Source organism: Megascapheus bottae, chromosome 4 (assembly GCF_031878675.1).
Source record: "Megascapheus bottae isolate mThoBot1 chromosome 4, mThoBot2.hap1, whole genome shotgun sequence".
NCBI lineage: Eukaryota > Metazoa > Chordata > Mammalia > Rodentia > Geomyidae > Megascapheus > Megascapheus bottae.
The window spans coordinates 61,782,956-61,887,824 of NC_143512.1; the positions used below are offsets into that span (position 1 = coordinate 61,782,956).

At 36.8% G+C, this 104,869-nt stretch overlaps 1 protein-coding gene across 1 annotated transcript; it reads left to right on the forward strand.

The window, feature by feature from the left end:
• The first annotated feature begins 978 nt into the window (after positions 1–978).
• Positions 979–65,790, forward strand: C6 (complement C6). The gene is made up of 18 exons (XM_090331999.1): positions 979–1,067; positions 6,644–6,806; positions 8,860–9,016; positions 10,261–10,405; positions 15,330–15,471; positions 19,585–19,723; positions 25,548–25,748; positions 33,576–33,816; positions 40,493–40,615; positions 43,178–43,344; positions 44,847–45,072; positions 46,071–46,242; positions 46,500–46,611; positions 52,679–52,811; positions 54,424–54,612; positions 58,205–58,295; positions 60,995–61,236; positions 65,306–65,790. The coding sequence occupies exons 2-18, from the start codon at positions 6,664–6,666 to the stop codon at positions 65,485–65,487; spliced, it is 2,805 nt and encodes a 934-aa protein (XP_090188125.1). The 5' UTR covers positions 979–1,067; positions 6,644–6,663; the 3' UTR covers positions 65,488–65,790.
• The last annotated feature ends 39,079 nt before the right edge of the window (positions 65,791–104,869 follow it).

Genomic DNA, 104,869 nt, shown 5'->3' on the forward strand with positions numbered 1-104,869 from the left:
TTTGGCTTATGAAACAGATGGGGATACTTAGCCTTGGCTCTGATAAGTAGTAGTATTTTTGCTGGAATGATCAGATGACATGCGGATACTTAGCATGTGAATCAGCCTTCAGACATTCCACCATTCATTATCTTATATTTGAGTTCTATTTTCCTTGCAGAAAATATCACTTGGCTTTGAATTTTAAGAGAGTAATATTCTCCATCTGGGAAAATGATACTTGTTCTATCGTAACTTTCCATGGGCTGATTTCAATGTTTCTTTATATCATTCTGTTCCTAAACAATGGCATGGTTTTTTTTTCTATTGAGCCATCACCGTAACATTCCATGTTACAAAAGAGAGAGAGAGTGTGTGTGTGTGTTTTGTGTGAAAAGGTAATCGTTGTCCAAAATCCAACACAGAAGGTTCTTGGTTGCTGAAACAGATCAGCTAGTAAGTTTTCTAGTATGTTCATTTCTTGGCAACACACATTGAATTCATTAGTGAGAACCTATCTTCATTGAAGGCTCGAGGGAGATCCAAATACAATTGCATTTGATTCCCAGCCCTCACTCCTCACATTTAAATAGAATCCCACTTCTTCCCAGAGCAAACTAAACACTGTGGTTGTGCTAATTAACCAGAAATTTCTCCATGTCCATGTGTGTTGCAACATTTCTGTAAAGGAACAGATAGTAAAATATTTGGGCCCTGCAGGATATACATATATATATGCATATGCATGTATAGACATGCACATATATATAGTCTCTGTTGCAGCAATTCAACTCTGCAGTAAAAGAAAGTTATTGACATAATCTTGAATGAGAAAATTAATAAATACTTGAGACTTTGTATAAAAATCTCAAGCTTAGAGTTTCAGGGTTACTGTTGCTTTGAGTAGTCATTGGCAAAGTCCATGTTTCCACATACTGTTTACTCTGACAACAGTCTCTGGGACAGGTTAGAATTATGTTGTGTTAGCAAGAGGAAAAGGTTTTATTAGCAATACCAAATAAGCCTTCTAGCTGCCTGTACCTATCTTGTCCTCTGTCAGTTGCCGATACTACAAACTCCTTTTAAAGGTAAGTGACCATTTCATTATTATATTTTATTTTATTCTTGATATTTCAAAATTGTACAGTTTTCAGTGAATTGTTCCTTTTATATATTAATATATATCACTCAGACTAGAGCTATTTTTTGTCTTTCTTTTAAACTAGGAACTACTCTGCTTCAATCTCAAAAAGAACCAAAGGATCTTTTTTTTTTAATGTTCCTTTCAAAAACCTTTGAGGTCAAGTTCCTTTATGAGTTAAACTGCAGTGAAAAGTAAACAGGCTGTTGGGGCCAGGAGTTTGGCCTAGTGGTAGAGTGCTTGCCTAGCATGCACAAAGACCCAGGTTTGATTGCTTGGTACCACATACCTAGAAAAGCAGGAAGTGGTGCTGTGGCTCAAGTGGCAGGGCACTAGCCTTGAGGAAAAAGCCAAAGGACAGTGCTCAGGACCTGAGTTCAAACCCCAGCCCTGGCAAAAAAGTAAACAGGCTGGGAGTGTAGCTTATTAGTAAAAGAGTTTGGCTAGCATACATGTAGCCCTGGGTTCGAGTCCTCGGTACCACATACTAAGAAAAAGCCAGAAACAGAAATGTGGCTCAAATGGTAGCCTTGCACAAAAAGCATCCAAGGGCAGTGCCCAGTCCCTGAGTTCAAGCCTCAGGACTGGCAAAACCATAATAATAATAATAATAATAATAATAATAATAATAATAATAATAATATAAAACATACCCTTTAGCCATGGCCAGCCATGCACCTGAATTTCCCAAATATCGTTGTGTGATATTCTTGGCCAAATGCAGAAGAAAGAGAGTTGAGAGCTTTGCAAGGAGATGGAAAGGAAGAACTGGCAGTTGCAGATAAACTACAGCATCCTTTAAAATACATCAGATCAGAAGCACTGAACTGCCCTGAAGACAAAGGGTTCATATAAGTACATGCGAAGATACAGAACAAGAAGTACTTCCTTTTCAACTATCATTCAGCCTCATAATGCCACTTTCAATGGTTTAATGACATAACTGACTCTTAGAGCATTTACACAAAGATAATAATTATGAGAAAACTACAGAATGATTGCTATAAGAAGGGCCCTGAAGTGAAAATGTTTCCTAATTTTGGTCCTGCATTCAATGAACATTCTCTTGTTCCATTTTTCTTTTTTTTATTGTAATTAATAGAGGGGTTGTATTATATTCACCAGAGAGAAGGTGCATCACTTCACAAACATTGATACCCTTTCTCATGACATGGTCCCCATTTCCCTCCCACCCTCCCCCTCTCTCATCTTGATTTCCCCCCTTCCCTATCCAATTTCAAATAACCAATTAAGCACATATAAAATTTAGCAGATAACAAGGTGAAATATTGTAACAATATGAGATAACCAAGGGATAGCAAAAGAAATGAGAGATAACATAGTACATTAAGGACAACAATCACTCATTACATGGCGTTGGTTTCCTTATCCTGGAGGTCCTTACATTTAGTGTCATACTATTTGGCCTAATGTCTTTAGATTTTGTTCTATTGTAAATCTCTGCTAGGAGAGCCCAAGGTTTCTACTGATTATGACAAATGAGGGAGACTATTGGGCCTATGTTCCTTTGAGTCTGGCTTACTTCACCTATTATGATTTTTTCTAAGTCTTTCCATTTCCTTACAAATGGGGTAATGTCATTCTCTCTGACAGCAGCATAGAATTCCATTTTGTATAAATACCACATCTTGTTGATCCAGTCATCAACTGAGGGACATCTGGGTTGGTCCCATATCTTTGCTATGGTAAATAGTGCTGCAATTAACACAACTGTGCTAGTGGATTTATTCTGTCCTTGTTTCTGGATGATTGGGTAAATGCCAAGTAGTGGAATTGCTGGGTCATAGAGGAATTCTATGTTTAGTCTTTTGAGGAACTGCTATACTGTTTTTCATAGTGATTGAAGGAGTCGGCATTCTTTTTCCATTTTTCTATGAAAATTGTATAGCAATGGATAAAATATCTTCATTCAACATTAGTTCTTTCCAAAGTATCTACACACAATGGAAATTAATAAACACTATGTTAGTTGCTGGAATGAAAAACAAGAGAAATTTAAAGAAGTAAGTTTTATTTGGATGAAAATTATTATTTTAACATAAAATAACTGATCTTCATGGCAATAAATTATCATTAAAGGGTAAGCTACAAAGTAGCTCTTTTGTTAGCAGCTAGCCAAATAATTTTTATGTTTCCAATTAATTTCTATAGTGTCCCAAATGGTCTCAGTGAGTTATACATAAAGAAAAGCTCAGAATATTTTATAAGGATTCTGGTACTCCAGGCTTTGATGATAATTGAAATAAGTCTTACCTATACTTTGAGGGTTTTATAAAGCAAAGCAAATGGTATCTTCTGTGAACTGATTATATCTTTCAGCTCAGCTTGTTTCAGTGATTTACATGCTGATTACACAGATGCTTTAAATTTTTGTTTTCATATTCAGTCATATGCATACATACATATACATATTGGCTCAAGCCTGATATACACAGGAGAGGGGAGTTTTGTTCAATGGTGTAACTCCTTTGAACAATTAACTCATAGCTTAACAAAATGAATACTAGCAAGCTGAAACATGTTGGAGAGGCAAAGGGAGAGAGAGGGCAGATGAATAGAGACAAAAAAAGGAGGGTGAATACAGCCAGAATATTCAAGATACTGCATGATACATGAATAACTGGTAGATGAAAGAATTTTCCATTTATTGAAGACATATAAAAATGAGAATCCAAGTTTTGTATTTTTCTTTATTCTGTTTAAAGTTTTCAAATGGAGATATCTATTATCTGCTTGTTTTAGTGTCCACAAAGGCTTTTTAAGTTGATTATATTACAAGCCATTACAGTTTTCTTTATACATTTCTATATTTTCTTATTTTATTGTGTTGAAGATCTTGGGGCTTGAACTCAGAGCCTGGATGCTGTCTCTGACCCTCTTTGTGCTCAGAGCTAGTGCTCTACCACTTGAGCTGCAGCCCCACTTCTGGCTTTTTTCTGAGTATTTTTTTGGAGATAAGGGTTTCCTGGGCTGGCTTCAAGTGATGATCCTCGGATCTCAGCCTCCTGAGTAGCTGGAAGTACACATAAAAAGTGGACTAAATAATTTATGTGTTGTAAGAATTAATCTGAATCTACAAAGTCTACCTCTTTATAAAATTTCCATCAACTATTACAAGAAACTCAAGATTAAGTAGTTCTGTGACAAGTTGTCATCTTGCAAAAACAACAGATACCAGTTGGGCAGAGAAATTCAATTCTAAAATCTATGAAATATGCATCATGTAATGTAGTACTATTATGCATAATTGATGGTAAAGATGAGTGCAAATTGCATTCCATTTCATACAAAGTTATTTTTTTAATTTTTATTTTATTATTAGAGTGATGTATAGAGGGGTTACAGTTATATTTATAAGGTAATACAAAGCCATTTTTAAAACATAGCTTGGTTTGGTAAATTCCACAAATATTTATTCAACACATACTGTTTTCTCTTATTCTCAAAATTTAAGTAAAAAAATCTGACGAAAAGAGATCCACCACCATGGTTTTTACATTCTACTAAGACAGGACATAGAGAAAAGAGAAGCCATTTGTTTAAATTTAATGTTTCTATTGGAAGGTGATTTTGACAATGACAAAAATAAAGCTGTATGAAGAAATGGGAAGCACTAGAGGAAAATTGCAATCTCAGTTGTAACAATCAGGAATCTGATTTTGTTTGCATTAGACAAAGTGGCTAAAGCCATATTTTTAAGTCTTGAACAGCCTTGTTTAATGGCAAGAATTCTTTTCTGAGGAAAATGCATAATTGTTACTATTAATTTTGTAACATTCTTAAAAGTTATTACTTTGAAAGCTCGTATGTATTCAGTGCTAATTCTACACCTGCGATCATTCTAACCATTTTTTTCAAATATTTTTGTTATTGAATTCCAACAAAGCCCCATGAAAAATGTAAAACTATTGTTTCCATTTTATAGGTAAGGAAAATGAAACAGGAAATGAGTTGCTACTTTGCCGAATGAGAGTTATATTAATGACAGCAACATCGTCGATATATGTGTGCATAAGCATATTATGTGCATATACACATTTGTGAATCATCTTGTGTATTTTGTTAAGAGATCAAATGGTTGGAACCAGAAGCCATGAGGATTTTGCTGAGGACTTGCAGATGTATGAGGCCCCCACAGCACACAAGTGTACAGCGCTCTGATCAAGGGCTTTGCTGCCCTTGTCAAGACACAGCCATCCTATGTCCCAAGTGGTAGAGCTCCAAGCATCTTAATTCTTCAGTAACACAACCATTTCTTTTGTTAGAAACAGGAAAGGGTGGTATGGCATCAAATAGTCAGGAATAGATCTACTGTCATGCAGTTTCCATGCCAATGCATCTGAGCCTCATTTTTAGCAGCACACTGTGAAAGGGTTTGACCTGGGAGTTATATATGCATGCATATGTGTGTGTCATATGTTAAATATATATAGTTCATAAATATGCACTGGAATTTTACTCATCTGTCAGGAAGGATGACATTATGTCATTTACAGGGAAATGAATGGACCTGGAAACAACTTATGCTAAGAGAAGTGAACCAAGCTCAGAAAACAAAGGACACATGTTTTCCTTTATTTGGATGTTAGATCTAAATTATGAATATGCATGTAAACCTATACAGGGTCATATGTATATATATGTAAAATATATTAGCCAATGTATAAAAGTATTACCTAAAGTACTAAAGTATGGCACGTGCAGGGAATAATTCCAATGATGTAAGTCCTTTGAACAACTAACTTATAATATAACAAAATGAATACCAGGAAGTTAGAACATGTGTTGGGGTGGGTGAGGTGAGATAAAGGGGAGGGGACAGACAAATGGAGACTTAAAGGGTGGGTGAAATGGAACTTAGAGAATTGAGGGGATGTGATATAGTGGGAGTGATGACAGAGCATGTTGGAAAGGATGACACTGATTGAGCTGCATGTACTCACAAAAATGACATAGTGAATGAAACCCCTTTGTGCAATTACATAAAAATAATACAGTAAGATTTAAACAAAAAGACCTGCTGAGCACTAACTTGCTCTAGGTTTACAGCCTGCCTGGGACTATCCTAGAAAAGTAGGCTAACCTCCTTCCCCAGTCCCCCCAAAAAGCACATGAAACTGGAATGCATTCAATTGTATTTGCCACACAAAATGGATGGTTGATTTGAGGAACCTATGATTATGTAAATCTCAATATTTTCCAGAATGAAGTGGCTAGCAAATACACAGTACATATTTTGTCTTGTATTCTGTTATTGGAGTTCAAAGAAACATTGTGCTGTACATCAAGTTAATACTATGATAGTCAATATTATTCCAAAAAATATTCTAAAATTCAGAGCTGTTTGCATGAACATGTGAGTTTATGCATTAACTTGTTTTAAAGAAGAGAAGGAAATGTAGATGCTTTCTAAAATCACGTTAGAGTCTCTGATTAAGGTTGACTTGTGAAGTTTTATTGACAAGAATCACTGACTATGACTTTTATGTCATTCCTTTTTAGGTCCTGAAATCTCTTAAGGCATGGCTAGGTACCCTATCTTATCTTTTATTCTGCTGAGCACACTGATCAACAAGGATCACGCCTGCTTCTGTGATCATTACCCGTGGACTCAGTGGTCCAGTTGCTCAAAAACCTGCAATTCTGGAACTCAGAGTAGGCAGAGGTAGGTGGGAACTATACTGTGTGTGTCTGTCCTGGGAAGCCTCAAGGATGGGATCAGGAATATTAGGAGTACTGTCCCATGTTGAGATGTTGTGGTTCATGCTTGAAATTACAACTACTGAGGAGCTGGAAATCAAATCTCAGTTCATCTAAGCAGAAGCTAACAAGGCCCCCAGTTCAAATACTAAACTGAGTGTGGTGGTTTCTACCTTCACGGAACTATGATGATAGAAATCTGAGGATGGTGGTCCAAACTACTCTAGGCTAAAAGCAAAAGATCCTACCTGAAAAATAATTGAGGCAAAAAGGGCTAAGTGTATGGCTAGCAAAGCTCTAGCCATTGAATATCTGGATAGTAAATGCCAGTCCTTAAGTTCAAATTCCAGTACCATTGCCCAAGAAGGAGATGTATAAGGAAGCAGAGGAGAAGAAGGAAGAGGAAGAATAGTAAAAGGAAGAATAAAGGGAGAAGGAAGAGGAAAAAGATGGTGGAAAAATAGAAGGAAGAGGAAGGAAAGAGAAAGTGGAGGAAGAGGGGGAAAAGGAAGAGGAAATAAAGAGAAAGAAGGAGGAAAGAGTAAAGAACTTTGACTCTAGGCAATGAGGGAAAGCTATATGTCAAATAAAAACTTAAGCATTTATAGGGAAGTTGAGATCTCATCCACATAATACTAATGGTCTAATTTTCCTATAGGAAAATGAAGTTTCAAAATAATTATCCATGCAATATTTTTAGTGGACTAACTTCCTTTGACTCACTAACTTGAGTTTCTTTTTTTCAATCAGCATACAATTCTGCTTGCCTGCAATTAGTAAGTTAATTATAGAGAATTTGCTACACATTAGACCAAGACTAACAGGACTCCAATTGAGCAGTACTGCTAGCTATTATCTTGATTGTTGGCATATACATAAGGCAAAAAAAAACAAACCCTGCTTACTTGCTAGCATTTAATGTCAGTCTTTTGCCAATTCAGATTACTCACTTCACACATGTTATTTATATTTGTTAGATAGTGTTCACAGGACTTGGGGGAGAAATATGTATAGTTACTGTATTTAGAATCTTACTGCTCTTTTGAGACACTTATTTTAGAAAATTGTTCTTACATATGTAGCTTGAATCTCATTAAAATTATCGGTTGACTTCCAATAAACCATCCACCAAGAGTGGAAGCAGATTTGTTTATAATGCTATGCTAGGGAAGGGTCATTTAGCAGCTCTGCCTCCTAAATAAGATACAGTCCTTCAGGACATACACTCACTCGCTGGCCAGGGAAATGACCCAAGTTTTTCTCTGGAAAATTCATGCTCTCTTCCATGTCAAATTTTGGTCATTCCCTCCCAATGCCCTTCTCTTTTTTACCAATGGAATCCACATGAATTTTTTTTCACGATGTTGCATAACTGCCACTTTGCTTCTAAACGATGCCTTAAATCCTGGCCCAACTTTCTTATTGTACTTATAAAGTGTGTTCATCTTCAAAGCAATTTACAATGGTTTTGTTTTTCCTTTCAATCCAATTCAAGAGCTCTATCAGGGCCAACTTCATGAATGTGTCTTGTATCCATCCACCGGCCCCAAATTAGAAAGGATTCATGCTTGATTTAATGATCTCCTGCATTGTCTTTAAATTCTTCATTTTGGAACCTTATTTTTACTTTGTATTTGGCTCCACAAATTATATATCTGGTTTTCAGTTCCATTATAATATAGATAGGTATCTAGATAGATAGATAGTATATCTGGATAGATATCTGGATTATATATGCATATATCTATATCATATATCGATACATATACACATACATGCCTGATCTTTCTTTTTTTCTTTTTTGTTAGTCATGGGACTTGAACTCAGGTCTTACATGCTATCCCTGAGCTCCTTTAACTCAATGCTAATGCCCTATCACTTGGAGTCTCAGTGCCACTTCCAGTGAAAGTATTATTTCCATTTAATCTCTGGAGTTAATGTTCTATAATATTTTGACAATACGTCTGGGGCCAAAATGCTGATTCTCATTCTGAGCAACATTTTTCTCACTGTGACAGAAAAATAGTAGTGGACAGTTACTATCGGGATAATTCATGTGACCAGATTTGCACCAAGCAGGAGACCAGAGTGTGCAACTGGCAGGTGTGTCCCATCAACTGCCTCCTGGGAGACTATGGGCCATGGTCAGACTGTGACCCCTGTGTTGGAAAGCAGGTATGTGACACAGGAACACACCCAAGATATCTCAATTGCAATCAAGTTCTCTGATTCTCTGAATGGCCAGCCATTTCTGCCAATAAACTATCTCAGTTGTCTCTGAGGGAAATTTTCATTTAGTAATTTTCTTAGGGAGAGGGGGAGGAGAGGATACTCATTTTTACACACTTTACTGTCATATGAACACTAAAAGGAATTTTAGTATTAGATATGCTTACCATATTCCAGTTCTACTGCCTGTGTCCTGTGATAATGCTGAGTATAAAACTATCTACCTTAAAAGTGGAGATTTCAATCTGATGCTTAAAACTATACTATAAAATTAAAGGATCTATAAAATTAAGGAAATAAATCAAAAGCCTGACTCCTTGCCCTGCCTCTGAGTTCCTTTTCTTATGGGAAAGTCCTTCAGTTTGTTTATTGTTCACAGCTGTAATATTTACCCACCTCTTACATCTGTAACAACATTGACCATGGAGATTATCCCAGCCAGGGTAGTGTGTTCCAAGTATTCACATATTAGAGAAAAGAAAATGAAACTTGTGTGCAGAGCACCCACTCTCTGTACTTTATCACTTTATTGAAGCTTCGCCTCATACTTGGTGCTTCTACTCATGTAATAAATATGGAAGTTGTAGCTCATTAGGGGCTAAATATTTTCTCCAAAAGTATGCCACTAATTAATAAAGTATTTGCATTCTATCATGAATGTTTTTGGCTTGCAAGTCAGTACTTGTTAGGCTGGCATGATTTCTATCTTTCCTGGATGCTTTCATTTTACTGTTTTACTATCTTTCTGAATGTGTAGAATATGTCAACTTTGGTTTCCATGGTGACATCCTTATGCAAAAAAAAAATCTTAAAAATCTTTTTTTCATTTATCTCTTCCCACTGTCTTGGAAATATAAAAGAGCTATCATTATTGCCTAGAAGCATTTGCTGCACTCAGGAGACTCTGGGTAAACATTTGTGCATTTCACATTAATGTACTTACATTACCTATATCATGTACTTACAATACCATACATACCATGCCACGAATTAGAAGAAACCCTACTTTGTCCCACTGCCTTGTTTTACAGGTTGGGAAATTTAGGACTGGGAAGTTGATGGCTTTTCACAATAATGATATGGGAAAAAATGTTAGTACAGTTAGGAAACATCACCCTGGTTTTTCTTAGCTTGAATTTTGACCTTGACCCTGCCTTAAAGTGACTCGTCTTTCTCTCCTTCCCTTCCAGTCTAAGACGAGATCTCTCTTGCGCCCTAGTCAGTTTGGAGGACAACCATGTACCGAGCCCCTGGCAACCTTTCAACCATGCATCCCAACCAAGCTCTGCAACATTGAAGAGACTGATTGCAAGAACAAATTTCGTTGTAACAGTGGTAAAGTACTTCTGTAAAATGTTCAGTCTCCACAGAAAAACAAAGATTCAATCAAAGCTATTCCAGCTGAGTACCAGTGAAACCTGTGATAGAAAAACCCCACCCATTTTAAGCACCAGAGACAGTTCTGTTATGCTACAAATTACCAAGGCATTTATGTGTGAAATTATAGTTCTCCAGATATAATCACCTTGACCACTTACCTGATTCATTTGCTCATTAAGTAATGGTATTTAAGTCCTCTGCCCCCCTCCTCGACATTGTTCTGAAGTCGAGAGAAAAGGGAGAAGGATGGGGAAGAATAAATGTTGGCAGATATTTTTAATCATGTATTAATAAGTGCAAATATACAATGAGGCTTCTTGAAGTGATAGACTGAAAAGACTCTTAATACATTTATTAAGATAATCCTATTGAGATACTGTGTCAGAGGGATTACTAGGAAAGATATGGCTTTTTAAAATTGTATCCACAGGTAATTCTGAAGACAAGATCAAAAATTTAACTGCTTGCAATACCTTCAAGTCTAATACTCAGACTTGTAAAATCTGAATTTAAGTACCATAAGAATATAATCAACTTAGATAAATTAATTGTATAAGTCCTCCTATTGATTAATAACTCTCCAATGCTTTGCATTTTGAAAAATTTAGTTCCAATTTCTGCAATTTTCACAAAGATACCGATGGAAAATGTTTAGCTTTTGTAAGTTGTGTAGTCTGTCTCCCTGGTCCTGAACTCTAGCGCAATACCACTGAAGCTGCCCTAGACAGTATACAGACAAAAGAATATGGAAATAATTTGATAAAACTTTCTTTACAAAAGAGGTATAGGTCAGTTAGGCACAAGAGCCATACATAGTTCTCTAACCTTCTATCTAAATAGTCAACTTGAAGTTACAATAAAAATAAGTTCCAGATGATAAATTCATTTATTATTTATTCATAAATAAATTCCATTTCTGCCTACCCTGAGATCTTGAAAAGTGAAGTATTTATATTTAATGAGTAGTAAATTTCCTAAGAAACTAGCGTTAAAATTAAAGTTTCTTCCTTTTATGTTCTGGTTCTTGACCTCAATTTCTCAACTTTTCTTGAATGTCAGGGTTTTCTCTCTGCCTACCCCAGTTCTGGAAAATGGGAGTAGGATCTTGGTAGGTAGTTTGTGCATTGTGTATTGATGAAAGAGGTCATGTCACAAAAAGAAAAAAATATGAGCAAAACGTTGGTGATAGTGTCTGAAGGTAATACATACATAGAAATATGTGATGTATGTAAAACTATTACAATTAACATGTAAGATTAAAATGCAATTATTTAAAGCTTTAAAAGGTGGTTTTTACAGCACATAATTAGGAATGATGTTCGATTCTGTCGAAAATAAGCCTGTGAAATTATTTACAAAAGATACTTACAGAGGTTAAAAATGTTTAAAAACTTTGGATTCAATCTTGGCTTGCCAGTAGATAATGACTGATTTCAGAAAAGCCATCACTGTCATCACAGCTTGATTTCATTTTATCAGCAATATATCAATAGTCATTGATTTTTTTTTGCCAGTCCTGGGCCTTGAACTCAGGGCTTAATCATTGTTCTTGGGCTTTCTCAAGGCTAATGCTCTATCACTTGAGCCACAGCACCACTTTCAGCTTTTTTTCTGTGTATGTGGTAGAGAGGAATTGAACCTGAGTCTTCCTGCATGCTAGGCAAGTAATCTACTTGTAGGCCAAACTCCCGGCCCCAATCGTTGATTTTGTAATTGAATGATTACCATGAATTGGTAATAGTCTCTAAGCAGTGCAACCCTGAGCTCCCTGCTGCACAGATAACTTCACCATGAACCCCAGATATCCCTGTAACAAGTCATGGACTGATAAATTCCTGGCTGACACGTGATGATTGAGTTATTACACAGCATTTTGGTTGTTAAATATTCCATCACATGCCATATTAGGACTGTACTCTGCAAAGCAATCACTGATGCCACAGAGAATGGGAATGAAATTGGTTGGATTTTTTTTTCCACCAGACTCAGGATGACAGTTTGCACTCATCTAACACAGAAAAAGAACTAATAGTACTAAAAAGACTCCCCTCGTTAATATCCTTCCTCATCATCACTATTCAGCCTCTCTAGAAGTTCCCAAGATATTCAATGTACTCATAGAGTTTTTAGAACTAGTAACAAGGCTAACTCCAAGGCGTTATGCCAACTTACTTTAAACCTCGGAGACTATAAGAATCTGTGTCTGGTTAAAAAAAAAAATCATACCACTGCAGTAACACATGTAAGTTTAAGTAGGCAAAAAAATGTGTAATTTCTAAATAATGACATAGCTTAGAGAATATTCATAGAGAGTGAAAGAAAAAATATATACATATAGGAAATATATATACATATGTGAAATATATGTATACATTGTTCATGGTTTCAGTTAGTTGCAGTTAACCATATTCACAAAATATCAGATGAAAAATTCCTGAAATAAAAAAAATTTATAAGTTTTAAATTGCATGTTAGGTTGGAATGATGAAATCTCACATCCTCCCTCCCTTCTTACCCAGAGATTGAATCACCCATTTATCTAGCACGTTCACTATGTGTACCTTACCTGCCGGTTAGTCTCAGTAATCAGATTTCCTGTCATGCTGTGTCAGAGCTTGCATTTATATAACCTTTACTTTCTTTACTGGTGGCCACAAAGCACAATTTCCAAGAAATTGCAAAGAGGGCAAAATAAATCTGTACTAGTTTTGCTGCCCAAATTGCAAAAGGTGGACCACTGTGTGTGAATGGTGCTTAATGAAGCCAGGAAATGCATTAAGTTACAAGGCTGGTAAAGTTTCAGCTGGGGTTCTTGAAATCTAGTCTTCATTGAGTAGGAAGAACTAATGTATATGTGCAGGCTGACACCTGCAAATCTTGCAGTATGCAAACTATCCTTAATTTCCCAATCCCTGCTTTGATATAAGATTTATTTATGAGCTTACACTATAATGCATTTTCCTCTTTGCTCTTCCATTGGGTTTTAGTGGCTATGCCCTGTCATACTGGTCATCTATTCCTAAACATCACACAAGATATGTCCTCTTCCTCTTATACCTATGCCTTCTAAAAGTACCCTTTCAATATCTTCCAGGACCAAACAGACTTTATCTTTTTTCTTTTTCTTTTTTTTTTAAGTCATGGGGCTTGAACTCAGGGCCGAGGCAATGTTCTAGGACAATTTTGCTCAAAGTTATTGTTCTGCCACTTGAGCCACAGTGCCACTTCTGCCTTATTCTGTGTATGTACTACTGAGGAATCGAACCTAGGGCTTTGAGTAGGATAGGTGAGCACTCTATCACTAAGCTAAGCTCCTAGCCCCAGACAGAATTTCTTATACCCTTATAAAACTGATAATCTACTCAAAAACTTTGGCTTGTAAGAATGATATCCAGAAAAAGTGTCCCAATCTCTACGACTCTTGAAAACCATATTTTTCTTAAACTTATAGGTGCCATTTTCAGAAATCTAAAAGTGCTATAAGTTCACTGTAAATTAAAGTATCTTCTACTTCAAGTTAAATTGTACAATCTGTCTACTCTTTAAAATAAGACTAAAGGATATATACTGTTTTAAAATGAGACTATCTTCCATTCTACATCTTGAGATTCACTGAAATTCAATTCCATCTACATTTTAATTTTGCATGAGACTATATATACTTATAATAATAGTCTGCACATAATGCAACATCTTGAATAATCAAGGGAAGATAATTGTTATCATTGTACTCTACTTTGTAAGTGGAAACATTTAACCAGAAGACTTGCAATGAAATCTTTGAGGAGGTCACCCTGTGTTTATAACATATTAATTTAGCAGAACACCCTATTTCCTCCAAGTATTTTAGTCAAAACAGTAATACATAGATTCTGGTCACTACCTAAACTAGTCAATAACAGAATCTTGCATAACTCATTTAGCTACCTTTGGTGAATGTGTATAATGGCATAGTTACTGGCATTCTTGAACATAAGCAAAAAGCTGTGGGTATGTCAGTCCTGTATCCAAGACAGCTAGTTTATACAATACAGAGTTACACATTGAATTCAAAGATCCTTATTAAATTCAGCAAGGAAAAAGAGAGTCAGATGCACATGGAGTTCGTATCATTTTCCCAATGTATTTATTTAATTTGTTATTTCAGAAGTAAACTTGTCCAAAAAAATCAGATATGATAAGTTATATGTACTAAAATAATCATGTACAGTAATTACATAGAGGAAAACAGTGGGCATATTTAATTAAATAGTCTATATATAGTAATGAAATAATTATTTATACAAAATATATAGGCCCTAATTTGTGTAATTAGATTTTCATAAACTTACACAACCATAGAGAAAATTTCTATGCATCCTTTCTTCTTCATTACCTTATTCATATTCTTGAACATGATCTTAATTAATCTCAGGTCATAACCCTTATGTCTGGTTTCTTTGCTCACTATAAAACATTAGAGATTCAACTGTCTTATTTGCAAATGTATTTGCATGTGTAGAGTACATGCATAAAAATTTATAGTGTTTTTAATAAAAAAAACTATAACTGAGATTCTGCCATCTGAATCAAAATAAAATTCTGAACCACTATTAACTTTTTTGCAAAAAAGCAAAATCACTATTAAGGTGATACCAGAATTGCTTCTCTTCATATAAACAGGGACCTGAGGAGCAATGAAATAACTTTATGGCAACTCTGATTATTTTCAAACTTAAGGAAAATAACAGATTATCACTCCATTTCTCTAAATTCCTATTGCTATACAAGTATTGTAACTTTGCTCTCAATGTTCCCTTAAAATGTAAAGCATGTGTTGTGTAATGAGTACTGTCTTAAATATCAACAGGTTGCAATGTGATGTGCTTTTTTCCACCAGGGCGTTGCATTCCAAGTAGGCTAGAATGCAATGGAGAAAATGACTGTGGAGATAACTCAGATGAAAAGGATTGTGGGAGAGCCAAGACAGTGTGCCCCCGGCAATATATACCCATCCCTAGTGTACAGTTGATGGGTGCTGGGTATGTAACTATTATGATTATCATTATTATTGTCATTAATCAGTCATGGGCTTGAATTCAGCGCCTTCGACACTATCCATGAACTTTTTTGCTCAAGACTAGCATTCCATCAGTTTTGAGCTACAGCTTCACTTCCAGTTTTCTAGTGGAGTTAAAAGTTTCATGCTACAAAAAAAAAGTTTCATGGACTTTTGTGCCCGGGCTGACATCAAACCATGATCCTCAGACCTCAGCCCCTTGAGTAGCTAGGATTGCAGGGGGAGCCACCAGTGCCCAATATGCATCAGAGCAGTCAATCTATCTATCTTCCTGACTTCTTTGTATATGCACCAGCCCTCTTCTAATGTATGATTGCCATGTCTAGGCAATGTATGGCTATAATTCTACTCAACAAGAATAAAAATATTTTTCTATTTCCACAGATAGTTGGTGCCAGGCAACTGTGATATGTCTTTCATAATGATTTCTTATTTTAATTCTTACACTGCCCTTTGAAAGCTCTGGAATGGATATGGGTAGATTTGTGCAAAGCAGCTAAGGAGGCAGGTATCAGTCTGGGTTTCTGGGACTATGATTGGAATGGACTACCTGCTCAGATATTCCAGAAGAAAATTGGCAGACTGGATATGGCAAGGCCAATAGGGATGTTGACTGTCAAAAGCCCAAAGAAGGTTAACAAATCTACTTGAGTTAATAAAGAACCCAGAATCAATTCTGATAGATACAACCAAAAAGAGGGGTGAGTGGGGTTTGGAGAGGTGAGAGAGAATTAGGCAGTGGGGAGGCACTGGCCAAGATGTATTTTACTCACAGACCAATGGGTTAAATAGAAACCTTTTGTACAGCTACTTAAAGATGACAAAAATTTTAAAGACAAACATAAAGGAATTAAGGAAACAGAAAATAACAAGTAGTTACAAACACTCAGGAGGCAGAGATTTGAGAATTGTGGTTCTAAGCCAATCCTGGACAGGAAAGTTTGTGAGATTCTTATTTGCAATTAACCACCAAAAAACTAGAAGTAGAGCTGTGACTTTGTAGTGGTAGAGTGCTAGATTTGAACAGAACAGTTACAGTACCCAAGCCCTAAAGCCCTATGACTGGTACACACACACACACACACACACACACACACACACACACACACACACACACACAAGAGATAAGTGAATAGAACCAGCCATCTCCTCTTATGGCCTATACTATAGGGGTAGGACTTTTAAGGTCTAGGTGCAGAAAGTCTGACTTATATTACCATATAGAAACTGAGGATCTTGACTGCAGAAAGTTTTAAGTATGCTGCCCAAGTCTACCAAGTTCCAGAGGCAAAATCAGGATTTAAACCCAGACTTCAAAACCCTGGTTTCCTCCATTACTTGATGCTAAGTAAATTTAAGACAATACCATGTTAGTGATAATAAAGTGTGGGAAGATACTTCATTATATCATGGATCCCTGTGTTTTACTAATTCTCAGAAATTGCAATGTCCGTGTTCTAGAAATATCCAGTCAGGAAGGCACTGGGAATTCATCAAGGAGTTCTAAAGTCATTTGAAAAAGCTTAAGAGACTAGGGAATGGATAGCTTACAAAATGTGAGAAGTCAAGGAAAACAGAATTAAGCCTTAGCCTGAAACATAAAAAATAAGTAAAGATAATCTTCTGTGTCCTCTGATTCCTACGGAGAAGAATCCACTCTTCATCCTCTGACCACACGTACACAGTTTTCTATCAGTTTCTGTTGCTTCATGTTGGACTGTTATGAATTTTAAGTATTCATTGCCAGAGTTGCGTAAAATGAACTCTTGGTGCCTAGAAGAGAAGCATCCACAACTGTGACTGCAAGGTCATTTTCATTTAGAATAAAAACCAATAAATTCAATACAGTCCATTGAACCAAATGGACCATAAATAGAAAACAAACAAGTAATGTAAATGGAGCTGAGCTCCAAACCTAACCCTCACTCATGACATCAGAGTCCACTTATTTAGTATCGATAGGCTTCCATTTCCATGCTTATATGCAACACAAGTAAAAACTGATTCTAGGTTCTGTCTTAGGAATTTCTAGCCAGGTGCTTGTGGCTCACACCTGAAATCCTAGCTATTCAGGAGACAAAGATCTAAAGATCGCAATTCAAAGTCAACCCAACTAGGAAAGGCCTTGAGACTCTTACCTCCAATTAACCACCAGAAAACCAGAAGTGCTGCTGTGGCTCAAAGTGTTAGCTCAGGGAGAGTGCCCAGACTCTGACTTCAAGCCACATGGTTGACAAAAGAAAAAATAAATCTAATTATTGCTGCTTTCAACAAGAGTACTTCAACAGCCTGTGTTATTTTTAATTTTTAAAATTTTAGTGTAAAGGTGATGTACAGAGAGGGTCCAGTTATGTAAGTCAGGTACTGAGTACACTTTTTGAACAGTGTCATCCTCTCCCTCATTATCTCAACATCCTATTTTTTTTCAATCAGTGTGCAGAAATTCTTTCCATTCCATCCCACCCCACTCCCACCCACAGGAAGAAAATCTCAGTCCTAAACTCCCACTGATAATCCCATTTTCTAATTGATGGAGGATGACAACTCAAACTCACTGCCTGTCTTCTTTGTCTACACTCTAGCACGCCAGAGGGGAAGGATCGCACGCTTTGTGTACTTTGGCAGGAGAACTACATGTCCCAAAGATTCTCAGAAATGAGCAAAAGCTGCTGGCTCAGGGACAGCCAATCCTCTGTGGGTCTCTCCAGGATCACTTCAAGAGTTGTTTCTTTCTAATCTGCTGATCTTAGAATCTCTGTTACCCTCTATATTCCTACTCCCAAAAGAGAGCTTCCTAGATGGCCAACCCATTTAATAGTTTTCTCCCCAAGAAAAAATTCAGACATACTAAAATTCCTACATTACCAACACCAGTCATGAGCTCTTTTTAAATCTGAAACAAAAATCAGACACTAAAAACATACTGTTGGTTTTTTTAAAATCAGGCTCTGCCAAAGTATACACATGGACACACAAAAACATTTTGTGTGCATATGTATTTTAGTTTTTTTAATAAATCAGTGGCAGAACAATTGTATAGCACCTACAAATCTGCATGTTCATTTTGTAGCAAAGAGAAAAGGAAAAAGAAAGAATGTTACAAACTATGACACAGAAAGAAAAAATATAAAGTCAAAATACTAAATATCAATGTCTTTGAAGCATGTAAATACTTAATATCAACCTAAACATGTCAGAGGAGAGGGGAAAGGAGAGAAAGCAACTAAAACCTGTCATGTAGTTGGCTTACCTTCTAAGAAATTCACCAGCCTACTCTGATAGAACCATCTTCATAAAAATCCCATTTTTACCCTCAGCAAGTAGCTTCTACCTTCATAGGAAAACTTGGACAATTTTCTCAAGTCCTTTCTTATTTGTGACATGTACAGGTAATATTGTATAGCACTTACTAGTGCTTAACTTACATGACTAATTAGTAAAAGCAATACGATTATAAATACCATTAAAATATGTGTATTACTATTTCACAAATAGCTCTTCATCAAGAGCCCCACACTATGCCATATTGAAGGCAGAATAGCCAGAATGGCAGTTATTCTGGACCCAGAATAGCAGTTATTTTTTTGCCAGTTTTGGGCCTGAACTCAGAGCCTGAACACTGTTCCTGGGTTTTCTCAAGGCTAGAGCTCTACCATTTGAGCCATAGCATCACTTCCAGCTTTTTCCTGTGTATGTGGTACCAAGGAATCAAACCCGGGTCTTCGCATGCTAGGCAAGCACTTTACCACTAGGCCAAACTCTCATCCCCAGAATAGCAGTTATTTTTATATTTTTATATTTTATATTTATATTTTTATATTAATTGATTTCATGATCTGCTTACAAAGCCAATTTGTACTGGCTTTGATTGAGAGAGCGAAATAGAACCTTAGAAAGCCAGGAGGGCAAAGTTTGGCTTTCAGGGACTAGAAAAAATAAATGACTTTTCTTTCAAGTCATTTGTCAAGCGTAACAAATGTCTAGGGGGAAAAAAAGAATTTCTTTGGTATAAAAAAGACAAATTTTCAAGATTGCCCTACATCTATTGAGTTCTTGACAACTGTTTTCTTTTGAGGTTTCATTTTCTAGCTGGAGAACCCAGAGGAGAAGTCCTTGATAACTCTTTCACTGGAGGAATATGTAAAACTGTCAAGAGCAGTCGAGCAAGTAATCCATACCGCATGCCAGCCAACCTGGAGAGTGTCAGCTTTGAGGTATGACAGCCTAGACAGCTTAGCGTGATGTCAGTTCCCACCAACAGTGATTATAGGCTAAATTTCCACTTGAAAATTAGTAATGAGTGACAGGATAAAACTGAATGGTAATAAACTATTTTAATCATCTACTATGCATTTGAATTAATCTGTACATAACCCAATGTACATAACCCAATTGAAGTCTGGATATTTTTATTTGAAAAAAAATTTTTAAGATGGTAGTTTGCCCAAATCAAGTGAACTAGTAAGAGGTGAAATAGAAGCTGGGCATCAATGCTCATGCCTATAATCCTACTTAGGAAACTGAGATCTAAGAATCAAGGTTCAAAGCCAGCCAGGGCAGGAATAACTGTAAGACTCTTATCACCAATAAATTCCTCAGAAAAATCTAAAAGTGGCACTCTGGCTCAAGTGGTAGAATGTTAACCTTGAGCACATAAAGGCTTGGGGACAGTGCCCAACCCCCGAGTTCAAGTCCCAGAGCCAGCAAAGATAAAATAAAGAAGTGAAATAAAGATTTTAAGTTAGCCGAATGTGGTGGCTCATGTCTGTAATCCTAGCTACTCAGGAGGCTGAGATCTGAGGATCAGGGTTCAAAGCCAGCCAGGGAATTAAAGACTATGAGACTAAGTTTTCCACCAGAAAACTGGAAGTGATGCTGTAGCTCCAAAGGTAGGGCGGTGGGCTTGAGCTGAAGGGCTCAGGGATGGCACCCAGGCCCAGAATTCAAGCCTCACAACCAAAAAAAAAAAAAAAAGATTTTTAAGTTCAAGTTTCCCTGTTTCAACTTCATCCTTTCTTCATGAAAGTACAGATCTAACATATCTCCATGCAGATACATGGCTCAAATTGTTCAAAATGAGTTGAATATAATCAGGTCATTTTACTTTCTTCCTTATTTCATAAGTTGATTTTACTTTTTTAAATAGAATGCACAGCATTCTTCCAACTCTTAAGCACTATCCCAGTGCCTTATGCATAAGCGCTCCATACTTTATGCACTAAAGTTGAGCAATCCATTTCTTTTCGATTGTGATAAGAGGGCAATAAATACATGGTTTTAATGGTAAGACACATTGAAAACCATCTTTTTCACACTAACAGATTTAGTGAATGTCTTTTGGGTCCATTTGCCACATTCTGATGCCTGTGAGGGAAAAATGATGACACTATCTTCAAGATAAACAGTGTTGAATAAGGTTGAAAGACAGAAATAACCTTCTAAAAATACTTTGTCAAAAGGTACTTTGAAGATGCTAATCAAGTAGTTCACAGATCTAATCTCTCAGCAAGAATCTGTTCCATAATATTTTTCACATAAAAAAGTAGATACCGTTAATGAGCTCAGAACAAATTTGGGTTAGCTAACATTATATCATATTTTAGAGTTTTCAAAGTCCTTTTTTTTATAGTATGGGACTTGATTTCCCAAAACAACTTCCCCACAAAAGCTGCCAAAAGTTTTTATTGTCTTTGTAAATCATATTCATCTTAGTAATAAAAGATCTTGGGGGCTGGTATGTAGCTCAGTGGCAAAAGCACTTGTCTAACAAGTGCAACATCCTGTGTTCAATACCCAGAACCAAAAAGAAAAGACAAAAAATAAAAGGTCTTGGTTCATTGAAGGTAAACAACTTTCTCACAGTGATACCACAATTAAATGGTACAAAAGAACTCGAATTGCTAGCTCTTGGCTTCTGTGGTCCAGAGTTACCTATGCCTACAAAGACATTGATAATAAGATTAAGGAAGACATTAACAACTGCCATTTAAATTACACCTGTGAGATTCACAGATCATATGATGATTCCAGCTTTCCCAGCTCATCTAAGCCAATTTTAGATTTCCAAATGTTTTGTGACCTGATTGTGAATGATAGTCCTTATTAAATATTAAACTTATACTCATATAACTAAGTGATAAGTTCAAAAAGACAGATATGATTACACCAATTTTATTGTCTCAGTCTAGAGGTTGTCTCCATGCCTTCTGCTTTGTGAAAATCCAATTTGCTATTGGGCTTTCTCCTCTCCTCTGAATTCAAGGCATCACAGAAGTAACTTGGAATCAGCAACACTATGACTACATACACCATGGAAAAATTAGTTGCTACAGTAAATGATGAGTTTTTATCCCAATGGGAGAGCTGGCTGATAAAATTCACCAATAGGCAACTGGGCCACCAGCAAAACTTGATAACTTAAGCCTGGAAGACCAGTAGCATGGGGAACATAGCCAAAAGTCCTCATTTAGGCCAAAATAAACTGAATTATTAGTGTAGCTCTATATGTTGCCCAACATAGAGAAGTAACATGAGTTAATTTGACTATATATCATTGTTTTGAAAAGTATTCAAGTGATGGGAAAATCCTGGTGATATTTTTTAACTTTTTGGAAATTATCTTACCGAAATGGCTACAATCACCCCGCTTATTTTTTACTTTCTTAATGCCTTCATCAGGAATCTGTACAAATCTATGCTAGACCTTCTCAGAAACAGTAAAATAGGAAAAGGTCAGTAGAGAATCTGACTTCCATTCTGTGGGGTTAAATTTATGCCTCTCCGAGATCACCATATGCTAACTGTTGGGCTCTGTAATGGATTCATGTTCCCCGTTCTGTTCCCAGAGTTTCTCCTCTGTCTCAGGAATCTTCTCTTTTATTTGACTGGCTAGTCACTCAGCATTTCCTGTCACTGGAAAACTGCAGAGTATAGTTACCATGGCATCTTCCCAACACAGTGATCATCTCTAAGTTTCTTATAAAATTCACAATACCAGGTTCTGTCTCTAACCCTGACAACAAAGAACAGTCAGTGCCTCCAAGTCCTCTTCATTATCCATGTTTCTCAATTACTTTTCTATCTTTTCCTACAAATACATCATCTCTCTTTGAACACAAAAATAAAGGTGTGAAAATATGTAAATTAAGCCAAGAATGGTCCAGCACACCAGGCCCACAGACAGGATAGGGCTCAATTCGAATCACCACTCCAATAGTTAGTGTTACCTAACAATACCCTCATATCCAGTTAACTTCTCTTCCAGGATTAAGCTGAGGAAATGGGATTAAGAGCACTGACTGTTATTGTGTATATAACACTAAAAGATCCCATTTTCCTCCTTTCAAATATTACCCTGGATTCCTGCATTTCTTTTTTATAATATATTTTTATTGTAATTAATAGAAGGGTTACATTATATTCACCAGATAGAAGATACATTACTTAAACATTGCTACCCCTTCTTATTCCTGCATTTTTTTTTGCCAGTCCTGGGCTTGAGCTCAGGGCCTGAGCAATGTCCTTGGACTTTCTCAAGGCTAAAGCTCTACCACTTGAGCCTTAGCACCACTTCTGGCTTTTTTTTCTATGTATGTGCTACGGAGGAATCCAACCTGGGCCTTCGTGCATGCTAGGCAAGCACTCTACCAAACTCCTGGCCCTCATTCCTGCATTTTTTTACAGTGCATCATTCCCTCTATCCTCTCACCATCTCTTTCTCAATCTCTCTCCTACATGTATATAATCAAAAGCTCTTTTGATTTACTTCCTCAGTATCTTGCAACACAATCTTTTCTGAAACATAAATGTATTATTAGATACGATTTTGTTCATTCTTTAATATTTACTAATAACTTACATGAAAAAACTATGCCCTTAAAAATAAATCTCTCTACATGCAATATGTAAAATGGATGTATATATACTCACATCTACATACATACACATATTGTGTGTGTGTGTGTGTGTGTGTGTGTGTGTGTAAATAACCTGACTTATTGCTCTATTATTAGCTAAAAGGCTGGCTCTGTGAACTTTTATTTTCTGTAGTACTTGAATTTGAACTAAAGGCCTACTGAATGCTATGCAAGTGTTCTGCCACTTGAGCCATATCCCTAGACTTTTACACTTCAATTTATTTTTCAGAAGGGATCTTGCACTTTTTCCAGGGATGGCCTCAGACATAATCCTCTTAACCTCATATTCTCAGGTCTCTGAGATGACACAGTGTTCCACCATGTACAACTGTTAGATCAGACCTTTCAATCTTTTTACTAGAGTGGGCCTTGAACTGAGATACTGCTATCTCCACCTATCCAACATCGAGAATTAAGGGCATACATCACCATTTCCAGGTATTTTTAATGGACATTTTAAATGCTAACAAGATACAGTTGCAGGATCTCAAAATAACCCTGAAGTTTTAACTATATTTTGTTATGGAGTAACAATTTCACAACTGGGTTATTTTGCATTCTTTTCTGGGATAATGATGCAATTTATCTAATAGTGACATATGATTGTTTCTCAGTGTGTTTTAGCATTAAGTATTTTTAAATAAATTATTTTCTATTGCAATTCAGACAAGATAACAAAGTACTTACCAATTCTGCCTTTTTAAAAAAGACATCACGTGTTTTCTTCTTGGCAGTATAACCTTGACAGAGGTTTTTAGCTCCTTCTTGGAATATCTTCCCCTGAAGTTTCAGCTCATAGGAATTCAGCAGCTTCATCTTTCCAGATCAACTCAATAAAGACAATCGCCCACCAGGCAGAACCAATAGGTTGTGCTTTACCTCAGAGACACAGCCAGTAGCATAGTGAACTGAATGGACTCAGTAAGACAAAAAGGGCAGAAATAAGCAGAATCAGACAGAACCTCAGTTTCCCTTTTCTCTAGGTATTAGTTTGCTGAAAATCCTTTAAACCAGATTACATACTGTATAAAATCACAATCTAAAAAATAGCCCCCAGAGGGTGAATGAACAAACATATCAGTGATATTCACTAGACACTATGTTGAAAATTAACTATACAACTTATGGGAAATATCACAAATAACATTATTTTAATAAGTTAAACCATTTGTATGAGTATAGGTGATAGAAAATAATAAATGATGGATCAGCAAGAAAAAACAGGAGAAAATGAGGCAAGGAATCACTGTTCAAAAAGAAATACACTTATTACCTGACTTATGTAACTTTAACCCCTCTGCACATCACCTTTACAATAATAATTTTTAAATAGCCTCAAATGTTCAACATCCCTTTAAGTTTCAGTGAGATACACTGTTTCTAGCAGTAAGACACTATGCTTACTCTACCATATGAGCCACACTCCCAGCCATACTTTTTTTAATTGTAAAATGTGCTTTAATATCTGCATTCAGATAAGATGCACTGAGATACAAGTGTAAACTTTCAGAACATAAAAGCACATTTGTACAGATTTTCCCAACAGCTTATTCCCTTTTTTAAAAAAATGAATTTAAAGTTAGCTTATCTTCAGTGTAAAAACTTGGAGGCATAAACAAACTTAAGATTATGTACAGTAAGTTATTATTGTACAATTTCAAACTTCCAAAAATACCCAGCAAAAATTGCAAGAGGGTCTTACAACTGTTTATACCCAGGCTGGCCTAAAACCATGAGGCTCTTAGCCTCTAAAGCAGCTAGCATTACAGGTGTTACAGGGCCTGGCTTGGATATGACTTTTTTCTTTCTTTCTTTCTTGTAGATTTTTTTAGAAAAGAAAACTCTCTTGAAATTGTCTTTCTGCCCTTATATTATCTATGAAATCCCAGTGAGAGTATAACACTTACCATATTGAATTAAAAGCTGATGGCTAATATTTTCTTTAAATAAATTATTAATTCCTTAAATATAAGACATAAATTCATCCCTTTTTCTCCAGAAAAAAATATATATATTCAATAAATAGCTATTGGCCTCTTAAGTGAATAAATAATTACCATACTTGTTATTCACAACTAACTCTGGTATTTCCTAAGTTTTATTCTATATGACACTTTCACAGGTAAAAATGGAAGAAGACGACTTGAAAACAGATTTCTATGAGGATTTAATTAATCTTGAAAAGAATGAAGATAAAAAAACATTTTCATCAAATATAGGGAAGGGCTCTTTCTGGGTGCCAATTTTTTATTCCTCAAAAAAAAATGAAAACAGCAATCGCAACTCAGCCTTCAAACAAGCCATTCAAGCCTCCCACAAAAAGGTAACAAAACTGGTCCACAATCTGTTTATTCTTTTTTGAAAGTTAATACTAATGGAAGCAACTGAGCAACAAGGAGAAGAGAGTTTGGAGACCATGTCAGTGAAATTTTAACTCATACTTGAATAGATTTACTGTCTTTCAGTTAAATTCACTTCAACAGTTAGAGCAACATCCGTAACATATATAATGAATGATACAATCTGCGTATTACTGTGCCTTTTTTTAGTTCTTTCTTATTTTATATGAAGTGTTCTTTGTTGTATAGTAGGAGCTGTGTTTTAAGATTCTGTGTGTGTGTGTGTGTGTGTGTGTGTGTGTGTGTGTGTTTGTGGGGGTGGGGGGTGGCGTGCATCAATCGTGAGGTTTGATCTCAGGGCCTGGGCTCTGTCCCTGAGCTTCTTTTGCTCAAGATTAGTACTCTTGGGGCCGGGAGTTTGGCCTAGTGGCAGCGTGCTTGCCTAGCATGCACGAAGATCTGGGTTCAATTCCTCGGTACCACATACATAGAAAAAAGCCGGAAATGGTGCTGAGGCTCAAATGGTAGAGCTCTAGCCTTGAGAAAGTCCAAGGACAGTGCTCAGGCCCTGAGCTCAAGCCCAGGATGGGCAAAAAAAAAAAAAAATTAGTACTCTTACCACTTGAGCCTTAGCTCTACTTAGGTGTTTTTTTTTTTTAATTTGATATTTCAGTGGAGATAAGACTTTCCTGCACAGGATGGCTTCAATCTGTGATCCTCAGATCTCAAGCCTCCTGAGGGCCTAGTGGTAAAATAAGGCTTATTTCAAGTCATTTAAAATGTCACATGACCTATTTTATAATATATGTTAATGTAAAACAGCACAAAGAAGTGTCTTGAGACATTTCCATACATTGTATTATGAAGTACATGTAACAAAACTTTTGTTGTTAGTGGCTGTGAGGTTTGAACTCAGGACCTGGCACTGTCCATGAGCATCTTTGTGTTCAAGGCTAGTGCTCTACCACTTGAGCTACAGCAGCACTTCCCAATTTTAAATGGTTAATTGAAGATGAGAGTTTCCAGGAGACTTTTCTGCCCCGACTAGCTTCAAACATCAATGCTCAGAGATCAGCTTCCTGAGTAGCTAGAATTAAAAACATGAGCCATTAGCACTTACCTTGTAGCAGAACTTTTTTTAATTGTAATGAATAGAGGGGTTGCAGTTACATTTGCCAGATAGTAGGTGCATTAGTTCACATAATGATGCCCCTTCTCGTGTTTTCGTCCCCATTTCCCTCCCCCATTCCTTCCCCTGATTTTGATTTCCCCTTCCCTTTCCTATTCAAATAAACAAGTAAACATATATATATGTATATATATATAATATACCACATAACCAGGTCAGATACTGTAACAACATGAGAATAACCAAGAGGCAAAAAAAGGGATGAGAAATAAAATAACATTGAGAACAGCAATCACACATTATAAGTTCTTGTTTCCATATCCTGGAGGTCCTTTCATTTAGCCTCATCCTATATGGCCTTATGTATCTAGGTTTTGCCCTATTGTAATCTTGTGCTAAAAGAGTCCAGAGTTTGTACTAATTGTTACAAATTAGGGAAACCATTGAGCCTATGTTGCTTTGGGTCTGGCTCACTTCAGTTAATATTCCTTTTTCCAAGTCTTTCCATTTCCTTACAAATGGGGTGGTGTTCTTTCTGATGGCAGCATAGAATTCCATTGTGTATAAATACCACATCTTGTTGATGCAGTCATCTACTGAGGGGCATCTGGGTTGATTCCATATCTTTGCTATGGTAAATAGTGCTGCAATGAACATCGTTATGCTAGTGGATTTAGTCTGTCCTTGTTTCTGGATGAGTGGGTAACTGCCAAATAGTGGAATTGCTGGGTCATGTTTAGTCTTTTGAGGAACCACCATACTGCTTTCCATAGTGGTTGAATGAGCTTACACTCCCACCAACACTGCAGTAGTGATCCCTCCTGGCCACATCCCCTCCAGCATCTGTTGTTAGATTTCTTGATCATGGCCATTTTTACGAGTGAGGTGGAATCACAGAGTTGTTTTGACTTGCATTTCTTTTATGGCCAGAGATGTCGAGCTTGCTTCATGGATCTATAGGCCATTCTTATTTCCTCTTCAGAGAAGACTCTCTGTAAGTCTTTGGCCCATATTTTAATGGGTTGGTTGTTTCTTTGAAGATTAGTTTTGGAGTGATTCAATTTTTTTTAGCTGTTCATATATTTTAGATACAAGGCCTTTGTCTGTTGTATGGTTAGTGAAGATCTTCTTCCATTCTGTGGGCTTTCTACTTAGCTTGCTATCTAAGTCCTTTGCTATACAGAAGCTCTGCAGTTTAATGCAGTCCCATTTGTCCAAACTTTTTAAATTTGTTGTTTTTCTGGGTCCTTATTAAGAAAGTTTTGACCTATGCCAATGAGACCTAGTTTATCTCTAATTTTTTCTTGTATAGTTTTCAGGGTATCTGCTTTTACTTCGAGGTCTTTGATCCATTTGTAATTAATCCTGGTGCAGAGTGAAATAGAAGGATCGAACTTTAGTTTTCTGTAGGTGCTTAACCAGTTCTGCCAGCACCATTTGTAGAAGAGGCTGTCTTCTTCCATTCTATTTTTTTGGTTCCCTTATCAAAGATTAGGTGGCCATAGGTCTGTGGGTAGATTTCTGTGTCTTCAGTTCTATTCTATTGGTCCTCAGGCCTGTTCTTGTACCAAGTTGTTTCAGTTACTACAGCTCTGTGTAGATTGTTTCTTATATTTTCTTAAAGAATGACATTGGGACATTGATGGGTATTCTGTTGAATTTGTACAGAGACCTTGGCAAGATTGCCATTTTCATGTTGTTAATTCTTCCAATCTGGAATATGGGAGGTTTTCCATTTCTTCAGTTCTGCTTTAATTTCCTTTTTCAGGGTTTTAAAGTTTTCATAAAAAACGTTCTTTACATTTTTAGTTAAGTTAATTCCTAAATACTTTATTTTCTTTGAGGCTAATGCAAAAAGAATTGCTTTTCTGATGCTGACTTGATCCTCTTTTTGTTGGCATAAAGGAAGGCAGTTGATTTTTGAGGGTTAATTTTATACCCTGCTACCTTGCCAGTTTTGAATGAGCTCAAGCAGCTTGGGAGTAGAGTCTATAGGGTCCTTTAAATATAGAATCATGTCATCTGCAAAGAGGGAAAGTTTCACTTCCTCTTTCCCTATTTGGATCCCCTTTATGCTTGCTTCTTGCCTTATTGCTCTGGCTAGGAATTCTAATATAAGGAAGAGTGGAGAGGAGTGGGCATCCTTGTCTCATTCCTGATTTTAGAGGAAATTGCTTTAGCTTTTTGCTGTTAAATATAATGCTAGCTGTGGGCTTATTATACACAGCCCTTATTATACTGAGGAATGTTCCATGGATTCCTCGTTTCTCCAGAGCTTTCAGCATAAAGGGGTATTAGATCTTGTCAAATTCCTTTCTCTGCATCTATTGAGATAATGTGATTCTTATCCTGCTTCCTGTTGGTATGATGAATTATATTAATTGACTTGCATATATTGAACCAACTTTGCATCCCTGTGATTAATCCTGTTTGATCATAGTGTATAATTTTTTAATAAAGTGCTGAAGATGGTTGGCCAGTATTTTCTTGAGAAGTTTTGCATCAATATTCATCAAAGAAATGGGTCTATAGTTCTCTTTCTCTGATGAGTCCCTGTCTGGTTTTGGGTGGCTTTGTAGAATGAGTTTGGCAAAGCGCCTTCACCTTCAATTTCATTGAGGAGCTTGAGGAGTATTGGTGTGAGCTCTGCTTTGAAGACCTTATAGAATTCAGCTGTGAATCCATCTGGCCCTGGGCTTTTCTTGGATGAAAGGCCATTTTTATAGGTCTGTTTAGTTGGATTAGCTCTTCTTGGTTCAGTGTGAGTATGTTAATATTGGCTAGATATTCATCCATCTCTTCTAGATTCCCAAATTTGTTGGTATAAATGTTTGAAAAGTATTCCCTTATAATCTTCTGGATCTTGATAATTTCTGTCCTGTTATTTCCATTCTCATCCATGATTTTGTTTATTTAGGTGTGCTTCCTTCTTTTTTGGGTAAGAATTGCTAAGGGTCTGTCAATTTTGTTAATTTTTTCAATGAACCATCTCCTTGTTTTCTTGATTCTTTCTATGTTTTTTTTTTGGACTTCAGTTCATTTAATTCTGCTTTTGATTTTAACAATTTGCTTCTTTCTACTGGAATTGGGATTGATTAGTTGCTCTATTTCCAACAGTGTAAGGTGTGACATTAAATTGTTGGCTTGACATTTTTGCAATTTGTTACTGTAGACACTTGGAGCTATAAATTTTCCTCTGTGTGCTGCCTTTGCTGTGTCCCAATAGAGCTGGTATTTTGTGTGCTCTCTTTTTCTTGAATTCCATAAACTGTTGAATTTCTGTTCTGATCTCCTCAATGACCCATTGGTGATTCAACAATGTGTTGTTCAGCCTCCATGAATTACAGGAGTTTTGTTGGTGGAGATTGGTGTTCAGTTCCAATTTGATGCCCTGTGGGCTGAGAGGATGCAGGGAATAAGTTCAGTATTTCTGAATCTGCACAGGTTTGCTTTATGCCCTAAAATGTGGTCTATTTTAGAAAATGTTCCATGTGCTGTTGAAAACAATTTAAATTCTGTTGTTGCTGGGTGGAAAAATCTGCAGGTGTCTAGTTGGTCTATACACTTGTTCAATTCTGAGGGTCTCTGTTGAGTTTTTGCCTGGTTGATCTATCTGTAGGTGTCAGTGGTGTATTAAAGTCACTAACAATCACTGTGTTTGGATCTATGTGTTGTTTTAGTGTAGGTAAAGTTTGCTTGATGAAGCTGGTTGTTTGGGCATTAAGTGTGGGGATATTTAGTATGAGTATATCCTCCCAGAGGAGAGATCCCTTTAGTAGTATGTAATATAACCTTCTTTGTCTTTCTCACTAGTTGTAGTTTGAAGTCTATTTTATCTGATATGAGGATGGCAACTCCAACCTGTAGCTAATTTTTTATATTTTTTATTGTAATTAATAAAAGGGTTACATGATATTTGCCAGATACAAGGTGCATTAATTCACATACATTGATACCCTTTCACATGTCTTGGTACCCTTTACCCTCTCCCCACCCCCCATCAGGTTTTCCCCCCTTCCCTATCCAATTTCAAATAACCAAATAAAAATAAATTCAATATATCAGATAACAAAGTGAGGTACTGTAACAATATGAGATAACCAAGGGACAGCAAAGGAGATGAGAGATAACATAGTATATTAAGTACAACAATCATTCATTATGTGGCTTTTGTTTCAATATCCTGGAGGTCCTTTCAATTAGCTTCATACTATATGGCCTTATGTATCAAGGTTTTGCTCTATTGCAGATCTCTGCTAGTAGAGCCCAAGGTTTCTACTGATTATGACAAATGAGGGAAACCATTGAGCCTAAGTTCCTTTGAGTCTGGCTTACTTCACTTAATATGATTTTTTCTAAGTCTTTCCATTTCCTAACAAATGGGTCGATGTCGTTTCTAATTTTTTATGTAGTATGACAGTCTCAGACTTTTGCCCAAGAAATTTGGCCAACTTACAGTTAATATAATCAATGAAAACACTTGATCATAATATTTTAGTGTTTCATTTTTCTTACATCATTGTGATTGAACATACTTCATCATTCTGCTCCCTTTTGCTGTTTCCATCTCACTTCTGTCTCTAGTTTTCTCTTTTGGAAGTACTAGGGTACTTGTTTGTAACTAAAAACATAATTGAAGCTATGTTTATTTACCACACAAAGAACATCTCTAGCATCCCAAAATATGTTTCAGTTACCAACTCCACACATCCATCCCTGTTCCTTGCTTGTGAAAAAAATGTCTTCCTTATTCATAGGCTGTCAGCAACAGCTTTAGTGAGATGATACAAACAAGCCCTAGGAATTGTTTGAATTTTTCCATTTTATGTGTTAGTTTGTCTTTTATTCTAACTTTTATATTCTTTTACACAGATATTTTTGCCATCCTTTTAAACCTTATGAAATTATCATATAAGTAAAACCAGTATCATGACTATATTTAATCAGATATGAGTAGAGTAGGAAATTTTATTCAGTAAAGAAAATATTCCAGCAATTTCTCTTTAGTCTTTGAGATAGTGAAAACAATGTACCATAAACTTGAAAATTAATCAGAGCCCTTCTGTTGACCTCATTGTTTTATTTATTTTTTCAACCCCAGATCTCAATAGACCTTTCTCAGGTAGATTATAAATGGTGTGGGAACCTGACGCAATGTAATTTCCTTATCTAAAACAACCATTGTAACAGTATTAAATACTGTTCCTGTACTGAGCTGAACTTGTGTTTCCTATGATTTCATATTTAAAAAAAACTGAGAGTAGAGCATTTCAGAGCAGGAACTTCAGATATTCAGGAAGTACATATGCCTCTCAATAAAAGTAGAAAGATACTCCATCTTTTAAAATCTATGTCTCTATGACAAAATTCAAGTGTTAAAGTTAAAAACAGTTGGACACTTACTACAATTTAAACTTCACAAAGACACAAAGTTTTTTTAACCTTGTTTGTTTCTATATCCATAGCATCTGATATAATTGAGCAGTAAATGAATAGATGGCAAGAAAGAAGGGTAGGAGAGGAAAAGAATGTATACCATTACCCCTGTTAGTCCTTATATATGTTTGTGTTGCTGTTTGTGTTTTCATTCTGATTTTACATTGGTAGTCATTTGGTATCATTACATATAGGAAAATGGTTGTTTCATAGTAATAATTAAAATAAAATTATTTTTGCTCACATATTCTCATCCATCTCATTTTGTTACTCCTATTCAAACATTACAATTAGTAAAAGTTGAGAAATCAGAAAAAAAATAAAATTGAAAATGAGAGTAAATAGATATACTCATAATCCTAAGAGCTATACCGTAGAATATGAAGTAAGATTTTTTAAGCATAGCATCACACTTGAAATTCTAAGTTAAGTACACATAACAAGGAATGAAGCAAATAAATTTTCAAAAAAATGAAATCAATCTCAAATTTCTGTGTATGCATACAAAAGAGGCTATAAATAGTTTTTAGTTTTAGCCCTGAATGTTTTGGAACTGTAGCTTGTTGGCACACACTGAAGGAATATGAAATGTCTTCCAACTTATATGAATATATGGCTCACATATCATCAGACAACTAAAGCCTAAGAGAACTTAATGGCTTTTTTTTCAGTTAGTGACAAAACTACAATTTGAAGTTCAGTTACCAAATTGCCAGTTGACTATTTACATATCCATTCCTTTCAATAATTAGCATTATCAAGGTATTTGACATAAAAACTTAGTGGGTATAGCCATGATTGAAAATTAAGAGAGAAAAACTGACTTTTCTGATGACTGACCTCATTTTTAGTAGAGGGAATAATCAGCTACACAGTTTATATTATTGATCTAAGTAATCTCTTTGTTCAACACTTTCAAAAGCCCAGAAAAATGGTCCAAGAATACAAGAAGGAAAATTATGATTTCCTATGTGAGGATAGATAATGAAGATTTTAAAAATGTATGGTGGGAATGAAGTGAATGATAAATCCATGGCATCTGAAGGCTAGATTCCTCAAGTTTTCATTATGTTTAATTCTCTCTCTCTTTGTCTTTCTCTCCCTCTCTGTCTCTGTCTGTTGTCTGTGTCTGTGCCTTGGACATTCTCTCTCCCTCTCTCTCTCTCTCTCTCTCTCTCTCTCTCTCTCTCTCTCTCTCTCTCTCTCTCTCTCTCTCTCTCTTTCTCTCTCTCCCTCTTTCATTTAGGTATCAAGCTTTATTAGAGTCCATAAAGTGATAAAAGTCTTAAACTTCACAATGAAAGCTTCGGATCTGCAGCTTTCTGATGTCTTTTTGAAAGCACTTAACCAGCTGCCGTTAGAGTACAACTCTGCATTGTACAACAGAATTTTTGATGACTTTGGAACTCACTACTTTACCTCTGGCTCCCTGGGTGGTGTGTATGACCTTCTCTACCAGTTTAGCAATGAGGAGCTAAAGAACTCAGGTATGCTTTCTTTCACCTTCACTTTTGTTTTTCAATTAGAATGATAGTATGCAATCTCTTATTTCTCCTATACCAATATTTTTAATTATCCTTTTTTAACTTATTTACAACTATTTTCTTGCCAAAATAAGGTGGAGATGAACCAAAGTTTCAAATAATTGAAATAACAATAAATATTTAGAATGATAACTTATGTGGTGGTGCATAATATTTGACAGTAAGTTTCCTAATACTAAATCTATCCAATAGACTCACCTAAAATAAAAGAAAGTACTCATCAATACCTGCAGGAAAATAAAAGTTCTCCTGGAACTAAATTCTAAAATATAATGTATTTTATGGTAGATCAATTACAGTCATTTTCTTCTACGGGTTTTAGATTATATTATTGCATTTATTTTTTTTCTTTTTTCATATATTTTATTGTTATTAATAGAAGGGTTACATTATATGCGCCAGATAGAAGGTGCATTAATTCACATACATTGGATACCCTTTCTCATGTCTTGGTCCCCATTTCCCTCCCACCCCTCATCTTGTTTTCCCCTCTTCCCTATCCAATTTCAAATAACCAAATACAAATATATCCAATATATCAGATAACAAAGTGAGATACTGTAACAATATGAGATAACCAAGGACAGCAAAAGAGATGAGAAATAACATAGTATATTAAGGACAACAATCACTCATTATATAGCTTTTGTTTTTATCTCCTAGAGGTCCTTTCATTTAGCGTCATACTATATGGCCTTATGTATCTAGGTTTTGCTCTATTGCAGATCTCTGCTAGTAGAGCACAAGGATTCTACTGATTATGACAAATGAGTGAAATCATTGAGCCTATGTTCCTTTGAGTCTGGCGTACTTCACTTAATATGATTTTTTTTCTAAGTCTTTCCATTTCCTAACAAATGGGGCGATGTCATTCTTTCTGACAGCAGCATAGAATTCCATTGTGTACAAGTACCACATCTTGTTGATCCACTCATCAACTGAGGGACATCTGGGTTGGTTCCATATCTTTGCTATGGTAAATAATGCTGCAATGAACATAACTGTGCTAGTGGATTTAGTATGTCCTTGTTTCTGAACAATTGGGTAAATGCCAAGTAGTGGAATTGCTGGTTCATAGGGGAGCTCTGTGTTTAGTCTTTTGAGGAACTGCCATACTGCTTTCCATTGTGGTTGAACAAGTTTGCACTCCCACCAACAGTATAGTAGGGATCTCTCCTGACCACATCCCCTCCAGCATCTGTTGTTATTCGTTTTCCTGATCCTGGCCATTCTAACTGGAGTGAGGTAGAATCTTAGAGTTGTTTTGATTTGCATTTCTTTTATGACCAGAGATGTTGAGCATTTCTTCATGTGTCTATAGGCCATTTTTATTTCTTCTTCAGAGAAGACCCTTTAAATCTTTGGCCCATCTTTTAATGGGGTGGTTGTTTCTTTGGAGATTAGTTTTGAAGTGATTCAATTTTTTGAGCTGTTGATATATTTTAGATATGAGGCCTTTGTCCGTTGTATGGTTAGTGAAGTGAAAATCAAAGACATAAGATGAATGTATACTTAAGAGACTTGACAAGAGTCTCTGCCTATGTGGGCCATGTATGCTCTACTGTTGAAAATCAAAACCAAGTGCAAAGCATTGTTACCTGAGAAAAGGTTATAATGTTGCATTTTGAGGTATACAGCAAATATTTTTCTGCTTATACATAAAAAGATGAACTGGGCACCCTGGCTTTTTACTATTTGGAATTGCCAATATTATCATAATTTAGACATGTTTGGATAAATTTGTTTAGACTCTTGTGTATAATGATTCAGGGTCCTTCTAATTTGTTCCTTGAGAACAAAATTAGTAAATGATATAGTAGTAACAGGAACCACACTTACACATGTACCTAAAGAAATTAAATCAATTGCTCTATTACTCATTAAACCATTTTACAAAAAGAAACTAGACATATATTTAAGGCACAATTGCAGACCATCCCTGGGTTCAAGAGAATTTCAGTCTCTATGTTCTATTTCTTATGTAAAAATGTTACTATTTTAATATGGCTGCCCTGAGAACTTCCAAATTTTAAGAAACCCTTGAGAAAAAAATACATTCAAAGGGATGTTAAGCAAAAAGATTTTTTAACCTGGTCAGTTTTCTAAGAGATTTATGCTGTGACAGGCTGTCTATACTGTTTCATGTTTCATTTTATTTTTCCTTCTCATTGGAGCAATGCATGAACAATGAATTGATGTCTTCTGCCAGTGAAAATAGCGTCACCACTAATGCTGACCAGAAATGGTTGGGAGACAACCCTGGCCCTTGAGTTTCGTCCCGTCCTTCAGATGAAAGTATTCTGCTTACTGCTGCTATAGCCCGGACAATAGTTTAGTATCCAATGAGCATACTCATCACGCATTCAGGAAAAATCCTCTAAATGCTTAGGAATCAGATTGAAGAAAAATGCTTCTTAAGTCAACCAATATTTCAGTAGCTGGAGCCCTGCAACCCAAATGAAGAATGACAGACTATATACCTGCCCATTATTACAATCTCCTCTTCTATCTCCTTTTTCTTTAAATTCTTTTGGTTCGAAAATCATCTTCTGCTCTTAACTTGGGGTGAAAAATTATTCACTCAGCTGCCAATCTTTTACTAGATAAGAAACTGAAAATAGAGGGGGAGGGAAATGGGGACCAAGACATGTGAAAGGGTATCAATGTATGGGAATTAATGCACCATCTATCTGGCAAATACCATGTAACCCTTCTATTAATTACAATAAAAAATATATGAAAAAAAGAAACTGAAAATAAACACCCCATAAATATACACATATGAGATCAAGAGAATTTCAGCCATATATATATATACATGTATATATGTATATGTATACATATATACACATATATATGTATACAATCACTGAATATACATGAAGCTGGAAATAGATACCCATATATATCCATATACATACACTGAATATAGATACTTTAATATGCTCCCAGACTCTACATTGCTTCTATGTGTACATATACATAATATATTTTAAATATTCAGTGACTTTGTTGTTAATATTCATATCAGGATGGTCAATAAAATATATACATAATTATATATATATGTATAACTACATATATACATCCTTGAGTCACAATGATAATATGTCTGTATAATTTTTTTTCCCAGTCCTCGGCTTGAGCTCAGGGATCAAGTCCTTGGACTTTGTCAAGGCTAGAGCTCTTCTACTTGAGCCTCAGCACCATTTCTGGCATTTTTCTATGTATGTGGTACCAAGGAATTGAACCTTGGTCTTCGTGCATGCTAGACAAGCACTCTACCACTAGGCCAAACTCCCGGTCCTTCGCTATATAATTTTAATTGTGGTTAAAATCCAGCACTCATACAGAAACAAATGAGTTTTTTGTAACTATATTTGTGCTATCTTTAAGTAGTTGTAGAAAAGAGTCACAATTCAAAATGTCAATTTACACATAAAATAAATACATCTTGATCAATATCATACCTTTCATTATTCTCTCCATCCCTCCTCAATCTTCCTAGTTTCATAGGCTACGCATTGAATATTATGACTGATTTCTCTCCTCCACCCCAGACTTTCTCTTTATTCACCTAAATTCCTCCTTCTGACTTCTCCTTATAAACATACCTGAAACTTTAGCTTCCTAGTATTCATTCTGTAAGCTATTCAAATTACATCATTTGAATTCTCCCCTGAACATACCATACATCAGTTAATATTTGTGTTCATGTGCATATGACCCTTATATATTTACATATGTATTATAAACAATGAGATGGAATTCTCCAATACGTAAACTTGCCTGCTCTTGCACACTCTCTAGATGAACATATATTTTCCTTTCCTCTTTTCTGACTTTGTATTTCTTCTTTTTCACATAAAATTAGAGAATAGATTTCTTTTTCATTTATATTTATTATATTTATATATCTTAAGAAATAAGAATTAAACTCCTGTTATTAATTTTGGGAGAAAATTACTTGATTATTTCAGAGTACTATTTCTCCTTCAAAAAGAATAAAATTAAATTGTTTTTTTGCTTACATTCCTTGATTTATCCCTCTATTGTTCAGTGTCTCACAGTCATATTAAAGCCATGACTAAACACTAACATTACTTCAGTATGCAAAGTGAAAAGTGTTACAGAGAAATGGTGAAGATAATAGCCAACTGAAATAAAGGATTCAAGACAATCCAACTTAATTGTTTTAAAATGATTACTTAATTGCTCAATTTTAAATACTCATTTTGTTAATAGAACCCCTGCTCCTCATCTGAGGTAAAGAATTATTCACCCCACTATCTATCAGCATGGCATTTTGAGTAACACTGTTAACTTACTCAGGCAGAAGAGATCAGGATGCCACCAAAATACTGATCTCTGTACTACAAGCAGAGGAGCATGAAGCTGAGAGAGAGCAGGTAGCACAGCGTTAAATATCCTAACTACCTCTTGAGTAGTTAGGATTACAGAGGTGAGCAACCAGCACCCAGCAAAGCCCTGATATTTTAATCAGTGTCCAATACCATAAAAGACATTCATCTTTCTGTCTTTAATGATTCCCTGACAGTCTTCAAAGTTTGTGTTTAAGTTTGACTTGAGTAAATTTACTGTATTACAGTTAGCAACTGTTCACATAAAATTGAACTTTCACCTACACATAATAAAAAAACCAGAAAAGAGTAAGAAAACCATATTGATAGATGTATTGAATTCTTAGCGTTCCTAAAAATCTGATTTATCCACTAATAACAAAATGTTTCCAGCAGGAAAACAAACCACATATGCTAAGCTCGACTGAAATAGCCATCATTTTTGTTAAAATCAAAGACACAAGGTAAACAAGAGGACTTCAAACCAGTGGATATTTTTTTACTCCTGCCTAATAAACTAATAATCGATCTTATCAAATATGTCAAACTGTCAAGGAAAGAAAAATAGGAGACAGACATAATTTCCTTTTGCCAGCCTCATCTCTCAGCCATCTGAACCTTCAGTTCCACTACAGCACCATCTCCATCAGTGTCTCAAGCTCTGAAACACTCTACCCTGCCCATTGTCACTTGAAAAACCTAAGAATCAGTATTTCATATGTTACTTCACTTTAAGACGCTTAAAAGCTGCAGTTGATGTACTTGTATTTTTTGCAGGACAGCTTTCAAGTAAGTATCTAAGACCTGGACTCTAATCTTGATGTTTCTAGCAGTGAGTCAGGTCACTTACAGAACTATTTATAAAAAGGAAATAGTGATTCTCCTCAAATAATAGCACCTACAAATACCCTAGATCCATTCCCCTGCATTGTGGCCCACTCAGCATAGTTCTTTGAGGTCACCAAGAATGATTATAGGCATTAGAGTGGGAGTGATTCAGATGGCAAAAGCTTCCGCAAACAATGCTGGGATTTGGGATTCCTAAGTAGTCAGTCAGTTATTCTAATCAGGTGATTGTGCCACGGTGTAGGAGGTGATGTAGAGGAATTAGAGTTGCATATGTAAAGCAATGAGTACATTTATTCACCAATGATCTTACCCTCTCCCTCATTTTTCTCCCACTTTCCCTCCTCCTGAACACCCCCCCACAGGTTGTAAAGTTCATTTCCAACATAATGTCTTGTGAATATTGTTATTGCAATGGTTTGCCCTTTGTCCTTTGTCTCAACACTTTGTTGTTCCTCTTACCTTTCCCAAGTCAGATAAACAAATAAACAAGGCACGGGGTATCAAAATCAAATCCAGTAACAATAGGGGATAGACCAAAGGAAAAAAGATGAAAGAAAAAAAAGAAATAACTTCACACACTGCATTAAAAATAACAAGGAAAAGTTTCTTATTTCCATATCTTAAAGTTCATTAGTATCATCTTATATGGTCATATGTACATATTCAGCCATTGCAAGCTTCTGTTGGACTATCCTAGGCATATACTGTTTATCAAAAATGGGGGAAACCATGGTTTTGTTGATCCATTCTATGGTTTTTTTGGACTCCAATTCACTTAATTCTAATTCAATTTTAATTATTTGCTTCTTTCTACTGGAATGTGGTTTGGCTTGTTACTCTTTTTCAAGAAACTTAATGTGCATCTTTAAATTGTTGGTTTGAGATTTCTCCAATTTGTTGATGTAGGCACTCCAAATTATATATTTTCCTCTGACTACTACCTTTGCTGTTTCCCAGAGGAGCTGGTATTTTGTGTGCTTATTTTTGTTAAATATCATAAATGTTTAAATCTCCATTCTAATCTCTTCTGTGACCCACTGGTGATTCAACCATGTTTTTTTTGAGTTACAGGATTTTCTAGAAAGACTTTTGGTGTTGACCTCTAATGTTATTCCATTGTAGTCTGAGGTAATACAGGGAATCATTTCAATACTTCTGAATTTTCACAGATTTGGTGAACCACTGTGGCCTCCTAGGTACTTTTTAGGGTCAGCTAGAAAGAGGAGACCACGGGGACTCACACACAGTACCAGACCATTTCAGGGGCTCTGAAGGGTTGACTCTGGAAATGAGGCTCTCTATGAAGACTGAAGAAAACAGACATTGATACAGCTCCAAAAGTGATCAGAACCTTCTCTGAAATGTTGGTTGTATGCTCTCTAAGGGTTTGTTTGTATTTCACATGCTAGGTTTAACTGAGGAAGAAACCAAACACTGTGTCCGGATCGAAACAAAAAAACGGTATTTTTTGTTTAAAAAAACAGAAGTAAAGAACCAGTGCACGACCAACCGTCTGTCAGAAAAGTACGAAGGTAATTGTCTCTCTCAACAACCTGCCCCGTGTGTTTTGTAGCCACTAGTAATTTAAGTGCCATAGTGCACACAATTGTGGTATTTTTAGCTGTTCATTATTTTCATTTCTTTCTTCATAACCTTGTGTGCTCGAAGGAGAAGGTACAAATAAAATATCATTAGCATTCCTTTAAAGTAGGAATGGCTAATATTTTTCTTTATCTTTTTCTTAGGCTGTTCAATTAAATAAATGATGCATTCATTTATCCCATGGGTAGAGCTCAATAGCAGAACTCAGGGAGTAAATTTGGGTATAAAGTAGACATTCTCATTAAGAAACTTACAAAGCAAGGATGTGAATAAACAACTATTGCCAATACAATCTGAAAAGGGTTTGAGAGAGGATTTCTTTCAAGGTAGCTGTGAAAATGTGATGGGCAGACAATAATCCTGAGATCAAAATGCATCTGCTTTTGTGAAGAGAACTTCTTGAATATCTATGAGCCTCAACATTTCTTGTGTCCTTTCCCAGCATAAGCCAAAGCCTTTCTTTCACAGCCTAAATAGGATTGGTGTTAATATTAAATGAGATGATTTCTACAGTAAGACTAGTATAATATCCAGTCACTTTTGGTTCTCTTTGTTCTCCTTCTCCTTTCCTGATATTGTTGGATGGCATTGTTCAGGTAGGTCAACCAAGTCAGTAACCTGGATACTGTCATTGATTTTATCTTCTTTCTAGCCTCCATTTCTACCAAGTGATAACAAACCTCTTCACCTCCCAAACACCTCTCCAAGTAGTCTCCTCTTTCTTGCCATAGGCACAACCTCCTCTTATTATGTCCAGCCTCAACTATCAGAGAAACTTCCTAACTGGCCTCCTTGCTTATTGTTTCACCTTCTTCCAGCTTATTCTGAATTTCTATTTCTGTAATACAAGTTTCCCATATGACATATCCTATTCATAAAACCCTTGTGCTTTAAACATGCTATGGTTCCGGGAGGCTTGAAAGGATAAGGATCTCCCTCTTTTCTCTTTATAGATACCCATTTTTCCAGTCTCCTAAACAAGTCTTTCTCACTCCTGTGCTTCATGACTATGAATAACTGCATTTTGTAAAATTCTCTTATTTCCTTACTTTGCTTGACCCTAGAAAGGGAAGTAGGAATCAAAAACCTCCATGTTTTTAAACATCCTCACGAGGAAGGAGGATAAGGAACAAATAATAATGTATTTACTTTAATAATAAATCGTGTAAAACATTATCAGAGCATATACAGAGTCTGTATACAATTATCTGTGTTAAGTGTAAGAAAAAAGTTGATTGAGAACCATATCCTTATTATAGCAAAAGAAGAAAAAGAGGGCAAGAAGGAATATAGCTTGTGAAGCAAAGGATTCAATAAAAATAAATCAAGGAATGGCACAGATTCTACACTGATTTATTACTGACTGTCAGTCAGTATATGACAGACTAGCAGAATCTAACTTCCATAATCTCTATCCCCTCTTTTTCTTGGGCTTTCTTCCTGGAGAGAATATTTTACCTATTCTAACTATTCAGCATTATCTTTTGAATTGCCTAATAGTAGATCCATGTCTATCTCTTCCTGACATTCCAAAATAAACACTAAAGTATAAGCTAGTAACTAACCATTTTTACTTAAATAGCTCACCATTTCCTAGTTCTCAGATAATATTCCCAGTAATTAAATTTGCCCTTGGTTAGTAGGAATTGTTTTGAAATTTGTGTGAAAAGTTTGTAGTATACCTCAACATCAACTATCATTACCCCAAAAGAAAATACTTTGCCGATTCTTTTAAGATTTTATTAACATAGATTTTTACTTCATATTTCAAATGTCATGCTTAACAAACAAGTATTCAAGAAGGGAATCTATATACAATCCCTGGCACATAGATTTTAAAACATAATCAAAATTAAGCTGAGGGTTTATATGTCATAGATACATATCAATCCATATAATATAATATTATGTCAATAGAGTATATATCCCATCATATGTTTTTACGTTTATGTAGTTATGTTTTACTAAAAAGTTTAATTTTTCCCTCATATTAAATGAATTCTTTCTTCTCGTCTGCAATCAGTTTCTAATATGGTGGTCAATTGATTTGATTTCAGAAACAATGTAGCTTGTGTCATCCCTGGGGCCCAAAATTTCGGCTTATATAAACGAAAAGTTGGGCAATGGGCAAATAGCAAAAAGCAAAGTAGTATTTGCCTTTACCTAACTATATATTCTAAGACAAATTGCTTTCAGCCTCAATATCTGCATTGAAATTCACATATATTTCTCAGAGTTGTAGTAAGAATTTTGTAAGATAACGGGTATCCGGTGGCCAGCCTGTGCCACAGGCTTAGCCAATGTCGTACACACCATCACCAGCATTTCAATTACCAAACTTCCAATCGAAATGAGTTCTTTCACAGCTTGCTGGTGGGACTATATGATCGAAACACCTACCTCTTTCTCCCTCTCTCCCTCACCTAGGCAAATAGGCTTCTCTTTAAATTATGAATTTTCAGTAAAATTATGTTTCTTGAAACATCTTTCAGGTTCATTCTTGCAGGGAGCCGAGAAATCCATATCACTGATTCAAGGAGGCAGGAGTGAGTATGCAGCTGCTTTGGCATGGGAGAAAGGAAACTCTGGTCCAGAGCAGAAAGTATTTTCTGAGTGGTTGGAATCAGTGAAGGAAAACCCCGCTGTCATTGACTTTGAGGTAAAATTAGGAAGTAAGGAAGCATTCGTTCTTTAGCAGCCCAAATTGCATTTCATATAGTTCCTTTTCCATTTTCTCCTCTGCTGATAAAAGAAATGCCTTTCTTTAATATGTATGCCCAATGTACCTTCTTAAAAATCTTAAATGAACATCTATTGCATTTGCTATTCAAACAACCATTTTAATGCAGCATATAGAATTCCTAGCATGCATGTATACCTATCTGGAGAGGTAATTTAATGAGTAAATCAGTTCAGATTTGCTGCGAGTCCTGCTCTCTGTTCCATAAATGCATTTACTCTCTGTGTTTTCCTTGTAATTCTTTATTTGATAAACATTTCCAAATCTTCATTTACAATTCTGTTGCATAAAAGGAATTTCCAGATCCATTTGCTTTCCTTTTCCTATCACCATTGATTCAATTGACCAGTTTTGAATTTGGTGTGATTACATTCAAAAGGTAATTTTGTTATTTATTAAATACTTTGTCCACATATCAGTTACATACAATTTAGATTCATGTTTACATATAACATAGTTATGACACAGAAGTGTTCCAAAGAGGCTATTTCAATTATTTCAATTAAATGAAGATAAAGGCATTCAGTCAGAACCATTCACATGAGTTACCTGTATTATGACATGAAAATGACACCTGGATGCCAATCTGAGCATTTTTAAATCATACACTACAGAGACTGGCTATTTCTTTGGGATTTAAAAAAATAAAACCCCCTTTGTTCTTTGTAGTTCCATTATTTCTTACTGTAATTCCATTCATGCAACTAGCAAACTTACTTCCCCTTTTTTCCCACCATATATTTCATATATTTTCTTTTGTTTTGCCAGTCCTGGGCTTGAGCTCAGGACCTGAGCACTGTCCTTGGACTTTCTCAAGGCTAAAGCTCTACCACTTGAGCCTTAGCACCACTTCTGGCTTTTTTCTATGTATGTGGTACCAAGGAATTGAACCTGGGTCTTCGTGCATGCTAGGCAAGCACTCTACTACTAGGCCAAACTCCCGGCCCCCCACCATATATTTTCTTATCTGACTCTACCAAACATTAATATTATCCCATGGCATGGGAGCAGGGGTTGTCTGCATCCTCTAGATTTTTCTTCCCTGACTAAACATTATAGTTTACCAAAACATTAATGAACTTTAATAACTCCTGGCCAACTATCTCAGCATTTTGATATGCGCATTTGATGTTTGACAACTAACATGATGCAAGTCCAAGAAAACAACACCCGGAATAAAACAGTTCAATGAGAGAGTAAGTTCTTCTTACCAAAGAGAAAGTAAGTTCCACACATATTAACTGCCCTTGGGTACAAAAACTTTTCTCCTGCTCAACAGGCTGCTAGACAAGATTCTACAATAATCCCTTTGAAATGTGGTACTTTCCAAGGCATATCTTTCATTCTATGATGTTGGCAGTGATAGCACCATATTGCCAATGCGACTGTGACTGAGCTTCCTTTCTCTCATCTGCCCTTAGCTTGCCCCCATCATGGACCTGGTGAGAAACATCCCCTGTGCAGTGACCAAGCGGAATAACCTAAGGAAAGCTTTTCGAGAATACGCAGCCAAGTTTGACCCTTGTCAGTGTGCTCCATGCCCTAACAATGGCCGTGCCATGCTCTCTGGGACTGAGTGTGTGTGTGTGTGCAAGAGTGGTACCTATGGTGAGAACTGTGAGAAGCTCTCTCCAGACTACAAATCCAGTGAGTATCAGTGGTAGATTGTGAAGCAGACAATTATTCTCTCTCCATTTAAATAAAACAATGCTTAAGGCAACTGCTGCCTTGGGCAAACTCACAAGGAACCTTGAAAGCTGTATGTTTTAGGACTAGGAATAGGGCTCAAAATTGATAGTGTTTGCCTAGAAAACACCTGGTTCTGCACACTCATAAAAAGATAGAAATCCAAATAACCTCGGTGTTAGTTCAACTTGCAACGTACCAGTTACATGGTGACTTTGGCAAAGATATCTAACTTCACCCTGGTATAGTCTGCTCATCCATAAAGCAAGCTTGATACTAGTATTGACCCAATTTTAAATGTGTTCAGTTGTTCATATGTTTTTATGATCCACAAATAAAGAACACACAGAACAATGCCCACAACCTTAAATAATGTATATTATCAAATAAATATATGATGGTGTAATCACAAAATGTGTATGTATTATAATATGTAAGGAGGATGGTTTGGTAGGGAAAATCAAATCATTACTAAAGTTATCATATTAAGTCAGGTGATATTCATAATTGCCTCCAATTCTCCTTAGAAGAAGATGGAATATGGGAGAGAGATCTGTGTTCTACAGACTTTCAAAATGCAATTAATGTATAGTCTATATAAAAGATAGTGTATTTGTATGTTTGTGGGTACATACAAATGCAAATAATGTGTGCATACACAAATATATATAGATATAATATCTAAATCTATACTGATCTCTCTATCTCTATCTGTATTTCCTGATAGTGAAAAATGGCACATGTGGCTATTTTTATTCAGCCCAGGAAAACTGGAAAAAGAAACCAGATATGTAGCAAACTTCTTACACAAGTAATTTCTTTGAGTCTTCCCTATAGCCCTATAGTATTTCACAAAGCAGCTGACACAATGAAAGTCAAGGGAACTACATTGTACTGGCATTGAGCCCCAGTTTCCTCAGGCATATCATGAACTGTGGGTAACACTTTCTCTGTTCCAGGTGCAGTAGATGGGAACTGGGGCTGCTGGTCTTCCTGGAGTGCATGCAATGCTGCTTATAAAAGAATAAGAACCCGAGAATGCAATAACCCTGCCCCCCAACAAGGAGGGAGACATTGTGAGGGCCAGGAGAGGCAAGAGGAGGACTGCACGTTTTCAATAATGGAAAATACGTAAGGCTGGGTGTGAGGGAAAAATGGGTCATTCCTCCCACAGCTTAGAGGGTTTATCTATTTATCAACTGACTGCTACATAAAACAAATTATCCTATTGCTAAAGAAATCATCATAAATTTACATATGCCCAAACTGCATGTTAGTGAAGCATTGAATTTCCTGCTACACTTACTTAAGTAATGCCTCATCTTAGGCATGGAAATACACATATATACTTATATATGTGTACATATATATTTATCTTTCCCTTTTAGTGGGCAGCCATGCATCAGTGATGATGAAGAAATGAAAGAAGTAGATCTTCCTGAGACAGAAACAGATTCAGGATGTCCTCAGCCAGTTCTTCCAGAAAATGCATTTATCCGGGTAAGCATCCTGACCTTCACTTATGATTTGAAGTTCAAAAAGAAAAAGAATAGCTTGAATTTGATTAGTGAAAAAAAGAATGTGGAAAATGGGGAATTTTTCATTCGATATATTGTTCTTCAATTTTGATCATTATTAATTGGTTACAAAAGTACAAAGTAATATCTATAAATACTTAAGCAAATGTTTTGTAATTCTCTGGGCATGTCTTTATGATTGGTAGATGGTCACTTGTGTTCTTTTTACCAAGCAAGCTTACAAGACTGGTATGTTTGTATGGATGAAGAACAGAATTTCAGAATAATAAAGGTTTGGTAAACATACAAGAATCTGCATGTAAGATATGCCTATTCATCTCTGCGTCTCTGTATATTAATGCCATTCTCTAAGGCATGTTCTCAAAGAGCAAAACCAGACATGGACACAGTCATAAGAGGTGTTGAGTTAGCATTTGTATTATTAGGTCAGAAATTTGTGAAACACTGAAGCCGTTCAATATTCTTGTGCTACTCCTTAAATTTCTTCGAAACTATAATATATTTCTATGCTTTTTTTGAAAATTGAGTATTTACTGTCAGACCGCCCTATGGCTTTAAATATGCGTCTCTCAAGAGGAATATAATGTTACAAATTGATCACCGAGGCATGCTCTTTACCCATTCTTATCCATTTCATATTTCTTACACTTGCTAAGACCATAAATCTATCTAATATTTATGATGAAAGATCAGTGCCACTCCGTTCCCAAGACTAGCACATAGCTATCCATAAACCCCAGTATAAGCTAATATGTTTTTCCTATTCATTCATCTTCTGTCAACATTAAAATGCCATAAATGAAGGCTTTCAGGGAGGTAATATTTTAGAAGGAGGTAATTTTATTTAATCTTTATTCCAGTGCTGGGATTCTCAAGGGCATTTGAAAGCACAGAGTACAGGCTTCTGATCCCACAGTTTCTGAAATCCCCCAAACATCCATACCTAACAAGTTTCCAAACAGAACTGATGGCACTAGTTCTACCATCACCCAATGTCAAGTAAACTTTTGTCTACAACAGGGATGGGGAGTCAGAAACAATTCCATAAAGGCCAAATCCACTCTGCTCTACTTTTAAAAAATAATAATAATTGTGTTTCGGGGCTACTTTCACATAATAATCACAGGAGTAAATGATTATGACAGATCCTTTATGATCGTGTAGCTTACTATTCAGTGTTTGCTTTTTTAGAAAAGATTTGCTGATTTCTACCTTTAAAAAATAGTACAGCTAGAAATAAGAGAAGAAAAAAGTAGGAGAGAGCTTGAATAATGGCATTAATCTATTCGTGAAAATAGAGCCTCTCAATCTAATCATCTTTTAGTACAATCACAATGTCAATTCAATTTTGTTTTTTGTTGTTGATTTTTTATTTATGTTTTTAAATTGTATTTTATTGTCAGAGTGATATATAGAGGGGTACTGCTACATTTGTCCAGTCATAGCTATGTTGCTTCTTGAACATTGATACCCCTTCCCATGCTGTTTTCCCAATTTCTCTCTCCTTATCCCTTCCCAATCATCTTGTTTTTTTCATTTCCCTTCCGTATTTCAAATAAACAAATAAACATATATACAATATACCTGATACCAAAGTCAGATACAGAAACATGAGTAGATAAACTATAAGGGGGAAAAAGGAAAGAAATAACTTCAAATAGTACATTAAGAACAACAATCACCTCTGTTTCCACAACCTGGAGATCATTTTGCTTAGCCTAATCCTATATGGCCCTATGTACATAGCTTTTGAGCTATTGTGATCCACTGCTAGGAAAATCCTTGATGTGTGCCAATGATTACAAATGAGGGAAACCATAGAGTCTATGTTTCTTTGGGTCTGGTTTAGTTCACTTAATATGATTTTTCCAAGTCTTTCCATTTCCTTATGAATGGGGTGATGTCATTCTTTCTGATGACAGCATAGAATTCCATAGTTTATAAATACTACATCTTCTTGATTCATTCATCTACTGAGGGGAGATCTGGATTGATTCCATATCTTAGCTATAGTAAATCATGCTACAATGAACATGATCATGCTAGTAGCTTTAGTATGCTCTTGTTTATGTGCATTTGTGTAAATGCCCCAGGAGTGGAATTTCTAGGTCATGGGGAAGCTCTATGTTTAGTCTTATGAGGAATCACTGTACTGGTTCCAGAGTGGTTGAATGAGTTTACGCTCCCACCAACAGTGTAGTAGTGAGCCCTCCTGGCCACGTCCCAGCCAGCATCTCTTGTTATTGGATTTCTTGTCCATGGCCATTCTAACTGGAAAGAGGTAGAATCTCCAAGCTGTTTTAATTTGCATTTCTTTTTTTATTATTTTTTTGCCAGTACTGGGCCTTGAACTCAGGGCCTGTGCACTGTCCTTGGGCTTTCTCAAGAGCTCTACCATTTGAGCCACAGCATCACTTCTGGCTTTTTTTTCTATGTATATTGTACTGAAGAATCAAACTCAGGTCTTTGTCCATGCTTGCCAAGCACTTTACCACTAGACCAAACTCCCGCCCCTGATTTACATTTCTTTTATGGCCAGAGATGTGGAGCATTTCTTCATGTGTCTATTGACCATTCTTATTTTCTCTTCAGAAAAGTCTCTCTTTAGCCCATCTTTTATTGGGATAGTTGTATCTTTGAGTATTTGTTTTTGAGAGATTCAATTTTTTGCGCTGTAGGTATATTTTAGATATGAGGCCCTTGTCTTTTGTATGGCTAGTGATCTTCTCCCACTCTGTTGACTTGCAATTTAGCTTGCTAGCTATGACCTTTGCCAGACAGAAGCTCTGCAGTTTAATGCAGTACCATTTGTCCAAAATTTCTTTGTTATGTTTCTGGCCCTTTATTACAAAAAGTTTTAGTGGCACTATGCCTGAAGAGCTCAAGGACAGTAACCAGGCACAGAGTTCAAGCCCCACAACTGCCAAAAAAAAATTTAAAAAATAAGAAATTTTTGATCTGTGTCAAGGAGCACTAATATATCTATTTCTTCCTGTAAAGTTTTCAGGATATATGCTTTTACCTCCAGTTCTTTGATCCATCTGGAGTTGTTCTGGTGCAGGCTGAAATATAAGGATTTAACTTTAGTTTTCTATGGGTGTTTAATCAATTCTACCAGTACAATTTGCTGTCTTTCCTCCAGCCTATTTTTTTCTCTCTTATTGAAAACTAGGTGGCCATAGGTCTATGGGTTGATTTCTGGATCTTCAGTTCTATTCTATTGGTCCTCAGGCCTGTTCTTGTGCCAGTACCAAGCTGTTTTGATTATTGTAGCTCTGTAATAGAGTCTGAAGTTTGGTATTGATATTCTTCCAGTGCTATTATTTCTGCTAAAGATTGTCTTTTATTATTCCATATGAATTTTTTGGATTGCCTCCTCTATTTCATTAAAGAATGACATTGGGATATTGATAGGTATTACATTTAATTTGTATATATCCCTTGGAAGGATTGTCACTTTTCTTTTTCTTTTTTTTTTTATGCCAGTCCTGGGCTTGAGCTCAGGGCCTGAGCACCGTCCTTGGCCTTCCCAAGGCTAGACCGCTACCACTTGAGCCTCAGCATCACTTCCACTTTTTCCTATGTATGTGGTACGAAGGAATCGAACCCGGGTCTTTGTGCATGCTAGGCAAGCACTCTACCACTAGGCCAAACTCTGGGCCCCAGGATTGCCACTTTTATGATGTCAATTCTTCCAATCCAAGAGCATGGGAGGATTTTCCACTTCCTCAGTTCTGCTTTAATTTCTTTTTCAGGGTTTTAAAGTTTTTGTCATAGAAGTCCTTTACTTCCTTGGTTAATTTGTATTTTTGAGGCTATTACATAAGGAGTTGCTTTCCTGATTTTAGCCTCACTCTTCTTAATGCCAATTCAACACCGATTTTTGACAAGACACTTAAACCATTGCAACACTTTTCTATCTCTTAAATAAATTCACTCATTTTTTAATTAAAGGCCACATCTCTGTCAAAAGGTTTTATCTTAAATTTTCCTAATGTGGACTTTCTTGGATTTTTAGTGTTAAAAGTTTCTTTGATGGATTCGAACAGAAGCACATATACCTGTCAGTGAGGCATTTATACTATGATACACAAAGTCACAATGATGAGGACACAATTCCTGTCCCATAGGCAAGTGGCGATGACTTTAGATAGAGATCCCTTGTTTAGGTCGTCTAGAAGATTAGCTAGTCTGACCTTGCTGATTGCAACACACACTGTAGCTTCGTAAGTGAGATAAAGAAAAGGTTTAAGACATTAAAAACACATTAAAAACTATACTCCCCAGCACTCCATTTTCTTATGATTAGAGACATGCCAGAAATAACCAATCACAGAACAACTTCTTGTACCCAGGAAACCTTCCAGAAGACAAACTGAATCGTGTGGACTAGTAATAACAAAAGTTAATATTCTCAGCTTCAGTTCTCAGAGAATAACTTCTTTGCCAAGTCTTGGTTCTCTTCTCCCTGTTGACAAAGAAAACAAGCATTGTATTATATTATATTGCTAGCTCCCCTTCGTAAAGATTTGTGAAAGAGAGATCTGGTTGTGGTGCTGCACTCCAGTGTCAGGGACCAGGCGGAGGAATGTGATAGACACTAGATAAATGGAGAATTGTACAAGTTTCTCTAGGGAACTGCTAGTTCTGAAGCTGGACAGGCCATGTGGTTTGCACAGACGTGTGCTTGAGCTGAATCTTAATGGAAAAGTAAAGAGAAGGTGTGAAGGATAGAGGAAACAACTAAGTGAAGAAAATCAAGTCCCAAAAGAGAATATTAGATTCAAAGAATGATGGATAGCTTGTATCACTAGAACACACTCCTCAAATGAAAAGATGGGCTTCCAAGGAGAAAAGAGAACGTAAAAGGAGCCAAACTAACATTTCAAACTAAAAGACAGAAAATTTTAATCTTGAAAATTTTAATAATGCCCCTAAAAATGTAGTTGTAATTCATTATCCACTACCGAGAGAAATGCATAATAATCAAGTCTGGCAGAAAATAAGCATCATTTTCAATGACTTATAGGGAAATAATCACAATAACAATGGTATGCGTTTACTGTATAGGTAGGATATGTTATTCAGTTTACAGTCACATGACAGAAATGACACGATTTGTCTATTCTAGCACTAGTAAGATGTTCCATATATAACAACCAGCAAGATGTTCAGTAAAAAGTACACAAGCAAGCTTAGGCTATAAGATTCTTTTTTATAAATAATTTTTATTGTGATTAATAGAAGGGTTACATTATATTCACCAGATAGAAGGAGCATATCTTCACAAACATTGATACCCTTTCTCATGACATGGTCCCCATTTCTCTCCCACCCTCCCCCTGCTTATCTTGATTCCCCCCTTACCTATCCAATCTCAAATAACCAATTAAGCACATATAAAATATATCAGATAACAAGGTGAAAAATTGTAACAATATGAGATAACCAAGGGATGTCAAAAGAGATGAGAGATAATATATTAAAGACAGCAGTCGCTCATTATATGGCTTTTGTTTCCTTATCCTGGAGGTCCTTACATTTTGTGTCATACTGTTTGGCCTAATGGCTCTAGATTTTGCTCTATTGTAAATCTCTGCTGGGGGAGATCCCAAGGTTTCTACTGATTATGACAAATGAGGGAGACAATTGGGCCTATGTTCCTTTGAGTCTGGCTTACTTCACTTAATATGATTTTTTCTAACTCTTTCCATTTCCTTACAAATGAGGCAATGTCATTCTTTCTGACAGCAGCATAGAATTCCATTTTGTATAAATACCACATCTTGTTGATCCACTCATCAACTGAGGGGCATCTGAGTTGGTTCAATATCTTTGCTACGGTAAAGAGTGCTGTAATGAATTCATTGTACTAGTGAATTTAGTATGTCCTTGTTTCTGGACTTGGAGAAAACTGTAGCTGAGTAGGTACAGGAGTGATGGAATGTACAATCCTGGATGACCTGGAGATAATTAGAAGTCATTGCTCATTACAGTAATTCATTCTCTGCGGTCTGTCTTAATTCTAGAATGAGAAGAAGCTCTACTCTGTTGGAGAAGAAATAGAAATTTCATGCCTTACTGGATTCAAAGCTGTTGGATACCAGTACTTCACCTGCTTACTAGACAGAACCTGGAGGCGAGGAGATGTAGAATGCCAACGTGAGCATGTGTCCACTATAAATAGAGAACAAATAATCACACCCTCACATCAATATGTTCACCTATTTCTTAGTCACTACAGCAAAAAGGTTTAGCCAGTTTTTTTGGTTTAGCCAGATTTTCTAAAATGAGAAATCCCTCTGCATGACAAGACTCCCGCCCCAGCACCTTTTCCTCTTCCACACAGTACTGTGAAGCATGCTCTTATGGAAAAAAAATCCAGAAAGCCAGTACCTAGCCACAGACATCTGACTTGTCTGACATACAAATCAGTGCAATTTGATGAGATCCAAGAAGATGATACTAAGTCTCTTTATAGAACAGAAGTGGGATTTTCTGTGAGATGCAGTTTTCCTCAGGGCATTTGATTTTCTTTCTCTTTTTTTCCTTTTTTTGTTGGTTGCAGGGCTTGAACTCTGGGCCTGTGTGTCGTCTCTGAGCACTTCAGCTCAAGGCTACCACCCAACCCGTTGAGCCACAGCTCCACTTCCCATTTTCTAGTGGTTAATTGGCAATAAGAGTCTCGTGGTCTTTAATATCCAGGCTTGCTTGGAACCTTGATTTTCAGATCTCAGCTTTCTGAGTAGCTAGTATTGCAGGCGTGAGCCACCTTGTCTAGCTGGGCATTTGATTTTTGGAGCATGTTCACTTCCTTTGCTGAGAAGCAGTGAATGAGCTGGTAGACTCTTCACATTCACATACTCATGTTGCAATAGAACAAAGAGAGAGAGAGAGGAGAGAGAGAGAGAAAAGAGAGGGTGGGGGATTTCAAACAAAGCTCAAATAGAGACACCTAAGATTCAATTCAGAGGTACCTAGATGCCCAGTGACACCAGTATAATTCAAATGTCCTGTTTCTTGGTCACTCACAATATGGTTGTTTGCTTTTGGGAAAACACAAAAGAGGAAAGAAATTATCTCTCCAAAGGTAATGATTCCAAAAATATAACAGAAGTTTCCCAAGCAGGTTCTTTAGCTAGGGAAGCTCAGATATCAAAACTAAAAGGAGTTTTTTTCAGTGGGTCTGTGGTCAAAGGAATGAGAATTACACTGACTGGTCAGGGTCCTCTCTATGGAGAGAGAGAGACTACTTCCAGCCTCAGAAGCTACCACAGACAAGTTTACCAAAATTAACAGCTTCTAAAGGCTGATTGGTTAGCAAACCCAGTTACATATATGCTTCTATTGATTGGATGCTTCCACCTGGCCTATCCTGACCTTGTTACTGGGCCTTGTTATTGAAAACTGACTGTTTTTGGAACTGTTTTGTAAGTAATGTTTAGTCTCTTCATGGTCAAGTCAGTTTGAACTTAAATAACAAGTTTTGTTTTGGTTTTCTTCTTTAGGCAAGGTCAGTTTGTACTGACATAACAGAATGGCTGTTCAAATAAGACGGAGTTACTCAGGCTAAGATGGAGTAAGGCTAAAAACTGGTCCCTACATCTCTTAGATTTTTCTAATCAAAAGAAGTACCAAGAGTATACATAGGCCAAAAAACATCTCATTAACAAACCTCTTGGATCACATCAAATCTGTCTCTGTTTGTTGTGTGCTCTGCTTCACTGAACACCTGAAGAATTGACATGTTGCTTTTACCCCACACACACCCCAGGGACAGAGTGCCTCAAGCCAGTTCTTCAAGAAGCTCTGAAGCTCACACCTTTTCAAAGAGTATACAGACGGGGTGAATCCATTGAACTAACCTGCCCCCATGGCTTCTCTGTGGCTGGGCCATCGAGGTACATGTGCCAGGGAGATTCCTGGACACCACCCATTCCAAACTCACTGACCTGTGAGAAAGGTGAGGATTTTAGTATGGTTCAAGTTCTCCCCAATAGCTGCCAATTCCTCCACTCTTTTGGAGACAGAAGGCTGAAGAAGCTCCTTGAAGGAGAAGTTAAATTTCACTCTGGATAGAGATGATGAGGAGCGATTAGTAAAACAGAGGCCTTCAAGTTCTAGAGGGTAAGTTTAACTTTGTTTTTCAATAAAAAAGAAAACCTCAGTATTTAAAGAAGGAAAAGATTTCATGTTGAACAAGATCAGAATTGATGGCTAACTTCTGAAATAGGGTCCATGTGCAGACCCATCTAAAGCAGCAAACACATTAATAGTTGTCTTGTGATTACCTAAAATAGAAATATTATGATGTTCTTTGAGTAAAGTTGGTTCCATACATTATCTTCATTTTGCAAGCTCAGATTCTCTGAATCACAGTTTTAACTCAGTATGATGCACATATTTTATTTATTTTTTTAGTTTTTTTCATATATTTTTATTGTTATTAATAGAAGGGTTACATGATATTTGCCAGATAGATGGTGTATTGATTCCCATACATTAATACCCTTTCACATGTCTTGGTCCCCATTACCCTCCCCCCCACCCCCACCCCTCATCTTGTTTTCCCCCCTTTCCTATCCAATTTCAAATAACCAAATACAAATATATCCGATATATCAGGTAACAAAGTGAGATAGCAGTGTTGCTTTGTGCCAAAAATATGGAGTCTCTCTAGCCAGTATTGAGATATATTTTTAAAATGAAAAGAAACATAATTGTATTTAAAAAGAAGGAAAGATTAAAAAGGGGGTAGAAAAAAAGAAGGGAAAGGAAGGGAAGGAAACAGGAAGGGAAGGCAAAGACAATCCCATACCAATGTCAATCTCAATAACCATGATCTAATCTGAACTACAAGTTTATGAAAGGTATAAGCCAAATTTCAACCAAGGTTCATTAGGAAATGAAAATAGCTACCAAGAAAAAAAAACAAATATTTTCAGTCCTTAGCATGGACTTTAACATATATTAGCCTCTTTCCTTCCCTTACTAAATCCTACACCTCATAGGCTAAAGAGAAACTTTGATTCGAATTTTCCATTCTGCCATGTGATTTGTTGAATATCTAAATATGTCTGCTTACTTCTTCCCATGACAACTAATTTGCCCCTGAAGGCCATTCTGACCTTGTAGATGCTCAATAAGTCAGATCTGGAGCAAGGAAATTTATTTCATCTTATGAATTCCAGTTATGAATTCAATTCTAGTCCAACATAACCAATCTGAAAGTTCTTGGGTATGCTTCCGTTTTCTCTGCATGTATAATATACCCTGTGAGGCATTTCCTTCTTTTAACCCTTTTCCTCACATGCACATTATCTTCTTCCTCATCTTAGTCTCAGTATCATTTCCTTGGATTGTTCCTTACTTTTCCTACTTAGCTTTTATGGTAGTGTATATAAACCATACTTCATTTGCTTTCTTCATAATATTTTCTTCAACCTTTTCTTATAAATTCATTATTAGATTACTTGGTTAATGAATGTTTTCCATTATCTCAAGAGTATCAAATGTACCCACCTCTCTTCACCTCTGACTTTGGAATTTTCAGCCTGCTTACGTGGGTTTCTATAATCTTCCACCTTCTTTATTTTCATAAAAAATGGACCATGGCTGGTTCTTTCCCTGTCTTTCTCTCCATGCCTTGCTCTTTTCTGTCTCCTTCCTTTATTCCCTCTCTCCTTTTCTTTCTCCATTCCTCAGTTATTTTTCCCTTCCTTTTCTCCCATAATATCCTAATGTTTAGGAGTTTTTCAGGGTATATAGCTACTTTGAGGAGCTGAATTTCTCCATTGACTCTTCTTATTAGAAACTCTTTCAACCGATTATTCCTCAAATCCTATTTAACATTATCATAGTTACAGTCACTACTAGATCTAATGTGTGTAATTTTCATCTTCATTTTCTTTGACCTTTTAGCAGCTCTGAACAGCGTTGCCCTTCGAGTCATACATTCTTTCCCAGGCTTCCTTTTTCTTCTTTAGCTCCAACGTCTTTGACTGTAGCTTTCTGATTGGGGAATCCTTTTGCCTATGTTAGGATTTATAATGGTGGAAACTTTTTTGTCAATCATGGGGTTTGAACTCAGGGCTTAGGTGCTGTCCCTCCAGCTCTTTCTGCTCAAAGCTAGAGCTCTACCTCATTAAACCACCGCTCTACTTCCAGTTTTTGAGTGATTGAGACAAGAGTTTTATGGGGACTTCTCTACCCAGTCTGGCTTCTAATCATGATTTTCATATCTCAGCCTCCTGAGTAGCTAGGATTATAGGCCTGAACCACCATGGAATTCTTAAGATCAGATCTACCTTACACTCTGAGTGGAAAATCCTACTTGTATCCAAAGCTTCAATGAGTTCCTCTGGGACTGAATGGATTTAAATCTTTAGCACAGACTTCTAGACCAAGCTCTAAACATGAATCTCCAGGCTCTTCTATGTCTGTCCAGTTTGGATAGCTTAAGGATAACATCTATACACTCTCAATCCATATGGAAAACTCTTGATGCCTCATTTTTTCCTTCCTAAATCCAAGCACTTTCTAATATTTTCTATGACAAGGAATAGTAGTTCTCTTATGCCAATCAAAAAACTAACAATTATGTAACTTACTTCATTATATAATATTATTGCTTTTAATCTGCTATATGTGTATGACTCAGGTGTCTTCTATCTTTCCTTTTACACCTTGGTCCAGATTACCATTCCCTTTTCATATGAGCTGGTATAATAACCCCACAAATTGTCTGTCATATCCCTCTTGACCTTTTTACTTATTCTCTACACACTAATCAGCCTTCATTTCTTTTTCAAAATGCAGACCTGGTTTACTCACACTACTCTCTGTTTAAGACCCATCAAAGACCGTCCACTGATTGGAAAATGAAAGGAGAAAGACTTTTCAGCATCACCTATTGTGTGTCTACTTTCCAGGTTGAATTTTGCTATTTATTTTGTTTTTCTGCATTTCAACCCCACTGGGTTTCTTTCTGTTCCAGAAAAGTCACATACTGCCTCCCTTCTGAGCAATTTCATACCCGATGTTCTGTTTCAAACAACATCTGCCTTTCCTCCATCTTACCATTTCTGACTTTTCTACCTACATCAATTTTCTTGATTATATGCTTTCTCTTTAATAGCACTAATCATGGCAGCAATTCTATATGTATTACTGTGTTTATTTGATCAATGTCAGTCTGCCTTCACCAGATATAGGTCATATTTTGCTCAATCTACTATGTCCAGAACCTAACCAATGTGCTGGGAAATATCATAAATAGGTTTGATAAATATTTGAAAAACAAATGAATAAAAAGTTCCCTAATTTCACTTTCCTTAGTTCTCTGGATTTCACCCAAATTTTAATTTGAAAAATGACAACAAGGACATTTCGGATGAAAAATTTCATAACAATGTATTTGGAGAAAGTAAAATAAATGATCTAACTCTAGGAGATAAATGAAAACCCTTTACCATTGCCTTTCACTCGAGTCTAAGCTTGACAGTGGAAATACATGCAGTGCATTGTTCCTTGTCTCTGATCTTTTTTTGTTTCAGATATTCTGAAAAAATTAAACAGCCACTGTCAGCCTGGACAAAAACAAGTGGGATCTGAATGCACATGTATGTCTCCAGAAGAAGACTGTAGGTATGAGATCCTGTTTGCAAATTAGGAAAATCCAGTCTAATGTAACCACCTTCTTAAAGCACAAATATTAAATATATTAATTTTCACTTAACTGATAACCCTGTTCCTTGCTGAATTTCACCTTCTTTGCTGAGTAGCTAGATTTTTAAATGATCTCTGCCTTGTCCCTAAGCTTGCCCTTAGTTAAATGTCAGCATTTTACTTTAAAGAACTTGAAAATTTTCAAGCTCATCTATATCAAAAGCCTTCCTGTAAGGAAAAGTTACAACTCCAGTAGCTTATGGTAAAGTAATCTGAGCGGAAATTTTACACACACACACACATACCACCACCACCGTCATCATCACATGGATAATTCGTTCATACTAGAGAAGAAAACCTAGGGAAGAAAATTAGCATGTTCTCTCGTGAGTTCCATAAGTGGTCAGCTAGCTTCTTTGTTGGAATACTTGCCTTTGTATTGCTGAATTTAAAGTAGATTCAAAGTAGTAATGAGCCTTTATTTCATGATCTAAGACTGCTCTGCTAAAGAAGGAATACCACATTCTCTCTTCTTCAGTTTCCATAGAAGATACACTGCTTGCTTCCACCTTATTGGTTTTCTTTTACACCCTCACTGCAAGTCTGAGGATGCAGTTTTCTGACTAGAGCCAAAGCCATTCTGAAAACTGGAGTTAGATGACTGAAGAGTGAAAGTGTGGATGTTGGGAAGAAGCTGAAAGTGTGGATGTTAGGAAGAAGCTAATAGCCAACAACTTTGACTACTTCATTTTTTCTAATGACTAAGAAATGTTTGCAGAGAATCGATTTATGTCTTTTTTGATGGCATGACAAATATCTTTTTCTGTATAATTCCACCTACATAGTTGAGCCCAAAGGAGACTCTGCTCTGTCTGCCTTCCTCAACACTCATTTCAAATGGTGCCCCAAGTAGCTTCTTATTGCTGGAATCTCCCCAACTACAGATGGCTTTCTGGGGATTTTATATTTTCTACTGTTCACTTAACAGGGGAGGTTTCTATCTACATAATAGGAAATCTTGAGAACCCAAGACTCTACTAAAACTCTTCATTGTAACGCTATGTACCTCACATTTCTTTTTATGATATTGACTGAACATAGAAAGTAGGCACTTTTGCCTAGTATTAGCTCTATTTACTGAAAACAATCCTGTGCATTAGACATAGAGGACCTTTCAAAGTTGTTTTTGCAGTCCTGAGGTTTGAACTCAGGACTTCACACCTGTTAGGCACTCTTCCATTTGAACCATACATCCAGTGATATTTTTTCTTTCATATATTTTTGTTGTAATTAATAGAAGGGTTACATTATATTCACCAGGTAGAAGGTGCATTACTTCACAAACATTGATACCCTTTCTCATGTCTTGGTCCCCTTTTCCCTCCCCCCATCCCTGCCCCTCCAGTGCATTTTACTGATTTGTTTTAGAATGGGATTTGACCTTTTGCTCAAACCAGTCTGGACTAAAATTCTTCTATTCATGCTCCCCACCCCCCCAATAACTAGGATGACAGAGTGATACCCCTCTAGCCTGGCATTTCTGTTAAGATGAGATTTTTGAGAACTTTTAGCTTGGGCTGGATTTAAATCATATGTCTTTCAAATCTCAGCTCCTTACATGTCTGGGATGACAGAGCATGCCACTGCTTCCAGGTATTGTTTGAGTGCAGGGTTTTGAGAACTTTGTGCCTCAGTTGCTCATGAACCTCTGATCTTGACCTCACAAGCAGCTAGGACTACAGATGTGAGCTACCAGTTATAGGCCCTCAAGGCCCATTCACTTAATCGCAGTACACTTAATCACTGTTCTGGAACAGTATATAATACTATAGCTTATATGATACTCATAACTAACACCAAGTTATAATGTGTTTTTAGAGTTAGAGGATGTATAGAAGATTTGGGGCTAAATTGACCCAGGCAAGCATCAAACTTTAGTCAAGACCTGAACTGAATGTTGACGTGCAGAGAAGAATGCTAGAATGCTGAGTGAGCAGAACTTGGATGCCAAGAGGGAAACATAATCTTATTAGCTTAGAAATTGATCAATACAGTTGGGCACTGGTGGCTCACATCAGTAATCTTAGCTACTCAGGAGACTGAGACCTGAGGATTGAGGATTAAAGCTAGCCTGGACAGGAAAGTCTGTGAGACTCCTAACGCCATCTAACCACCAGAAAACTAAAAATGGTGCTGTGGCACAAAGTGGTACAATTCTAGTCTTGAGCAAAAGGAATTCAGGGACAGTGCTCAGGGCACCGAGTTCAAGCCCCCCCCAAAAAAGACAAATACAACACAGAGTTGGGCACATGACTCAAGCAATAAAGCTCTTGCAAGCAATCAAAGGTCTGAATTCAAACACTATGGCTAAGAGAAGAAATAACTTTCAACTGATACAAATGTCAGGTGATAAAGGAGGAAGATAGGAAAAATAATGGAAGAAAAGTTAATGGCAATCTCATTTTGATCTTTCAATTCTTCGGGCTTAAATTTGAAATCACTTAAGATTGTAAATTAGACTAATCTTAGGCAGCATATGAACTGAGAGGTGAGAAACTGGGTAAAAAATAAATTTAAGTGGGAAAACAGAGAGTGGTGAGTTGACATGCCAAGTTTACTATGTCACATGTGATTTCCTGGTTCTCAGGTGTAACGTCTTGCTTTTCTTCCTTGTATAGCCATTATTCAGAAGATCTCTGTGTCTTTGATTTGAGCTCCAACCATTATTTTACTTCACCTGCTTGCAACTTTTTGGCCAAGAGATGCTTAAATAATGAGCACCTCCATTTTCTACATATTGGTTCCTGCCAAGATGGTCCACAGTTACAGTGGGGTCTTGAAAGGACAAAACTCGCATCCAACAGCACAAAAAAAGAATTGTGTGGCTTTGATACATGCTATGACTGGGAAAAATGTTCAGGTAAGTAACAGTGGGGACCATGTACTAGAAATGTTGTTACTAAAAATTCAGTTAGATTGGATTAAATGGTAAATTTTTGTATTTAGATATCATTTATTGTGTATGCCAGTCCTGGGACTTGAACTCAGAGCCTGGTTATTGTCCCTGAATTTTCTTGTTCAAGGTTAGTGATCTACCACTTGAGATACAGCTGCACTCCACCATTTTTAGTGGCTAATTGGAAATAAGGATCTTGCAGATTTTTCTGCCCAGGCTGGCTTTGAACCATGATCCTCATACCTCAGCTTCCTGGATAACTAGGATTACAGGCCTGAGATGACAACATCCATGGTATGCATGCTCATTATTTAAGATTTCTTTTTTAAGCCTCACACAATGGCTCCGGCCAGTAATCCTAACTACTACAGAGGTGGAGAGATCAAGGGATTTCAGTTCCAGGCCAACTCAGACAGATAAAGTTCTTAAGACTATTTCAACCAATGTTTGAGCCTGGTTATGACCTCCCCAGCCACAGAGCGACGGGGCTCAATGTCATGAGACTTTCATCCATAGTGCCACTGGGAACACAACAACAAAACAAAGATACCTGTCCATTGTAAACGTTGTAATTCAAACATGCCTAACCTTCCCTGGTGCTTGTGTCCCCTAGGACCATCAGAGCGTTCCAGAGTGTTTCACATGAATACCAATTGACAGAGCATCTTTCTGACATTACTAAGTCCATTTCCAGAACGTAGAACCAGTCAGGTATTATTCAAGCAGAAGCCTTACACATAAACCAGGCCCCACATGCACTGGCATTATGTCTTCCTTGTAGAGTAGTCCCCAGCCCTCAACTGCTTCTTTTTTCTACCCTTGGGAGTTCAAACAGATGCTCCAAAGATCTCCCTGGCCCATCCTACAGTGGTATTTCTGGCCCAGAGACAGATTCTTATTCCCAGAAAAAAGCCCAGTGAGTGGACTGCTCCCACAGGTTGTACAGACAACCACCACCACCACAAAAATTTCCTTGGGGCCTCACATGTTTCAGAGGTCTACCTGAATATAATAGAAAATAATATAGGATTATATTCTAATATTTTACAGATCAACAGTGATCACTTATGACATAAAGTTATTTCCAATATATGATTTACTTCATATTTAGTTGTTGGTTAAGTCCATAAAATTTCCCCTGAACATTTGCTGTTATAAACAATGATTTGATAGATAAGTCAATCATGTAACTCTATCATCTAAGATTATTTCCCTAGGATATATCCTAGAAGATAGAATTTCTAGGATATATCCTAAGGAAATATTTTAAGTACAAAGTTTTTGCTGACAGACTGTGTCAACCTACTTTGTAGAAATGCTTTTATCATAATATGCTCTAATCTGTAACATGTTAGATTCTTCCCTCTCACACCGTCACTAAGCATTCCAGTTGTCACTCTTTAAATATCTGTCAATTTAACACTTCAAAAGTGGCATTAAATTTTCCTTCTCATAAGTGTCTTTATGTTGTCACTACATTCATGAGTTGCTTGAAAGCATGAACTTCACCAATTCTTTGTTCTAGAATGGAGTCTGACCTTGACATAACCAAAGTAAGCTTTATGTTATACACAAGGATAATATTTAACAGAAATGGAATAAGCAGCTAAATTTCCCTTGCATCACACTTCTAAAAAATGAATCTTACATGCAGACATGAAATATGCAGTGGAAAACGTATGGTACTCTTTTCATCTAACTTCTGCCGAAACTACCTCATGTCTACAAGATGAAAAACAGGAACTTTATTGTTCCTCTTGGATCTTCTTCCAGCGTCTGGCCAATATTCTTCAGTACAGTCCTGAGAAGAAGAAAGCTTTTGCTAAACTCAGGTCCTCCCTGATCCACTTAAACCTAATTATCAAGACTCAGCTCCTTTGGCAGGCCACACTACCAGACCAAGACAGAAGGTAGATATGTCAGACTGATACAGAAGAGAAATGGCTGCCTCAGGGAGCCTCTTATTATTGATCATCAAATGTTATATCTGAATTCTAAAAATATCTACTGCCAACCAACAAGAAGGATTTCATTGAACAAATATCCATTTATCCATTTAAGCAGCTGATTTGTGAAGTCACTGGCAGGATGAGAGGCTGAAGACAAACTGTTAGCAATAGTTGAAGGAGATCCATTAAACACTGGCTGCATGAATAACCTTAATGCAAGACAGCATAATAAAGGCTGTAAGAGAAAGAGAAATATCTCCATGCCGTTATTTAATAAGCAGATGAGTGTGAGAGCTGAGTCTTGAAGGATAAATTAGTGGAGTGTGTCGGGGTCCTTCATCCCCGGTCCCTCTCAACTAGTAGGAGGGATGGGGAAAAACAAGTCCCGACCAGGATGAGCCACAAGAGGAGAGGGCTCACTGTCCTCCCGCACTCAGCCTTCCTTCCCTGGAGCACGAACAGAGACACCACGCAGCTTCCTCAAGGCAGGAAAAGCTCTCTCTCTCCGAAAAGACCCTTCCTGAGGAAGCCCCTCCTCTAATATACCCTCACTCTAGGCCCCAGCAGAGAGTGATAAACAATAACACATTTGTCACCAAAGCGAATCAAGTCTTGCGCCCTGCCTCTTGTGCCTTGCCTTGTCTCAGCAGAAAGTTATTAGACATGCGTTACTCGGCTCCCAACAGGAGTGGTGAGAGGATCCTTTCGATTCTGGCAGTTGGAAAATAATAAAGCTCTAAGTCAGAATCATTCAAAAAAAATGGTGGTTTATAGCCTTTCCAAAATCTGAGAGACTGGATGTCTTTACCAGAGACAGAAAGACCCTTCTTCCAACAATCAATGACTTTTCACAGCTATGATCTTTTCTGACAAGAACATAGAAAGGAAACATATGGGGTTGGCACCAGGGCTTGGGTGGTAGCGTGCCTGCCAACGAGAAAAAGTATCAAATACCTAGCTTGTGTACCTTTCTTGACCAAAGGAATGCATACTTTGTCATAATGTTTCTAACCAGGAGCAAGAGGCTTTGCATATGAGTATCTCCTTGCTTCCTTGATATTTTTTCCCATGATTGAAACATTGGAAAGAACTGACATTTGCTTAAGCTATTTACATTGGTATTAATGGACACAAATTTTCTGGCAATATTAATTATCCCAGATCCATCAAATACATTTCTTCTTGTATACATTCACTCAAAATTTTTTAGTTAACTAGTAAGAGCTGAGTAGAGCATGTGTGTGGATGAACCATAATTAATATTACCAAATACACTTCTCGGAGAAAAAAAAACATTTGAAAACATAACACGAAAATATAAGAATGTTATATGTGATACTGGGAAGTGTATAGTAAAACAGGTTAAAGAACAAATGCTTTGTTAGATGAGTAAAAATTGAACATTTTAACACATTTTGAAAATGAGTATTTTTTCAGTGTTGTTTGAATATTCAAAAGGGGTTAATTTTCTTGGAATGGAGAAAATTAAAAAGATGTTAGAAAGAGGTCTGATTGTGAAAGATCCTGAATTTTAACTACAATCTGCACATATGTAAGAAAGTATCTCGTTCATTAAAATTTTCTTAAGCCAGGTAGGCTCAAGGGTAGAGCAATAGCCTTGAGCTGAAGAGCTCAGGGACAGTCCCCAGGCCGAGTTCAAGCACTATGACCCACCAAAAAAAAATGTCTTTAGTTGGCTCAAAAATCAGACTGCACTGAAAAATTAATCAATTTAACTGCTTACTAAAAATACATATTACAAGTATAACCCAGTAATATTCTACAAATAAATGGAGAACTATGCTCCTTGTAGTAGTGTAGAAGTATGTTACAGAGCTCAGGCTGTGGGTGATTGACTATAAAAGCCTGGTTGGTTGTGGGTTGGGGTAGTTAAACTTCTGGACCTTGCTGGCTTTGTAGTTGTCCAAGCCTCTCCGTTGACTCTGAGAGTCTTTTGTTCCACTGACTGCTCTAGTGTTTTTGTTCATTATCACTCACAACCTAGCCATTCTTAGGAACTAAGTAAAGCCAAACCCTACGACATTGTAATGTTTTACACTGTCTCTCTCCATTTCTCATTGCAGAATCCACTTCCCGATGTATCTGTTTGTTGCCTCCTCAGTGCATCAAGGGAGGAAACCAACTCTATTGTGTCAAAATAGGATCTTTGACACGTGAGAAAACGATGAACATCTGTGAAGTGGGAGCTGTGCAGTGTGCAAACAGGAAGGTGGAAATACTACACCCTGGGAGGTGTTTGGTCTAACTGCTACCAACACACAGACGTACTGTGCAAAAACAGTGCAAAAACAATCTGTACAGAACCTTCTTAGGCAAAGAACAAAATTTTTAGAGATTACAAATTCTCAGACAGAAATTCTTTTGTGCTAGTTTTGTATCTCTATTCTGCCCACAATTTTCCTGTATACCATCACTTAACAAGTTTCATATGGCCCTATACACTACCTTTGAGTCATGACTTTTGCACGCATCTAGAAAATTCTCTTGTTCACACTACATGAAGAAAATGGAAATTCTGAGGATCTAATTAAAAATATGAGCAAAACAATACATTGTTTATTTAATGTACCAACAACACAAAATCTATAAAAGCCATGAAACATTCTGGAAATCCAAACCTCATGTATTCATTAAACAAACAATTTACAGTGTCAAATACTACCGTGTCTTTTGAAATCAGTCATAACTAAACCAGGCAGAACATCTTGCTTCTATTAAGACCACATTTCTATGGGAGCAAACACACAAAAACTACACCAATCATGCAACATATGTAGTATGCTTGATGTTGATCATTTAGTAAGCCATACAAATTAGATATCTGTTTCTTAGAGAAGCCAGAGGGGACCAGAAATGAGTCTGTATTTCTAACAACTTTCTAGGTAGCATTTGTAATGTCTACCACTGAAACACATTTTGAAAACACCTAATTTAGAGAAGGAAGTGTCATTAGACAGCTAAATTTCATTCAGGAATTAAGCTCATAAACATGGCCAGCCAACCTTCAAACAGGTGTGTACAACACACTCCCTTTCCTTCTACAACCCTCTGAAACTTCTGACCTTGTAAGAGGAAGTGATGACCCATATCAACTGTGGACTTAAATGTTTACTGCAGGTCCTCTTAGATCTCATTTCTCATAAAATGTTGGCAAATCAAAAATATCTTGTACGATCAATGGAGAATGAAGAAAATAATGAAGAAGGAATCCCCTGAAAACAGAATATCTGTTTTCCTGGAAAAATAGAAAGCCAGTGGGACACCTTATCCTCAGAATTCAGTCATCTATACTTTCCCTAGATATGCCACCCCTTTTCATTGTGCAAGTAACATAGGGCACTGTTACAAGCTTCCAAATTAGGTTAGAGGAAAGAACCTCTAAATAGTCCCATATCCTAAGGAGGGCCAGTTACATCTGAGTCTGACTGGATTCTACACAAACTCTCACAGCTCTAAAGTAGTATGGAAAGGAGGGCAGACTTGGACTCTGTAGGCATGCACACACAGTGTTTACGATAAGAGTTCTGGGGTTTTTTTTCCTTTTGAGGATAAATGAAGATGTTGAAAATATTTCCTGAAGCTAGATGACCGAAGTCCCATAGAAATGTATTTGTGGGGTACAGGGGCACATGGAATAAGAATATGCTACCCTGGCTGAATAGATGCTACAGTGCTGCAGAATCTTAGGGTTACTACTGGAGAGGGTGTTCATGAATGGATCCTGGAGGTGCAGATCCACGCGGGAGCATTTCTCCCTTCCAGGAACTGAGAATAGTTCCTGCCTAGTGCTTGAAAGGAAGATGCTTCCAGAAGAGACCTGTACCACTGGCATGGTAAGAAAGGAGAACGATGCAGCTTTTTTCAGAGGTGAAGCCCACAGCTGGGAGTGTCGCCTAGATTGTTTGCCTAGCATACATAAAGCCCTGGGTTCAAGTCCTCAGTACCATGTACACAGAAAAGGCCTGAAGTGGCTCTGTGGCTCAAATAGCAGAGCACTAGCCTAGAGCGAAAGTGTTCAAGGACAGTGGCCAGGTCCTGAGTTCAAGTCCCAAGACTGCCCCTTCCCCCAAAAAAAGGATAAGATGCGAATCACAGGGAAGGAATAAACTTACAGGTAAACCCATAATTCCACACTAAAGAACAGGAAAGACTGGCTGCAAGTGAAGGAATCACACAAGATAAAACTCAGATGTAAAATCCACGAATTAAACTGAATCAACTTTTAAAATCAGAAAGTGATCAGAAATCTATGTGATCTTTCACAAACCTAGTTGAGAGGAGAGAGAACAAAATGGATTTGCCAGAATATACAGAAAACTGGAACTGTGAGAACAAAGTATCACATTTCTGTTGGCTTGGAACAATATAAATTGTTTTGTCTAGTTTAGAGAAACCAGAACTCTGAAATAAAGGTGTTTATGAGAGCTACAGAAAGCTCACAGGCAATACTGTTTGATATTTGCCTCTCCCCGCTCCCAGGGGTTACCATCAATCTCTCGTATTCTTTGACTTATAGTTCTATTCCTTACTTTCTACCTCCATTATCACATCAAATTTCACTTGTCAATGTTGCAAAAAATCCCATTGTCTATCTGGGACACTATTCATGTTGCCTAGGACCATTCTAATAACCCTGTCTCATCTTGATTATATTTGCAAAGCCTTTGGTTTTAGATAAAGTGATATTCCCAGGTGTAAAATTTTCACCCCACCTTTTGGGTGGACATGATGGGGGAAAAAGGTATTTCCAGTTATTCCAGCAATTGCATTCCTTTGTTTGATTAAAATCACTCATATTTGCTTTAAAGTATTTTATTCTTTTACTTCTTTTACAGTCTTCCTTTTTTAATGGTGATTAGTTGGTCTTTTTGCCATCTCAGTTACCTTTGTTTCAAAGAATTTTTTAAGTGCACTAATCCATTAAAGTTTGCATTAGGCTGATTTGCATACCATTTATCAGTTGAATTTTTCACACTCTAGTATTAATATTAATGTAGCAATTTAGTATAATAGGTGTTAGAAGCTAGTGGTAAAATTATCATCATGAAGCAGAGAGCAAAACTGGAACATATTAAATATCTGGAGTTTAGACCTAGAATCCCCCAACTCTGTCCTACAAGATTAAATACATTCTAGATCAAAGGTAAAATCTTTATCCTCTGAGATTATTAGAGATGTATACTAAGCATTTATTTTTGTAGAAGTAACTGTAAATCAGTTCAGGTTTTGCTAAATATACATTTTAATTCTGTTGATTCTCCAACTATATGATTGCATAGGTTATTTATTTCAGAAGTGCTGGAAGAACCACAAGTATGATTCTCAGACTAGGATAATCCAGTACTCTGGTAGGATGATATAAGAGTTTAATTAAAGATGTCCTCTTCATAGCAATCTTCAGTAAAGATCATTGCATTTTGGAATATGTTAGATTTTTTCCCTCCTTCTACAAACCCTTTGATTTACAAGTGGCTAAGCTTCTCTATTGTTTCCAAGAGAGCACCCGCAACTACATGTACACCACATGGCTCCCTAAATTCTGATTCTCAGTCACACAAATCTGATTGGTCACAAGGTTTCTGGTGGGAACTAGATGCCAACATGCCTGGAAGCTTGAGTCGTTGGATGCCAGTGATAGGTTTTCTGTAAGGTCACCTTCATTCATTTAGAATACAGTGAGAGTGGAATCAGTGATGCATCCTGCTTCTAAGCGAACAAATGGCCTGCAAAATGATAGTTATATTCAGCCTGTTTTATGAATGTGACACAGGCCACTGCTGCCCTATTTATCTTCTTGACAAGTTCTGCTGCACAGCTTCAGTTCCACATGTCTAGTGTCAGTTAGTGGAGGTGGATGTCACCAATCAAGGGACTCAGGGGACAGATGGTACATTGAAAGTCACAATTGCAGAGAGTTATATAAAGATATTTATCACTATATGATTTATAATGGCAAACAATGACAGACCTTAAATATCCAATACTAAATTATTCCCCCCCTCTGGTAATGGGAATGTATGAGGTCATTGACAAACATATTTTTTAAGATTTTAGAAGACGTAGTAAAGTTTAAAAAGCAGACTTCAAAACTATACATGTTCACTGCTATGCAAGTTGTATGTCTATAAGTGCCTTTAGAAACAATATTGCTAAAATGCACAGTAACTTTTCTTTTATATTTTTCTATGTTGTCTATAGAAATATATAGAAAATATGAGTGCAATTTTAAAAGATTATTTTTAAGTTTTCGTTATGGAGTTATACAAAGGAGTTTAAATTCAACAGATCCGTTCTCTAATCAGGACATGTTTTTTTAATAATAGGGCACAAAAAAATAATTATTTTTTCAGTTCTAGGTAAATGAGACAAGATAATTAATCGTGCTATGTGCACATTCTGATGGTTTATATAATAAAGAACATCCTAATCTGGATTTGCTCACATTAAGGAGATTCGGTAGATTTCAGTCAAATGCATACATCATTTATCAATTTATAATCATTTACTGAATACCTACTAAGTCACAGCAGTTTGATTTACAAACTCTTGATTTACAAAATTTATTGAGGTGCTCATCATATAACTAAGAGATTATAAGATTTGCTTAATTCAGTTATGCAAAGTAGAAAGCAACGAATGGCTATTTAAAAAATACAGTTAGAGGACTGGGAATAGTAGCGCATGCTTTGAAACCTAGCTACTGAAGAAAAAGAACTATGCCTTAATGCAAGACCCTATCTGAATTATAAACTAAAGATCATAATCAATAGGGGTATATCTCAAGTGATAGAACACATGCCTAATAAATGCAAGGCCCTCAATTCAATTCCAAATACTACAAAAAGAAAAAAAAGGAAGAAAAGAGATAATGAAAGTGGAGATGTTGGAAGAACAAAGAAAACTTGATTGTAAACACATTCGATTTAACTTACTAGTGTAATGTCTTTTTTTTCCCCCCATTTCCCTCCCCCACCCCCAACCCCACTCCCATCCCTCATCTTGTTTCCCCCCTTCCCTATCCTATTTCAAATAACCAAATAAGCATATGTACAATATATCAGATAACAAGGTAAAATACTGTGACAATATGAGATAACCAAGGGACAGCAAAAGAGATGAGAGATAATATAGTAGATTAAGGACAACATCACATATAATATGGCTATTGTTTCTATATCCTCGAGGTCCTTTAATTTAGCGTCATCCTATATGGCCTTATGTATCTAGGTTTTGGTCTATTGTAAATCTCTGCTAGGAGAGCCCAAGGTTAGTGCAATGTCTTAAAGGAATTTTTTTTTGCCAGTCCTGGGCCTTGATCTCAGGGCTAGAGCTCTACCACTTTAGCCACAGCACCACTTCTGACTTTTTTCTATGTATGTGGTACAGAGGAATCGAACCTGGGTCTTCATGCATGCTAGGCAAGCACTCTACCACTAGGCCAAACTACTAGACCATTAAAAAAATTTTAATTACCTTTAAGTAGTTGTACCAAATGGTTTTATTTCAGCAGGCCAGTTTGTGAGTACAATATATCTCGGTCAATGTCATCCTTTCTATCATTTTCTCCATCTTTCCCAACTTGATTCTCACCTTACATTTCAAATGTTCACACTGAATAGAAATAATTTCTTCATGTGATAAGAGGCAAAACATCAGCTAGCTCTGTTTGTTTTGAGGTTTGGATGGAGTTTTAAAAAATGTGAATTCAATGGATTGGTGTTTATTACTTTTAACAACAGTAGAGAGGGTAGCTACACTTCATATAACACAATTTCATTATTGCCAGTTTTGCCACCAAAGTCCTGGCTTACTATAAGTGTTTACAGGGAGAAAAATTGCTCTAATATTCAGAAACCATGTCAAGCTAAGCTGACCAAATGTGTTTGTTCACTGTGCTCCTGAAAAAAACAACCACTTTGATCAATAATCATAATAACACATTTAAGTTCTACTATAAGGCATCATTCAAGCCAAATAGAGAGGTGACCCAATATTTAATACTGAAATTTCCCCCAAACAAGTTCTTAACAGTCTATGATGCTAATGATGCTAATACACCCATGAACAGAAAATGAGGGAGAAATGAAATTTGGGGGTTGGAAATTGACCCTCAAGGATTGTTCAGTATTACCACCACACCTGCAGTAGACATAAAGATAGTGGGGTTAAAAAAGTCTCCATGTTACTGAAACAAGACCCAGAACATTAGAATGAAACAAAAATTACAGTTCAGGAGTTGGGACCAGCTGTCATGAACCCCTACTTGTATAGCAGTAAATTCTAGAGCAAGACCCTAAGCAAAGCACTTGCATTTATTACAACTGAATGCTGATTTCAGAGTATGTCTCCAACTGTCACAATGCAGTGATATAGACTGGTCATCTCTGAATTCGTTTTAAGTGTTGATGGATCTCATCTTCCAAGAACCCCAGTAGAGCCATACTGCTTAGTTCCCATGGGGTTTCCATGCCATGCAAGTACTCTAAACCAATGGAAATATAAGCAGAAGTATATGTGTGGCCTCCAGACCAGTCACGTGATCTGTGCATGATGATTTACCCAGAGTTTTCCATCCCTGGGGCACACTAATATTGTGCCCTAGTATGAGCAAAGCCCCAAATTTCTGTTGAGCTTCAGTAACTACGTAGAATGTGGGGGAAGGGGGGTGAGTAAGCTTTTAAACCACTGAAATTTGGAGTGTTTTGTTATATCATTGCATAACTGTGAATGTAACAAATGACATGAGACCATTAGGAGATAATCTCATTCATATACCCAAACTGCATACAAGAACATTTTTTTAATTTTCTTTGAGCATTACTGAGTAAACGGATATTGCTACTGCTTTGTTCATGACATATAATCATTTGCATACGGAAAATAGAGAAACAAATTTAAATTGGAAGAAATGAGTGATTATGCCTAGTTTTTAAATACATTCTAAATTGTACCCTTCACTTCAGAAAGGAATTGATTAGGGATATTAAAGTTATAATGACAAAATAGATTTCTGTGTATAAAATTTATCTGCAAGCACTGAGAAGAGAGATAAATGGAAAAAATGATGAACATTTTACCAAGAAACTGCTATATTTGAATGGTTTGATAGAATCTTGAAAATGTTTATTGTCAAAAGCATTTCAAAATTAATTCAAAAGGATGAGTGAGAATGTTGAAAGGGGTGATAATCATCGAGGAATTGTATTCATGAACTGCTTTGTGAAATGACAACCCCTTTGTCCAACGATTTAATGATAATAAAATAAAAATAATTAATCCAATATGCTTTATATTTCTTGATTACCAAATTATTCTCATTATATTTAACACCGAGTTTCTCAAGACTGTACTCTAGTTCCTAATGCTCTGATGTGCTTAAAATCTAAGTCACATATTGTGACAGGCACTTATTTAGTTCCTCATCTTTCCAAAACTACTCATATTCCCTTGTAAAAGTCCTAAATTCAACCAAGAATTAATCCTAGTTGTTTAACCACTGGGTCAGTAAAAATTTCATTCCCCTTTCCATGTGTGTCTGATGCAAGTCTTCTTAACAAGAAAGATGGGACATTTTCTGGATGACTTTTGGGAAGATTTTCCTTATTCTTCAAATGGTCCTAAGAAGCAATGAGCTCTTCTGATGCTGCCTTATCTCTGTGTTACAGGTATTTTGGGCTACTGTGACATTTTTATGGCCTAGACAAAACATAGTAGAAGATTCCAGAAGAATCATTGGATGGATTGGACTTTTCATGATGTTGTGGAGCTACTGAACTAATCAACTCTGGCTTTCCAGAGTCTAATCATATTGCTATAAAATAATAAATATTCTCTAGTGTTTAGGCCATTTGAAGTTGAAATCTCTGCAGCTTGTAGCGAAAGTATTCTGATTCACAAATGATTATGTTTCTGAGACTTGTACTTTCGTAATGTTGACAGGAAAATAGCATAAATGTCGCAGTTAAAATGGCTATAACACTATTACTATTATAAAACGTAGATAATTTCCTGTGGTGAGCTCCTCGACCAGCGAGGAAGAACGACCACCACTCGAGGATTCTTCTCAAATCATACTTTAATGGAGAGCCTTTTGGTTGAAGGGAGAGCAGGAAGCGAAAAGGGCTGGGCAGGGAAATGCAGCTGCTTATATACATTCAAGGAACAAGGGGCTCTCTACCATTGGCTACTCTGTTGCTAAGGCCGTTTTGAGACTCGGGATTGGTCACGCCCTATTTCGTCATGCGCAGACTGAAGAGCAACTTGATACTTAGTAACGAGTAAAGGCCTCGCACTCACATACCAAATAAGTTACAAGGAGCGAGGCAGGAAACAGGTGCCATCCGGCTCCCCACATCTCCCCCTTTCTTGTTTTGTTGCAGCAAGTCAACATACCTGTTGTGAAGAGAGTAGAGGTGCTGTCCTCCAAAGTAAAACTTGAGGTCCCATTCTAGAGGAGTGACCCAGGCGGCCAACCCTGGATCCCTCCCCTCCAGGCCCTCTATCCCCTTTGTGGAGATGGGCTAGGGGCGCAGACCCATATGCTGACGCACATGCTCTCCCTAACCTGTTAGGGTCAGGAGTGGTACTTTGTCCAACATTTCACAACTCTTGGCTGCCTGTACTCCTATTCCTCGTGCAATAGACTAAGGTCTCGAGGGTGCAAAGGCAGTACAGGACACCTTTTAGTTGGTTTTTAAAGCTGCAAGCCAAATTTTGGGGAGAGTGTCCTTGCTACAAGGCAGTGAGTGCATGAGCAATTAGTACTCTATCCCTTCTATTGCGAGATCTCATGCGACAGAGCAACCAGAGGCAAAAATACAGAGCCCACAACAGGCTGCAACAAACACTCCCAGTCCAGCCCACTCCTTTACAAACGACAGGGAATTTTTTTTACCCAGTCCAAAACTTGTTCTGCTGTTATTGTGATCCTGGTCCTATCAACTAACATAATTTCTGATCTTAATTGAGTGGTTAGATTTTCAAACTAATCAGTCCATTGTCCTAGAAGCATTAGTCACGGGCATTGGTAATGGAAAGGTCTTCATCAGCGCCCACAAAATCCTCTCCTGGGCCATCACTGGATCTGCTAGTATTGCCACCAACATGAGAATAATCTTCATCGTCAGGGCCTTTCTCGGGTTCTCCTTCCACCTTTCGCGTCAATCGCAATGGGACCCAAAGCGGTGTTTCCTGCTCCTGTGGAAAAACACAAACAGCTCCCCTGGATCTCCTTACTACGGGATCCGGTCCGCACCAATTATTTGTAATAACATCCTTCCATTTAACCATCTCAGTTATAATTTTAGGGTTTTGGGCAGCATGTCTATCTGCTGCTGACTTATCATCACTATTTAAAATTAAAAAATTTACTTTGGTGAGGCTGCCAGTGACCTGGCCTTTGTTTGGGATTGCCCTCCAGGACTTGTAAAAAACCTCATTTATTTGCTTATAAACATCCCAGGGGAAATTTGTCTGATCAGCAGCCCATTGTCCTTGCCCTAGGAGCATGTCCACAGTCCACTCGGGCCGCCCTTCTTGTACATTTACTCTATATTGAGCCTGAGCTCTGTCCATAACTATAGACCTGAACTCAAGGAACTGTCCATAATCGAGGCATGTCCGCGCGACCTCATACCAATCATTAGGTGTCATAGCATTAACAGTTAGTCTTCTAAGCAAGGCAGTGGTATAATTGGCCGCAACTCCATAATTACGTACTGCCTCCATCAAATCCTTTAACTGTTTATAGGAGACTGGTTCAAAGGTCCTTTCCTGGGTAACTAGGCTCTCAAAAACTGGGAACGCAGCCGCCAGGCGGAACCACGTGCTTCCTTTTATGAAATGACTTTTTCCCGCCGCCACAGGATAAGGCGGGGGCGCAGAGGGCATGGCTCTCTCTTGCTCATTTCCTTTAGACACTCCGGCCAGAAGAGGTCGTTGAACTCCATACCTATCCTCCTTATACCTAGCAGCCGCCTCCTCCAAGCCTTTTCCCTCTTTCGGGTCCTGTTCCTCATCTGAATTGTTAGTCACTTCCTCATCTGAGTTGCTTAACTCCTCATTTGAATCGTTTAGCTCCTCATCTCTAGACTCCCTTATTTGTAAATGTTGAAACCTGCCCGGGTCAGGGTAAGACTGCCCTGGGGGCGGCTCCATTGTTCTTATGCCTTGGTCCTCCTTATCTCCCTCCTGCCCGGTATCTTGAAAGGGTGCGTCCACCCTCTGTTCTTTGACATAAAATCTCCCTTTTTTATTTTCTTTCCCTTTTCTCTTTGGCCTACCTTTTTCCTCCCCATTTGATTCTGCCTCGGAGAGACTATCCTGGTGCTTCCTCAATGTCCTACTGGCTCTCTTAATCTGTGAGCTGCCGCAACGCAGACAAATGCAATAAAAACACACCAGCAGCACACACAAAGGAAGGACAACAGCAAGCACCCAGAATTGTACCCAAAGAAACAGCATGCCTGGGGATCTCAGCTGATCAGGCTGATTCTTACCGACGTCTCCTCTCCGTATGTTGAGTTCTGAATCCTCCTCGGCCTTTTCGCTTGTCGCCCTGTCTTCCCAAGGTCCCGGGTTTCGGCACCAGTTGCGGTGAGCTCCTCGACCAGCGAGGAAGAACGACCACCACTCGAGGATTCTTCTCAAATCATACTTTAATGGAGAGCCTTTTGGTTGAAGGGAGAGCAGGAAGCGAAAAGGGCTGGGCAGGGAAATGCAGCTGCTTATATACATTCAAGGAACAAGGGGCTCTCTACCATTGGCTACTCTGTTGCTAAGGCCGTTTTGAGACTCGGGATTGGTCACGCCCTATTTCGTCATGCGCAGACTGAAGAGCAACTTGATACTTAGTAACGAGTAAAGGCCTCGCACTCACATACCAAATAAGTTACAAGGAGCTAGGCAGGAAACAGGTGCCATCCGGCTCCCCACAATTTCCTTACTTTGCTAAAGATGTTATCTCTATGTAACAAGGAGGAGGTGAATAATCAAAAACTGAAACTTGTAGGTCAAAAATATCAATTTGTAATGACTCTATTATTTCTTAGAAAGCCAGTCACCTCCAAAGCTTTTCAAACAGCTAATAATTAGTTGTAGGCTAACTAAGCACTCAACAGCATGTTTTATGCTTTAAGGAAGAAAACCTAAAGTGCACCACTACTAGGTAACAAATTCATCATATAATTGTGTTTATCCCTCCCCACAAACTTTAACAGAAAAAAAGTGGTTTTGCTCTCATATGTGCCCTATAAAATGTGCATATATATATATATACATATGTAGAGAGATTACATAAGTAGAGTGTGTGTATATGTATGCACACACTAAGATAGGTATGTATGTATAAACATACAGAAAAGAGAAGTTACAGATAGTATAGTGGATTCTATGAATTTTTTCTTGAGAATATTCATTTAGAAAATGCATTTGCATAATTTAAGAAAGCACCAGAGCTGGGGACCAAAGGCTTTCATTCATGAACTTTTGGGAGACACTTAACGTCCTGAACTTAGTAATCAGCAAAATTCTGTGCACAGTTTGAAGTGTATATTATTTCTCAAGTCCCACTCCAGATCTAGAGAAACAGAATCTCTAGAATTTGAATATGGTATACACATGACAAAATCCCACCTAAGAGAATTTCCAGATCTGAGCTGAGGCTAGCATAGTGTGTCAACAATAATACTGTCTGTCTTCCTGCTCTGAATCCTTCAGAGCAGACCAGATTTTATTGCTTCTCCATTCTCGTAGATCTAGTTTAATGTTCCCAAACCCATTCCCAGGTTGGTACTACTATAATCACATCATATGCCTGCTAGTGCTTTTTTTCTAAATATTTACTCCTTTATCCATCATATCCAACTATGTCTATTAGCTTGGCCAGCTACATTGGTCAACTTTATTTTTATCTTTAACCTTATGAATAATTGAAATCCATATTTACTTGTAAAGTGATCTGTTTCCATCCTGTCCATGGTTTATTGTTTTAAAATACTAAAGAACAAAGGGAACTAGGACAAGGAAAATGTAGAATAATAAGCAGAATAAGGGCTATGACAGATGGGGATGTCGTGTTATCATGTTAAGGGATGAGCAGTTTAAAATATAAGTTATTATGCCAGGATAGCACCAATATAATTTGTACACAATCACCCCAAGTGGTGCTACTTAAAGTGACTGTGTGTATTATTTATTGTGGTTGCTAACAAAATTATGTACTATTAACAGAATATACATCAACAAGCCACCATCTCTTTCTATAATTCCTGACTGCAACAACAAAATTGCATTAAGCCATGCAGTAAAATTTCATTTCAAAGTTGATGTATATTTTGTTACTGCCCCTTGTCACCTGGAAATCACCAGAAATCCGTTTTCCGCAAACACTTTACCTATACCTGACTTAGAGTAGTAGGAAACCAATGCTATGATTGATAATATAGAAAACATTTATTATGATAGACATAGACACAAATTGGCAGGCTAAAACCTGGCTATAGCCCTATGCAATAACAGCTGAGGAAACCAAATCAAACAGAAATAAGGATATCCATATTCTTATTAAAGTCCAATCTCCTAGTACCAAATCTCTTAGCACTAAAGCAAGTAATTCTTATTTTAACAAGACCTCCAGATTGTCATATCTATAAAAGGAATCATTGAATATGTTACAACAAAGGATAAGAACATTTTAAATTTAGATTAGAAAACGTACCCTTCAGTTAATAGGAAAGCCAGCTTGAGACAAGAAAGCTTGGAAATACTGAGACCTATTAGAGAATTCTTAAATTTAAGAAGAAAAGGGTGGGAGAGTTTTCTCGCTAATGCAAGTGAAATCAAAAGGAAAGGGCATACATCAGTGAGGAGCTGAATACAGAATTTGGTTGAATAATGTGCTCGTCATTGCACTGAGTGCATATACACACACACGTACACACACACACACATGTATACACACAACACATACATAATACAATATATGTATGTATATTAAACCTTGACAATGACTAAATTCCTTATGGGCAGTTCTATATATTAACCGAGGCCCACTTTTAAGAAGGAAAAATCACATTATCCAATCATGCAAAAACATTTCTGAGTGATATGGAGTTCATGGAAAAACTTCAGGATAACAGATGTTATACCCAAAGAATTAAAACAATAGTTGATCAGCAAGTCTTGAAAAGAACAGAATTGAGGCAAAAACAGAGAAGGTAGTAGTGAGAGCTGATAGGTGAGCTCTTTAGTTCTTCCCTATTGGGACAAATCGGCTTCAATCATTTTGACTTTTTGAGTCAGTCTGCTTTTACCTCCAAGCCTTGTGAGATTCTAAGTGATATCATCTGGCCTCTCAACTAGTTCTTGGCTAGGGGAGAGAGATTTTACTGAGATATTGGGTGAATTTGACTTCTGCTATCATATGACTCAGTCATTAATATAATATACTGATAACGAAAGGTCAGTTTTCTAAATTTTGTTTTCATCTGTACTAAGTAGTTGCCATTCAATAAAAGAGAGGATGAATACCATGCATCTTGATCAGTGTCACCTTTTTCATCATTCTCCTCCATCCTCCCCAATGCCACCCTTCCCTCAATATTTTTAGCTTTATAAAACTCTGAGTTTAAGTCAGACAGTTTTAAAAAAAACACATATATTTAGCCAGTTGCCCGTAGTTCCCAGCTGTCATCCTCGCTACTCTGGAGGTTGAGATTTGAGGATCATGATTTGAAGCTGGACAAGACAATGTATAAGATTCTTCTCTCCAATTAACCACCAAAAGCCAAAACTGGAGCTGCGGTTCAAATGGCAGAGCACTAGCCTTGATTGAAAAATCTAAAGCCAGTGCCCTGCATTCAACCCCAGTAGAGCACATACACAAACACACACACACTTAAGGTACAGAAGGGGTATACAAATAATATGGCCGGAAGGATACAACAGGTCAGAGAAAGAGTCTTTGTGAGAGTTGTTGAAGATCTGTGGCTGGCACTTACTGACCACAGGCTAGAGTCTACACATTAAGACTGCATAAGTCCTAATGCACTGCGGGGAAATGGAGGAGCCAGTGGGATCACTTGATTGTATTTCTAGGATGCAGTGATACCAATGAGACTTGCAGGGCCTCAGGCACATGACCATATTCTCCCTCTAAGCATGGACTGAATATCAGTAGTTGTCACTATTGTCACTCTTCTAGAATTTTTAAATGTATCTACTGCTATCATAAAGGTGATGAGCAGAGGGGTTAGAGTTCCATGAGTTATATAAACAGTACATTTCTTTTTTAACACTGCCATCCCTTCCCTCACTCTCTCCCAGTTCTTCCCTCTCATCCCCACTCACAAGTTGTCTAATTCATAATCAACATAATGTCTAGTGAGTATCACTGCTACATGTGCTTACCCGCGCCCCTCCATTTCTGTGCCTACACACCTTCCTTGCCCTACCAAATGGTGCTGGAAAATTGGCTATGCACAGGCAGAAAACTGAAGCTAGATCCTTATATCATCTTGCAAAAAATCATTTCACAATGGATGAAAGACCTAAATATAAAGCCAGAAACCTTGCAAATGTTACAGGAAAGAGTAGGGGAAATAACAGGGCTTCTCGGCTCATGTTGAAACTTCACAAACAAAGATCCAGAATCACATCTAATCAAAGAAATACTGAATAAATGAGATTGCTGTCCAAAAACAAGGACAGGCTAAATCCACTAGCACAGTGATGTTCATTGCAGCACTATTTACCATAGCAAAGATATGGAACCAACCCAGATGTCCCTCACTTGATGAGTGGATCAACAAGATGTGGTATTTTTACACATGGAATTCTATGCTGCTGTCAGAAAGAATGACATCACCCCATTTGTAAGGAAATGAAAAGATTTTGAAAAAATCATATTAAGTGAAGTAAGCCAGACTCAAAGGAACATAGGCCCAATAGTCTCCCTCATTTGTCATAATCAGTAGAAACCTTGGGCTCTCCTAGCAGAGATTTACAATAGAACAAAATCTAGAGATATAAGGCCATACAGTATGACACTAAATGTAAGGACGTCCAGGATAAGGAAACAAAAGCCATATAATGAGTGGTTGTTGTCCTTAATGTACTATATTATCTCTCATCTCTTTTGCCATCCCTTGATTATCTCATATTGTTACAATATTTCTCCTTGTTATCTGCTATATTTTATATGTGCTTAATTGGTTATTTGAAATTGGATAGGGAAGGGGGGAATCAAGATGAGCAGGGGGAGGGTGGGAGGGAAATGGGGACCATGTCATGAGAAAGGGTATCAGTGTTTGTGAAGTAATGCACCTTCTATCTGGTGAATATAATGTAACCCTTCTATTACTCACAATAAAAATTGAAAAAAATAAATGAGATTGCATCAAACTTTTCTGCATGGTAAAGAATATAGCTAACATGATAAATAGAAAGCCTACAGAATGAGAGATTTTTACAGCTATTCATCAGACAAGGGCCTCACATCTAAAATATACTTAGTGCAAAAAATTAAATCCCTCAAAATTAAACCCTCAAAGAAACAACAACCCAATTAGTACATGAGCTAACAATTTAAAGAGTAACTTCTCTGAGAGAAAATGTAGCTAGTAAAATTTGTAGATTTGGAGGGGAAATGTATATCAGAAACTACAAATACTTTCTCCACATTGCTGAGGTTAATGAGAACAAAGCTAATTTAAAACAACCACGGATTAAAGCTTTCCCATCTATTTGTTCCTCGGTGATTTTTTTAGTAGAGCCTATTTCTTTTAATAGTCGAAACACTATACTTTAGAATATATTTTAACAATTGTTTTATAAAAGATTTGAGTCTAAAATTTATGCAAGATCATAATTGTTCATTTTTCTCCATATGCTTACTTTTCTTTCCTTTGATAATTAGCATCATAGAAAATAGGTGACACATATAGAGATATAGAAATGAGAAGAGCTAATGGTGTGATCAATATGGGGGGAAAATAATGATTCAATATGTACGTAGGTTATGTAGATTTTTTTTCTGCCAGTCCTGGGCTTGCACTCAGGGCCTGACCATTGTCCTTGGGCTTTCTCAAGGCAAGAGCTCTTCTACTTGAGCCAAAGCATCACTTCCAGCTTTTTTAGATATGTGGTACCGAGGACTCAAACACAGGTCTACATGCATGATAGGTAAGTATTTTACAACTAAGCCAAACTCCCAGCCTGATTATGTAGATTTTATATACCCATAGGATCACATTTTACATATTTATCTGCAAACTCCCCATGTGAATAATAGATCTTTAAAAAGTCTAGTTATTCTAATTCATATTTTTATTCTAGTTACTATGCTTCTGAATAGAAATTGTTCCGTGACTTCATTTTTTACTTAAAAATATGTTTGATATCTTTATGAAGGGATACATAAAGTGGATGTTTTCCTTTGTAAGTTATGAGATGATTAGATATTAAAATCCCATCTTTAGTATTGAGCATCATCAAGCATAACTTTTACACTCATCTACAAGTACTTCTTTTTTTTTTTCAAGTTTCAAAAACAGGTTTCTTCATGATCTCCCTGCAGTATGCCCATGGGGACCACCCAACCAGGGATCCCAAGTCTTTCATCAATTCTTAATAATTTGTATATTTATGCTATTGAGATAAAAGATTGTTTTTTCTAGAAACAGTGGTTTTCCTTTAACAACCTTTTTTTGGAAAAGATGCCCAGGTTTAAAGCAAAGGCCTCCAAGGTAAGTAAGAGTCGGCCGACCACCCTGTATGTCTGTCTAAAAAGTTTAAGGCCAGGCATGCCATCAAAAGTTTAGGAGTCTCTTAAAAGTCTCTGCTTCTCTGTCTTGTTCGTGTTACATATTTTTCCTTGGGTATTTTTCCTTGTCCAGTTTTGTCTTTAAAATTGATACCAGTTCTAAATATGGATCCTTATGGTTTTTCTGTGTGTACTCAAGCACACATCCTTATCTACAAGTACTTCTAAGCATTAATTTTTTATGAGAGAATTGAATAAAAATATGTGCAAAATTATGTATGTGTGTATGTGTGTGTAGGTATGATAAATAACTTATGAAAAGATTTCAACATTATTTATCCCAAGGGAATTGCAAATTAAAACAATGAAGCTCTACTATATTCCTTCTAGAGCAGCTAAGATCCAAAACACTGATACCAAAATATTGGCAAGGATGTGAAGAATCAAGAAATCTTGTTCATTATGGGTTGGGATACAAAATGACAAAGTCATTTGGAAGACAAATGGATAGTTTTTCCAATATCCATCAGAAAGGATGACATTGTACCATTCATAAGGAAATGGAAAGATTTAGGAAAAAATATTAATCAAAGTAAGCCAGACCCAAAAACCATAGACTGCATGCTTTCCTTCATTTGTGGTAACTAGAACGTCTCTATAAAATCTACAAGTAAACACACTGGTTCATAAAAGAAGACTAAGAAAAGGGGAAAAATACACTGGAATATGATATATAAGTCTCTAGGCATTCACACAGTGTGAGAACAAAGAAGGATATTCTTTTTTTTACCCAAACAAAGCAATTTATGTTTGCAATTCAGTATATCATTAACTACTTACTCTACACATTAACCTAATGGAAGGAAATTAATGAATTCTGCCATGAACCCTCCCCCCAGTTTAAAATTTCTTTGTTATTTGTACCTGTTCAATTTAAACTATAAATGAATAGCTAAACAGTAAAGTTGGAGCTTCCATGTTTCCAGATGGTTATCATTATTCTTTTAAACCTAAAACTTTCCTTACAAATTTGTATAAATGCCATCTCTACATTTCCTGATGCTTTTTTAAGCCATGTCATTTCCATTCATAATATCAGATATCCTGGCTTTAAAATGTGTGACAAATAACTTGTTCTTTTTCCAATTATTTTCAGTATGATCAAAGGCAGCACTGAATATGTAATATGTACCTAAATATTACCAAATAAAAGTACTAAAATATAAGTTTTGGTAAACTTATAGTTTAAACACATTGCAACATCTGATCTTTGGAGAAGTAGTAATTAGAACATGCCTTTCATAAATTGGATTTGTAGCTGATAGTTTTGTTTTGTGGTTTGAGAGTAGACCAAATGTGTTTTCTAGTATCCAGAATACCAGAAAATCTGATGTACTTGTTTAAGAATTAAAACAATATCTGAGGGCCGGGAGTTTGGCCTAGTGGATAAAGTGCTTGCCTAGCATGCACAAAGGCCTAGATTCAATTCCTTGGTACCACATACATACAAAAACGCCAGAAGTGGTGCTGAGGCTCAAGTGATAGAGCGTTAGCCTTGATAAAGTCCAAAGACAGCGCTCAGGCCCTGAGCTCAAGCCCAGGACTGGCAAAAAAAAAAAAAAAAAAAAAAAAAAACAGTATCTGAGAAGAGCAGAAAGTTAAGTCACTAACGACCAGAAACATATTTATCTTTCCTCCTTGTGTCTTTAACCCAATCTCTCTGTGCTACACTCTAGAAAGAAAAGCCCCCTTCATTATTTCCCAAGTATTCTCATAACTACCCAATTGCTGTGTTCCTTCTTACTCTGGAATTGACTCCCTTTTCTCTCTATATTTTGTAATCAAAGGAGGGTATTCTTAGGAGGGGATCACAGAGACTTAATAGCTATGTTCATCTAACCATATAAAAGAATATTTCAGGAAATGAACTCCAGAAAGAGGAAAGAAGAGCTTTTATTTTTCCTTTGTTGTTGCTTTTGTTTTCATTTCCTTTTGTTTCATTTGCTCCTTCAGCTGTCTTTGGGACAGTAAGCCTGAGCACAGAAAGGGTGGGACAAAGGGTGATCAAGCACAACAGTGTACTCACTAGACCCTAAGCTGAAAATCATCTGTACAACTTGTGCGAGAGGATGGGATGAAAAACTGGGAAAGACATCAACCACTCTGGAAAGCATTACGGCAGTTCATCAAAAGACTAAACATAGAACTCCCCTATGATCCAGCAATTCCACTACTTGGCATTTACCCAATTGTCCAGAAATAAAGACACCAAATCCACTAGCACAACGATGTTCATTGCAGCACTATTTACCATAGCTAAAATAGGGAACCAACCCAGATGCCCCTCAGTAGTTAAGTGGATCAAGAAGATGTGGTATTTGTACACAATGGAATTCTATGCTGCTGTCAGAAAGAATGACATCGCTCCATTAGTAAGGAAATGGAAATATTTGGAAAAAATCTTATTAAGTAAAGTAAGTCAGACCCAAAGGAACATAGGCTCAATGGTTTCCCTCATTTTTAATAATTACTACACATCTACGCTCTCTTAGCAGAGGATTACAATAGCTCAAAACCTAGGTACATAAAGTCATGTAGGATGAGACTAAAACAAATGAACTCTAGAATATGGAAACCAGCTTTATCTTGTGTTATTGTTGTTCTCAATGTACTATGTTATTTCTCTTCTCTTTTTTGGCATTATGGTTAATCTCATATTGTTACTGTATCTGACTTTGTTGCCTGGTATATTGTATATACGTTTATTTGTTTATTTGAAATAGGGAATGGAAGGGGGTAAACAAGATGACTGAGAGGGGCTGGGGAAGGAAATGGGAACAAAAACATGAGAAGGGGTATCAATGTGCAAGAAGTAAATGCACCTATGACTTGATGAACATAATTGAAATCCCTCTATACATTATCCTGACAATAAAATAAATAAATACATAAATATATAAATAAACTGGGAGAGAGAGAGAGTACATTTCAAAAAGAAATGAACTCCTTATCTGGCTTATACAACCATAGCCCCTGTGGACATCACTTTTACAAGAACAATAAATTAATTTAAAATCAAATTATATAGTTAAATAAAGCATAGGGGAGTTTTAAGCTATGTTGCACTAGACTGTGAAAGCAGACATATAACATTTGTCAAAATCGAAAGAACTATGAAACTTAAAAGTGAATTCTAAAATCAACTGTATGCCTTGATTATGCAGTGAACCATGTTAGTCCAAGTTAGTAATAAGGAAAACTGGAAGAAGAGATGAATGAGAATGATTTATGTGAACTCAAATTCTACATAAACTCACGACTATTCTAAAACTAGTCTTCTATTTTCAAATTCATGTAGGCCACTTTTAATTGGTACTGCAAAATTGCCCTTCAGTTTAAGTTTTAATTTGCAATTGAGAATTTTAAAATGTCCATTTTCTACTGCACACAATACTGCATGCTATCACTTCTTCATCTTGGTCAGCATAACAGAGCAAAGACATCAACTCCTGTTTGGCTTGCATTCTTTTCTCAGAAGAACATTTAATGTTCTGGTCCCATAAACTTTTATTTTTCTAATTACATGCTATTAGAGAATAATAAATATAACTAATTCTGTTTTGTGGAAGTAACAATGAATAGTTGCCCTCAATTTTCCATCTCCAGCAAATGCTTACCAACATTGCAGTCAATGATAATACAAAGATTAAAGGATTTAAATGTTTTTACAATTTAGCTATAGAAAACAGTGGGAATTATTTGAGTAGCAAATACTTGGTAAACATAACATTAATAAGGAAATTATGGAGAAAGTGACACTTCAAATGTCTAAAATTGTAAAGTTTCTGTTCCTCAAAATAATATTAGCATGAAAACAAAAAAGGTTTTTTTAAAAAATTGCCCAAATCAGAAGTAAGAAAATTGTCCAAAGCATAGGTTTTTTTTTTCACAAGGCACAGTTTTTGGATTTATCAGGCTGTACTTCACCATTTTCTTTCTTATTAAATTCACAAAATTCCAATGCTACCAATTTATACTTTCAGAAGTTACCTAATACTCTAGAGGAACTGAAGCTTATAATCTAAATAATAAAATTTTAGAAATACAACTATTCTCTTTGTGCAAAACAAAATCCAAAAGGACAACATATACTAACGAAATCTTGAGAACAAATAGCCCAAGAATTTTTAAGTAATAATGACACTAACTGAAATGAAGAAATAATTTAGGAGTACAAGGCAAAAATATTTACTTTAAATTTATAGTTGGAAAGAAAATTAGAAATGGTAGGTTAAAATAATTTAAATCAGTAAGCACAAAGATAAGACAAATACTTGGGGTGGGGAGTTTGGCCTAATAGTAGAATGTTTGACTAGCATGCATGAAGACCCGCGTTCAATTCCTCAGTACCACATACATAGAAAAAAGCCAAAAATGGTACATTGACTCCATTGGTAGCGCTCTAGCCTTGAGAAAGCCCAAGGACAGTGCTCAGGCCCAGAGTTCATAGGACTGACAAATTAAAAAAATAAGACAAATACTTAAATGAATACACATAAGGCAAAATTAGTCAGTTCTTCTAGGAACTCTAAGAACTCCACAATCCAATAGGGAAACTAGAGCAAATCCTTAAAAAGAAATATGGACAGACAAGGAGATACGGCATTGTAATCTCTGTCAGCTGGATAATGGAAATGGGAAGTTCCAGAAGCACAGGAAAAGAGGCAATACTTAGGAAATCATTCTTATAATTTCTGTGGCATTAAACAAAATTGATAGTGAAAAATGCTCATCTGCCATACTCTATGAGAAAATATTATTATACATATAAAATATTATTGTCATTAAAATTATTGTTAATATTGCCCTATGTATAAATATGATTTAATAGACTGGCATTCAGTGCTGCATCTTGTCATCTCGGGCTCACATATTTACAGGCTGATATTAGCTATAAAGTACTGTAACCTATTTCAGATATTAAAGTATCTCCACTACATTTGAATGTGTGCTATCCTTCCATTAGCCCCTAGCAAACTTTTCTAGATGTGCTTCCTTGATATTGGATTTCATGAATATGCAACCTCTGACACTATCAGAGAGTCACAAAACTTTACTCCAAAATGTACCAGCATTCCATCCAATAAGGGATCTGTTATATCACAAAAGGTGCTAAATATCTCCTTTGCACTCATTTTATTTGGTTTCAAAATGGTCATTGATGCTCATGATGCTATGATGACTTATTCAATTATTAATTTATTGTCTAACAATTATTGTTTAAAATATTTTCATTGTGTACAGACTGTGGTGAGCATCCTTGTTTTTGCTTATTTGTGAAATTACTACTAGGTCCCAAGAGGTTGCTTACAGCCAAAGGACTTGACATATATCACCAAATTTTGATAGTACTTTTTGCTACATGGCATTTAACTTACTTAAAGCCTGTAAATCAAAGAAAATACCAAGACAGAAAAGGTTTTTCATGATATGTGAAAGAAATATGTATAGCACATCTACCCATTAGAATCTTCTCCGTATGTGTTCTTTCATTTGATACTCCAACAAATTCTGTAGAAATGGTAGGACCATGCCTAATCCAAATTCAATTAATTAAAAATTGATTTGAATTAAGAATTAACAAGAAGTAGAGGTGTGGTAGAGTACCAGCCTTAAGCAGAAAAGTCAAGTGAGAGCATGAAACCTGAATTCAAGCCTAAATACTGGTACACACACACAAACACACACACACACACACACACACACACACACACACACACACACACACACAAAAGAATTTATATAGTTAAGACTAAAATGAACCTCTGGGTTCAGGTATATTCTCTCTACTTCAGAGCTTCCAGTTTGATAGGATATTGTAAGTATGAATATATATGAATATATGTATATATAATTAATACTGTCCCTTTTCAAATTAATATTTCTCAATACTTGTTCTCATCCTTGTGCTGAACAGACAGAAAGAAGCATCCACTAGGAGTTAGCACTAACTGCCAACATTAATATTATGGCCGTACTACCTTCTATTCCATATGCATAAACACACTCTAGTTTCCATGAGCTCACACAAAATGTCATGGAGTGTTTTCAGTCCCAATATGTGTCATTATATCATTTCCCTTCAGGTTTTAGAAAATAATTAATGCAGTGCTCCATAAATGAAGCACAGGATCAATTCTTTTAATGATCCTAGTAGAGAGTCTGACATATACAATCTCATAGTTACATTTTTCATATTAGGCAGAACTTTCCTTTAGACTTACTCTTCCATTCTGACTCATTAGACAAACTGGCATTCTTTCATAATCAAAGCCTATGCTTTCAATGCTGAAGAAGCATTGAAATTTTTCCTTCCAAAATGCACATATTTTAATTTGACAATCTTGCCATAACAACAAATTTATTTCCATCCAGGTCTGTAATGTCAATTTGGCTTCAAACACATTACCTCATGCGCTGCCAGCAGGAAACATCCCTGTTATTTTAGAATTCAATCTGCTGAAGGCTCAGAGATCACGGCAGTGTGTCTGTAATTCATGTCTATTTTTAGACTTATATGACTTTCACTAGAAATCACAAATCTATCTTAACCCAGCTTAGACTCATATTCTGAAGAAGAAAAAGAAATATTCATGCTGGGAGAGTTTCAAGCTGCATGTCTTGAAAATAACTGAAGAAACTGATCCTGAGAGGGTAGGAAAGCATTCTGAGCTGTTCATCTGCATCTGTGTTGTGGAATTAAGAGTCCCTATAAGTATGTCCTTCAATAGCAGATAAGGAGTTCTGTAAAAAGAGAGATTGTAAAATCAGTAAGATAAATGAACTGCAGCCCCATAAATCAAGACACAATACTTAAGAGAAAAAATGTTGAAGATATTGACAGGTATCAAGTAGGCCGTGTCACCACAAGAAGTAGGTATGGCTCTATCAGACACAGACCATGTTACTAGCCTCACTTTAACAACTGACAAATTGGAGTAAATAAAAAGTGAAGAGGTGACACCAGGCTTGTTCAAGTCCAAAGCTGTTCATTCCAACCTTGTGTATTTTTATGTGCTTGACGAAAGAGTGTGATTTAGCTATCGGTGATAGATTGCACTAATGGTCATGACTTTTCACTGCCCTTTGACCTGGTGAGATGAGTTATACCTCATCTCAGCTCAGCTCAACCATATGACTTGGTTGGACCAATAGGATCTCAATATACATAAAGTAGTCAGGGGCTGGATAAACATTTGTATCCTTGCGTTTGGCCTTCTATAACATCAACAGCACTATTAGGAAGACTCTACGATCTATGGAGTCATGGATGAGAAACACATGACCCACACAGCCTGAATCAGATGAATATAACCAAGACAGCCAGTGACATCCAGCTACATCCTGCTTCATTACAACTCCATCAGTCAACCTACACAATAATTCTGTCAGCATAGCTAACTGACTAAACGCCTATGCCCACTCAACTTGGCACAAAAAATTATATTGAGATTTTTTAATCTTTAAAAGCCTACAAAAGAGTAAATATTGATTTTCTACAAAATGGATGAACAAGGAAGGGAAAACTCAGAGTTCTTGAAATATTAAAACGATGTACATAAAAAATAGTGTAAAACAATAATGTAAAAAATTCAACCCATGAGAGCCGGGAGTTTGGCCTAGTGGTAGAGTGCTTGGCTAGCATGCACGAAGACCCAGGTTCAATTCCTCCATACCACATACATAGAAAAAGCCAGAAGTGGTGCTGTGGCTCAAGTGGTAGAGTGCTAGCCTTGAGGAAGGCCCAAGGGCAGTGCTCAGACCCTGACTGGAAAAAAATTTCATCCTATGAAGACTATATTTTAAAACAATGGATACAAAGTTCTGTGGTTAAATGTCTCAGTGGCAGAGCACTTGCATAGTTAAGTTCCATATTCCATCCCTAAAAGAAATCTTAAAAAAAAAAACCTAAACAACAGATACAGAAACTTGACAAACATGTATGCTTTATCATTACAATTATATTGACTCTGCTTCCTCCAAAGAACTTACTTAATTCTCAGTTTTGTAAGTTAGTGACAATGTTAGAATCAGCCCACGTATCAGTTATCAGAACCTCAGCAATCAGAACATCTTGTTAACCTACGACTGCCCTTGTACAAACACTCAGTGCTGGCTTCTAGCTCATGTGTTGCTCTGCCTCAGTTGTCTGTGGTTCACTTTTTAGTATATTTTTTAGTATATCTCTCTGACTGAATATCAGATTTTCACCACACTTTGAGATCCAGCTCCAATGTCCTCTCTTTAATAAAGATTGCTATCTAATGTTCTCTCTTCTATCATGACTTACTACTCACCAAAAATAACCTCTATCCAACAGTTCTCCTTTGGCAATTTATCTGCACTATTTTTAAATAGCATAACACTCTCCAGTTGAATTTTGAGGTACTTTTTTGTGCATTGTGATCTCTCTTCTATATCACAGATCAAATACTGAATGTCTTTCAAAAACCAAATGATAGTTAAGATCAAAGAGCACAGACAGAGGGTAATCTTAAATGATGTTTCAGCCAAATGAAAGAGCATTTCTATCTGAAAGGAGAAAGCTAAAGTCAGGACTATCTAACTTTTCTCAAAAGGTGAATATTAGAATTGAAGAATATTAGATTTGGTGAGCATTAGAACTGAAAAATCTTGAATCCCTAAGATATAAGAGCACACATTTTATGTAATATTTATGAATTCTAAGTCAAATTTTTATTTTAAATTATTGTAGTAGATTTCTTCATCTCATCCATGTGATAGACTTACATGTCCACTCCGTTGGGACAGAGTATAATTCTCTACTTTATTAAGAAAGGGTGAGCTGGATGCTGGTGACTCATACCTGTAACCCTAGTTACTCAGGAAGAGAAAGGAGAGAGAGAGAGAGGCAGACAGACAGAGAGGGGGGGGAAGGGGGGGAGAGAGGGAGAGAGAGAAAATGAGAGAAAGAGAGAAAGAAAGAAAGAGACAGAGAGAGGAAGGAAGGAAGGAAGGAAGGAAGGAAGGAAGGAAGGAAGGAAGGAAGGAAGGAAGGAAGGAAGGAAGGAAGGAAGGAAAGAAAAGAAAAGAAAAAAGGAAAGAAAGATGAATGATAACCTCTAGCACCAAATGACAGACACATTAAGCAGGTCTGGAACCTACATGATCAAGAAAAAATATAAAGGTTCATTGTATGCCAGGGAGATTTCAATAACTGTATTTTAAACAAAATTATTACATCTGAGCCTTTTGCTATACTTTTTAATAATAAAGCAATAAAACCATCTGGTAGCCATGTTTGGCTGGCAGGGCTCTAACTTTCAGTCATTATCACTTGGAGAAGTAGATTCACCATCCAATGAGTCTGAGTTAGTAAGACAGCACAGTCATGCAACAGGTTACATGGAAAGGTTATTACTTAGAGAGCAAAACACTACAAAAACTTAGAATCCATTGTGAAACCTCCAAGATTCAAAAAGCTGGTTGGGGCAGTTGAATTTTCAACTGCACGTGATTCACATGCCCTACAGATAAGGGGCCCTGGAAAGTTGGGGGCGGTGTTTGCTTGCTTGCTTGCTTTTTTGCCAGTCCTGGGGCTTGAACTCAGGGCCTGAATGCTGCTCCTGAGCTTTTGCTCACAGCTAGCACTCTACCACTTGAGCCAGCATCATTGCTGGCTTTATTTATTTATTCATTTATTTATTTATTTTGCCAGTCCTGGGCTTCAATTCAGAGCCTGATCACTGTCCTTGGGTTTTCTCAAGGCTAGAGCTCTACCACTTGAACCACAGCACCACTTCTGGCATTTTTCTGTGCATGTGGTACCAAGGAATCGGACCTGGGTGCATGTTAGGCAAGCACTCTACCACTAGGCCAAAGTTCCAGCACCGGCTTTCTTTTTCTTTTCTTTTTCTTTTTTTGAGTAGTTTATTGGAGATAATAGTTTCACAGCTTTTCCAACTGTAATCTTCAGATCTCAGCCTCCTGAATAGCCAGAATTATAGGTGTGAGCCACCAGCACCCAGCCTCGAAAGTGTCTTGACTGGAGAAAGACAATACACTGGAAACACCACACCCTGGACTATTCCAACCAGTCTTCTCTGCCCCAGGATGTTTCATTTTCACATATTCTTCTATTATTCTTGAGAGCTGCAATCAGAAAAGAATTATGAGAGAGCTGAATTGCTTTACAGACATCAGAGCAGTCTCCTGCATAAAAGGCTCTCACAGTGACTGTATTTCCATTTAATTCCTTTTCCCCATCATCCATCAGAGTAAAAATTAATTTTTACTTGATAATAACTTATCTAATGTCAAATTTCAATTTTATTGAAGATGGAAACTTCTTAGTCAGAGCTCTTATGGATAGGTCATTCTAAAATGGGTAAATTATCATAAAAATAACTTAACTTTCTGGACAGTATTCCACACATAAACCCTGCTGAAGTAGATAGTACCTTGAAAATGGTCTTCTACCTTGGTTTAACTCTGTTGAATATTTTAAGATGAACAAAAGCAATTTCTCCTTCAGCAGCAAGATGATAATTTAAAGTTGCATGCCTCTCTAAAGTTAAATAATTTAAAATATCACATATTAAAAAAAGCTTATTTCTCTTTGGAGGTTTTGTTTTGCTGTCCTTGTTGGTACATAAACAACTATATCAGAAGTGAAGTTTCTTCAATGTGTCTCTACTGTTCCTAGATGAGTCTCATACTTTCATGTCAAAAATGACTCAATATAATTCCCATACTCCAGAACACATAATATAAATAAACATAAGTATGTATAAGTGAAGTAAGGAAAGAAGTGCATGTAAGTAAACATATTTCTATGTGCACTTTTTACTTCCTTACTTCCACCAAATAAATTTTGAAGGAACATATTTTAAAAAAAAATTGAAACCATGTATTTTCTCCACTAGAAACATCGAAAAGATTTAATCTAGTCTTTTTCTTGCTTTACCACAGAGTGATATTGGGTAAATGTAATTTGAAAAGTTTCACAATGAGTTACACTAAGCCAAATGAACTGTAGTTATTCTTTAAGTGGCTGTGGAGTACCTATTGGTCAAATGGTAACCTTGCCCCCAGGCATTTTGCTAGACAAAAAAAAACAACACAAAAATACACAGACAAAAATCTGGTCCTGTGTCCATAACATTAACAGACATAATAAAAACACAGAAGCATGATCATGAATGGAAGTAGGTGCAATGAAGTTAGTAAAGTGTGCCTGACAGTCCACTGGGGTGTGGAAATAAGTAGACTTTAGAGAACACACAGGTCCATGTGCATGCCCACATACCCACACACATCCATACACACACACACACACACACACACACACACACACACACACACACACACAATCCCTGCACATTTTCTTGTTCTTAGGCTAAGGCATTTCAAACATTCATACTGCAAAGAAAAGTAATATAGTAGAGCCTCCTGGACCAACAGAGTTAAGCTTCTTAGGAGCAATATATTGACATTGCAATTAATTTTTACTATGATCTAGTTTTGTATACCAAAAAACATAGTTAAGCTGGACACTGGTGGCTCACGCCTGTTACCCTACCTACTCAGGAGACTGAGATCTGAGAATTGAAATTCAAAGCCAGCCCAGGCACTGAAGTCCTTGAGATTCTTATCTCCAATTAACCACCAGAAAATCTGAAGTGGCACTGTGGTAGAGTGCTAGCATTGAACCGAAGAACTTAGTGACAGTGCAATGTTATTTCAACTGCATCTGTGTGCAGTAGGGATGTCAGCATCAGGTGTGGCCTTAGTCTCAGGTTCATCTCCAAGATCAACTATACATTTGTTTAGGAGTCAGGGAAGGGGAGACAGGAACTGCAGCAAGGGCAGTTCTAAGAGGGAAGGTGAGTGCTTTCAGGTTAACTCATTTTGCATCAGTACCTGTCAACATTTTTGTCTCACTCACATTGAGTGCCACTCAGTAGTTCCTGCCTCCTGAGCCACTTATGCAATCTCCCCACATCCATGGCACCAGATGCTCCAGCAAGGCATTCAATCTGAACTCACCTTATCTTTTAAGCACCTCCTCCACTTCGTCAGCAAATAACAAAATTTATAACTGGTGAAGATTCCATCTTCACACAGAGAGAGGGGGGAGGACCTACTGGCTTCAATGAGAGAAGTATGGAAGGGGATTATTCCTCAAGTCCAAAGGCCAGGGATAAATTGCCAGGCCTGAGGGAGCCCTGTTCGCCTCCTCAGTAAATATAATTTGAAATGACTGATTTCCCTGGCTGTGTGGGTTTTGATGAAATAAAATATACGAAAGCTATTTGAAGATGTGGAAATATACAAAATGTCAAAAAGCATGAGAATCCTTTCCCTGGACACAGCGGTCCAGGGGATGTTTTTAAAGACCCTGAAAACATTGACTTTTCCTTCTCCCACATTATGGTTCCTAGTGTTTACAATGATTTCTTTATTTTGGACCACAAGTCTCTCTGTTAGTAAACTTGGACTCCATAGAGAAAAATCAAATGGATTGAACTACTACCTGTGTTTAAAGGGGTGGACTAAGGAAAGATTGTCCCTATGGGAAATGAGAAACAAGTACTATAAAGAAACTTCTCATTAACCACTAGACTCATACAAACACTCGGGACCCAGTGTGGAGGTGATGACAAATCAGCTCTCTTTCCACGTCCATGTTGAGATGTTCCATGAGTGTTCATTGCCTTCTTTGCAGCATATGGATAGCAATGCTCAGATTAAGGAAGATTATGTGGGAGGATTAGCTATCAAAATAATGTAATGCACTAAGATAATGTCTCGAGTACAGAGTACTCGCCATATATTTATATGGCTTCCTGAAGAAGTTTTTAGTATGAAATTTTTGTTAGGGGTGCAGAAGAAAATTGGCAGAGACAAATTCTGTCCACAGTGGCATTGTTACTCTCTTCATTTGGGGAAATTCAAAGCCCAGATTGAATGCAGTTCATATAGTCAAAGGCAAATACAGAACAGCCAGTGTGCCAAGTGCTGGTGGCTCACATCTATAATTCTAGATACCAAGGAGGCTGAGATCTGAGAAGCAAGGTTCAAAGATAACCTGAGCAGGAAAATCCATGAGACTCTTATCTGCAATTAACCATCAAAAATTGGAAGTGAAGCCATGGTTTAAGTGGTAAAGTGCCAGTATTAAGAGAAAAATTCAAGGGACCAAAGTTAAGGCCCTGAGTTCAAGCCCTAGTACACACACACACACACACACACACACACACACACACACACACGCACACACACACACACACACACACAGAGTGTGTGAGACTAAGAATTGTGTGCCCAAAGCTCAGACGTAGATAAGGCTTACAGACATGAAAGAACACAAACTTTCAGGGTTGTGCTTGACTGTAAACTGAGATAAAGAAAAGCCAACAACACAGAAGATTCAATGATAAAGAAAAAAAAACTTAACCATAAATGGCCTCCAACCTCTTTACAAATGAGAATTACTTATGAGGGAAAAGCTAAACGAAGCAAAATTAGGCAAGGTTAGTGAGAATAAAATGCCAGCATCTACTTGTATTAATGAAGATCAGAGTTTCAATCCCAGTTCATTTATATTTCCATGTGCTCAGCCAAATTGTAGATGTGATCCTGAATCCATCCTTAATATTTAAGAAGTTCTCAGGAGACACAGAACAAATGCTTCAGAAAAAAAAACATTCTTATTTGAAAAGAAGGAGGAAAGTGAATGCTGACAATGAATTTGTTAACTCTGAAAATGTGTGAGGAACACTACAAGGGCTGAGAATCTGAACCTTACAACCATTAGGAGTGCCAAAAACAGCATAATTTTTTATTTCAGCTGAACACTTAGTAAAAATCTCTTATAGCCCTAGAGTCAAGAGAGGGGACCATATGGAGGATATGTACAGGAAGAATAATTCATGGAGTAATTGAGTATCCATCAGCAGATAGCTACTTCAACCTCAAAAAAGGAGGAATAATTTAGGACATTCTTTACACATTTCAACTCCTGCTCAATTTTCCTTGCTTCTATCCATTGCATCCTAAAAGTTTTCAAATTTTATTATAGGCTGCCTTAAACCAGGCACAGGTATATAGCTCACTGGTAGACTACTTGTCCACCGTATACATATAACATCAAGTCAACTCCACAAAACAAAATAAGGCAACCTTTCTGAAGCCAATGGAGTAGAATCACCAAAACTCTCCCTAACATCCAATTGAACAGTCCTGCAATTTAAAACCCTGACTGCATCTTTTTGCTTTGACTGAATAAATGTTTTGATATAGGGACCGGGAGGTTGGCCTAGTGGTAGAGTGTTTGCCTAGCATGCACGAAGACCCGGGTTCGATTCCTCAGTACCACATACATAGAAAAAAGCCAGAAATAGTGCTGAGGCTCAAGTGGTAGAGCTCTAGCCTTGAGAAAGTCCAAGGACAGTGCTCAGGCCCTGAGCCCAAGCCCAGGACTGACAAAAAATGTTTTGATATATATATATATGAAATATATCTGTACATCCACTAATATGCCTTTTTGTGGTCAAGAATACTGTTTCCTAAACTTACCATACATCTAAAGCTAGAACTAAACTGTATAAACCTCTGAAAGGCAAGAATAACTTAATTATAGTTATCCTATTAGCCAGTTTCTAAATTTTGGTTATATATATATCTGTATCTATCTATATATATATATATCGTGCAATGTTAATTATTACTTTAGATATAAAAACATTTATGATCCCAAGTGACAAGTCCTATAAAATTCAAAGTTTAGGAAAATATATAACCAAATTGGTATGTCCTCAACTAAAATTGTTAATAGTCTGTTTGGCATTACAATTGAATGTTCCTATGTTTATTGTGACTGTCATGTTAAACCACAGATAATCAGATGGACCTAAACACTGCGTCCTCCAACAGGGCCACTGATGATTAAAAGAACTGCACATTAGTCATCTCAAGAGCATATCTATAACAGTACAAACTTCAACTGAAATTTGTCATGTAATATTCTATAATTTAACAAAAACGACTTATGGATATGCTATGAGGCAAAATTTTAATGTATTTTAAAGAATAGCAGAAAAAGCTTGATTAATTGTAAAGAAGGCAATATAAAACATAAGCCAGCCTCACCCACCTATACAAGATTCTGCCTGTCCTATACTCTGTGCCAGAAGAGCCCCAAGGTGAGCTAAAATTAACCTATTAAAAGTTCTTTTTCAAAGGACAATTGTTCTGTCATAGAAATTTCTGTGCTTACAGAATGAAAGGAGAGCTTAAGTACAGAATCAAGGGTTTTAAAAGGAAATGAAGTTTGAGCACTACCAAGATGGTGACAAGTTTGACAATGACTCATCATAATGCATTAACTTAGTAAAATCACTGCCCAGAAGGAGCTGAAGCACAAACACAGACACATTGTGAACTCTATGTCTTCCTCTTTTCCAGGAAAAATCATAAATATTCAACTCCTCTCTTAGAAAAGGAGTATTTAAACCCTTCCCCACAACGCTATCACAGCCACCAGAATGTTCAGGAAGTCTCCAGAGCTAACTCACCAACTGGGAAGTTTGTTCACTTTAGCTAACATTTCTCTACCTTTCCTTCCCAATCTTGGCAGCCACCATTTCTTAATGTTTTGTTATTATCTTTAAGTAGTTACAAAGGGGTTTCAATGAAATGTCAATTTATGAGCACAAGGACATCCAGACCCTTAAGTTACCTGATACCAAACACCATTTTAAGACATTTTTCTAATTACCATGTAATGTCTGTAAATATTTGTAAGCACAGTAAATAATTTTAATACATGTGTACAATGTGTAAAAGAAGAAATCAGGTCAAATTAATATTTAGGCTCATTTCTCTATAGCCTTGGGGGCTTCTCTCTTGTAAGTTCTTCATAAAATATGTAAGAGGATATTATAAACTATGTCATTGGACCTAGTAGATTTATAACTGGTGAAGTGGTTGAATTGATCATTGAAAAATCTCCTCAAAGACAATGTCCCTGCAGACTAGCCTGTTGCCTAAGCCCATAGGGTCCAGCATGGCGTCTGGGTTGGCGAGTTTTATAATGTAGCCTGAGTCAGCTCGTACACACCTGGTTTTGAGTCTACTGACACAGGCCTAAGTCCTGGATCTTCAGGACCATCAATACCTGTCCTGAGGAATCAAACTGGGTAAGATATGGAGCCTGAGTATACTGGGACAGGTCTGTGTCTTAAATCTCACATACTTGATTCTGCAGATTCTATCCTGGCAGTGGAATTAAAATGGAGCCCAAATTCAGAAAGGTGACCAGGAGTCTAGGGCCACTGATGGCTGGTTTGATATTGGGACAGTGCTACAGACTTGACTACAAATACTGGCCTAGAACTTGAGACGCTGATTGTCAGCATGGTACTGGTCCATTGTGGTAGATGTGATGTTGGGACCTACAGCAGAGTGTGATGTTTAATTCACTTTCCTTTTCCCAAGCAAAGGGCATCTCTCTACCTGCAATGCACTGGTCAAGCTTAGAGGAACAGTCAAGTAAATTATAAGAAATTTTCTATTCTATTTACTGTTTTCCTTATTTTTTTATGCTGTACACACATACAGTTATCACCCACCTGAATTCCTTAGCTCTTGTGAACAGATTTTCCCATGTGGATAGTTTTTCAAGGTGGTGTTTCTACAAGATGACCACTGGCCGGCTATATGCTGCCATCTTCCTGACGTGACTTAGCTGCATTTTTTAAATTGAATTAAAAATATCCACACATGTGACTGTGACCCCACTATACATTACAATAAAAACCCACTCAAATATAAATTGGCAGCTTAGATTAAAAAACAATATGTGAGTTCATTTGTGCATAGAAATGTAGAAGCCACATTATTTTTCCATATATTTTGTTGTAATTAATAGAAGAGTTACATTATATTCACCAGATAAAAGGTGTATTATTTCACATACATTGATACCCTTTCTCATGTCTTGGTCCCCATTTTCCTCCCTCCACCCCCTCCCCTCATCTTGTTTTCCCCCCTTCCCTATCCGATTTCAAATAACCAAATACACATATAGCCAAATATCAGATAAAAAGGTGAAATATTGTAACAATATGAGCTAACCAAAGGACAGCAAAAGAGATGAGAGATAACATAATACACTGAGGACAACAATCACTCATTATATGGCTTTTGTCTCTGCATCCTGGAGGTCCTTTCAGTTAGCGTCATAATATATGGCCTTATGTATCTAGGATTTGTTCTATAGAAACCACATTATTGAACGAACTATTAAGAGATTATTTTGACTTTTTTGTTGAGAAAATAGAAACCAATGAAATTGTACAATGTTTCTGGGAATGTTTTCATATTTTTAAGTAATGCCAAATAGAAGAGAAAATAGAGTTCTACTAAAAAGTACAAAATGTTGGCCAAAGATAGGATTTCCAAAGCCAAAGACATGGCTCCTAGGCTGGACATCTTAGTAAATTCAGCTGGACAATATATGTGTATGAAAGTTACTAGAGTCTCTTTCCTGGAAGTTTCTCAGCAGAGATTGGTGACCTTCTAAAAATGAGAGGCTAGGGGAAGAAAAGGAAATGTACAGTAGAAAAGCTTCCCTCATCCCACCATCCAGTATCTTCTCCAGCTGTATGCGTCTCATCACTGCACATGTCACAGGTAAAGCAGCGACATTATCTGTCAGTAGAAATGATTCAGACAAGCTTGGCCATCTTCCTTCAGCAGAAAGAGGTGTTATCACAAACAGGAACAGAGTTCTTTAAGAGAATCTGCTATTTAGTGAATTAAATAGAACTAAATTTAAGTGTCTTTATATTAGTCACTGAAAAAAAATTAGAAGTGACATTGGCTGATAAGCAAAGAAAATATTTAAGTGCCAGCTTCAGAACCACAAATCTGTCTAGATAACTTATGAAAGCAATGCTTTGCCAATTCATAGTACAAAGATTACATACATGCATAATTTAGGTACTCTGTAACAGTACAGAGATTTTATGTACATTGTAAGTTTGTTGTGTATTATAATATGTACATTATAAAATTCATCTTTACAAGGAAGTGTTGGTGGGTGACCTTAAAAGTGCTGATGTGTTTAATCTTACTTTCTGTTTTTGTCCACACTCTTTCTCACTATGGTGTTGTATTCTACCAAAAAGTACTAATAAATTCCAAACTGCAGAAATGAATTAGACTTTACTGGTTGTTTAAATAGGAGATGGGAAAGGATTTTACCTCATTCTCCAGACTAGAATCAAGTTTAATGTCCAACTTCACATCTATATATTAAGAATATCTAAAAAGTGAAAATAAAATAAGAATTTAAGAGACATCTAATTTTACTGAGTGAGATTTAACTTACACTTTCCAAACTTCTTTTCAAATCTACTTTAAAAGAATAAACATATAATAAATATATATATATGTTTTAAAAATATCTGAAAGATAGAATTATGTCATGAGGAAACTGGGCTCAGATTGACTTCAATTCTACATTTTTCTCCTAAGATGTTCCTATCATTGTTTTTGACAGTTTATACAAAGGCAGGAATTTTTATTTCATTTTAAGTAGTTGTACAGAAGAGTTGCCATTCAACAAAATAGTATATGATATAACTCTTGATAGATGTCATTTTCAACTACCCACCACAAAAATTTCCCCATTTCACTGTATTTTCCCCCACCTGTCTCTATTTTTTTCAAGCAACTCAGTTCTCACTTCACACAATCCTCAAATAGAAAAACAAAGTTTGTAGCTAACCCACCCCAGCTTCCCAAGACATACTCAAGATTATTCATTATTCACTCAGCCAATCCCAACATAATCTTGCTGAAACACCTGCTTAAATCAACTAACCTAAGTATATCGTCTCTTACGCCTCATCATACAAAACAAAGAACATGTATTATTATCAATTTTATCATATCAGAAATGTGTGCCATCAAGCCAGGTGCACCGTTCATGCCTGTAATCTTAGATATTCAGGAGGCTGAGACCTGAAGATCAAGGTTCAAAGCCAACCAGAGCATAAAAGGACCTCTTATGTCCAAATAACCACTAGAAAATGAGAAGTGGAACTTGGCTCAAGAGTAGGGTGGTAGCTTTGAGATGTAGAGCTCAGGGTCAATGACCAGGCCCAGGAGTAAGGTGGTAGCCTTTAGTTAAAGAGCTTAGAGACAAGCACCCAGGCCGAGCTCAAGCCCCATGACCCACAAAAAGAAAGGAAGAAAGGAAGAAAGGAAGGAAGGAAGGAAGGAAGGAAGGAAGGAAGGAAGGAAGGAAGGAAGGAAGGAAGACAGACAGACAGACAGACAGAAAGAAAGAAAGAAAGAAAGAAAGAAAGAAAGAAAGAAAGAAAGGAGGGAAGGAAGGAAGGAAGGAAGGAAGGAAGGAAGGAAGGAAGGAAGGAAGGAAGGAAGGAAGGAAGGAAGGAAGGAAGGAAAGAAAGAAAGAAAGAAAGAAAGAAAAAAAGAAAGAAAGAAAGAAAGAGAGAAATGTATGTCATCAACATATGTGAACATAAAAATGGACACATATATGTGTGTATAAAAAGCTACTACAGCCTAAATGAAGGTTGAAAATGAATGGTTTGGAGGCCTGCTGAATTAAATAATTCAAGATGAATTAAGGAACAAATTAAAACAATGCTATGAAATATAGAATTTCTATTATATCCTAAAGCAATTTTACAATCAAGACTGTACTCTAATGAGATGTTTCTAATTCACCACATGTCAGAAATTGGTTGCCACAAGTTCACTGGTCATAGTTCCAGACTGAAGCATGTTAAATGTTGGGAATGTGGTAGGATTATTATTTGGACAGACATTCTGCCGAAACTACTTTAGTAATTTCTAATGGCCTTCTTATTCTCTCATTCCTCTATTAAAAGAAATAGAGATTCTCTTTAGGAAGATGTGAGTGCAAGGCCCTTGCTGTTTTCTATAAACTGAGAATATAAAATCTCACAAATATATATATACATTTATATATATACTTTTTCCTTCATGGAATACAACCATGAGATCTGGGTTTATAGCAAACATCTTGAAGCATATGTTGAACATAGGAAAGCAACAGAAAAAGACAAAGCTATGCATATATGAACATAACATACCATAAGGAAATCCACTAGAAACTACTTTAAAATGGGGGCTGCAGTTAAGGAAAAGTATGTTTAAGCCAATGTTGAGTGTTTTCTTGCGTTTATTTTGTCTGGTTGATTTTATTTGGGGAGTTCATTTGGTTTTATTTTGTTCTGAAAGGAAAAATAATCCTTGCTGGAGACTACTATTCTAGAAATCAAATGGGTGGTAGCATATCACAGGACAATAACATGACAGATAAATAAAAGCACATTGAATAAAGGCAATTTGGTTTCACAATTTTAACCCTGCTGCTCAGGAGATTGGAGTCAAGAGAATCACTGTTCAAAGCCCTCCCTCCCAAGAAAATTATGAGACCTCATTTCCACCAATAAAAAGTTTGAATGTGTTACTATGTTCTTATCATTGCAACTGTGTGAGAATTATATTGACTAGCTCTTTATTATAATGTAACAAATCTAAACCTTCTGGGTCTAAGGTAAAAGCTGGTAAAAGACAGTCAAAATGACAAAACATTGCTGAGATAAAGAAAAAAATCTTTAAAACTGTAAGATCATCACTACAACACTGTTAGTGGGAGTGTAACCTCATTCACCCTCTATGGAAAGCAGAATGGAGTTTCCTTAAAAGTCTGAACATAGAGCTCCCCTATGATCCAGCAATTCCACTACTTGGCATTTACACAGTCGTCCAGAAACATGGACAAACTATCCACCAGCACAACGATGTTCATTGTAGCACTATTTACCAGAGCAAAGATATGGAACCAATCCAGATGCCCCTCAGTTGATGAGTGGATCAACAAGATGTGGTATTTATACACAATGGAATTCTATGAGGCCATCAGAAAGAACAACATCACCCCATTAGCAAGGAAATGGAAAGACTTAGAAAAAATCATATTAAGTGAAGTAAGCCAGACTCAAAGAACATAGGCTCAATGGTTTCCCTCATTTGTCATAATTAGTACAAACCTTGGACTCTCTTAGCAGAGATATGCAATAGAGCAAAACCTAGATACATAGGCCATATAAGATGAGTCTAAATGAAAGGACCTCCAGGATATGGAAATAAGAACCATATAATGAGTGATCATTTTTCTTAATGTACTATGTTATTTCTCATCTCTTTTTGTTGTGCCTTTGTTATTCTCATATTGTTATGGTATCTTACCTTGTTATCTGGTTATTGTATATATGTTTATTTGTTTATTTGAAATAGGGTAAGGAAGGGGGGAAAACAAAATGAGGGGAGGGGATGGAGGGAGGGAAATGGGGACCAAGACATGAGAAGGGATATCAGTGTTTGTGTATAATGCACCTTCTATCTGGTGAATATAATGTAACCCTTCTGTTAACTACAATAAAAATAAATAAATAAATAATAATGATAAATTTACAAAACTTTGAAAAGCTGCAATTTTTTCATATATTTTATTGTAATTAATAGAACGGTTACATTATGTTTGCCAGATAGAGGGTACATTCATTCACACATATTGATACCCTTTCTCATGTCTTGGTCCCCATTTCCCTCCCCCCACCCCCACCCCTCATCTTGTTTTCCCCCCTTCCCTATCCAATGTCAAATAACCAAATACAAATATATCCAATATATCAGATAACAAAGTAAGATACTGTAACAATATGAGATAATCAAGAGATAGCAAAAGAGATGAGAGATAACATTGTACATTAAGGACAACAATCACTCATTATATGGCTTTTGTTTCAATATCCTAGAGGTCCTTTCATTTAGCGTCATACTATATGGCCTTATGTATCTAAGTTTTGCTCTATTGCAAATCTCTGCTAGGAGAGCCCAAGGTTTCTACTGATTATGACAAATGAGGGAAACCATTGAGCCTTTGTTCCTTTGAGTCTGGCTTACTTCACTTAATATGATGTTTTCTAAGTCTTTCCATTTCCTAACAAATGGGGCAATGTCATTCTTTCTGACAGCAGCATAGAACTACATTGTGTATGAATAGCACATCTAGTTGATCCACTCCTCAACTGAGGGGCATCTGGGTTGGTTCCATATCTTTGCTATGGTAAATAGTGCTGCAATGAACATTGTTGTGCTAGTGGATTTAGTCTGTCCTTGTTTCTGGACAATTGGGTAAATGCCAAGTAGTGGAATTGCTGGGTCATAGGGGAGCTCTATGTTTAGTCTTTTGAGGAACTGCCATACTGCTTTCCATAGTGGTTGAACAAGTTTGCACTCCCACCAGCAGTGTTGTAGTGATCCCTCCTGGCCACATCCCCTCCAACATCTGGTGTTACTAGTTTTCTTGATCTTGGCCATTCTAACTGGAGTGAGGTGGAATCTTAGAGTTGTTTTGATTTGCATTTCTTTTATGACCAGAGATATTGAGCATTTCTCCATGTGTCTATAGGCCATTTTTGTTTCTTCTTCAGAGAAGACTCTCTTTAAGTCTTTGACCCATCTTTTAATGGGATGGTTGTTTCTTTGGAGATTAGTTTTGGGGTTTTGAGCTGTTGATATATTTTAGATATGAGGCCTTTATCCATTGTGTGGTTGGTGAAGATCTCCCATTCTGTAGGCTTCCTAATTAAATTTCTAGCTATGTCCTTTGCCATACAAAAGCTCTGCAGTTTAATGCAGTCCCACTTATCCAGCTTTTCTCTGATTTGTTGTGATTCTTGGTCCTTATTAAGAAAGTTTCTCCTATTCCTTCTTT

What these genes read in the sequence shown, in the direction of transcription:
- C6 (XM_090331999.1), top strand. Translation starts at nt 6,664, where the DNA reads ATGGCTAGGTACCCTATCTTATCTTTTATTCTGCTGAGCACACTGATC. An exon ending in TTCAAGCCTCCCACAAAAAG is followed by an intron (nt 25,749 to 33,575) that starts GTAACAAAACTG and finishes TCTTTCATTTAG; the next exon opens with GTATCAAGCTTTATTAGAGT. An exon ending in TGAGGAGCTAAAGAACTCAG is followed by an intron (nt 33,817 to 40,492) that starts GTATGCTTTCTT and finishes TTCACATGCTAG; the next exon opens with GTTTAACTGAGGAAGAAACC.